General features: G+C 42.9%; 7 protein-coding genes across 23 annotated transcripts in view; 5 read left to right on the forward strand and 2 right to left on the reverse strand.

Moving 5' to 3' along the window:
* The window catches only part of LOC102390135 (GTPase IMAP family member 4), a 7,179-nt gene extending 3,823 nt beyond the window's left edge, over positions 1 to 3,356 (forward strand). For both annotated transcript variants that reach the window (XM_025291781.3, XM_044947045.2), the window contains exon 3: positions 1,653 to 3,356. In XM_025291781.3, the coding sequence (XP_025147566.3) occupies positions 1,653 to 2,563 (911 nt within the window). In that variant the 3' untranslated portion in view covers positions 2,564 to 3,356. The remainder of the gene's footprint in view (positions 1 to 1,652) is intronic.
* A 21,106-nt stretch (positions 3,357 to 24,462) lies between these two features.
* Positions 24,463 to 30,767, reverse strand: GIMAP6 (GTPase, IMAP family member 6). The gene is made up of 3 exons (XM_025291782.3): positions 30,504 to 30,767; positions 28,967 to 29,051; positions 24,463 to 26,654 (listed from the first exon to the last, which is right to left on the reverse strand). Exons 1-3 carry the CDS (start codon positions 30,663 to 30,665, stop codon positions 25,894 to 25,896), a joined length of 1,008 nt encoding a protein of 335 aa, XP_025147567.3. The 5' UTR covers positions 30,666 to 30,767; the 3' UTR covers positions 24,463 to 25,893.
* An 8,031-nt stretch (positions 30,768 to 38,798) lies between these two features.
* On the forward strand, positions 38,799 to 49,870 carry LOC102398005 (GTPase IMAP family member 7). Of its 3 annotated transcripts, none has more exons than XM_006049086.4 (2): positions 38,799 to 38,906; positions 48,555 to 49,870. In XM_006049086.4, exon 2 carries the CDS (start codon positions 48,569 to 48,571, stop codon positions 49,457 to 49,459), a length of 891 nt encoding a protein of 296 aa, XP_006049148.3. In that variant the 5' UTR covers positions 38,799 to 38,906; positions 48,555 to 48,568; the 3' UTR covers positions 49,460 to 49,870. The 3 variants fall into 3 exon arrangements, with proteins under 3 accessions (XP_006049148.3, XP_025147572.3, XP_025147573.3); XM_025291787.3 differs by lacking the exon at positions 38,799 to 38,906 and adding an exon at positions 41,660 to 43,428; XM_025291788.3 differs by lacking the exon at positions 38,799 to 38,906 and adding an exon at positions 47,672 to 48,461.
* GIMAP1 (GTPase, IMAP family member 1) lies at positions 38,801 to 87,234 on the forward strand. Of its 9 annotated transcripts, XM_025291783.2 has the most exons (5): positions 38,801 to 38,906; positions 76,741 to 76,801; positions 82,596 to 82,830; positions 85,238 to 85,286; positions 86,233 to 87,234. In XM_025291783.2, the coding sequence occupies exons 4-5, from the start codon at positions 85,244 to 85,246 to the stop codon at positions 87,084 to 87,086; spliced, it is 897 nt and encodes a 298-aa protein (XP_025147568.1). In that variant the 5' UTR covers positions 38,801 to 38,906; positions 76,741 to 76,801; positions 82,596 to 82,830; positions 85,238 to 85,243; the 3' UTR covers positions 87,087 to 87,234. The 9 variants fall into 9 exon arrangements, with proteins under 9 accessions (XP_025147568.1, XP_044802981.1, XP_045022419.1 ...); XM_044947046.2 differs by lacking the exons at positions 38,801 to 38,906; positions 76,741 to 76,801 and adding an exon at positions 79,169 to 79,280; XM_044947048.2 differs by lacking the exons at positions 38,801 to 38,906; positions 76,741 to 76,801 and adding an exon at positions 84,576 to 84,799 and having other exon boundaries at positions 81,168 to 82,841.
* Positions 76,606 to 80,249, forward strand: GIMAP2 (GTPase, IMAP family member 2; the record flags this gene model as incomplete). The annotated part of the gene is given in 4 exon segments (XM_044946389.2): positions 76,606 to 76,801; positions 79,116 to 79,761; positions 79,763 to 80,000; positions 80,002 to 80,249. Coding segments are annotated over 4 exon segments (1,176 nt in total), but the record flags the coding sequence as incomplete, so codon positions are not given.
* Positions 87,235 to 97,823: 10,589 nt separating the features above from the next.
* Positions 97,824 to 111,087, forward strand: LOC102405127 (GTPase IMAP family member 5). 4 transcript variants are annotated; one of them, XM_044947050.2, is made up of 4 exons: positions 97,824 to 98,001; positions 99,617 to 99,677; positions 103,280 to 103,328; positions 107,162 to 111,087. In XM_044947050.2, exons 2-4 carry the CDS (start codon positions 99,675 to 99,677, stop codon positions 108,043 to 108,045), a joined length of 936 nt encoding a protein of 311 aa, XP_044802985.2. In that variant the 5' UTR covers positions 97,824 to 98,001; positions 99,617 to 99,674; the 3' UTR covers positions 108,046 to 111,087. The 4 variants fall into 4 exon arrangements, with proteins under 4 accessions (XP_044802985.2, XP_044802986.2, XP_025147570.3 ...); XM_044947051.2 differs by lacking the exon at positions 99,617 to 99,677 and adding an exon at positions 102,134 to 102,561 and having other exon boundaries at positions 97,825 to 98,001; XM_025291785.3 differs by lacking the exon at positions 99,617 to 99,677 and having other exon boundaries at positions 97,825 to 98,001.
* A 7,930-nt stretch (positions 111,088 to 119,017) lies between these two features.
* LOC102398326 (GTPase IMAP family member 5) lies at positions 119,018 to 126,354 on the reverse strand. Of its 3 annotated transcripts, none has more exons than XM_006049088.4 (4): positions 126,043 to 126,354; positions 123,431 to 123,509; positions 121,263 to 121,311; positions 119,018 to 119,994 (listed from the first exon to the last, which is right to left on the reverse strand). In XM_006049088.4, exons 2-4 carry the CDS (start codon positions 123,464 to 123,466, stop codon positions 119,114 to 119,116), a joined length of 966 nt encoding a protein of 321 aa, XP_006049150.3. In that variant the 5' UTR covers positions 123,467 to 123,509; positions 126,043 to 126,354; the 3' UTR covers positions 119,018 to 119,113. The 3 variants fall into 3 exon arrangements, with proteins under 3 accessions (XP_006049150.3, XP_006049149.3, XP_006049151.3); XM_006049087.4 differs by having other exon boundaries at positions 123,431 to 123,514; positions 126,043 to 126,353; XM_006049089.4 differs by lacking the exon at positions 123,431 to 123,509 and having other exon boundaries at positions 126,043 to 126,353.
* Positions 126,355 to 142,853: the final 16,499 nt, after the last annotated feature.

The following is a 142,853-nucleotide window of genomic DNA, read 5'->3' on the forward strand; positions in this document are numbered from 1 at the left end:
CTGAGAATTCACCTTCCCAAGAGGCACGAGTGCAGAGATGGACTCCTTTGTGGCTATGGCTGCCAACTTCAGAGGTTGCCATCCATTCATTATCAGCATTGGCCAATGGTTGTAGTGTTGGCACTGGCCTTGGTGCCTTTTCACTGCCAGGCCATGAATTTCCTACACCCTCTCTCTAAGGCCAACCAATGCCCTGGGATCTCCTTAGGTTGGAGCTTCTATTGTGAGGCTAAGTATTAAGAATACTCTGAATTCTTATGTACATTTTTTCTTAGATAAATCTTAGCCATCCCATATCTAGTGTTTGCAGCACTGGGAAATTTACTTCTTTTATCCAGGGATTCTGGTTCTGAAATGGGGAAAAGTCTGCCCTAGGGATTCAGGGAGCAGCAAACACTTCTTCAGAAAGTGTGTGGGAGATGGAGATTAACTACAGATTTTGTGGACATCACAGGAGGGGTTTCTGCAAATTTCTGGTTCTGTTTGATTGATATTTTTTAAAGATTAGCCCACCTCACAGAATAGACTGAAAGGGACAGTGTGGAAGTGGAGACACCTGTTAGGAGACTGCTGAGCCAGGGGTGGTGATGGAATCTGGACTGGAATGATGATCTTCAAAACAGGGACAGGCGAACAGATTTGGAGCCAAGAGAACATGCTGATGGGTTGGGTCTGGAAGGTAGGGGAAAGAAGGGAGTCAAGGGTGACTCCTAGGTTTCTAGTCTGAGGACCTGGGTGAATGGTGATGCCTCTGAAAATAACCTGGGGTTGGTAACAGTGTCTATGATGTTGTACGTGGGATAATGTAGGCATTGTCTCAAAGCAGAAATGGGTAAATATAACATAGGATTCCTCATGCAGGAATCAGACCCTTAAGTTCAAGGGCAATCTGGCAAGGTCTGCCTTCTCAGAAAAACAGGCTTTCACATGTGATTGTCAATTGCCTTCCCTCTGGTCCTGGGTCTATGCCTGACAATCCAGGGGACTTTGACTTTATAGACACATTGCAGAGATATGCAGAGACTTGCTAAATACCAGCACAGAAAGAGCTGGTAGATGATTTGGTGTTTAAATTCAGGTTTCAATTGTTGTGCTCTACTGCTCTGATATTAACTTTCAACTTTCCTAGGAAGTCAAATATGCATAGTCAATTTTGTGTTATCACCTATCTTATGAAGAACAGCTACTGGTAGCAACTCAGAGACCTGTTCTTAATCACATTGTTTCCTCCTCTCTGAGCTGTTTGTTTCCATAAGGTCAAAATAAGAAGCTGAAAGGGATCCTGAAAAATATCTGTTATTGTTGTTCACTTGCTAAGTCATGCCCATGGACTGCAGCTTGCCAGGTTCCTCTGTCCTCCACTCTCTCCTGGAGTTTGCTCAAATTCATGCCCATTGATTTGGTGATGCTGTCTAGCCATTTTACCCTCTGCCACCCCCTTCTCCTTTTGCCTTCAAACTTTCCCGGCATCAGAATCTTTCCAGTGAGTCTGCTCTTTGCATCAAGTGGCCAAAGTTTTGGAGCTTCAGCTACAGCATCAGTCCTTCCAATGAACATTCAGGGTTGAATATTTATTCAGTGGGCGGGAGCCTTGCAGGGGAGACATTTGAAGTTCATTCTAACACCGGGTCTTCTGTTTCTTGATGTTCCAGGGCTTGCAAACTCTGGAGATTCCCAGCTGAGACTTGTCTTAGTGGGTAAGACTGGGGCAGGAAAAAGCGCAACAGGAAACAGCATCCTCAGAGAGAAAGTGTTTCTGTCTAGCTTTTCGGCTGTATCCATCACCAAGCACTGTCAGAAAGGAAGCAGCACCTGGAAGGGGAGAGAAGTTGTCGTTGTGGACACACCTGGCCTCTTTGACACGGAGGTCCCAGTTGCTGAGACTGTCAAGGAGATTACCCGCTGCATGGTGCTGACTTCCCCGGGGCCTCACGCTCTGCTCCTGGTCATCCCACTGGGCCGTTACACGCTGGAAGACCAGAAAGCCACAGAGAAGATCCTGACGATGTTTGGAGAGAGAGCTAGGGAACACATGATTCTCTTATTCACCCGGAAAGATGACTTAGAAGGCATGGATTTCCGTGATTACTTAAAGCAAGCTCCTACAGCCATCCAAGAGCTGATTCGCAAGTTCAGAGATCGCTACTGTGTTTTCAACAACAAGGCCACAGGAGCTGAGCAGGAGAACCAGAGGGAGCAGCTGCTGGCCCTGGTCCAGGATGTGGTGGACAAGTGCAATGGTCGATACTACACGAATAGCCTGTATCAGAAGACCGAGGAGGAGATTCAGAAACAAATCCAAGTGTTACAAGAAAATTACAGAGCAGAGCTGGAGAGAGCGAAAGCTCAGATAAAACAGAAGTTTGAAGTGGAAATCAGAAAGCTGAAGGATGAACTAGAACAACAAAAGCAGAAGGTGAAAATGGAAAGGCAATTGGCAGAAATGGAGGCTCACTGGGTTTCAAAGCAGCAAACAGCCAGAGATGATGTTTTGAGTCAGAATAAGATACTTGAAATCATCCTTAATGGGTTCCAGGCTATTTACTCTCTGTTTAAGGATTAAACCTCATGAAAATCTGTCATATTTCCTGCATATTTTGGGGTGGTCCTGCCCCATGTAACTCAGAGCATTCTCCTTTTTCTCTGAGACTCTCAGGGCTAAGGAGAGTAAATTTGCTATTGATAATTGGTATATGTTTGATTGATTTAACAGGAAAGGGATAAATTCTCAACTTGTGAAACTCCAAAGCAGAAAGTATTGATGCTCCCTAATTTGTGAATTCTTTCTCAGAGACACCAAAACAGGGAATGCAGGAGACCAAAGAAGATGACCCTGATCTTTCTTTCTTTATCCCTAGAAAAGATTTCTCCTCTAGATTCTTTCTAGATTGGTGGGTGATCTTCCCCTACAGCTTTTTCTCACTTATTTTGTCTCTAGACGGTGCTGATCATCTTACCCTTATAGTTTATTAGAAAGATCAATTCTTTCCATTAGTTAAACTTATAGAAGGAGATACTAATGGAAATCCTTCTAGATGAATGAAAACTTGTTCACTTATAATTTTACTGAAGGTCTCAAATTGTTCCTTATCAACTGACCATTATGAACAAAGAGTTCTCCAGCACATAGATTTTTCAGAACTCAACTACCTGAAATGCCAAAAGTCCCAAAAGATATTCAACAGGTAAGAGAATAATGCTTGGTGTATTCAGATATATCTGTAGGAAATCTTTGACCAACAACAACCAGTTTGCAAAGTAACCAGTTCTCTCCTTTTCCTGTGAAACTAACAGCTGCCCCATGCAGATGAATTGTTTGCTTATTGTTATTTTAATAAAACTTTTCTGTTCTCCCATATTTGTGCAAATTGGATTTTTTTTTTGTTTTTCTTGAAAAGCACCACTACTCTTTCTAAGAACACAGGGATGAATTTCAGTTTTTTTTGTAAAAGTTCAAGATGATTTTGGTGTAGACTTGGTCCACCCTCCAGACATCTCCCCTCACCTTTTTCCCCTGGAAGGTTTGAGCCACATTCTCAACCCCTCTGTCAGTCAAAGTCTACATTCTCCTTGGATTCATCCATTATGTTGGTAGAAATTATGTGTAACCGAGGTTTCTGAGACCTTTGTGGCTTTCATGCTGCAAAAATTCTTTAAAATCTATGGATAAATCTGTCCCTTTTCTCCTCTTCCACTGGGTCCTCTTCACCTAGTAATGTGTAGGCTTTCCCCAAGCACATTTCCATGTTCTTCCAACATGGTCTGGAGGTCACATGTGACCTATGCCAACTCCCCTTCCTTGGTCATCTTAAAATCATCTTCTCCATGCCCTAACCCATTCTGTCTGAAAGAGGACATATGCGTTGCCCTGACTTCCCCCAAACACACAGGACTGTACACTTAATACAGCTGCTATCTATCTATAGCTGACTCACTTTACTACAGTAGAAACTAACATACTATTGGAAAGAAACTATTGCTGTTGTTGTTCAGTCACTAAAGTGAAGTGAAGTCGCTCAGTCATGTCTGACTCTTTGCAACCCCATGGACTGTAGCCTACCATGCTCATCTGTCCATGGGATTTTCCAGGCAAGAGTACTGGAGTGGGTTGCCATTTCCTTCTCCAGAGGATCTTCCTGACCCAGGGATTGAACCCAGGTCTCCCCCATTGTAGGCAGACACTTTACCGTCTGAGCCACCAGGGAACTTAGCAAAGGCTCAAGGATATGAGAAGCACCTGGCAAAGAAGCACAGGACTCCAGCAGAGGCGATCACTCTGAGTGGACAGATTCCGTTTCACTCTGCAGAATGTGGGAGGACTTGGTCTCTATGGTTTTCATCATCAGCATCTCAATCAAAGTTGTTAGGTGTGAATTTAACATGCTATTGTATTACAACTTTATTGTATTACAATAAATACAATATTGTATTATTAGTAATGTAATATTATAATGTAAATTATAAGAAATTGTTAATTAATAAGGTAAGATTGTATTTATCATATTAAAACTTGTATTATAACACAAGCAAATATTTAACCAAAGAACCACATATACCCCTCAAAGAAAATTAAATTCAGGCTTAAGATGAAAAAAAAAAAAAAAAACAAGCTAGCTGCAGTGGTAATTTTCAGTATATACATTTCAATTATTCTTGCATCCCAGGTTAATGCTGTAGATGAGACAAAGAAAATTGTTCTGCTATTTATTTCCCATCTTATTACTTTAATAATTTCATCAAAATAATGTGAACATGGGTACATGAATACTTGTTTTGTTCTAAGAATGTGCAGTTTAAATGTCCCTGAGACACATCCAAGAATGGATTGAAATGTATTCAATGTAATTATTCGCCATACTTCGGCACTCATTTTCTTTGAGATTGGAATGAAAACTGACCTTTCCCAATCCTGTGGTGATTGCTGAGTTTTCCAGATTTGCTGGCACACTGAGTACAGCAAGTTAACAGTATCATTTTTCAGAAGTTTAAAGAATTGGGCTAGAATTCTCTCACCTCCACTAGCTTTACTAATTAACAAGGACTTGACTCCCTTCCCTGATACTTAAGGAATGTGACTTAAAAAAAAAAATATGCATGATATCAAATCAGATCAGTCACTCAGTTGTGTCCGACTCTTTGCCACCCCATGAATCGCAGCACGCCAGGCCTCCCTGTCCATCACCAACTCCCGGAGTACACTCAGACTCACGTCCATCGAGTCAGTGATGCCATCCAGCCATCTCATCCTCTGTCGTCCCCTTCTCCTCCTGCCCCCAATCCCTCCCAGCATCAGAGTCTTTTCCAATGAGTCAACTCTTCGCATGAGGTGGCCAAAGTACTGGAGTTTCAGCTTCAGCATCATTCCTTCCAAAGAAATCCCAGGACTGATCTCCTTCAGAATGGACTGGTTGGATCTCCTTGCAGTCCAAGGGACTCTCAAGAGTCTTCTCCAACACCACAGTTCAAAAGCATCAATTCTTCGGCACTCAGCCTTCTTCACAGTCCAACTCTCACATCCATACATGACCACAGGAAAAACCATAGCCTTTACTAGACGAACCTTTGTTGGCAAAGTAATGTCTCTGCTTTTGAATATGCTATCTAGGTTGGTCAAAACTTTTCTTCCAAGGAGTAAGCATCTTTTAATTTCATGGCTGCAGTCACCATCTGTAGTGATTTTGGAGCCCAGAAAGATAAAGTCTGACACTGTTTCCACTGTTTCCCCATCTATTTCCCATGAAGTGATGGGACCAGATGCCATGATCTTCGTTTCTGAATGTTGAGTTTTAAGCCAACTTTTTTACTCTCCACTTTCACTTTCATCAAGAGGCTGTTGAGTTCCTCTTCACTTTCTGCCATAAGGGTGGTATCATCTGCATATCTGAGGTTATTGATATTTCTCCCGGAAATCTTGATTCCAGCTTGTGTTTCTTCCAGCCCAGCATTTCTCATGATGTACTCTGCATATAAGTTAAATAAACAGGGTGACAATATACAGCCTTGACATACTCCTTTTCCTATTTGGAACCAGTCTGTTGTTCCATGTCCAGTTCTAACTGTTGCTTCCTGACCTGCATACAAATTTCTCAAGAGGCAGATCAGGTGGTCTGGTATTCCCATCTCTTTCAGAATTATCCACAGTTGATTGTGATCCACACAGTCAAAGGCTTTGGCATAGTCAATAAAGCAGAAATAGATGTTTTTCTGGAACTCTCTTGCTTTTTCTATGATCCAGCAGATGTTGGCAGTTTGATCTCTGGTTCCTCTGCCTTTTCTAAAACCAGCTTGGACATCAGGAAGTTCACGGTTCACAAATTGTTGAAGCCTGGCTTGGAGAATTTTGAGCATTACTTTACTAGCGTGTGAGATGAGTGCAATTGTGCAGTAGTTTAAGCATTCTTTGGCATTGCCTTTCTTTAGGATTGGAATGAAAACTGACCTTTTCCAGTCCTGTGGCCACTGCTGAGTTTTCCAAACTTTGCTGGCATATTGAGTGCATCACTTTCATAGCATCATCTTTCAGCATTTGGAATAGTTCAACTGGAATTCCATCACCTCCACTAGCTTTGTTCATAGTAATGCTTTCTAAGGCCCACTTGACTTCACATTCCGGGATGTCTGGCTCTAGGTCAGTGATCACACCATTGTGATTATCTGCGTCATGAAGATCTTTTTGTACAATTCTTCTGTGTATTCTTGCCATCTCTTCTTAATATCTTCTGCTTCTGTTAGGTCCATACCATTTCTGTCCTTTATCGAGCCCATCTTTACATGAAATGTTCCCTTGGTATCTCTAATTTTCTTGAAGAGGTCCCTAGTCTTTCCCATTCTGTTGTTTTCCTCTATTTCTTTGCATTGATCACTGAAGAAGGCTTTCTTATCTCTTCTTGCTATTCTTTGGAACTCTGCGTTCAGATGCTTATATCTTTCCTTTTCTCCTTTGCTTTTCGCTTCTCTTCTTTTCACAGCTAATTGTAAGGCCTCCCCAGACAGCCATTTTGCTTTTTTGCATTTATTTTCCATGGGGATGGTCTTGATCCCTGTCTCCTGTACAATGTCACAAACCTCATTCCGTAGTTCATCAGGCACTCTATCTATCAGGTCTAGGCCCTTAAATCTATTTCTCACTTCCACTGTATAATCATAAGGGATTTGATTTAGGTCATACCTGAATGGTCTAGTGGTTTTCCCTACTTTCTTCAATTTAAGTCTGAATTTGGCAAAAGGAGTTCATGGTCTGAGCCACAGTCAGCTCCTGGTCTTGTTTTTGCTGACTGTATAGAGCTTCTCCATCTTTGGCTGCAAAGAATATAATCAATCTGATTTCGGTGTTGACCATCTGGTGATGTCCATGTATAGAGTCTTCTCTTGTGTTGTTGGAAGAGGGTGTTTGCTATGACCAGTGCATTTTCTTGGCAAAACTCTGTTAGTCTTTGCCCTGCTTCATTCCATATTCCAAGGTCAAATTTGCCTGTTACTCCAGGTGTTTCTTGACTTCCTACTTTTGCATTCCAGTCCCCTATAATGAAAAGGACATCTTTTTTGGGTGTTAGTTCTAAAATGTCTTGTAGGTCTTCATAGAACCATTCAACTTCAGCTTATTCAGCGTTACTGGTTGGGGCATAGACTTGGATTACTGCAATATTGAATGGTTTGCCTTGGAAATGAACAGAGATTATTCTGTCGTTTTTGAGATTGCATCCAAGTACTGCATTTTGGACTCTTTTGTTATACACATATATAATAAATACATAATAATATTTACAATTTTCCATGCTGGGCTTACAAAAAGAAGAGGAATCGGATATCAAATTGCCAACATCCGTTGGATCATAGAGAAAGCAAGAGAATTCAGGGAAAACATCTAATTCTGCTTCATTTACTATGGTAAAGCCTTTAACTGTGTGGATCACAACAAACTGTGATCTTCAAGAGATGGGAATACCAGACATCCTCACTTGTCTCCTGAGAAATCTGTTTGCAGATCAAGAAGCAGCAGTTAGAACCTTGCATGTAATAACAGACTGGCTCAAAATTGGGAAACGAGTACGACAAGGCTGTATATTGTCACCCTGTTTACTTAACTTATATGCAGAGAACATCATGAGAAATGCTGGGCTAGATGAAGCACAAGTTGGAATCAAGATTGCCAAGAAAATATCAATCACCTCAGATACACAGATGATGCCACCCTTATGCCAGAAATCGAAGAGGAACTAAAGAGCCTCTTGATGAGGGTAAAAGAGGAGAGTGAAAAAGCTGGCTTGAAACTCAACATTCAAAAAACAAAGATCATGGCATCTGGTTCCATCACTTCATCGCAAGCAGAAAGGGAAAAGTAGAAACAGTGACAGATTTTTTTTCCTTGGGCTCCAAAATTACTGTGGATGATGACTGCAGCCATGAAATTAGAAGATGCTTGCTCCATGGAAGGAAAGGTATGACAAATCTAGACAGTGTATTAAACAGCAAAGATATCACTTTGCCAACAAAGGTCTGTATAGAGAAACCTATGAGTTTTCCAGTAGTCATGTATGGATGTGAGAGTTGGACTGTAAAGAAGGCTGATCATCGAAGAATTGATGCTTTTGAACTGTGGTGTTGGAGAAGACTCTTGAGAGACCCTTGGACTACACAGAGATCACATCAGTCAAACCTAAAGGAAAACAGCCTGAATATTCTTTGGAAGGGCTGATGCTGAAGCTGAAGGTCCAATACTTTGGCTACCTGTTGCAAAGAACTGACTCATTAGAAAAGACCCTGATGCTGGGAAAGATTGAAGGCAGGAGGAGAAGGGAACAACAAAGGATGAGATGGTTGCATGGTATCACTAACTCAATGGACATGAGTTTGAACAAGCTCCAGGAGAAGGTGAAGGACAGGGAAGCCTGGCATGCTGCAGTCCATGGGGTGGCAAAGGGTCAGACATGACTGAACAACTATACACACACACAGACACACACACACACACACATATACATATGTGCTTAGTAGCTCAGTCATGTCCAACTCTTTGGGACCCCATGGACTGTAGCCCACCACGCTCCTCTGTCCATGAGGATTATCCAGGCAAGAACACTGATGTGGGTGACCATGCCCCTCTCCAATATACACAAATACACATATATCTATATCTATATCTATATCTATATATATATTATTAATGCTGCAGAAGAGAGTCTCCCTATCTGGTGTCTGGCTTTTTTTTTTTTCCTTTTTCTTTTTTTTTTTTTCTTTTTACCAATTTACTGATGCTGTGTAGTAAGTCATTTCCAGACAATAAAAAAGGCATTCAGCCTGGTCAGTTCAGTTCAGTTGCTCAGTTGTGTCCAACTCTTTGCTATCACATGGACTGCAGCATGTCAGGCTTCCCTGTCCATCACCAACCTCTGAACTTTGCTCAAACTCGTGTCCATCAAGTCAGTGATGCCATCCAACCATCTCATCCTCTGTCATCGTCTTCTCCTCCTGCCTTCAATCTTTCCCTGCAACAGGGTCTTTTCCAATGAGTCAGTTCTTCACATCAGGTAGCCAAAGCATTGGAGTTTCAGCTTCAGCTTCAGGCCTTCCAATGAATATTCAGGACTGATTTCCTTTAGGATGGACTGGTTGGATCTCCTTGCAGTCAAAGAGACTCTCGATAGTCTTCTCCAGCACTGTAGTTCAAAAACATCAATTTTTCAGCACCCAGCTTTCTTTACAGTCCAAATCTCACATCCATATATGACTACTGGAAAAAACAAAGCTTTCACTAGATGAAACTTTGTCAGCAAAGTAATGTCTCTGCTTTCTAATATGCTGTCCAGGGTGGTCATAGCTTTTCTTCCAAGGAGCAAGCATCTCTTAATTTCATGGCTGCAGTCACCATCTGCAGTGATTTTGGAGCCCAAAAATAAAGTCTGTCACTGTTTCCATTGTTTCCCCATCTATTTGCCATGAAGTGATAGGACTGGATACCATGATCTTAGTTTTCTGAATGTTAAGTTTTAGGCCAACTTTTTCACTCTCCTCTTTCACTTTCATCAAGAGGCTCTTTAGTTCTTCTTCACTTTCTGCCATAAGGGTGGTGTCATCTGCATATCTGAGGTTGTTGATATTTCTCCCAGCAATCTTGACTCCAGCTGTGCTTCATCCAGCCCAGCATTTCTCATGATGTACATTGTATGGAAGTTAAATAAGCAGGGTAATAAGATACAGCCTTGAGGTACTCCTTTTCCTATTTGGAACCAGTCTGTTGTTCCATGTCCAGTTCTAACTGTTGCTTCCTGACCGGCATACAGGTTTCTAAAGAGGCAGGTCAGGTGGTCTGGTATTGCCATTTCTTGAAGTATTTCCCACAGTTTGTTGTGATCCACACAATCAAAGGTTTTGGTGTAGTTAATAGGGTAGAAGCAGATGTTTTTCTGGAACCCTCTTGCTTTTTTGATGGTCCGATGGATGTTGGCAATTTGATGTCTTCTTCCTCTGCCTTTTCTAAAACCAGCTTGAACATCTGGAAGTTCACAGTTCACATACCGTTGAAGCCTTGCTTGGAGGATTTTGAGCATTACTTTACTAGCGTGTGAGATGAGTGCAATTGTGCAGTAGTTCATTGCCTCTCTTTGGGATTGGGATGAAAATTGACCTTTTCCAGTCCTGTGGCCAATGCTGAGTTTTCCAAATTTGCTGGCATATTGAGTGCAGCACTTTCAAAGCATCATCTTTTAGGATTTGAAATAGCTCAACTGGAATCCCAACACTTCCAAAGCAAAAACACCCAATTGTGGATGTGACTGGTGATGGAAGTAAAGTCCAATTCTGTAAAGAGCAATATTGCATAGGAACCTGGAATGTTAAGTCCATGAATCAAGGCAAATTAGAAGTGGTCAAATAGGAGATGGCAAGAGTGAACATTGACTTTTTAGGAATCGGTGAACTAAAATGGACTAGAATTGGTGAATTTAACTCATGGGACCATTACATCTACTACTGTGGACAAGAATTCCTTAGAAGAAATGGAGTAGCCATCATTGCCGGGAGCCAGCATGAGGACCTCCGCCCATGGCAAAGGTCATGAGGAAGGAGGCTCAACATACACAAAGGCGGGATCGAGCCTCAGAAGTCCCCCTGGAAATTCTCGAGCATCTACCCCCAAAACCAGAGCCTGCCTACTTTACTACTTTGTGCTCTCACCTACACCTCTGACTTGATGGGGGTCTGTCCCCCACCACCTCTTTCAGAGAAGGAGTTAACTTAGAGCTCTAGTTAATAATAATTCCTGGGTGTGACAGGAGTGTTTTAACCTACAAACTCCTCTGAAGGTTCTCTAGCCTGCCTGACAGGCTTGTCCGGCCACATGTGATTGCTCACAGCCTCCCAACCGTGAGAGGCATGAGATGCTTTAAACCTTCTAAAAACAGGTTCTTTAGAGAAGTTAAAAAACTATTAGTATAAGTATAGTGGGCTGATTAGAAATTGTATTGGTGAAGGGTTTTTCATTTGTTGAGCCAATGTTTACTGCTAAGTCTCCACATCCCCTGCCCTTATACACATTAATGAATATATAGAAGAAATAAGTATTAACCTTTGATATTAATCACGTTAGACCTTAGGCTAAGCAAATTCTTTCCTTAATTAAAACCCACTACACCCTCACCCTATAGGAATGTAACTTTATCTGGTACCTTCGGAAGGTGGCGTCTGTTTTAAGAATAATCACCCCTGGAGAAATAAGTGTTCTGGTTGACTGACCGCTGTCACAAGGAGAGGGTCATAAATTGTCAGCAGGCCCCCCTGGCCAGAAGATGATGTAACACCCCTAAGACCTCTGTATACATTTGTATGAAGCACCTGACTTTAATAAAAGTCAGGACTGCTGACCCCGCGTGACTTTTGTATAACATCTCAGTGTATAAAAACAGACCCTGGAAAAATTAAAAATGGGATCAGTTCCTCGAAAGGCTGGTCTCCTCATGTCATTCTTTCTCTCAACCTATGGCTGGGTGTCCATCTGGAGTGCGGAGGCCCGCCAAGCTTACTAATTTTGCCTGGGCTTCTAAGATCTGACCAGGGAGGCCTTAGTGTCTCCTCTCCTTTGGGAGAATGGGAGGATGCCTGCGGCCTACGTAGGTGATGTAAATTCCTTGCCTTGGAATTTTACTAGCTTTCCACGTAAACCAAGTTATTCAGCCTCTTTTCTCCACTGAATTTTGCTGCTGACCTATCCTTATTCTATTACTCTTTATATCTCTAATTAATATTTAATTAAAGCTATCATATCCTGATCACCAAAGCCGTCTCCCCTTCAAATTTCCCTGGAGCCACCAGGGCTGGACCTCGGCACATCATCGTCAAAAAAAGAGTCCAAAATGCAGTACTTGGATGCCATCTCAAAAATGACAGCATGATCTCTGTTTGTTTCCTTAGCAAAGCATTCAATATCACAGTAATCCAAGTCTATGCCCCAACCCGTAATGCTGAAGAAGCTGAAGTTGAACGGTTCTATGAAAACCTACAAGACCTTCTAGAATTAACACCCCAAAAAAGATGTCTTTTTCATTATAGGGGACTAGAATGCAAAAGCAGGAAGTCAAAAGATACCTGGAGTAACAGGCAAATTTGGCCTTGGAGTACAGAATGAAGCAGGTCAAAGCCTAACAGAGTTTTTCCAAGAGTACACACTGGTCATAGCAAACACCCTCTTCCAACAACATAAGAGAAGACTCTACACATGGACATCACCAAATGGTCAATACTGAAATCAGATTGATTATATTCTTTGCAGCCAACGATGGAGAAGCTGAGATGGAGAAGCAAGACAGAGAGCTGACTGTGGCTCAGATCCTGAACTCCTTATTGCCAAATTCAGGCTTAAATTGAAGAAAGTAGGGGGAACCACTAGACCATTCAGGCAGGTAAATTAGTTCTTTAAGTCCTAGGGTGTGAGTTAGTAGAACGAGAACTGTAGAACTGGAAGCTCTCTAGAGAAGATGTTGTCCAACCCCCTATTTTGCAGTTCAAGTGACACAGGCTTAAAGCAGTCATGACTTGCACAAGCACGGTTGGTTCTGCCACTCTTACTGTAACCTCTGGCAAGTCCTTAACCACATCTGGATTTCTGCTCCCTCCTCTGTAAATGAACTGGTGATCATCACAGCTAACAACTTCCAGGTGCTTCCTGTGTGCCTGACACTGTCCTGAGTACTTTAAGCACCTTTTCTAATTCTCCCAACTTTCCAGAAATTATTTATGATTGATTACCTTCTATTACAGAGGGAAATATCAAAACATAGAAAGCTTAAATAATTTGCCCGAGATAAGACAATTAGAAAATTTTGCAAAGCTGATCTAGTAACCCAGGAAGAACTGCCTCCCAAATCCTCAAATTCCAATTCTTAGATTTCTTCTAAGAAAACCAGTTCTTCTCTTGAGCATCATGGGGAAGAGGAGCCCATGTGACATATCCTGAGAGCAGTGTTGCCCATTGCCTCCCAGGGTAGAAGGCAGACAGATTAATACTATGCACTGTGATTAGTACAATAGAAGAATGAAGCTTATTTCCTTCTCTCAAGAGTTTTAGAAGTTTGTGCCTGTTCATCTATTTATTGACATTGATAGGTTGTTTGCACTGGCTGGTAGGTTTTATACTAGACACTGAGAATCTAGAGATAAGGAAAACAAAGTCCCTTTTGAGACTGACTTCATTCACTTAGCATAATGATTCGGGGAATCATTCAAGTTGTGTGTGCCAAGAGCTTGTTCTCCTTTATTGCTGTGTAGTGTTCCATCTTACGGATGTATCCCAGCTTCTCACTTCTCCTTCACTTATGATGCAGAAGGTGCCATGGTCCGGGAGCAGGTTGGAAAAGAATTTCCAGACATGAGACAGAATGAGAGGGAAATAAAGTTTATTAGAGTGGGAGACGCTGTTAGAACAGTGGGCCAGCTCAAGGGAGAACTGATGTTAAACAGGGGTCCTTAGTCTGCTTTTATACCCAGAGTGCAAGGGGCGGGATAGGGGTCTTGCAGGTCATTTGCTGACTGGATGAGTCACGTACACTGGGTAGGGGGGAAGAGTAAGGCAAATGCCTTCTCCCTATGGGGTAGGAGGGGAGACAGGTTATACTGCTCAGGAGGACCTGAAATCTATTAATAGTTACAACATGGGAGAAAGAAGGATGATAAGGGTCTGGTTTTTCTGTTCCTGCATTCCAAGACCCGCCTTGGTTTTATCTGCTCTGTTGTCCTTGGGTCACCACAGAAGGCTCAGCTTCTCTGTCCACCAATGCTGAGTCAAATCTTGGAGACAGAGTTTTGGGTAGAAAAGGAGAGTTTCATTGCTTTGCCAGGCCAAAGGGGACACAGCGGGCTCATGCCCTCAAAGTCTCTGTCCCTACTTGGGAAAGACAGTGAGAAGTTTTATTGTCCAAAGAGGGCGTGATCATCTCTTGGACAATCTTCTGATGGGTTGGTGGTGAGGTAAGCAAGAGTCAGCATCATCGTCCTTCAGGTCCAACTGGTCTAGGATCTACACGCTGTGGGGAGCATACCATGGTTAATCGTTAACTTCTGCCACCAGGAGGGGTTTCAGTATCTGTAAACAAGTGCAAAGGCTTATTGTGTGTATCCTTTGATGGGGAAGCAAGACCTTACCCCAATACTCCTCTTGACTATTTCTCTGGTTTCCCAATTCCTTCCTTCCATAATTAACAACCCCTTGAATCTGCCCATTGGCGCTCAGGGAAGGTCATGGAGGCTGGGTGAAGGCTGTTTCCTGTGATCAGAGAAAGAGGGGACACAAAGGCCCTGGGCCCAGAAGCCCCACAGGGCCATGCATGCCTCCATGTATTCTTATGCCCCTAATTGATTGCTCTTTGTTTGCTAAAACCTCTATTATACTGTTGAATAGTAGTGGGTGGGAACGCTTGCTTTCTTCCTGGAAATGTCTTCATTTGTGCATGCGTGTGTGTCCACTCAGTTGTGTCAGACTCTTTGATACCCTATGGACTGCAGCCCGCCAGGCTCCTGTGTCCATGGAATTTTCCAGGCAAGCAAACTTTTGTGGATTGTCATTTCCTACTCCAAAGGATATTCCTGACCCAGATATCACACCCACCCTGAGTGTTTCCCAATTAGGCAAGTAAGATAGCAGCTGAACTATAGCAGGGTATTACAAGTATTTGTGTTTCTGTGTGGTGTGTAATCATATTAAGCAAGTATCCACCAATCACTATTTTCTTGGGGGTTTTATCATGAATGGCTATTGAATTTTATTAAAGACTTTTAAAAAATCATCCATGAAAATAATTGAGTGAATGACATTAACAGATTTCCCAATATTCAACCAACCTCTTTATTTTCTATTCCTCTTGGTCATGAAGTATCACATTCTTAATGGTGGTGTTGGCACCTATTTGCTAATACATAAAGTTTTGTCTTTTGTACTTGTACTTGCTTTTAATTTACCTTAACTCACTTTTTCCAGTTTTTGTTTTTTTAGTGAGAATTTATTTTCTTTCTTTTGAAAGTGAAAGTGAAAGTATCCAACTCTTTGCAACCCCATGGACTGTATAGTCCATGAAATTCTCCAGGCCAGAACGCTGAAGTGGGTAGCCTTTCCCTTCTCCAGGGCATCTTCCAAACCCAGGGATTGAACCCAGGTCTCCCAACATTGCAGGCAGATTCTTTACCAGCTGAGCCACTAGGGAAGCCCTTTCTTTCTTTTACTTTTATTGAAAAAGTTTTTGGTGCAATGTATTTTACTCTGGTCACTTCTTTCAATGAAGCCTACAGCTTCTGATTTTTAGTGTTTTCATTATTATGATCTTTAAGAAATTCTGAAGGTCATTTTGTATTTTTGTTTTCAACTAGAGTTATTTAATACAATGTGCCATTTTAGTTTCCAGATGGAAGCACATTTTCCCAGGAGTAATTTATGGTTTTGTCTCATTATGATCAGAAAATGAAGAAGAACTAAAGAGCCTCTTGATGAAAAGTGAAAGAGGAGAGTGAAAAAGTTGGCTTAAAACTTAACCTTCAAAAAATTAAGATCATGGCAACTAGTCCCATCACTTCATGGCAAATAGGTGGGGAAACAGTGACAGACATTATTTTGGGGGAGCTTCAAAATCACTGCAGATGGTGACTGCAGCCATGAAATTAAGAGATGCTTGCTCCTTGGAAGAAAAGTCATGACCAACCTAGACAGCATATTAAAAAGCAGAGACATTACTTTGCCAACAAAGGTCCATCTAGTCAAAGCTCTGGTTTTTCCAATAGTCATGTATGGATGTGAGATTTGGACTATAAAGAAAGCTGAGTGCTGAAGAATTGATGCTTTTGTACTTGGCGTTGGAGAAGACTATTGAGAGTCACTTGGATTACAAGGAGATCAAACCAGTCAATCCTAAAGGAAATCAGTCCTGAATATTCATTGGAAGGCCTGATGCTGAAGCTGAAACTCCAATACTTTGGCCACCTGATGCAAAGAATTGACTCGTTTGAAAAAACCCTGATGCTGGGAAAGATTGAAGGCAGGAGGAGAAGGGGACCACAGAGGATGAGATGGTTCGATAGCATCATCGACTTGATGGACATGAGTTTGAGCAAACTTCAGGAGTTGGTGATGGACAGGGAAGCCTGGCGTGCTGCAGTCCATGGGATTGCAAAGAGTTGGACACGATTGAGCAACTGAACTGAACTGAACTTTTCTTAAGCTTCATATTGTTGATATAGGATTTGCAATAAAAGATAATGAGATGGGAAAATGTTGTTTAGGTTTAATTCTTCTTGAGGTAATAGTTGCCTTTACAGACCTAAAGTTTTGAACAAGTGTATGGAAATGAGTCCCTTGAGACTATAAGTCAGTCACTCCCTGCAGAACAATTTCGAATCCACTGGAAATGGCCTCTGTGGCAAAATTATACATATAGTATATTTAGGGAGTAGAGAGAAAAAGTATATGTTTGCATTGTCTCAAATTTCATAATCTTTCCTAGGTCTTATCCATTATTTCCAGAGAAAACACAAAATTACATCTTTGCTCTTGTGTAAAAACCTGTCCAATCTGATGTGTTAAAGAGCCCCTTTAGGGACTTCCCTGGTGGTCCAGTGGTTAAGACTTTGCCTTCCAATGCAGGTGGTGGGGGTTTGATCCCTGGCCAGGGAGCTAAAGATGCCACATGCCTTGCAGCCAAAAAACCAAAACATAAAAGAAAAGCAATACTGTAACAAATTCAGTTAAGACTTAGGGGGAAAAAAAAAAGAAATGGCCCCTTTAGATAGTGTTCACTCTCCATGTAGGTGACCCAGACAGTTTCTGCAACCATTGAATTTATTTCCTCCAGTGGACTTTCAATGCCTTACGTGACACTAGTTTGTGGAGAAAGATGGAGCTCTCCAGGCTCCCCAGGTGGTGCCAGTAGTAAAGAATCTGCCTGTCAATGCAGGAGATACAGATTCAATCCCTGGTTTGGGAAGATCCCCTGGAGAAGGAAATGGAAACCCACTTCAGTATTCTTACCTGGAAAATTCCATGGACAGAGGGCTACAGTCCATAGAGTCACAAAGAGTCGGACACAACTGAACACACACACATGCACGTACATATGGGGTCTCCAGCCTCAGCCTCTGTTTCCCCTACTTGCTGGATGATGTCTCATGTCTGTCAAGCCTCTGAAGGTCTGCTAGTCCCCAACAAAAAAGTCCACAGGCTGGTGTAAAGGCACCAAGTGAGTTGATTTCCCACTTCAGGCAGTGCCCTTTCAGGGGCTCCTCAACTGACTTGACCACAGCTCCAGATAGTCTACGTTCTGTGTGGCTGATCAGGCCATGGCTCTCATTCAGCCCTGGAATATCAGCTAGAGGGTGATATTTCATGTGGTTGCAGGAAATACAACTTCACCAAAGTAGCTTAACAAAGGGTTCAATTTTGATACAAGGAGTTTACAGCTGGTACTCCAGGGCTGATGTAACTATCCAAAGAACTTGATATTTTTCGTCCACCCATTCTGGTATCTTTTGTCCTCAGAGTGCCAAGATGGCTGCTTCAGCTTCAGCCTCATGTCGGAACTGCAGGCAGAAAGAACACAGACACAAGAAGGAAGATAGGATGGCACTTCTATTGCAACAGCAAAGCCAACCCACAGGGCTTCTTCTACCACCTCTTGGTCATATGCATACCCCAGCTATGAGAAACACAGTACACCTCAGCATTTCACGTGGGTACATTGCTGTGACAAGAAAAATTATAGTTTTGTTAGTAATGAGGCGGGAACAAATGCTAGTGAGCTGATGACTAGAAGCAACTGCCATATGAGCTGGGGTGAATTTGCCGTACACATCTCGCCCTAGAGAGACCTCATTCTCAATGGTATGGCTAATTCTTTTGATGATTCCCAACCAAACTTTCCTACAGTCCTAAACTCTTCCTCATTCTACACATGAACCAAGGAAAGGTCAAGAAAAGAGAACCTCAGTGCCAAAGTCTGGTTCCAAAAAAAAAACAGTCTTGTAACATACTAAATATCCTACAGATAAACTTTGGAATAAACTACAAAGAACAAATACTAGAAAGCACTGGGGAGCCACCAAAGCAGATAGAAATGGAAAGTATTTCCATCCTTGAAACAAGAACCACATAAAGTGACATCCATGTTTGAAAGTTTTTTCCAGAGGGCACTCCCCAGACCACAATGCAAGAAGTGACCAGAACTTCACTATCCAGTATACCTCTTGTTTCCTGAACCTGGAGAGAAAAGCTTAGGACCACATCTGTTTGCTTTATTCCTCTCCCTTCCTGCTTCCTTTCCCCTAGAAGACGAGAGACTGTTCTCAACTCTAATTAGCTGGACTTCTATTGTGTAAAATGTTATTGTATAGTGACTAAACCTTGGAGAAGTGATAGGATATGGACAACCCATTGGTTGACAAGGCTGTCATCTTTTGAAAAAATCTATTAATATTTTTTAAAATAGTGGAAACTGATTATTCAGATTTTTCCATATTTTGTGAAGCATTAGCATGCATCATTGAAACAGCAAGGGAGTCCCAGAAAAACACCTATTCCTGCTTTATTGACTATGCCAAAGCCTTTGACTGTGTGGATCACAATAAACTGTGGAAAATTCTGAAAGAGATGGGAATACCAGACCACCTGACCTGCCTCTTGAGAAACCTGTATGCAGGTCAAGAAGCAACAGTTAGAACTGGACATAGAACAACAGACTGGTTCCAAATAGGAAAAGGAGTATGTCAAGGCTGTATATTGTCACCCTGCTTATTTAACTTATATGCAGAGAGCATCATGAAAAACGCTGGGCTGGAGGAAGCACAAGCTGGAATCAAGATTGCAGGGAGAAATATCAATAACCTCGGATATGCAGATGATACCACCCTTATGGCAGAAAGTGAAGAAGAACTAAAGAGCCTCTTGATGAAAGTGAAAGAGGAGAGTGAAAAGGTTAGCTTAAAGCTCAACATTTGGAAAACGAAGATCATGGCATCCGGTCCCACCACTTCATGGCAAATAGATGGGGAAACAGTGGAAACTATGGCTGACATTATTTTTCTGGGCTCCAAAATCACTGCAGATGGTGATTGCAACAATGAAATTAAAAGACGCTTACTCCTTGGAAGGGAAGTCATGACCAACCTAGACAACATATTAAAAAGCAGAGACATTACTTTGCCAACAAAGGTCCGTCTAGTCAAGGCTATGGTTTTTCCAGTGGTCATATATAGATGCAAGAGTTGGACTATAAAGAAACCTGAGTCCCGAAGAATTGATGCTTTTGAACTGTGGTGTTGGAGAAGACTCTTGAGAGTCCCTTGGACTGCAAGGATATCCAACCAGTCCTTCCTAAAGGAGATCAGTCCTGGGTGTTCATTGGAAGGATTGATGTTGAAGCTGAAGCTCCAACACTTTGGCCACCTGATGCAGAGAGCTGACTCATTTGAAAAGACCCTAATGCTGAGAAAGATTGAGGGCAGGAGGAGAAAGGGATGACAGAGGATGAGATGGTTGGATGGCACCACTGACTCAATGGACATGGGTTTGGATGGACTCCAGGAGTTGGTGATGGACAGGGAGGCCTGGCGTGCTGTGGTTCATGGCATCACAGAGAGTCAGACACGACTGAGCCACTGAACTGAACTAAACTGAGCATGCATCAGAGTCACCTGGAAGACTTGTTAACATACAAAGTTACTGAATGAGTAGACCTGAGAATTTGCACTCCTAACAGTTCCCTGGCATTGCCAATGTGGCTGGTTCTCGACAGTGATTTGAGAGTGATTGCACGTCTATGAGGTCGCACAGAGTCGGTCACAATGAAGTGACTTAGCAGCAGCAGCAGCACTGGAGCAAATACCCTGTGTCTGACAAAGAAAGGGACAGTGGCTTCAAATTTTTTCAAGGCATTTCCTCTGTGCCAAGTATTACCAGCTAGATCAAGGGTGCCAAAGACGCTTCTCCCCTCCAGGATTCTGAAGGAAAAGTATACACACAAAGAATTGAATCTAATAAAGCAAAACACCATATTGTTACCCATATCCAAGGACTTCCTAGTAAAGATGAAGTGGAGATGAAACAGGGACCAGAAACCACAGTTAGAAGTCCTCCTTCTCCTGGAAATGGAAGAGAGCCCAGTCCAGTTCTGTTCAGTCACTCAGTCGTGTCCGATTCTTGGCAACTGCATGGACTGCAGCACAACAGGCATCCCTGTCCATCACCAACACCCAGAACTTGCTCAAAATCATGTCCATTGAGTCAGTGATGCATGCCCTTCTCCTCCTGCCTTCAATCTTTCCCAGCATCAGGGTCTTTTCCAATGAGTCAGTTCTTCCCATCAGGTGGCCAAAGTATTGGAGTGTCTGCTTCAGCATCAGTCCTTCCGACGAATATTCAGGACTGATCTCCTTTAAGATGAACTGGTTGAATCTCCTTGCAGTCAAAGTCACTCTCAAGAGTCTTCTCCAACACCCCAGTTCAAAAGCATCAATTCTTCGGCACTCAGATTTCTTTATAGTCCAGCTCTCACACCCATTCATGACTACTGGAAAAACCATAGCTTTGACTAGACAAACCTTTGTCAGCAAAGTAATGTCTCTGCTATTTAATATGCTGTCTGGATGGCATCACCAACTCGATGGACGTGAGTTTGAGTGAACTCCGGGAGTTGGTGATGGACAGGGAGGCCCGGCGTGCTGCAATTCATGGGGTCACAAAGAGTCGGACATGACTGAGTGACTGAACTGAACTGAATTGAACTGGGTTGCTTATAGCTTTCATGGCTGCAGTCACCATCTTCAGTGATTTTGGAGCCCAAAAAATAAAATCTGTCACTGTTCTCATTGTTTCAACATCTATTTGCCATGAAGTGATGGGACTGGATGCCATGATCTTCATTTTTTGAACGTTGAATTTTAAACCAGTTTTTTCACTCTCCTCTTTCACTTTCATCAAGAGGCTATTTAGTTCCTCTTCACTTTCTGCTATAAGGGTGGTGTCATCTGCATATCTGAGGTTATTGATATTTCTCCCAGCAACCTTGAAGCACCAGTTAGAACTGGACATGGAACAACAGACTGGTTCCAAATTGGGAAAGGAGTACGTCAAGGTGGTATATTGTCATCTTGCTTATTTAACTTATATGCAGAGAGCATCATGCGAAATGCTGGGCAACTAAGCACAAGTAAATGAAGAGCTCATTGACGCAATCAGGCAAGAACTGAGCAAGTCAAATACCGCATAGAGAAAAAAATAAAGACATACTCAAAGTGTTATGTCAATTGTGTCTAAAGTCACACTTCTCATGTAGCTCTAAAGGAAAAGACTTGCAATTTTTAAAACTTTAAGTCCATTAATCTTTGATATTATTTTAAAAGTCTTTTCTTCTCTGGGCAATTATTTGGTAGAAGATCCTTCACGTTTTGTATACGCTAGCATTTTTAGTTTTTTCTTTAAACATTTGCAAGAAAACTTTCCATAACCAAATAATATTTTTTATCATCTCTCCAGTTGAAAATGTTTTTTTTTCACCCAATAATCCAAGCTGTTTTATATCTGGCCCAAGTTCCAAGTGCTGAGTCTATTAAAAGCCATCCAGAGTGTTTTTTGTTGGCCATTCAATTCTGGCTTCCGTTACTAGTTTTGTCAAGTCTGTTTTTGATGGCTAAGAGGAAAGCTTTTATCAAACCCTGTATGTATTTACTGAAAAGATCTCTAACACCTTTTTTTGGTTTCTTTTTTCTTGGATTCACTGCACTGCAGCACACTGCAATTACCATTCATCATAAATGTTGTAAAACATCTTCCAGGCTTTTTCTCTCTCCTGTTCCAGTTTTAGTACCTGCTTTGTCATCTCCATTCATTCTGCACCAATATCATGCCTTAATTTTGGAGCTTAAATTTTCTCCATGCTTACTTTTAACTAAAACTTAATCTGAATCTATTATAAGTAAATAATCATCAAGATTTAAATTTAATAACCAACTAAATGTAGCTCTGTAACACTGTAACCCATGTTGTCTACACAAAGTGTTCATAAAAGTACCACAACACTCATTAGGAAGATTGTTCAAAGGGAAACAGTCTTCAGACATCGACTAAATCGGGGATGATGTGCTTATTATGTTCGGACACTAGAAATGGTAAACGTGCCCAAGGTTTACATTGCAATACAACAATAATATGTGATACAACAGTTAGAGTGAAGTGTATTTCTACCCAAACAACAGAACTGTGTTGAATAGTAAAATATTTTACAGTGCTTCAGTGTTTAAATTTAAATTAAAACAAATTATCATGAAATAAAAGTTCAGTTTCCCAGGTATAGCTATATTTCAAAGGCCCAATAACCACATGTGGCTAGTGTCTACCACTGGATACTGCAATTTCTAGAAAATACTCAAATATTTGGAAATTAAATATGTTCTCCTTAATAATCCACGAGTAATAAAAGATATCACAAAGAATATGCAAAATATCATAAACTGAGTGATAGTGAAAAAAGAACACACAAAACATAATGAGATGCAGATCAGCATGTGTAGGGGGAAGTTTTATAACTTTCTACCTTCGTGTTAGAAAATAATAACTTTTAATAGTTTACAGGATATTGTCCATAGCATGTTGTAGAGACTTGGGATATTATTACGCTCTTCTGAAGGATCCTGGGTTTGCTCCAGCAGGCACTTAAATTACTGGTCGATGGCTTTGTGTCAAGTTCCCTATAGCCTCTCCCTGTACTTGGTCACCTCTCAGGGTCTTCCAACAATTGTTTAAAAACTCTCATTATTTTGAATTTTCTACAGAGTGTATGAAAGTTATTACAGGATAATTCAAAGCTGGAAAGCTTCCCTGAGATTTTTAGCCACTGCTTTGACCACCAAGGAGGAAGCAGCCTGTGGACTCACTGGTCACTTCGGACTCTCCAGATCTCTCTCTTTCGTGCTTTGCTCCTGTGTAAGGGGTTTTTTGAGAATAATGAATTCCAAAGGTCACTATTTTCACAGCTTTGGCCAAGACTACCCCCTCTCCTCCCCCTACCCATGACCTCATCCTCAACACCTCTTTCTTTCTGGTACACAGACCATGGGATTTCCATGCTTTCCCTGTTCTCTGATGCTCAGGGAGTGATGGTGTGAAGCAACAGCTCCCCTTCCTTCTGAAATGTCATGGGAGGGATTTTCCTTGATTTTTAGTAATAAAGGAGAGAAAACTCCATATTCTGAAAAATTTTAAGCAATTCCTTTAGAATTTTTAATGAATGACGTGTTTTGAGTGACTTGCCATTTGCCATTTAGTGACTTGATGTTTTGTGAGTGACGGTGCCTGTCATTTGGTCAATACTTGTATTTTCTAGGATGAGATCAATTAAGCCAACAGGGTTAAAACAAAAGTACCTAAGTTAAAGATATTTATCTTCTTATCTTAAAGGAAATGCAAATGACTTTAGCTGTTAGTTTAGTGGCTATGAAGTAATGGGTCTATTCACTTAGAAACAAAATGACTTTATTTCACTTATCCTTGAAGAATTAACAGATTCTCCCAGTTTGTTTTTTTTAATGTTTCAGATTTTTAATGTGACTTTAAATTTTTTTCTTTTCTCATTGTGTAAATTTAAGGTGTGCTGAGTCTTACTATGGTAGACTGGTGTATCATAGTTGGTTTTCATTTTAACAATCTTTAGCACATCACATACTTATACTACAATATTATTGTCTACATTCAATCTACTGTACTATAGACCTCTATGGCTTTTTAGTGCTTGTGACAAGTTTGTGCCTGGAACACCATCAATCTTATCCCCTGTGCCCCCACGTCTTGGTAACCACCATTCTCTTCCTTTTTTAAACAGGTTTGACTTTTTAGATTCCACATATTACACAGTACTTGTCCTTCTCTAACTTATCTTCCTTCCAATTCTCCCAAATTCAATACATAAACATAAGACAACTCCAACTGGAATAACAACAATGTACTTTTTAGAAAATTCAACAAGTAATTTTAATTTTCACACAGAAGAAGAAATGCCTGAAAATAACAAAAGAAATACAAAAATGGTGACTGAGGAGGAAATCGGAAGTGGAGGGGGAGAGTTCACATTACAATCAAAGCCACAGGAATCAAGTCAATATTTTATTCATATAGGAGTTGAGAAGATGGAAGACAAGAAGAGATGCAAAAATTCTCACAGAAATCATAGGGAATATGAAAATTTACCATATGATAACTCCTGTTTCAGTTCAGCAGGAGATGATCACCTACTTAGTAAATGGTCTGGCACAAAGGCTATCTTAAGCATACTCTGATGTGTCTCTGTTCTGACTCTAGACCCTTTTAGCTAAAGACCTGCTCCAGCTTTCACATGGGTCCTCTGGGTGAGGACGAGATGGACACCCCGAGTTGCAGGACTCTCCGAGGCCCATAGGCTGCTCCTGAGGACATTCACATGGTCTCCTGCTTCTTTCTTTGCAGCTTCCCTTTCTTCCTTCCTCCCTCCATTCTACACCCCCAAACACCTGGCTGGGGAACCCGCCTACAAGCCCAGATGAACCTTGCTTTCTCCCCTCTCTCAATGGAGAAGGGAAGGGGTTGCTGGTCAGGCAGAGGCTGGGCTGGAAGTCTCCTCTGCTCTCCATGTGGGAGGGTGGGCATCAGAGGGGCGGTATCAGGTATATGACCTCCCTTGTCCAAGCCTCCCTGGGAAGAGCTCCTCCGCTGCCCAAGTCCACTTGGACCTCCAGGGGGACGCATGTCCTGCAGCCAGGTCTAGGCCCCATTCCCTGAGCAGATCTCGCCCCTGGATACCCCTGCCCTGCTTTGCTCCTTCCCATGGGGTCCCTTTGCTGCAGGTGGTGGCCTCTTTCAAGAGCGAATCAAGAGCAGCTCCTTGTGGCCCTCCCCCGTTTCTAGTTGCCTTCTCCTCCCCAGCCCAGAGCCTGTCCTGCCCCACTGGCACAGGCCTTTAAAAGCCATCGTGCCTGCCCTCTTAACAGGCAAAGACAGCCCAAGAGATGCAGAGTTGCCCAGTCCACGTTCCACACTGATCTGCTGCATCGAGTTTTAAGCCAAGACTCCAGTGGCCCGAATGCTGCCAGGGTTCCATGGCAGAAGGGAGCACAGGCCTGCCTCAGGAGGCTTGGCTTATCTGAGAGTTCTGTTGCAGAGAGCGAATGCCAGAGACACATGAGGAATGGCTGGGGGTGCAGAGCAGGAGGGCCCCTGTGTTCTGGAAGGTATGATGAAGGACCTGAGAACTCAGGAGCCCACTCACCTCCTCTCGCCTGACCAGAGGCTGCCCTGGAGACAGGAGGGGCCAGGGACCCCTGGGATGGAGCGGGCAAGTGAGGGGCCTGGGAGCCGGACTCCGGGCCAAGGGAGGCAGGCAAGAAGCCATGGAGGCCTGCGCCTCAGATGGGTGCGCTGAGCGGGAGCTGGCGTCCAGCTTGCTCGGGCTCCTTCAGGATGCGGTGCAGGCCCCACAGCCAGGCCTGGTCCCTGTGCCCCTCCTTGGCGCCCAGCCACCAGAGGCCCCAGCTCTCACGGGGCGCAGCGCGGGGCTGAGGGGCGGCCGGGGGGCTGAAGGCGGGGACCCCTTTGAAGTGCTGCATGAGCTCCCTCAGCTGGGCCTCCTGCTCGGCTCCGTCCCCCTTGTTGTTGAAGCCGCAGTGTCGGCTTGAGCAGTCCTTATGCAGCTTGGCCAGCGCCTGGTTGTCGGTCTTCTCCAGGTACGTCTCCAGCGAGCCGCCGTCCAGGTCTTCTTTCCGCGTGAACACCAGGACGGTGCGGGCCAGGATGCCCTTCCCGAACACCTCCTCGAGGCGCCTGGCCACCTGCTGGTCCTCCTCGGTGAAGCGGCCGAGCTGTGTCACCAGGAGCACCGCGTACGGCTCCGGCGGAGAGCCGGCGCCTGCCTCGCCGACGCCCTGAGCGGTCGCCCGCCCCGCAGCCCAGGGGGACAGGATGTCGGGGGTGTCGATGACCTGCAGCTCCCTCCCCTCCCACGCGCGGCGCCCCTGCTGGAAGGCCTGGGTCACCGGGCGAGCGCTGAGCTTGGACTCGAACACTCTCCTCCCGAGGATGCTGTTTCCCGTGGCGCTTTTCCCGCTCCCGGATTTTCCCACCAGGATGAGCCTCAGCGTCTGTGGGGTCCCTTCATCACCCCACTGCCCTGGAAGCATCGAGAGAAGGTGGGGGACCGCGGTTAGAGTGCGTTCCCTGCTTCAGCCTCCCCGGGGGCAGATGGTCCTAGTAGGGGCTGGACAAAGGAAGACCAGCGTCTGCATCCGAGATGTGCCCTAGGTTCACATGCTTTCCTTCCTTTTCTCTTTTCTGAATTTTTTGGGTGAAAATAAGGTAGAAAATACATAATATAAAATGTACTGTTTGAACCACGTTTAGGTGTAGCCTTCCATACATTCACATTGCTGGGCAGTCATCACTTGAGCATCTCAAGAACTTTCTGTCTTCCCGAATGACACCCTGTCCCCATTAAACACTCACTCCCCATCCTTCCTCCCCACCACCTGACGTCCACTGCTCTTTCTGTCTCATGTGTTTGACTGTTCTAAGGACCTCACATTGCTGTAATCAGGCAATTTTTGCCCTACTGTGTCTGGCTTATTCACTTTGCATAATGTGTGCAAGGTTCATTCATGTTGGAGCAAGTGTCAGAATTGCCTTCCTTTTTGGGGCTGAATAATATTCCACTGTAGGTGGAGGTGTACATATGAATCCATATTCAGATATATATGGAGTTCAGGGGTTGTTTCCACTTTTTGCTATTGTGAATAATGCAGCTATGCACCTCAGTGTACATATATTCAATATCTGTTTCAACTCTATGGGGTATATTCCCCAGAAGTGGAATTGTGGGATCATATGGTAGAATGCCACGTTTTATGCTTCTGTTTTGAAACTCCTTCTCGAGCCACCTATTCCCACCAGGTGGGATCATCCCCTCATGAACTGGGAGCCTGAGCTTCCTTGAGGACCTCTGGCTGGAGACCCTTTCCAGGAAGAGAGTGAAGTTGGAAGCACACAGCCTCTGTGTCTGTCCTCTCCCTGCCATGATGGAACACGCCACATCACCTTCACTTTTCCCATCAAGGAGTGTTGTGAGGGTGGGGTCCTTTCAGCCAGACCCCCAGCTCCACAGCACAGCTCACACTGGGGTCACAGTCCTAAGCTGCACCCTTGAATTTTGGGCTGGACACCCTCACCCAGGAGAATATCAGAACCATCAGCTGTGAGTAGATGTCTCATGCCCATCTAATACTGAGGACCCCACGTCCAGATTTTAGAAATAACCGTGGCTGGAGGGCACGAAGGGATTTCCCTTCTTCTGGCCTTGCAGGTACCAGGACCCACAGCACATAGAGAAGCACCAAACCCTAGCTGATTTCCAGCCTGTTCCCAGGGAAGACACTGCTGTGTCTCAGTGCAGAGCCCTCAGCCCCTTGAGGCCAGGACTGGGACCGTCTTCTTCCAGCTCTCCCCAGTAGGGGTGTGTTTCTCCTGCCTTTCTGCCTTAGTGGGCTGACCCACCCACCAACTCCAACTGTAAGATATTGCCTCCCTCCAGCTTCTGCAGGTGACCTGAGTGAATGACTGGGAGTTCCACAGAAGCAGGGAAGGGCAATGTCCATCTGTACTCAAATGCAAAACTAGAGGAAGACAGTGGTCTCCCATCTGGGCAAGTCTGAGACACTCATGTCACACCTTTGGACTTAAAAGCGAAATACATTGAGCGCAGAAGGGAATTTTAAAGTAATATTAACCCCAATTGCCACAAAAAGGGTAAATCGGGTGTGAACACTGGGATTGTCACTTTCCTATGCAGCTTAATATTATGGGTTTCTCCCAATGGCTCAGGCCACTGAAGTTCGTCTAATAAAAACATAGGTGCATGGAACTGCATAATAAACTGCCAATCAATTCCTTTATCCAGGAAAGTGATGGATTTCCAGCATTCCTAAATTCCTAAGTTCTGTCTCTCCAGGTTAGATGGAAAGTTGAGCCCATGAAAGTGAAGCCCCTGACCCTGATGAAACAGCTTTTGGGGGGAGGGAGCCCCTTGGGAAGACAGAGCCCAGACCTGTGGGCCCTTGATTGCATCCTATGTGTTCACTAGTGCTTTGCAGCCCCCGTAGTCCTGAGAGTCTCACAGCAGAGCCAGCACGACACCCACCAGGGGCCTGGGCCGAGCCGTCTGTCACACCCACGAACACATCCTTCCTGACACTCAGTGAAAGGGCAGTGGCTGTGGTCTGTTGCCCCCTTTGACCCACGGCACCATCAGGGGCCCTTCCCTTCTGTCTGGCTGGGGTGAAGGGAGGCCCAACCCAAACGCCCAGTGATGGCCACCCCAGTGGGCGAATCTCTGACAGGGGGGACTCCCGCTGCCCCTCCCAGCACACCACCTGCCCCTCAGGCCCCAGCCCCGCCTCTCTCAAGTTCATGTCTGCTAGAAAGTTGTTTTACCTCCTGACCCGTCTGGAGAAGGATCCTGAGATGCGCCTTCTTCAGGTTCATCTGAGAGAAGGATTTCGAATTCTTCTTCCTCAATCTAGAAAAAAACCATAATGTGTCTTACTGATGTTTCCTTCAAGCTTTCAGGGGCTCCTGACTTTTGTCATTCTCTTGCCCATGGAAGCTGTTTGCATCGGTTTGTTGGCATGGGACTGCATAAGAGGGTGTCTGAGATACCCACTACCTCCTTTAGGGACACTGTTTCCCCTTTCCTTCCCCTGAACGTGGTCTCCACTTGGGGAGTGGGGGAGATTCTGTGATGGGGAGAAATGACCAGAGATGCGTCCTGAAAGACACTGTCCTGGGAGCAGTGGCCAGGGTGCTGGGTGGATGTGAACAGGACGTTGCTGGAGAGGCTGGTGAGGGGCTCATGGGGCCAGAACGATCTGTGGGAGGAGCCTGGCAGTGAGGGCCACAGAGGCCGAGAGCTGGGTGGTGAGGAAGGCAGCAGACATGCACAGGCTCCCTCTCCACATGGAGTCCAGTCCTGCCGGGAGCCCCGGGTCCTCAGCGCTCAGCTCCAGGGCACCAACTTGGGTGATCACGCTGCCGGGCCCTCCATGTCCCCAGAGATGTGGATGCTGAGTCCAAACTACACATTCCTGAGATCTTGTCCCACTGGAAGATTCGAGGACATTTTACTATGTTTTCTAGAGCAATTCCCAGTCCTCTTTGCCAAGGAGGGTATTGTCACCCATCAGGAACTCTTGTCATCCACTCTCAAGCCCAGAGAGCTGTCTGCCCAGCCCCCGGCTGCCTCACCCCAGACCCTGCCTGACGGGGCATCACCACACGTGCACCACGTGCCATTGTTTGTCTCCAACATGGAGCAGATCTGTCACTTTGTGAGGTTTCTCAGGAGAAAAGTGAGACTCACAGAGCGTCCTACCCAAGGATAAGCGGGGAGCGCCAGGCAGAACCCAAAGGCAGCAAGGTCCTCCTGATTCCCCTGGCTCCTCCCATTGCTCCTGAAACAGGCACACACACACAGACACTCTCACAAACACACACTCACAAACATACAAACAAAAGATACACACAAACACAACACATACACTACTTACACACATACACGTACAAAAGTACAAACATAGCACACACGTACGACACACGTGAACACGCATTTACTCACAAACATATGAACATACGTACACAGCACACAAACACAAACATAAGACACAGAGACCACTCACACACATATATTCACAACAACCAATAGATAGAAACACAACACACACCATTCACGCATATGCTCACAAACATACAAACACACATATCAACATACATACAAACATAACACACATGGAAAACACACATATATTCATCTATCACAAATAGACACACTCAAGACACAGATACACACCAACATAACACACACACATATACACACAAACACACTATGCACAGCACCCCCACACCACACTCTCAAGCACAATACACACACACAGACTCACACACACAGGCACTGTCACCACGGCCTTGGACTTACCGCCCTGCTGTCCGTGGGACAGGAGGAATGCCTGTGTCTTGCTTCTCCTGGGGCCGTGTGCTCTCCTGAACTCTCTGTTTCTCCTTTAAGAGCTAACACACTGCAGGCCGAATGGAGGAGATCAGTGACAGTGCCCCAGACGTACACACACATAGAGGACATGGGGGATATTTTTTCAGTAATACGTGATCCGGACGCTCAGCTCAAGAACTGTGCTTGAGAGTGCAGCCTTCAGCCCTGAGAAGAAGGAAGAGGAAGTGGGCGGAGCCCCCCAGCAAGGCCCCCTATTCAGAAAGCTCTGCAGGCTGCACTTGTCTGCAGCCCTGGTGGCATCCCCCTCCAGTATTCTCACCTGGAAAACCCCATGGACAGAGGAGCCTGGCAGGCTGCAGTCCATGGGGTCACAGAGAGTGGGACACGACTGAGTGACTTCACTGGTAACATCAACAGGGGAAACAGGAACACGAGTGTTGTTATTACTCTTATCCTGCGTTAGGACAACTGGCTCAAAGGCTTAAACCAAAGCAGCAGATCTTTCCGAAAACGTGCTGCCAGCAGAGTGATTTTTTACTGATTTCCTCCCTTTTTGAGAATTCCCCTTCCTGCAGACATCCTCTGTCTTCTCCATCATGACATACTCCCTGACTCTCTTCCTCCCCCAGCTCCTCCTTCAGCCACTCCATTGGCTCCAGGGTCGCCAGTTTGCTGACCCTAGATCTTGAGATTCATCACCTCCATCATCCCATGGGCCTCACTGGCCAATTCTTTACAATAAGTGTCTCTCTATACTTGTGTATATCCACACACATTCTGTGCCTGAACATTCCAAGATCTGTGTCACATCAGAGTCTGGGTCTAAGGTTTGCTTTCTGTGTTTTCTCCTGCCTTTAGCACATCCTGTAATGTTGTGGAAAGTTGGACATGATAATATCAGATATGAGGAATTAAGGTGAATAGGCCTGTGGTGTGAGAGTTTATGTTGACCTGGCTGGGAGCTGGGCTGTGTTTAACGTTTGCTGGAGCTTCATTCTCCTCTGGTGCCCTTGTTTGTCTCCCCAGTTGTCTGTGGGTTTCCCTAAAACCCCTTCTTAAACAGAACTTGCATCTTGCTGTTCACTCCTCTTTATTCACTGTTTTCATCCTGTGTCCTGTGTTGTAGGGAGGAGTGAGGAGGGAAGCATTACTTGGGGATTGAATCTCACTCTCTCAGTGGGTCTGTGTTCCTAGGCTGTGGGCATCACAATTTTCCTCTTTTTTTTTTTGCTTTTCCTCCTCTTCTCCCCCTTTAGGTGATACTGGCCAAGTATTAGTCACTTTCAACTTTTTCCTCTTTGTTTTCTCAGAGGATCTTTCTTTTATTTGATGCTTGGACCTTGAAGAACTTTTTCAGTTACTTGAATTCCACATTCCCATATTTATTCTCTGGAACTGCTTTAAAGAGCTGAAACCAAAATATTTCTCAGGGGGTGTATTCTATTAATAAAAAGATTTCAATAAATATTTTGGAGGTTTAAGGATGTATGGAAGATTCAAATGTTCACTATTAACACTATTTTAATTTTTTTTTCTAAAGGAAATATATACTGTAGACAATATTTCTTCTAGACAAAAAACTGCATGTATAAAATGTAAAGGTGGATGTGAAATTATCATTATTTGTAGACACTTTGTTTGTAAGTCTGGGAAAAATTAGCAAAGTTAGCTGATAAACTATTATGAACAATAGGAGAATTTAGTAAACTGATGGATGCAAAAGTAAATAAAAATCATAAAAATTGTCTACCATACAAACAACTGTCAATTAGGTCTGACTTGTGATTTTTAAAACAACAACAACAATAAAAATACAGAAAATAAAAAGTCTGAGAATAAACTTTTAAATTGCATAAAAATCTAATGAAGAAAACTCTGTGAAACTTCCAAGGATGTGAAGCAAACAGAACTCTCCTATGCTTAGTGAAAATGGGTATTAGTACAACCACTTTGGAAAATGCTCTGTAGTACCTCAGAAACCTGAATATTACACATAGTCAACCTTCCCCATTCTACCCCAAGGTGCAAAGCAACAGAAATGTGTGCTTGCCAACAAGGTAGTATACACAAAATTTATAGCAGGATATCCAGAATAGCAAACCACTGGACATAGTGTCAATCCTCTCACCACAAAAAACAGAAAGAAAGAAAAATGGTAACTATGTGAGGTGATAGATATGTTCATTGGCTTGATTGTGGTGACTATTTCACAAACTATGTATCAGATCATCAAGTTGTATGTACCTTGCTGCTGCTAAGTCGGTTCAGTCGTGTCCGACCCTGTGCGACCCCATAGACGGCAGCCCACCAGGCTCCCCTGTCCCTAGGATTCTCCAGGCAAGAACACTGGAGCGGGCTGCCATTTCCTTCACCATGTATGTACTTTAAATTGGAAAAGACTCTGATGCTTGAAGGGATGGGGGCAGGAGGAGAAGGGGACAACAGAGGATGAGATGGCTGGATGGCATCACTGACTCGATGGACGTGAGTCTCAGTAAACTCCGGGAGTTGGTGATGGACAGGGAGGCCTAGCGTGCTGGGATTCATGGGGTCACAAAGAATCAGACATGACTGAGCGACTGAACTGTACTGAAGGCAGCTGAATGCCATATTAGTTTTTAAAATTTTAATTTTATTTTTTAGCTTTAAGCTGGCTTTATTGGGGGTATAAATGACAAATTATACTCATATAATTATGTATGTACCTTAAACATATATAATTATAATTTAGCCGGCTTAAAACTAAAAAATAAAATAAAAAATTTTTTAAAACTAATATCATGGCATCCAGCTGCCTTCAGTTCAGTTCAGTCGCTCAGTCATGTCTGACTCTTTGTGACCCCATGAATCCCAGCACGCTAGGCCTCCCTGTCCATCACCAACTCCCGGAGTTCACCCAGACTCACGTCTATCGAGTCAGTGATGCCATCCAGCCATCTCATCCTCTGTCGTCCCCTTCTCCTCCTGCCCCCAATCCCTCCCAGCATCAGAGTCTTTTCCAATGAGTCAACTCTTCGCATGAGGTGGCCAAAGTACTGGAGTTTCAGCTTTAGCATCATTCCTTCCAAAGAAATGCCATGGCTGATCTCCTTTGGAATGGACTGGTTGGATCTCCTTGCAGTTCAAGGAACTCTCAAGAGTCTTCTCCAACACCACAGTTCAAAAGCATCAATTCTTCGGCACTCAGCCTTCTTCACAGTCCAACTCTCACATCCATACATGACCACTGGAAAAACCATAGCCTTGACTAGATGGACCTTTGTTGGCAAAGTAATGTCTCTGCCTTTCAATATGCTATCTAGGTTGGTCATAACTTTTATTCCAAGGAGTAAGTGTCTTTTAATTTCATGGCTGCAGTCACCATCTCCAGTGATTTTGGAGCCCCCCAAAATAGTCTGACACTGTTTCCACTGTTTCCCCATCTATTTCCCATGAAGTGATGGGACCAGATGCCATGATCTTCGTTTTCTGAATGTTGAGCTTTAAGCCAACTTTTTCACTCTCCTCTTTCACTTTCATCAAGAGGCTTTTGAGTTCCTCTTCACTTTCTGCCATAAGGGTGGTATCATCTGCATATCTGAGGTTATTGATATTTCTCCCAGCAATCTTGATTCCTCCTTGTGCTTCTTCCCGTCCAGTGTTTCTCATGATGTACTCTGCATATGAGTTAAATAAGCAGGGTGACAATATACAACCTTGACATACTCCTTTTCCTATTTGGAACCAGTCTGTTGTTCCATGTCCAGTTCTAACTGTTGCTTCCTGACCTGCATATAGGTTTCTCAAGAGGCAGGTCAGGTGGTCTGGTATTCCCATCTCTTTCAGAATTTTCCACAGTTGATTGTGATCCACACAGTCAAAGGCTTTGGCATAGTCAATAAAGCAGAAATAGATGTTTTTTCTGGAACTCTCTTGCTTTTTCCTTGATCCAGCATATGTTGGCAATTTGATCTCTGGTTCCTCTGCCTTTTCTAAAACCAGCTTGAACATCTGGAAGTTCACAGTTCACGTATTATTGAAACCTGACTTGGAGAATTTTGAGCATTACTTTACTAGCGTGTGAGATGAGTGCAATTGTGTGGTAGTTTGAGCATTCTTTGGCATTGCCTTTCTTTGGGATTGGAATGAAAACTGACCTTTTCCAGTCCTGTGGCCACTGCTGAGTTTTCCAAATTTGCTGGCATATTGAGTGCAGCACTTTCACAGCATCATCTTTCAGGATTTGAAATAGCTCAACTGGAATTCCATCACCTCCACTAGCTTTGTTCATAGTGATGCTTTCTAAGGCCCACTCGACTTCACATTCCAGGATGTCTGGCTCTAGGTGAGTGATCACACCATTGTAATTATCTGGGTCATGAAGATCTTTTTTGTACAGTTCTTCTGTGTATTCCTGCCACCTCTTCTTAATATCTTCTGCTTCTGTTAGGTCCATACCATTTCTGTCCTTTATCCAGCCCATCTTTGCATGAAATGTTCCCTTGGTATCTCTAAGTTTCTTGAAGAGATCTCTAGTCTTTCCCATTCTGTTGTTTTCCTCTATTTCCAGCTGTATTACTTCATGGCAAATAGAAGGGGAAAGGTGGAAGTAATGACAGATTTCCTCTTCTTTGGCTCTAAAATCACTGCTGATGGTGACTGCAGCCACGAAATCAGAAGACCATTGCTTCTTGGCAGGAAAGCTATGACAAACCCAGAGAGTGTGTTGAAAAGCAGAGACATTACTCTGCCAACAAAAGTCCATATAGTCAGGGCTATGCTCTTCCCAGTGGTTATGTACGGTTATGAAAGCTGGACCATAAAGAAGGAAGAGTGCCAAAGAATTGATGCCTTTGAACTGTGGTGCTGGAGAGGACTCCTGAAAGTCCCTTAGACAGCAAGATCAAACAAATCAATCAACCTTGAATACTCATTTAAACGACTGATACTGAAGCTGAAGCTCCAGTATTTTGGTCATCTGATGCAAACATCAGACTCATTGAAAAATTCCCTGATACTGGGAAAGATTGAGGGCAGGAGGAGAAGAGAGTGTCAGAGGATGAGATGGCTGGATGGCGTCACTGATGCAATGGACATGAATTTGGGCAAACTCAGGAGATGGTGAGGGACGGGGAGGCCTAGCGTGGTGCAGTCCATGGGGTTGTAAAGTGTTGTACACGACTGGGTGACTGAACAACAAAGCCAGGAGAATAAGTAGCTGATCCAAATTAATGGGGTTATCTAAATTATACCTTTATATTATAAATTATGGGGCTTCCCCAGGGGCTCAGCAGTAAAGAATCCCCCTGCCAGGGGAGGAAACACAAGAAATGCAGGCTCAATACCTGGGTTGGGAAGATCCCCTGGAAAAGGAAATGGCAATCCACTTCAGTATTCTTGCCTGGAGAATCCCATGGACAGAGGAGCCTGGCAGGCTACAGTCCATGGGGTCACAAAGAGTCAGATAGGACTGAGAACACATACATTATAAATTATATATAGTGGGTTTTATTCATACAATGGAATAGTACATAGCAGTGAAACTGCATGATTTATTGCTACATATAACAACGTGGATGCATCTCAAAACATAATGGTAAGAAAAAAGAAAAGGCAGATACAACAGAATACCTACTGCATGATTTCATTGATAAAAGGTACAAGAACAGATAAAGCTAATCTATGCTATCACAAGTTCAGCGAGAGGTCACCCCTAGAATGTATAACTGGGGCCTTTAATTTTGCCAACAACATTCCATGTCTTGAACTGTGTGCTTGTTACTTGGATGTGTTCCGTTTATGACAACTTAAAATTCAGTGAGCTGTAAACTTATATGAACCCTTTCCTCTTTTAACACCATACTTCTCACACACACACACACACACACACACACACATACACACAATCAAAACTGAAAACAAATAAAAAAAAGGAAGTGACTAATGAACACACACACACACACACACACACACAAGTGCATGGACCAAAAAATGCAACATGCCTGAAAAAAAAAAAAAATCATGAAATTCCCCATCACCTTCCTAAGTGTACTAATGCATTTAATTTAATGCTGATTTTTTTAAGGCCTCTGTAACTTTGGTTTTGTATACTAGATAGGGACATTGGTTCTGAAGTATGAAAGTACACTTGTAAGGATAGCCAGCTTCCAGAAGGACTAAAATAATCTCAAAGGATGCAGTCACCAGAAATGCCGCAAGCCCTACGTTCCACCACAGAGTCCCCAACAGGGTCCACAGGATGCTAAGCCAGGCTCCACCTCCCCAATTATTCCCCGCTTCCTGCTCAACTCGGGGAGGAAGATCACACCATGTGCTTGGACGGGTATCACTGGCTGAGTTCACCAGGAGCAGATTCTGAGATTAAAATGCTGCAGGTGTGAACTTTCTTTAGGAGAGCTCTTGGGATGGAAACCTGTGCGACCCTGAAGGACGTAGGACGGAGCGGAAGGAGACGCTGGGCTGTGATGAGTCACAACGAGGCCGCAGCCACATCACCTGGCACTGGAGCTCGGAGGGCGGGGCAGACTTGTCCCAAACTGGGGTGCTTGTGCCTCTGCAGGGACCAGTCCTAAAATGTGAGTGCCCTGGAAGTAGGGGGGACCATCTCGGAAGAGAGGAATCTCTTCAGCTGAGAATAACCCTGAGGGAATGCCATAAGGCTGTGGGAGGGCGTCACCCCGGCCCATAAGAAAAAGACCCAGATTGTCCCACAGTCAGTCTCCCCTATCAGGGAGCTTCCACAAGCCTCCTATCCTCATCCATCAGAGGACAGAAAGAATGAAAAGCACAATCACAGAAAACTAACCAAACTCATCACATGAATCGCAGCCTTGTCTAACTCAATGAAACTGTGAGCCACACCATGCAGGGCCACCCATGAAGGACTGGTCATGGTGGAGAGTTGTAACAAAACATGGTCCACTGGAGAAGGGAATGGCAAACCACTTCAGTATTCTTGCCTTGAGAATCCCGTGAACAGTATGAAAAGGCAAAGAGCGACTGAACTGAACACTCCTGTCAGCAGGGAGACTGGGGGCTTCAGTCCTGAAACTGTGGTGGAGGTGAATCTCAGTGGCAGATCATAGCAGATACTATACTGAGCAAAATGTAGGCCATTTTACCATCTCCAAAAATGCAAATACCAGAGACGGTGTGGAACAAAGGAACCCCTTCTACACTGTTGGTGGGAATGTAAATTGGTACAGCCACAATGGGAAACACTATGGAGGTTCTTTAAAAAACTAGAAATGGGGTTGCCATATAATCCTGTAATCCCACTCCTGGACATATATCTGGAAAAGACAAAAACCCAAATTTGAAAACATTCATGCATCCAGTGTTTATTGCAGCACTAGTTACAGTAGCAAAGACATGTAAGCAACCTAAATGTTCATTATATACATGGACTGCTGGCCATAGAAAAGAATAACACAATGTCATTTGCAGGAACATGGATGGAGCTAGAGTTTATCATAGTAAGTGAAGTAAGTCAGAGAAAGAAAAATATTTTATAATATCACTTACATGTGGACTCTAAAATACAAATGAACTTATTTGCAAAACAGAAATAGACTCACAGACATAGAAAACAGAGTTACCAGAGGGGATGGTGGGGAGGGATAAATTAGGGGTTTGAGATTAGCAGATACAAACTACTGTATATAAAATAGATAAACAAGGACCTACTGTGTTGCACAGGGAACTGTATACAATAGCTTAACCTATAATGGTTATTATATATAATCTTAACCTATATATAACCATATATATATATAATGAAAGTGTTCATCACTCAGTCATGTCTGACTCTTTGCAACTCCATGGACTGTAGCCCACCAGTCTCCGCTGTTCATGGGATTTTCCCAGCAAAAGTACTGGAGTGGGTTGCCATGCCTTGCTCCAGGGGATCTTCATGATCCAGGGATCAAACCTGTGTCTCCTGCATTGCAGGCAGACTCTTTACTGTCTGAGCCACCAGGGAAGCCCTATATATATCAATTTATTGTACACCTGAAACAAAACATTATGAAGCAAGTTTAGTTGTCTTTTTGAAAATCAGGCGCACTTCAATGGGTTTTCTGAAGCCAACACTATAATCCAAAGCAATGATTCAGATTTTGGAATCTTGGTAGTTCCGCAGGTACATGGACGTAAAGGTCCCTGCAAGGCAACACCGAAGCACCAATCCCATTACTGGGAAATGCTTTCTCTTTCTATTTGACTACATCTTCATCACCCCACCCAACCTCAGCTTCCTGTGGTCAGAGACTGCAGAGGGAATGAACACACTTTTCTTCAAATGAAAGCAAATACCAGTTCAGGTAGCTTTCCTGGAGAGGAGCTGAGATCTCACCAGTTCTGCAAGAGAAGGTGAGACTGGCCAAGATGAGGGCAATGGAGATTGTGAGAGGGCTATGGGAGGGGGCTACAGGAGGGGGCAGAGGGAAGAGAAATAGATGGGGGCCCACATGGGAGTGGAATAGGAGGGGAAGCTGAGGGGTTTATTCATATGATGTCCACACATCTCATATTTAACCAGACAGGTGTTTGTTTTTTTGTTTTTTTGCTTACAAATGTTTTAGTTGTTCTCAAAAGTCTTTATGATATAATGTTAGGTATAAGTATCATGATATAAAATCATTAATATGTTAGCATTGGAAAGCAAGACATACAAAAAGAAGGAAAGATGTTTATATGAAATAGCCTCTAATTTGGGAGTAGAACTATATATAATTTTTATTTATTCTCTGCAAACTGCTCTCTATTTCACTGAGTTTTCAAAAATGTGCCCATAGTTTAGTGATGAACATTTATCACAAAATGCACACAAAAGGTTAGTGTTTTTAGAACATTTAACACTTAAAACTTTTTTTTTTCTGCATGATGTACACAAATTTCTGACTCTGGAGCAAGAGTGCACAAACTACCCTCCATAGGCCATATACGGCCTGCCACCTCTTTGTAAATAAAGTTACAGTGTAACAGAGCTACCTAATCCATTTACTAGTTTACTGTGATCTGGGGCCACTTTTGTGTTCCAACTAGAGTTGACTGGCTGTAACTACAAAGTCTAAAATATTGTATTTACTGCTGGTCCTCTTCAAATTTGCCAACCCCTGTAGAAGAGTAATAAATGCAATCCTAATAAATAAATTTATACTGTGATGTCATTTTCTTTCTCTTGAAAATATGTCCAATTTCACATGTGTATTCTGGGAGCAAATGCAACTCAAAGGCAACAGGACAAGATAGAGGTCATCCTTAGTTTGTAACATGCATGCATTCATATTCAGAGCCTGACCTTGGTCCTTGATAAACTGATGATTTATTTATTCCAGAAAGACCTTTCAAGACTAAAAACTTATGCAAAATACCTAGTAGTTTCCTTTTAGACATTAGACAGTTAAAAAACTGCAAACATTTTTAAATCTCCTTTCTCCAACCTCCTACTATTTGTTATGTATTATTATTATGTATTATGTATTATTTTTACATTTTCCAGGAATCTTAACATTCTGTTATGAAACCACTGTTTCTACTGTTTCTGTGTTGCTTGTAAAAAATTGTGACGCCAACTCAACCCCCCTATTATTTACTTTTTTCCTTGAGTAACTTAAGAATTCCTTCTTTGTGCTTGGAATGTGGTATGTCATATCAAATGAGAATTCAGTGTTAAATATCCTACATCAAGTTTCCAGGGAATGAAATGTAGTCTTCTTTTTCCTAAAGAGTTAGATTTTTGAGGGGGTTATTTTTCCCATTTCAGGGAAACTACTGGATTATGCTTCCTGGGTTTTATTTATTGATTTTTAACTTCAGCAACATCAATCCTTTTAAAGTAGGATTTGTTGTTGCTCCTACTCACATTTTAGTTGTTCTCTAACTGTTGAACCTTCTGGTCTTTCAGATTTTCATTTGCTGTGTTTCTTACTAAGGCTTTCCTATTAATAAGACATTTACTTTTGAGTTATATCTTTTCTGATCTCTTTGCTTCTAAGTCATTTATGGGTCCTAAAATGATTACACTTTTGATCTTCACTTTGTTTCTTTGAGTCTGCATTTTCTTCTCATTCTTCATTCTAACATCTCCTCATAGGAATTTTGTTTTTGAGTTTGTATTCTAATTATAGTGTTTTATAGTTTAAAGCACATAAGGGAATACTCTTTACATTGGGTTATGTTCTCCTGTGATTTGATTCCATTTTTATGTATCATATTCATTTATGTGTAGAGAAATAGTGCACAAACATTTTTGTTTAACTTCTTCCTTTCTCATTTTTTTGGTGTTTGCCCAGCTGATACATTGGGGGTTTTTTTATTTATTTTGATAACTTTCTGTTTTCTAATTATATAGTGTTGTGATCTGTTCCCCCTCTTAGTCCTATGGTCCTATAGTCATTGCTATAACTACCACATTATTCATAGTTTTAATTTTTTTAACTTTATTTTATTATGGTAAGAACACTTAAGATGAGCTCTAACCATAAAACAGTCTGGAGGAGTCTCAAAAAATTAAAAATAGAGTTACTAAATGATCCTGCAATTTCACTTCTGGGCATTGATTCAAAGAATTGAAATCAGAATCTTGAAGAAACACTAGCATTTCCACATTTATTAGAGCACTATTCCCAATATTCAAGAGGTGGAAACAGCCTGAATATCCATCAACAGATGAGTGGATTTAAGGTGGATGAAACTGGAGCCTATTACACAGAGTGAAGTAAGCCAGAAAGAAAAACACCAATACAGTATACGAACGCATATATATGGAATTTAGAAAGATGGTAACAATAACCCTGTGTACGAGACAGCAAAAGAGACACTGATGTATAGAACAGTCTTATGGACTCTGTGAGAGAGGGAGAGGGTGGGAAGATTTGGGAGAATGGCATTGAAACATGTAAAATATCATGTATGAAACGAGTTGCCAGTCCAGGTTCGATGCACGATACTGGATGCTTGGGGCTGGTGCACTGGGACGACCCAGAGGGATGGAATGGGGAGGGAGGAGGGAGGAGGGTTCAGGATGGGGAACACATGTATACCTGTGGCAGATTCATTTTGATATTTGGCAAAACTAATACAGTTATGTAAAGTTTAAAAATAAAATAAAATTAAAAAAAAATGCATACAGTGGAATATTATTCAACCTTAAAAAAGGAAAATCATGCCATATGAGACAATACAAATGAAACGTGAGAACGGTATGCTAACTGAAATGAGCCAGTGACAGAAAGACAGATACTGTGTGATTCCATTTATGTACAAAATAGTCAAAGTCATAGAATCGGTGAGTGGAAAGTGGCTGCCAGAGGCTGGAACATAGATAATGTATTATGCACTTACTCTTTCATCAGGTGGGGCTGAGCTTGTCTTCATAGTGTACTTTTTAGCCAGTGTATGTTGCGATAATGTTACCTGGAAACCTGTTGTTTTCCTTCAATACAGGTTAGTGACCCCAAGGCAGACTTTCAGAACTGGAAAGCCATTTGGACAGCATTCCATTAAACCTACTCTAATTCTCTTTATTCACTGAAAAAAGAACCAAATACCAGAGAACTGGTGACTCTGCAAGGCTCAAAGAGGTTGACAAGAGAAGATGAGAACCTTGCCCACTGACTTATCATCTAGATTCCCACAACACTTCACTAGAAGGTGGCTGCAAATATTTTAGGATGCATAGAAATAGAAAGATTATTTTCTAAAAAATATAACCACAATATCAAAGGTAGTATACATTTTTAATTTTATCAAATATCCTTTCATTAGATTTCATGGATTATCTCATAATTTATTTATAGTTTACTTTGTTTGCAGCAGGATGCAAAAACAAAAAAAAAAAAGTCCAATAAAATGATCCAAGGTCATTTTATGCATTTCCTGCCTCAGATTTTAAATCAGTCATTTCTCCAAGAGATCCTGGCTTATTTGAGCAGAAATTGATCATGAAGACTATAATCTGGGCTGGTCTAATTAGCTCATCCAAGGCATTCTTCTTTTCTGTTACACTATTTTTGATTGCAAACATTTATTTTTGGTTCTTAGGGTTTCATGTCTGTGCTTACATGGCCCATCTGTTCTTACATTAGAGCCCTAGAATATTCATCTTAGTTGTTTTGAATTCCTGGTCTAATCATTCCAAGATCCCTGGGTGGACAAATAAATCTTGCCTGCCCTTTCAATAAGTAATGAATGTTGCCCACTATCACGTCATCAGCATTGCAGCCCCAGACAGTGTGCCCTGAGGGGAATTCAGATTGGAGAAAAACAGGATACTGGCCCTAAATAGCTAAGATGCATATCAAAGGAATGGTTTCAATGAGCCCAGACTCTTGCATTTTCCCATATGTAGAAAAACACTATAATCATTCATTTGAGTGTCTGGTTTTTTGTGATTAAAAGTAATCTTTTGATGTTTGACCATACATTTTGTTTTCTTTTGTTTTGTTTTCAACAAAGATTCCTATATATCCTGTCTCCTCCACTACCTCTTTGGAACAGTTCCTCAGAGCCATCTGAGAGAGTGTCTCCCAAGCTATAGTCTTCAGTACTTCCTCAAATACAACATCATTCTCAACTTTTAGGTTGTGCATTTTTGTTCAGTAGGCACCTGCCATGTCTAGTTCTGATGCTTGCTCTGTCTTTTCAAATTATGTTTTTTGCTCTTTAGTATGTCTGGTAATTTTTCTCATCAGCTGGACATGATGTCCTGGGTAAACAAAACTGCTGCTGTAAAGAAGCCTTTAGTACTGCGGTGCTGGGGTGGGGGAGGGGACATAGTCTAGCGTCCTATAAGCACATCTCAGTTCTAGTGAGCCTTTGCCTCTGGACTGTGAGCCTCACAGGTGTTTTTCTCCCCCACCACGGGTTCGAGCATTCGAGTGGACTGGAGGTGGGTATTTCCCTTTTCCTATGTGAATGGCTTAGAACTGACTGTACTAGTATATTTTTCTTTCTTTAAGTGAGTTAGGCTCTGATAAAACCCCAGCAGGTCAGGCTCTGGTTAACTGCTTTCCTCTGAGGGCAGGCCTTGTTGAAAACAACAAGATGCTTTGCCCTGTTTCAAAATGATTTCTTTTTCCCTCCCCTGCAGGAAGCACCAGGGGATTTTTTTGGATATTTACTATCAGAACCTAGTGGGGCTCCCAGAAGTAAAACTCACAAAAGTGTGGGGTCACTCTACGACAGGATCCTCCTGGAACTTTAACTCCACGCTGACCATCGAGCAACTAGTCAATCCCAGTTTTGCTGCCCCAGCACTGGTGCCCACAGTGAGTCTCTGCTCTCCTGAGCCATGGCTCCCTGTATTTCCCTGTCTGTTCTCCAGTCTTGGGGGCAGCACCTTGCCCAGTCTCCTCAAAGCAACCTCTGAAGTATTCGAGAAAAGTTGATTTTTCAGTTCATTCAACTTTCACTTATTCTTAGGATGGAGTAGTGACTTCCAAGCTTCTGACATGTAACCAGAAACTGAAAGTCCAATTTATCAATTGGATTCCATATTGTATCTGTATTTTGGGCTCAGTTTAGAAATGTTTTCCTCACTCTCATGTTTTGAAAAAATGTGTTTGCTTTCTTCCAATAGAATATAGTTTTGAACAAACACTTGATGAATTTGGGATACTTCTTGCATTGGTATGAGGAATGAATCCAATTTTATGCTTTTTCAAATGGTTATTCCATTATTTCAGTACTGCTTATTACAATGTCCATCTTCTCTCCACTGATATGAAATGTTGCCTTTATTATATACTGAATTTCCCTATGCAAATGAACATTTGTAGAGATTTTCTGTTGTTCTGCAGCACCCCCGTACACTGGCCTATTTGTGCTCCAATACCCTAAGAGGCTCAATGATGTTATTTACTATCTGGCCTCTCCTTTTCTCTTTTTCTAATTCTCATTCCTATAATCACTTTCTCTTCTATTTGCATTGATGGATATCACAGAAACCATTGAAAAGTGAGGTGGGATGATTATAGTTTTAGTGAGAAAGTATTTCTTCATTAAGTAAGTTGCTGGCTTTCAGGATGAGTAGAGAAACAGATAAGAAAGTATGTGTCAATTCATATTTTATGAAATGTTTTTACTATGAAAGGCTATACTAATATAGTAATTTTCCTCTTATCAAACCTCCCCCCTCATGCTAGTGTTCCAGAGTAAATCCCACATAGTTATGATATAACGTTTTTAAAATGTTGTCAGATTCTGAGGATGTCCCTGGTGGTTCACACTCCCAATGTATGGACCCCAGATTCATTTTGGTGAGGGAAATACATCTCACATATCACAATTAAGAGTTCAACTGCAATAACTAAAGATCCTACATGCTGCATTTAAAAAATATGTCACAATGAAGAGTGAAGATCCATGTGCTGGTGTGGCCAAATAGATAAATAAATATTTAAAATAATTTTTTTAAATGTCAGATGCTGTTTTCATTAATACTTGATTAGGATTTTATATTGATATTTATACATGAGATTCATCTATAGCTTTCTGTTTGATAAAATCTTTGTCAACTTTGTGGCTCAAAGTTACATTTACTTCTTAGAATTTTAAGGTTTACCTTATTTTCCTATATTCTGGAGTAATGTAAGTAAAATTGGGATTCTCAGGAATAAAGTCCCCATGATTCTTGAGGGTTTCATGGAATTCTCCTGCGAAACCATGTGAGAGCTGGTGCTATCTTCCGAGGAGCTTTTCCACTACTTTCTCTATTCTTCCTTCCATGAATCCTGTTCTACTTCAGTGTTATATCTCTGTTGCATTTTTCAGTTGCTAAGTTGTGTCCAACTCTTTGTGACCTTATGAACTGCAGCCTTCCAGTCTTCCTTGTCCTTCACTATCTCCCAGTTTGCTCAAACTCATGTCCACTGAGCTGGTGATGCCTCCAACCATCTCATCCTCTATCACCACCTTCTTGCCCTCAATCTTTCCCAGCATCAGGGTCTTTTCCAATGAGTTGGCACTTCACATCAGGATGTCCAAAGTACTGGAGCTTCAACTTCAGCATCAGTGGCCAAAGTATTGGAGCTTCAGCTTCAGTATTAGTCCTTCCAATGAATATTCAGAGTTGATTTCCTTTAGGATTGACTGGTTAGATATCCGTGCTGGCCAAGGGACTCTCAAGAGTCCTCCATCACTACAGTTCGAAAGCATCAATTCTTCAGTGCTCAGCCTTATTTATGGTCCAACTCTCACATCCATACATGACTACTGGAAAAACCATAGCTTTGACTATATAGACTTTTGTTGGCAAGGTGATGTCTCTGCTTTTTAATATGCTGTCTAGGTGTGTCATAGCTTTTCTTTCAAGGAGCAAGTGTCTTTTAATTTTGTGGCTTCAGTCAATATCCACAGTGATTTTGGAGCCCACCAAAATAAAATCTGGCACTGTTTCCACTTTTTCCCCATCTATTTGCCATGAAGTGGTGGGACTTAGATGCCATGATCTTTGTTTTTAGAATACTGAGTTTTAAACCAGTTTTTCCACTCTCCTCTTTCACCCTCATCAAGAGGCTCTTTAGTTTATCTTTACTTTCTGCCACTAAAGTGGCATCATCTGCATATCTGACATTGTTGATGTTTCTCTCAGCAATCTTGATTCCAGCTTGTGATTCATTCACCCCAGCATTTCACATGATGTACTCTACACAGAAGTCAAATAAATAGAGTGGCAATATACAGCCTTGAGATACTCCTTTCCCAGTTTGGAACCGGTCCATTTTTCCATGTCTGATTCTAATTGTTGCCTCTTGGCCAGTTAGAACCAGAGACATGTAAAGTGGCCTTGTATTCCTATCTCTTTAAGAGTTTTCCAGTTTGTTGTGATCCACATTCAAATGCTTTACGCTAGTCAATGGAGCAGCAGTAGATGTTTTTCTGGAATTCTCTTGCTTTTTCTATGATCCAGCATTGTTGGCAATTTGATCCCTGGTTTCTCTGCCTTTTCTAAATCCAGCTTGTACATCTGGAAGTTCTTGTTTCATGTACTGTTGAAGCCTAGCTTGAAGGATTTTGAGCATTATCTTGCTAACATGTGAAATGAGCACAATCGTACAGTAGTTTGAACATTCTTTGGCATTGCCTTTCTTTGGAACTGGAATGAAAACTTTTTCCACTCCTGTGGCTACTGCTGAGTTTCCAAAATTTGCTGGCATATTGAGAGCAGGACTTTAACAGCATCATCTTTTAGAATTTTAAATAGCTCAGCTGAAATCCCATCACCTCCACTAGTTTTGTTCACAGTAATTCTTCCTAAGGCCCACTTGAGTTCACACTCCAGGATGTCTGGCTCTAGGTGACTGATCCCATGTGATTATCTGGGTCATTAAGACCTTTTTTGTATAGTTCTTCTGTGTATTCTTGTCACCTTTTCTTAATGTCTTCTGTTCTGTTAGATCCTTGCCATTTCTTCTCTTTATTTTTCCCTTCTTTGCATGAAATATTCCCTTGTGAGTCGTTCAGTCATGTCCAACTCTTTGCAACCCCAGGACTGTAGTCCACCGTAGCCCACCAGGCTCCTCTGCTTATAGAATTCTCCAGGCAAGAATACTGGAGTGGGTAGCCATTTCCTTTTCCAGAGAATTTTCCTGACTCAGGGATCAAATCCTGGTCTCCTGAATTGCAGGCAGGTTCTTTACTGTCTGAGCCACCAGGATAGCCCAGTTATTTTGAAGAGATCTCTAGTCTTTCCCATTCTATTGTTTTCCTCTATTTCTTTGCATTGTTCACTTAAGAAGGCTTTCTTCTCGCTCCTTGTTATTCTCTGGAACTCTGCATTCAGTTGGGTATATATTTCCCTTTCTCCTTTGCCTTTTGGCTCTCTACTTTTCTTATCTATTTGTAAGGCCTCCTCAGACAAGCACTTTGCCTTCTTACATTTCTTTTTCCTGGGGATGGTTTTGGTTACACCTCATGTACAGTGTTACAAATGTCTGTCATAGTTCTTCAGGCACTCTGTGTAAGAAATCTAATCCCTTTAATCTATTCATCACCTCCACTGTATAATCATAAGGGATTTAATTTATGTCAAACCTGAATGGTCTAGTGGTTTTCCCTACTTTTTTCAATTTAAGCCTGAATTTTGCAATAAGGAGCTCATGATCTGAGCCACAGAGAGCTTCAGGTCTTATTTTTCCTGACTGTATAGAGTTTCTCCATCTTCAGCTGTAAAGAATATAATCAATCTGATTTCAGTATTGACCATCTGGTGGGGGTCAATATTGATAAGCTCTATTTACCCACAATAGATGTATGTAATTTAAAATTTCAACATTAGCAGATCTGTTTTCTCAGTCACTGCAGGATTATTGTCTCTACTATGTAGCCCAATGACCATAAAACCCACTTCAAACATTTTATGTTATGATAAATCATACGGCACCCATTATTGCTTCTAAATATTAGAGTACTTTTACAATAAGAACATCAAATTTATCTTCCTTCGTGCAACTTGAAAAATAAGACTAGGTTAGTTCTATGTGGCACGTGCAAATTTCAGGACAGGTTTCACACGTCTCACCATGTGGTTGTTTTCCTTCCATATTGAGAGTCTCCATGTGGGACTATTGTGCTGTCTCCTCCATCCATGTTTTCTTTCTGTTTGAGTCTAGATTGTTAGTGCTTTTCAATGGGCACTCTTTCATAGGATAGGATACTAACTACTGCCCCCAGGATTCCTCAAATTCAATTTTTAAATCTGGAATTTTTCGAAAACAAAATGTATATATTATTTTGTTAAATGGAAAAAAAATTACGGTTAAAAAAAATTTTTAACATGCAAATGCTACTTTCATCACGGCAACACAGGAGAGGCATTTAGTGGGAATTCGAATAATAAATAGAAGATATCAAAGAACGAATCCTCCGCGAAAATACTTCACCTGGCTTAGAAGACTTGGAATGATTTATATATTCAGTAGAGTAAGAAATCAGGGTTGGGAATGGTTTCAAATTAATCTAAACACTTTTTTCCTTTTCTTTGTAAACTATAACTGACTTGCCTACACTCCACAGCCTCTGATGTGGACATGGCTGCCACCCAGGACATCAGTCTGAGGATCGTGCTGGTCGGGAAGACCGGAAGTGGGAAAAGTGCTACTGCAAACACCATCCTCGGGGAAAAAATATTCGACTCTAGGATTGCTGCTGAAGCTACTACCAGAACTTGTCAGAAAGCATCCCGGAAATGGAAGGGGAGAGATCTTCTCGTTGTTGACACCCCAGGGATCTTTGACACCAAGGAGAGCCTGAACACCTCCTGCAGGGAAATCAGCCAATGTGTCCTCGACTCCTGTCCCGGGCCTCACGCCATCGTCTTGGTCCTGAAGTTGGGCCGCTACACACAGGAAGAGCAGCAAACCGTGGCGTTGATCAAGGATCTGTTTGGGAAAGCAGCCATGAAGTATATGATCATCTTATTCACTCACAAGGAGTATCTGGGGGACCAGAGCCTGAGCGACTTTTTGAAGAATGATGTAAACCTACGAAGCCTCGTCCAGGAGTGTGGAGACCGCTGCTGTGCTTTCAGTAACAGCAAAAACACAAAGCAGGCTGAGAAGGAAGCTCAGGTGCAGGAGCTGGTAGAGCTGATAGACAAGATGGTGCAGAACAACCAAGGGACTTACTTTTCTGACACCATTTACAAAGACACATTGGAAAGCCTGAGAAAGCTGGAGGAAGTCTTGAGTAAAAGATATATTGATCAATTAGAAATAGAAATCCAAAAAGTGGAAAAGGAGTGTGCTCAAGCATGCGAGAAGATAATGCAGGAAAAAGAGGGGAAAATTGAATTACTAAAGATGGAATATGAAAAAAAACTAAGAAACATTAGGAAGGAGGCTCAAGACAATGTATTTAGCCATGTATTTGATAACATTATGAAGGTGCTTTCAAGAATATTTCTTTTGTTCAAGAAGTAACTATTTTTTCACAGTTTACTATGCTTTGCAAAGCATCTCTCCAGCTCACTCCCTATTGCTGTCCATGCCTGCCTCCCCTCCAACAAATACCAACTACAAAATTGATTAGTTTGAGCTCTGGTTCATTGGACATGGTTCAAAGACTCAAATGAAAGGAATTACAAGGCTGAAATGCATCTTGCATTGAGCATTAGCCCTACCTGTGAAATACATTACACAGGCCCCTTGTGAATATTGAGTAAATATCAGCAAAGCTTCCAGTCCCCCCAGCAGCATTTTCTCTGGTTTGTGAGAGATGAGATAATAAATGTTTGTTGTTTTAAGCCACTAAACTTTGGGGTAATTTGTTACACAGCAATAGATAACTAGTACAAGGTGTAATGTATGTTTATGCATATATACAAAATATTTCTTTAAATATTGGCCACTCTGCTTGCCACTGGGGAAAGGAATTTCAGATTCTGGGAATCAGGGGTGGGAGGAAACTTATTTTGTACTGTAGACACTTTAATCTATTTCAGTATAGTTTTTATCCAACAAATGAACAAAGAGACAAATAATAACATTTGTAATAGCCTCAAATAAACAATAATTCCAAAGGCCCATTTCAAAAACAGTTGTCTTATTTATCTCTGCTTTCCTTTTCTAGGTGCTGGCTTAAAGTTCTTCTGCCTATAAATTCAGATCGCTCTGTGCCAGAATGTTCCATTTCCCCCTACAGATCCACTCTCTTCTCTTTTATGTCCTTTGATCCTGCCAGGGACCACATCCTGGGGTGCAATGTTCTCTGACTCTCTCTCAGACACCACCAGTGAGGAGGCCAACAGAGGATCCATGGGAGCCAGAGAATTAGATGAAGACGTTTGTCTCCTGGATCCCTCTCTGCCCGGTCCTATCTGACCAGCTGTCACCTCCAACCAAAGGTCCAGCCACAGGCATTGGGGACTCTCAGATCTGACCAGTAAAATATACCTGTGTAGGAGTCCTGTCCTGCCACACCTGTGGTGTGTCTGCAGCAAAACTCCTGTCTGTTTCCAGGGATCACAGCTTGACCTGAGAATGAATTTTAATTTTCAAAAATGCCCAATCTGGTGATTAAGGTAAATGGTAAAGCTGTAATTGGTCGCCATAAAATAAAAAGACTAATCCTCTTTTAATATCCCTAACTCTAAAGTCAATGTTTCTGGAACAGTTTCAAATGTGTTGTGAGAAGTGGAAAGAGGATTAGAACACAGGCTATAGCTCAAAGGGGACAAGTTTGAGGGATGGCAATAATTTGACAAAAACAAAAGAAAGCTTTGTTTTAAAAAAGTAATTCTTGCAAATGCATGCATAATCTCTAGTATGTTTCTTAACACATTGGTCTTGTTTACCACTGGTTTGTCTAGATTTCTAGAAAAATTTTAAAGCATCAGATATTTAAAGGATACAATTTGGCAAATATCAAGAAAGTATTTCTTCCCGTGCAATTAATAATGCCATTGCTTTCTTTGCTACCTGAAATTCTATAGCTTGTTTCTTTATCTTTTTGATTATCATCTATTCATTTATATTTGCAAATTTATTGCCATAAAAATTTATGGCACAGAATTCTCTAAAAAAATGTTTTAATCTCCTTGAATATATAGCTGCAATCCTTTTTATAATGCTTAGTATTTTTATTGTGTTCACTGTCTTTTTTATTTCAATCAGTATTAGCAGAACTTTGTCAGTCATTACAAAGAATTAAGTTTAGTTTTCAAATTTTGATATGCTTATTTGTGCTGTCTTATATTTCATTAATTGCTGTTCTTTTATTATATATCCTTTCTCTGAGCTCATTGGTTTTACTCTGCTCTTCTTTTTTATTGCTTTCTTATATTTGAGTATACATATTGAAGATTATGAATTATCATCTAAATACTGCTGTTGTTGTTCAGTCACCAACTCATGTCCAACTCTTCGAGACCCCATGGACAGCAGCACCTCAGGCTTCCCTGTCCCTCACCATCACTCATAGTTTGCCCAAGTTCACATCCATGGTGTTGGGGATGCCATCCAACTATCTCATCCTCTGTTGCCCTCTTCTGCTTCTGCCTCAGTCTTTCCTAGCATCAGGGTCTTTTCCAATGAGTTGGCTCTTCACACCAGGTGGCCAAAGTATTGAGCTTCAGCTTCAGCATCAGTCCTTCCAACGAGTATTCATAATTGATTTCCTTTAGGATTGACAGGTTTGATTTTCTTGCTTTACAAAAGACTCTCAAGAGTCTTCTCCAACACCACAGTTCAAATGTATCAATTATTCGGCACTCTGCCTTCTTTATGGTCCAACTCTCACAGCTGTATGTGACTACTGGAAAGACCATAGCCTTAACTATACAGATCCTTGTCAGCAAAGAGATAGCTTTGCTTTTTAACACACTGTCTGTAGCTTAGTCCAAAAGTTTTATTTAGTTGTTATTCAGTTCTCCATGTAGTTTCATTCATTAAGGGAATTACAAACTGCTCTGATTTCTAATAAAACATGAATTCCTTCTACTCCATTTTCACTTATATCTTTAAAATTTCAGTGAGAAGTGTATCAGTGAGCAGGAGATATAAAGGTAGTTTAAGGACATGCACAGGGATGAAGGGGGGGCAGGCACAGAATGGGGTGGGAGCCCTGGTTTATCCACACATGGCACTGACTTGAACTGCACACCTATTCTAACTGGGTGGTCTTCCTTCAGCCTTCCCTGCAGGGCCAGGACAGGATGATGTGCAGAGAAGCAGAAAAGGGGGGTGGGGTGGGATTCAAGTCTGAGATTCTCAGAACCCCTAGTAGCAGGGCCCTACTGTACCCTAAAGGACTATCAGCTGCCTTTTTACCTCGCCGGTCCCCGTAACACAGGCCAGCTTCCTGATGCTCTCTTCCCCTAGCCCCTGACTTCTGTTTCATGCATTTTGGGTCCCACACAAATCGCTGCTTTATTTTACCCTCTATGTCCTATGCTGAGACTCTCCCTCTGACTAGGCTGAGATCTCTTCTTATAAACACCACTGCCCAGAGCTGAACACATAGAAGGTGTGCAGTGAATACTGGTGTGAAGGAATGAGATAAAATGGAACAAAATGGAAAGAGGAGGAAAGGGTGGGATGGACAGAGCCTGTCCAGTCCATGAGCAGAGGTGGGACTTTCCACCAACTCCTGCAGGGAGCCCCTTGCTCACGAGGACTCTGGGGTGGACACCATGCCCTCCATGTACCTTATGAAATATAAACTTGCTGACAAAGAGTAGTCATGGGCAAAAAAAATGTGAGAAATACGGGTCTTGAGCATGGATCCTGTTCTTTGGGCTGCCCCCACTGCACCCAAACCCCATCCCATCCCTCCTTACAGTCTAATAAGGACCCCTTCCCTGACAGACATCCCCCAGGCCTCCTCTCCTCTCACCCCTTCAGGTCCCCAGGGCTTCTTGAGCTGAGGTTTGAGTGGTGCATTAAGGTCCCTTCTTGTCCTCAGCATCCAGGTTTTTCTGACCAAAGCCTCAGGACCTCCTGACCAGGCTCCCTCTGTCTTCCAGAGCCAGATCATCTAGAAGGGCTACCTGAGGTGTGCCAAGAAGACACCAACAATGGTTTCCACGCCCTCTCTCTTTAGGAACCAAGACACCAAAAGGGAGCCTGTGAGCTCTGGGTTTCCAGGGGTGAAGACTGGGAGATGAGGCATTGCCCTCAGGAATAGAATCTCACACAGGAGGATGAGAAGATAAGCCAGATGTTCTAGAGAGTTCTCCTATGGAGCTTTCTGGTCACAGGCCAAGATATGGGAGTTCTCATCCTAGAGCCATACAATGCATTTTACAGTGTCCTGTTCCATGGTCAATGGTATTCTGTTTCCTAAAATTTCATCAAACTTGGATTACTTTCTCTGGACTTAGGGATCCACAAAGAACCGTGTTGCAGAAGATGATCATAATGGCAATGACTATTATCATCTTTATCACTTTCTTACTTATCCTTCTCCATGAAGCAGTTTATATTTTTGAAAATGGTCTTATTTTCATTATTTTAAGTTTACATCTACAATCCCTGTGATATGGTCCAATTAGATATTACGATTCCTGCTAACATATTAGGAACATGAATTCAAATGATGTATTAAGGTAACACAGTTAGTTATGGAGATGACATCTAATTCAGGCTTCTATTTTCCATATATTCTCCTTCAATCAGTCAGTTCAGTTGCTCAGTAATGACCAATTCTTTACTACTCCAGGGACTGCAGCACACCAGGCTTCCCTGTCCATCACCAACTCCTGGAGCTTGATCAAACTCATGTCTATCGAGTCAGTGATGCCATCCCACCATCTCATCCTCTGTCTCCCCCTTCTCCTGCCTTCAATCTTTCACAGCATCAGGGTCTTTTCTAAGGAGTCAGTTCTTCACATCAAGTGGCCAAAGTATTGGAGTTTCAGCTTAAACATCAGTCCTTCCAATGTATATTTAGCACTGATTTCCTTTAGGTTGGACTGGTGTGATCTCCTTACATTCCAAGGGACTCTCAAGAGTCTTCTCCAACACCATAGTTCAAAAGTATCAATTCTTCAGGCCTCAGCTTTCTTCACAGTCCAACTCTCACATCCATACAAGACCACTGGAAAAACCATAGACGAGACGGACCTTTGTTGGCAAAGTAATATCTCTGCTTTTCAATATGCTATCTAGGTTTGTCATAACTTTCCTTCCAAGGAGTAAGTGTCTTCTAATTTCATAGCTGCAATCACCATCTGCAGTGATTTTGGAGCCCAAAAAAATAAAGTCTGACACTGTTTCCACTGTTTCCCCATCTATTTCCCATGAAGTGATGGGACCAGATGCCATGATCTTCGTTTTCTGAATGTTGAGCTTTAAGCCAACCTTTTCACTCTCCACTTTCACTTTCATCAAGAGACTTTTTAGTTCCTCTTCACTTTCTGCCATAAGGGTGGTGTCATCTGCATATCTGAGGTTATTAATATTTCTCCTGGCAATCTTGATTCCAGCTTGTGCTTCTTCCAGCCCAGCGTTTCTCATGATGTACTCTGCATAGAAGTTGAATAAGCAGGGTGACAATATACAGCCTTGACGTACTCCTTTTCCTATTTGGAACCAGTCTGTTGTTCCATGTCCAGTTCTAACTGTTGCTTCCTGACATGCATATAGGTTTCTCAAGAGGCAGGTCAATCACCCATAAGTATACATATATCCCCTCCCTTTTGAACCTCCTTCCCATCTTCCTCCCCATCCCACCCCTCTAGGTTGATACAGAGTCCCTGTTTTAGTTTTCTGAGACATACAGCAAATTCCCGTTGCCTGACCATATTTTACATATGGTAATGTAACTTTACATGTTACTCTCTCCATACATTTCACCCTCTCCTCCCCTCTCCCCATGTCCATCAGTCTATTCTTTATGTCTGTTTCTCCATTGCTATTCTGTAAATAAATTCTTCAGTACCATCCTTCAAGATTCCACATATGTGCATTAGAATACAATATTTATCTTTCTCTTTATGACTTAATTCACTCTGTATAACAGGTTCAAGGTTCATCCACCTCACTAGAACTGACTCAAATGCATTCCTTTTTATGGCTGAGTAATATTCCATTATGTATATGTACCACAACCTCCTCATCCATTCATCTCTCGATGAACATCTAGGTTGCTTCCATGTTCTAGCTATTGTAAATAGTGCTGCAATGAACAATAGGATACATGTGTCTTTTTCAATTTTGGTTTCCTCAGGGTATATGCCTAAGAGTGAGACTGCTGGGTCATATGGTGGTTTTATTCCTAGTTTTTAAAGGAATCTCTGTACTGTCTTCCATAGTGACTATATCAATTTACATTCCCACCAACAATGCAAGAGTATTCCTTTTTCTTCACACCTCTCCAGTATTTATTGTTTGTAGACTTTTTGATGATGGCCATTCTGACTGGTGTGAGATGATAGCTCATTGTAGTTTTGATTTACATTTCTATAATAATGAGTGATGTTGAGCATCTTTTCTTATTTGTTAGCCATCTGCATGTCTTCTTTGGAGAAATGTCTGTTTAGGTCTTTTTCCCACTTTTTGATTGGGTGGTTTGTTTTTCTGGTATTGGGTTGTATGAGGTACTTATATATTTTGGAAATTAATCCTTTGTCAGTTGTTTCATTTGCTATTATTTTCTCCCATTCTGAGGGTTGTGTTTTCACCTTGCTTATAGTTTCCTTTGCTTTGCAAAAGCATTTAAGTTTAATCAGGTCCCACTTGTTTACTTTTGTTTTTATTTCTGTTACTCTAGGAGGTGGGTCATAGAGGATCTTACTTTGATTTGTTATCGAGTGTACTGCCTATGTTTTCCTCTAAGAGTTTTATAGTTTCTCATCTTACATTTAGATCTTTAATCCATTTTGAGTTTATCTTTGTGTATGGTGTTAGGAAGTGTTCTAATTTCATTCTTTAACATGCAGCTATCCAGTTTTCCCAGTACCGTTTATCAAAGAGGCTGTCTTTGCCCCATTGTATATTCTTGCCTCCTTTGTAAAAAAATAAGGTACCTATAGGTGTATGGGTTTATTTCTGAACTTTCTATCTTGTTCCATTGGTCTATATTTCTATTTTTGTGCCAGTACCATATTGTCTTGATGACTGTAGCTTTGTAGTATAATCTGAAGTCAGGAGGCTTGATTCCTCCAGGTAGATTCTTTCTCAAGACTGCTTTGGTTATACAGGGTCTTTTGTGTTTCCATATGAATTGTGAAATTTTTTGTTCTAGTTCTGTAAAAAATGTCATTAGTAATTTAATAGGAATCGCATTGAATCTGTAGATGGTGTTTAATTGTATAGTCATTTTCACAATATTGATTCTTCCTACCCAGGAACATGGAATATCTCTCCATCTGTTTATGTCATCTTTGATTTCTTTCATTAGTGTCTTATAATTTTCTGTGTACAGTTCTTTTGTCTCCTTAGGTAAGTTTATTCCTAGATATTTAATTGTTTGTGTTGCAATGGTGAATGGGATTGATTCCTTAATTTCTCTTTCTGATTTTTCATTGTTAGTATATAGAAATGCAAATGATTTCTGTGTATTGATTTTGTATCCTACAACTTTGCTAAATTCACTGATTCACTCTAGTAATTTTCTGATACTATCTTTAGGATTTTCTATGTACAGTAGCATGTCATCTGCAAACAGTGAGAGCTTTACTTCTTTTCTGATCTGGATTCCTATTATTTCTTTTTCTTCTCTGATTGCTGTAGCTAGGACTTCCAGAACTATGTTGAGTAATAGTGGTGAAAGTGGACACCCTTGTCTTGTTCCTGATCTTAGGGGGAATGCTTTCAGTTTTTCACCATTGAGAATAATGTTTGCTATAAGCTTATTATATATGGCCTTTACTATGTTTAGGTAGGTTTCTTCTATGCCCATTTTTTGAAGCATTTTAAATCATAAGTGGATGCTAAATTTTGTCAAAGGCTTTTTCTGCATCTACTGAGATGATCATATGGTTTTTATCTTTCAATTTGTTAATATGGTGTATCATGTTGATTGATTTCCATATATTGAAGAATACTTGCATCCCTGGAATAAACCCAACTTGATCAGGGTATATGAGCTTTTTGATGTGTTGCTGAATTCTGATGGCTGAAATTTTGTTGAGGATTTTTGCATGTATGTTCATCAGTGATATTGGCCTGTAGGTTTCTTTTGTGTGTGTTGTCTTTGTCTGGTTTTGATATCAAGGTGCTGGTGGCCTCATAGAATGAGTTTGGAGGTGTTCCTTCCTCTACAATTTTTTGAAACAGTTTTAGAAGGATAGGCATTAACTCTTTTCTAAATGTTTGATAGAATTCTTCTGTGAAACCATCTGGTCATGGGCTTTTGTTTTTTGAGAGATTTTTGATCAGTTTCAATTTCAGTGCTTGTAACTGGGTTGTTCATAATTTCTATTTCTTCCTGGTTCAGTCTTAGAAGATTGAACTTTTCTAAGAATCTGTCCACTTCTTCCAGATTATCCTTTTTATTGTCATATAGTTGCTCATAATAGTCTCTTATAATCTTTTGTATTTCTGCATTGTCTATTATAACCTCTACTTTTTCATTTCTAATTTTGTTGATTTGATTCTTCTCTCTTTTCTCTTTATGTCAATTTTGTTTATCTTCTCAAAGAAACAGCTTTTAGCTTTATTAATCTTTACTATTGTACTTCAAGGCTGTATATTGTCACCCTGCTTATTTAACTTCTATACAGAACATCATGAGAAATGCTGGGCTGGAGGAAACACAAGCTGTAATTAAGATTGCCAGGAGAAATATCAATAACCTCAGATATGCAGATGACACCACCCTTATGGCAGAAAGTGAAGAAGAACTAAAGAGTCTCTTGATGAAAGTGAAAGAAGAGAGTGAAAAAGTTGGCTTAAAGCTCAACATTCAGAAAATGAAGATTATGGCATCTGGTCCCATCACTTCATGGCAAATAGATGGGGAAACAATGGAAATAGTGGCTGACTTTGCTTTTCTGGGCTCCAAAATCACTGCAGATGGTGATTGCAGCCATGAAATTAAAAGATGCTGCTCCTTGGAAGGAAAGTTATGACCAACCAAGATGGCATATTAAAAGGCAGAGACATTACTTTGCCAACAAAGGTCCGTTTAGTCAAGGCTATGGTTTTTCCAGTGGTCATGTATGGATGTGAGAGTTGGACTATAAATAAAGCTGAGTGCCAAAGAATTGATGCTTTTGAACTACGGTGTTGGAGAAGACTCTCGAGAGTCCCTTGGACTGCAAGGAGATCCAACCAGTCCATTCTAAAGGAGATCAGTTCTGGGTGTTCATTGGAGGGCCTGATGTTGAAGCTGAAACTCCAATACTTTAGCCACCTGATGCGAAGAGCTGACTCATTGGAAAAGACTCTGATGCTTGGAAAGATTGAGGGCAGGAGGAGAAGGGTATGACAAAGGATGAGATGGTTGGATGGCATCACCGACACAATGGACATGGGTTTGGGTGAACTCTGGGAGTTGGTGATGGACAGGGAGGCCTGGCGTGCTGCAGATCATGGGGCTGCAAAGAGTCAGACACGACTGAGCGACTGAACTGAACTGAACTGATTGTTTCTGTCGTTTCTTTTTCATTTATTTCTGCTTGAATCTTTACGATTTCTTTCCTTCTACTAACTTTGGGGGGGTTTTTGTTCTTCTTTTTCCAGTTGTTTTAGGTGAAAAGTTAGGTTGTCTATTTGATGTTTTTCTTGTTTCTTGAGGTAGGATTGTCCTGCTATAAATTTCCCTCTTAGAACTGCTTTTGCTGCATCCAATAGGGTTTGACTTGTCATGTTTTCACTGTCATTTATTTCTAGAAATTTTCTGATTTCCCCATTTGATTTCTTCAGTAACCTGTTAGTTATATAGAAATGTATTCTTTAATTTCCATGTGTTTGTGTTTTTAACAGTTTTTTTTCCTTGTAATTGATATCTAGTATCATAGCATTGTGATTGGAAAAGATGTTTGATATGATTTCAATTTTCTTAAATTTACTGAGGTTTGATTTGTGACCCAAGATGTGGTCCATCCTGGAAAATGTTCCACATGCACTTGAGAAGAAGGTGTATTCTTCTGCATTTGGATGGAATGTCCTGAAGATATCAATGAGATCCATCTCATCTAATATATCATTTAAGACTTGTGTTTCCTTATTAATTTTCTGTTTTGATGATCTGTCCATTGGTGTGAGTGGGGTGTTAAGGTCTCCTACTATTATTGTGTTACTGTCAATTTCTCCTGTTATGTCTGTTAGTGTTTGTCTTATGTGTTGAGTTCCTCCTATGTTAGGTGCATAGATATTTACAATTGTTATATCTTTCTCTTGGATTTATCTCTTGATCATTATGCAGTGTCCTTCCTTATCTCTTCAGTTAAGTCAGTTCAGTTGCTCAGGCATGTTCAACTCTTTGTGACCCCATGAACTCCAGCATGCAAGGCCTCCCTGTCCATCACCAACTCCTGGAGATCACGCAAACTCATGTCCATCAAGTTAGTGATGCCATCCAGCCATTTCATGTCGTCCCCTTCTCCCCCTGGCCCCAGTCCCTCCCAGATTCAGTCTTTTCCAATGAGTCAACTCTTCATGTGAGGTGGCCAAAGTATTCAAGTTTCAGCTTCAACATCAGGCCCTCCAAAGAACACTCAGGACTGATCTCCTTTAAAATGGACTGGTTGGATATTCTTGCAGTCCAAGGGGCTCTCAAGAGTCTTTGCCAACACCACAGTTCAAAAGCATCAATTCTTCAGGCCTCAGCTTTCTTCACAGTCCAACTCTCACATCCATACAAGACCACTGGAAAAACCATAGCCTTGACTAGACAGACCTTTATTGGCAAAGTAATGTCTCTGCTTTTCAATATGCTATCTATGTTGGTCATAACTTTCCTTCCAAGGAGTAAGTGTCTTTTAATTTCATGGCTGCAATCACCATCTGCAGTGATTTTGGAGCCCAGAAAAAATAAAGTCTGGCACTGTTTCCACTGTTTCCCTATCTATTTCCCATGAAGTGATGGCACCAGATGCCATGATCTTCATTTTCTGAATGTTGAGCTTTAAGCCAACTTTATCACTCTCCTCTTTCACTTTCATTAAGAGGCATTTTAGTTCCTCTTCACTTTCTGCCATAAGGGTGGTATCATCTGCATATCTGAGGTTATTGATATTTCTCCTGGAAATCTTGATTCCAGCTTGTATTTCTTCCAGCCCAGCATTTCTCATGATGTACTCTGCATATAAGTTGAATAAGCAGGGTGACAATATACAGCCTTGACATACTCCTTTTCCTATTTGGAACCAGTCTGTTTTCCCATGTCCAGTTCTAACTGTTGCTTCCTGACCTGAATGCAGGTTTCTCAAGAGGCAGATCAGGTGGTCTGGTATCCCCATCTCTCGAAGAATTTTCCACAGTTTATTGTCATCCACACAGTCAAAGGCTTTGGCATAGTCAATAAAGCAGAAATAGATGTTTTCCTATAACTCTCGTGCTTTTTCGATGATCCAGCGGATGTTGGCAATTTGATCTCTGGTTCCTCTGCCTTTTCTAAAATCAGCTTGAACATCTGGAAGTTCACGGTTCACAGTTCACATATTGCTGAAGCCTGGCTTGGAGAATTTTAAGCATTATTTTACTAGCGTGTGAGGTGAGTGCGATTGTGTGGTAGTTTGAGCATTCTTTGGCACTGCCTTTCTTTGGGATTGGAATGAAAACTGACCTTTCCAGTCCTGTGGCCACTGCTGAGTTTTCCAAATTTGCTGGCATATTGAATGCAGCACTTTCACAGCATCATCTTTCAGGATTTGGAATAGCTCAACTGGAATTCCATCACCTCCACTAGCTTTGTCCGTAGTGATGCTTTCTAAGGCCCACTTGACTTCATATTCCAGGATGTCTGGCTCTAGGTGAGTGATCACACCATTCTGATTATCTTGGTCGTGAAGATCTTTTTTGTACTCTTTATTTTAAGGTCTATTTTGTCTGTTATGAGGATTGCTACTCCAACTTCCTTTGTTTCCCATTTGCATGGAATATATTTTTCCATCCTCTCAGTCTATATGTGTCTTTAGGTCTGAAGTGGGTTTCTTGTAGACAGCGTATATATGAGTCTTGTTTTTGTATCCATTCAGCCAGTCTATGTTTTTTGGTTGGAGCATTTAATCCATTTACGTTTAAAGTAATTATTGATATATATGTTCCTATTTCCATTTTCTTAATTGTTTGGGATTGATTTTTTTTTTTAATTGTCTATTTTATTCAAGCTCTTTTAATTACAGACTAATGCTAGAATAAAAGTTCATTATTCAGTAGTAGTTGTTGCTTTTTTTTTTCATACATGATATTTTACTTGTTTCAATGCCATTCTCCCAAATCTTCCCACCCTCTCCCTCTCACACAGAGTCCATAAGACTGTTCTATATATCAGTGTCTCTTTTGCTGTCTCATACACAGGGTTATTGTTACCATCTTTCTAAATTCCATATATATGCGTTAGTATACTGTATTGGTGTTTTTCTTTCTGGCTTACTTCACTCTGTATAATAGGCTCCAGTTTCATCCACCTCATTAGAACTGATTCAAATGTATTCTTTTTAATGGCTGAGTAATACTCCATTGTGTATATGTACCACAGCTTTCTTATCCATTCATCTGTTGATGGACATCTAGGTTGCTTCCATGTCCTGGCTATTATAAACAGTGCTGCGATGAACATTGGGGTACACGTGTCTCTTTCCCTTCTGGTTTCCTCAGTGTGTATGCCCAGCAGTGGGATTGCTGGATCATAAGGCAGTTCTATTTCCAGTTTTTTTTTAAGGAATCTCCACACTGTTCTCCATAGTGGCTGTACTAGTTTGCATTCCCATCAACAGTGTAAGAGGGTTCCCTTTTCTCCACACCCTCTCCAGCATTTATTGCTTGTAGACTTTTGGATCGCAGCCATTCTTACTGGTGTGAAATGGTACCTCATAGTGGTTTTGATTTGCATTTCTCTGATAATGAGTGATGTTGAGCATCTTTTCATGTGTTTGTTAGCCATCTGTATGTCTTCTTTGGAGAAATGTCTATTTAGTTCTTTGGCCCATTTTTTGATTGGGTCATTTATTTTTCTGGAGTTGAGCTGTAGGAGTTGCTTGTATATTTTTGAGATTAGTTGTTTGCCAGTTGCTTCATTTGCTATTATTTTCTCCCATTCTGAAGGCATCAAGAGGCCTCTAGCCACAAACTGGAAAATTCTTCAAGAGATGGGAATACCAGACCTCCTTACCTACCTCTTAAGAAACCTGTATGCAGGTCAGGAAGCAAGTTAAAACTAGACATGGAACAATGGAATGGTTCCAAACTGGGAAAGGTGTACGTCAAGGCTGTATATTGTCACCCTGCTTATTTAACTTATATACAGAGTACTTCATGCAAAATGCCAGGCTGGATGTACTGCAAGCTGGAATCCATATTGCTGGGTAACCTCAGATATGCAGATGACCTCAGATATCCAGATGACACCACCCTTATGGCAGAAAGTGAAGAACTAAAGAGCCTCTTGATGCCTTCAGAATGGGATTGATTTTGTATATCTTTTTCTTCTTTTGTATTTATTGACTATATAAGTCCCTTTAACATTTGTTGTCAAGTTGGTTTGGTGGTACTGAATTCTCTTAACTTTTGTTTGTTGAAAAGCTTTTATTTCTCCATTAATTTTGAGATCCTTTCTGGGTACAGTAATCTTGGTTGTAGATTTTTTTTCCCCTTTCAGTACTTTAAATATATCCTGCCATTCCCTTCTGGCCTGCAGAGTTTCTGCTGAAAGATCAGCTGTTAAACATATAGGGTTTCCCTTGTATATTACTTGTTGTTTTTCCCTTGCTACTTTTAATATTCTTTATTTGTACTTAGTATTTGTTAGTTTGGTTAGTGTATATCTTGGCATGCTTCTTCTTGGGTTTATCCTGTATGGGACTCTTTGCACCTCTTGAACTTGATTGACTATTTCCTTTTCCTTGGGGAAATTTTCAACTATAATCTCTTCAAAAACTTCTCATACCCTTTCTTTTTCTCTTCTTCTGGGACCCCTATAATTTGAATGTTTGTTCTCCCACTCCAAAGGCTCAGGGCTTGAATTCAAACACAGGAATGTCAACTATGGCAATGGTGTTGCTTTTTTTCTTTTAAATAATTTGTGTCAATATCTCCTCTCTCCTTGGTGCAGGTTCCACAGCTATGACTAGGGAGTATGGACAGCTTGTACCCTCCCTGTATTCCTTTTCTGGTGGGGTACTGGGGAGGGACACTGGACTGCAACCATCTCCAATTATCCCCTCAAATGGGTGTCACAGTCACGGAAAGAACTTCATTCTCCTCCCTAACCCAGACTTTATTAACAGTAGTCCAAATCTAATAGGACATAGTACTTCCAACTCTCTGAGTTGACCAAGCAACACATAGAAACACAAAGCCAATTCCAAGGACTAGATCTTGGATGGTATTGACAATTTGGAGTATACAGTGGAAATTTGCACCCTATAGCCCCACTTTACTATTAGAGATCCTGTTTTCTGTTCTTCCAGTGATTTTTGCCCAGTTTTGTCCATATTCTCAGTATTTGCCCATTTTTGCAGTGTTATTTCATGAACAAACACATACCAAGGGAACAGTTATATTCCAAACTGCCAGTAAGTAATAATTACCCAGAAACTTGGCTGACAGATTCCATTACTAACTCCTGACATGAACAGTTGATGATATACATTTACTAAACTGTGCCCCGGAGAAGGCAATGGCACCCCACTCCAGTACTCTTGCCTGGAAAATCCCATGGATGCCTCCATGCACAGAGTCGGACACGACTGAAGTGACTTAGCAGCAGCATCAAACTGTGCCCACCTGTTCTACATGTTTGCCCACAGGCTAAGCTCAGGTCCTTCTAGTGACAACTTTGACTCAGGCTAATAGGCAAAATGAAGGCAGAAGAACTCATTCCAACTAAGTGGCCATCTGCTTGCCCACAAGAGTCTAAAATGCCCATTGTTGTGCCTGCTCTGAATGAAGCCCTGGTGGTATTTGAAGACTCAGAAGAAAACAATCCTGTTTCACCATTGGGCTACCACCAACCTGAGGGAGCCTCCAGATAGTTATACCACCTGCAAGTAGTAGCAGATTTGTTTTTTTCTTTTCCAATTGTTGTGACTAATTTTTCCTGTCTTATTGCATTGGCTAAGACTTTCAATGTAGTAATGGATAAAGGAAGTGGTAGAGGACATCCTCGCCTTGTTGCTAACTTTAAAGGGAAAACTACAGGTGTTTCAGCATTTAATTATAAATAAATATGGACTTTGATTTCTTTCTTTTTTTCTGCTTTCTGCCTTACAGATTACTTAACTTATTTAACTCTCCTTTATGCTGTAAATTATAGATTATATTTTTATTCTTTTAAAATCTACTATTAAATTTTAAATACATAAATTAATGAGAATTGAAGTTAATCAGTAGCTCTATGCTGCTCCTAATCAGTGACAGTCTTAGGTCACTTTGAGATCTTGGGTGTCAGTCTTTTTTTGTTGTTTTTGTTTCTCTTTGTCTTATTTCTTTACTTATTCTTCTTTTTTAAAGTATAGTTTTGAAGTCTAGTTGATTTATAATATTTTTAGTTTCATGTCTACAGCAAAGTGATTTAAATATATACATAATTTTTTCAGATTCTCTTACATTATAGGTTATTACAAGATATTGAATATAGTTTCCTGTGCTATACAATAAACCCTTGTTATCTGTTTTACCTAGAGTGGTTTGCATCTGTTACTTCCATACTCCTAATATACCACATTCCCTATGTTTCCTCTGTGGTAATCATAAGTTTGTTTTCTATGTCTGTGGGTCTGTTTCTGTTTTGCATATAGATTCATTTGTATTATTTTTGAGATTCCACATATAAGTGATATCCTATAATTTTATCTTTCTCTGTCTGACTTACTTCACTTAGTATCATAATTTCTAGCTTTATCCATGTTGTTGCAAATGGCAATACTACATTCATTTCTATGGCTGAGTAATATTTCTGCTGCCACAAAATTAAAAGAAATTTGTTCCTTGGAAAACAAGTATGTCAAACCTAGACAGTATTTTAAAAACCAGAGACACCACTTTGCCATCAAAGGTCCATGTAGTCAAAGCTATGGTTTTTCTAGTCATCATGTATGGCCGTGAGAAGTCGGATCATAAATAAGACTGAGCACCAAAGAACTGACACTTTCAAACTGTGGTGCTGGAGAAGACCTTTGACATCCCTTGGACAGCAAGGAGATCAAACCAGTCAATCCTAAAGGAAATCAACCCTAATATTCATTGGAAGGACTGATGGTGAAGCTGAAGCTCCAATACTTGGGCCACCTGTTGAGAAGAGCTGACTCGTTGGAAAAGACCCTGATGTTGGGAAAAACTGAGGGCAAGAAGAGAAGGGGGTGACAGAGATGAGATAGTTGGATGACATCACTGCCTCAGTGGACATGAGTTTAAACAAACAGTGATGGACAGAGAAGTCTCTGCTGCAGTTCATGCAGTCACAGAGCTGGACATGACTTAGCAACTGAACAGTAACAAATATTTCACCGAGAATATTTATATTCTATTTAAACCAATTGTCTGTTGATGCGGTTTTAGATTGTTTCAGTGCCTTGACTATTGTAAATAGTGCTGCTATGAACACTGTGGTGTGTGTATTTTTTCAAATTAGTTTTCATCTTTTCTGCATACCTGCCCAGAAGTGAGGTTGCAGGGTCAAAAGGTAGCTAATTGTTCCACATGTAGTTGTATTTTTAACGTGTTTGTTGCAGGAGGGAGGTAAGCTCCACGTCCTTTTACTCCACCATCTTGATCCCTCTCCTTAGGTGTCATTCTTGATTTGGGGGGAAAAAAACAGCTCAGTGAGATCTCTATGGTGAGATCAGTTGTCCTCTCCATGGTAAGATCTCTCCTCTCCCCAGCTTTCCCACTCTCTCTCATTCTAAGTACCATCTCACATAAAGAGTAAAAGGCACATGGCCCAGTATTTTAACTCTCTCCTGTGAAGTGGCCATAACATTTTGTGACGGGGAAGGAAAATGGTGGAGGAGTTGAGGTAGAAAACAGCTGTGGCAGAGACAGGAGGTAATGTAGCTGCACACTGATAGAGTGACAAGTCTCGTTCCTACCATGTGAGACAGTTCTGGGAAATGGCCTAACCTCACTTGTACACACAGACTTCCTGGGGACATGCTGAGATGCACAAACAAAACCCCTCATCATACTGTTAAAGTCAAAAACAAATATAGACCAGCCTTAGAAATTCCCTGGCAGACAAAACCAGTGTTGTCATACAAAGTATAATTTATCTTATCTTGAAAGACTAACTTGGACTGGGTCATTTCTTGCTTATGTCTCTGGAACTCACAAGCAAACCTTAAACTGTGCCCCAAAACTGATATGAGGCAATCACTCACCAATTCCCCATCATTTAAGAAAATCCTAATATTATTACCATCACTTTGAAAAATAGTCATTGCCTTGTCACTGTCCTAAGCTGTCTTGTAACAACATACCCCTGAGCCCTTTCCATGTTCTCCTTTGAGTGCTCCCAGCTTTCAAATTGTCTTTTTGGTATGGGCAAAATAAACCCCTACAATGACTGTTTCAGCGATTCATTGGTTTTACTTCTGTAGTTTCTGAACTTTCAACAGTATCCATAGTAGTAAAGAGGTACAAACTTTGGTGAGTAATAGAGAATCTGCACCAAGCAAAGATAGTAGTTTGCAGAGGGGAGAACTTCAGACAGTAGAAGACATTGTCCAGACATAGTGTGGAACCTTGCTGGTGGCACATCAGTAGGCTGTTGATTCTTCCATGCCTGTCCAGGATCTCCTGGATGGAGTCTGCTCCCACCACCGACATTAAGGAATTAGTAAGAATTCAGGGGCTATTAAAGTGAATAGTGTGCTTTTTGGGGAAGTGAGAAACTTGGGGCTACCTGGAAGGGGGCACATACACCCTTGCCTCCTTGTTTGAAAAAGTGGAAGTGTTAGTTGTGCGGTCTTAGCCGACTCTCGCAACCCCATGGACTGTGGTCCAGCAGGCTCCTCTGTCCATGGAATTCTCCAGGCAAGAATACTGGATTGGGGTGCCATTCCCTTCTCTCAGGGATCTTCCTGACCCAGGGATCTCCTGCATTGCAGGCAGATTCTTTACCATCTGATCTATCAGGGAGGCTTGCACCAAAAGGTGGGTATAAATGGCTTAATTTACCCTTGAATGTCTCCAACTCAACGTTTCTGAGATGAATCTAGGAATCAAAACCCCAGGACCCAGAAGGCTGGCTTTTATTGCAATTGCCCTGGTAGGACCCTTTATTGTAAGTTTCCCAGATTTGTCACTGTCCCTCCCCTGGACTGGTCACCATCTAGGATCTCTCATCAGGGAGCACTGATCCTCTGAGCCAGCCCTGCAAAAAGAAAAGTGCATTCTGACCAGCTTTCTGAGGACTTATTGGGTTTGTGAGGAAGAGATCATGCTCTTGGGTGAGCTGGACTCTCATGCTCACTGGGTATGCTAAGAAATATTGGGGAACTTTAATGTCACCATAGGAAGAGACCTCAGACCATTGGCCACAACCTTCATTTTAACCATAAACAAATGCTGCCCAGAAACTTTATGAGCCTTGCCCATAAAGTACAGTGGCAGCCTGATGCCCACAACTTTCATCTTTTGATCTCAACACATATTTTTTTCACTCTATTTGTGTGTTAACAAGAGGCACAAGTGCTGAGACGACAGTGGGAAAGTCCAATGCTGAGGGAGCTCACAGGAGCAAAACAGCAACTCTGAGCTGATGCAAAAGTCTTAAAGTCACCCACAGGCATAATGAATACTGAAGGACACTCAGAGAGGGAAGATCTAATGTATTAATAGGAAGAGGCAGAGATGATTTTAGGGGAAGACTGGGAGAAAGCCCCTATATATTTTAATGCAGCAGAACAAGGGCTTTTTGAGTTAATACAGCCCCCTTTGGTAACCACAATACAGTTTTTTCTAGGTAGGAATTCAAGTTCCTGCCATTGTGTCAATGTGTCTCACTGCCAGTAGGCCGTGCTTCTAAGAAAGGGGGTTTTGCAATCATCTCTGACCACCCTAGCCTAACACTCAGCCTGCTCCCTGAAATGTCCTTCTTCTCTTAAAAAAGAAAATCTTTGCCAGTATCCAGATTAAATTAACCTTTGAAAAACATTCTTCCATAAGGATGCTAATTGCTAAGTCACTTCAGTCGTGTCCGACTCTGTGTGACCCCATAGACGGCAGCCCACCAGGCTCCCCCATCCCTGGGATTCTCCAGGCAAGAACACTGGAGTGGGTTGCCATTTCCTTCTCCAATGCATGAAAGTGAAAAGCGAAAGTTCAGTCATGTCCGACTCTTAGCCACCCCATGGACTGCAGCCCACCAGGCTCCTCCATCCATGGGATTTTCCAGGCAAGAGTACTGGAGTGGGGTGCCATCGCCTCAGAAAGAATAAAACCTGAAAGCAGGACAGGCTGGGAACGGGCTGGGGGCTGAGCACCAGAGTTTGTGTGGTGTGTGTGTGTATGTGTGTGTGTGTACTTTGGTTGGAGCCATCTCTGAGGAGCAGCTTGGGCAGAGTCTGGAGCAGCCTTTCCAGAAAATCTAGTGCCTCTGTACTCTTTGTGACCCTCAGACTCACCAGTTCTCAAATCTGCCAGGACCCCAAACCAGGACTGAAGGGAAGGGTGTTATCATGAGGTTGGGTATCTCAGACTCCCTGGTGTAGTGGGATCAAGAACTGGGGTCAAAAGTTAAAAAGACGCGTGTGAACCTAAAAGTCCATCGACAGATGAATGGATAAAGAAGATGGGGCACATATATACACTGGAATACTACTCACCCATAAACAAGAATGAAATCTTGCCATTTGCAGCAACATGGATGAACCTAGAGATTATCACACTAAGTGAAGTAAGTCAGACAAAGACACATGATATCACTTATATGTCAAATCTAAAAAAAAAAATACAAGTGAGCTCATTTATAAAACAGAAATAGATTCACAGACATTGAAAACAAACATGGTTATCAAAGGGGAAAGAGGGGAAAGATAAACTGGGAGTTTGGGATAAAAAGATATACACTGCTATATATAGATAACTAACAAGGGCCTACTTGTAGTTTTTTGTGCTACAACAAAAATCTTGTAGCACAGGAAACTATATTCCATATCTTGTGATAATCTATAATGGAAAAGAATCTGAAAAAGAATACGTATGTATGTATAACTGAATCACTTTGCTGTTCATCTGAAACTAAGCATGTACATGCTCAGTCACTCAGTCCTGTCCAACTCTTTGCAACCCCGTGGACTGTAGCCTACCAGGCTCCTCTGTTCGTGGGATTCTGCAAGCAAGAATACTGGAGTGGGGTGCCATTCCTCCTCCAGGGGATGTTCCTGACCCAAGGATCGATTGAACCCGTGTCTTCTGCAAGAGATTCATCAGCAGGCAGATTCACTGAGCCACCTGAGAAGCCCCACGAAACTAAGACAACATTGTAAATCGACTATACTTCAGTTTTCTTTGTTTGTTTAAAAAAGACCTTGTGCAAGAAAGATGGGAGAGGAAGTGGAAGAGAGACCTAGACTGATACTGGGTAACACAAGATTGGTGGAGTCAGAAAAAAAGGGAGAAGGGAAAGAAAAACAGGAATTTCAGTGGATAGATGGTAACTTACTCTTGTCTCAGTTTCTCTTCTTTAATCTCCTCTTACCAAATCAGGATTATGCAACTCAGCTTTATCCTGTGTCTGTTGCTCAAGAGACCCCCATTGTAGATCTCAGGTCATACTTCTTGGCCTGGAATTGACAGATTTACCTCAGGCTGCAAACTTTTCTTCATGGCCCCATCTCCTTACATTTTGCTACACACGGTAGCCCTGGGGACACAGCAATAGGCCTGGGGTCCTCAAAGTCCCCTTCCTGGCTCTAACCCCACACTTATTCTCTGAGTTGTTCAAGTTATTCACTTTTCTGAACCTTGTTTTTACTTATGTAGCTATGGATATAATAATCTGTACTTCCCAGTGTGGCTGTAAGTATTAAGTAAGAAGAAGATATAAAACACAGTGTTTCAGTTCAGTTCAGTTCAGTTCAGTCGCTCAGTCGTCTCCGACTCTTTGCAACCCCATGAATCGCAGCACGCCAGGCCTCCCTGTCCATCACCAACTCCTGGAGTTCACCCAAATCCATGTGCACAGTGTTTAGTCCAAAGTAATTAAATGGTAGTGGTGTCTGTTTCATAGTTCACTTGTGCTCTTCTTCCCACCCATATGCTTCTACCTCCAAACCATCATTCATGCCACTTCCTCCCACCTGTCTGCTTATCTCCAAAGCACTCCATGTATCCCATCCTCCCATCCTTTAGAGAAAATCTCCTCCGTGACCTCCTACATGACAACTTTAGATCACCGATCAGCCCTCTTCCCATCAATCAGACACTGCCTCCTGGACGCCACTATTCCACCAGTGTCAGTTCTTGTCTCCTATCAATATATGAAGACACCTGTAGAAAGGAAGTCATATAGGTTTCTTCTTTTTTCCCTGACCTTATCTTCTGACACACGACAGGCACATCAGAGACATCTGAATCTACCTATAGTTTATCTAAATGGCCACTTACTCTGATCATCTCCCAAGTCATGCAAAATGCTACTATCAACTACTTTGCAGACTTACTGCATAATAGACCAGGGCTTCTCAAAGTGTGGGCCATGGACCTGCAGCATCAGCTTGAACTGGAGACTTGTTAGAAATGCAAAGTCTTGAGCTCCATCCCAAACTTACTGAACCAGAATCTCTGGGATTAGAGTGTAGCCATCTGTGTTTTTACAAACCCTCCAAGTGTGTCTGATGCAAGGTAAAAATCTGAGCACCATGGGGCTAAGGCATTTTCTGTAAAAGGTCTTTCACTTCAGATTAAATCAGCTACCAGGATATATTAAAGGGGATAGACAAAGCACATGTGAAATGTAAAGGCTTTGGGTGAGAAAGTCAGACCTGGACCCTCTCATCTAGAATGAACCTCAAAGAAAGAAAATGTAGGAGTGCTTTGGACAACCAGGAAATGTCCTAGATGTCCCATGTACAGAGAAACCAGAAACTAAAAGTGCATCAAAGATAAAACTCCTACTTCTGTTTATAGTTGGTTCCGGGCACATGATGGTAACCCAGCTTCAATGCAAATGATGCCAATGACCTAGGGCAGTCGTCCTCAAAGTGAGGTCCTTGGACCAGCAGCACTCATATCACCTGGGAATTTGTTAGAACTCCCACATTTCAGGCTTCACCAAATCCTCCTAATTCAGAAACTCTAGGAATGTTGCCTAGCCCTCTGTGTTTTCACAAGTTCTTCAGGCACTCTGGTGCAAGCTAAGGCTTAGAAATCACAGTGGTAGGCACTGGGGCGACGTGCTTTCCATACATTTTTCCACTTAATTCTGATAATTCTGTCAATAGTTGAAGTTTTTTATCATTTGAAGATGAAAGAAATTAAGGTCAAATTTGCCTTAAGGTCACGTAGCAGGTCAGCAACCAAACAGGGATTGAAATGGCCCGTTTCCAAAACCCCACTGAATATTCGGAGGATGTGTTTTGGTCATCCGTGGTCACTGATGGGCCCTGGGGAACTAAAACTGACAGAAGGTAGGGGTGGGCAGGTGAGGATGGCAAGTTAGAACTAGAGCAAATAGAGCCATCCCTACAGTTTCAATGGAGTTGAATACAGTTGAATGGAGTTGAATACAGTTTCAATGGAGTTGAATGCTTCAATATAGTTTCAATATTCAAACCCAGGATCTGGCAACAAGTTAGATCTGAGATATTCACCTCTTTTAAAATACCCTGTACATCTGAGAGTAAAGGGCCATAGGCTACAACAGCCAAAACTTTCTGACTATATAATGGTATTTAGAGGACTTGAAGCTTTAACTCTTTGCTTGAACTCCTTCAATCTGTATTCGGCCCCATTTGACTTCCTTCTCAGTCTCTCTCCCTGTATGCTGTTTTCTTTGCCTAAGCACCTCCTGGAAGAGCTTTACTTGAAAGAGAGGAGAGGCAGGTGGTGTTTGGTAGAGGGGGTTTCAGCCCCTTTGGATCACACCTGATAAATCGGTTTTCCTCTCAGAGGAAGGAGCTTACCTCAGGAGCAGCTCTGGGTCTCGTGGTTTCCTTTTGCAGACAGAATCACAAACAGTTATTTTTCTCTCTTGGTTCAAAAGAAATGCCCCCAAACCAAGCTCTTCTCAAGACATAGTTGAACTTAGAACAAGAGGTGAAACACGAAAGCGTTTTATGCAGGAAGTGGTTGGAAAAAAGTGAAGTGTTGACAGGGTCCTGAGCATGGGGGAGGGTATCAGGAAATAGTTGCGGTAGAGGCCTCACCTCAGAAGTCACACCCACTGTACTTCTCCAGCTCACCTGAACCACATAGGTCTGTTTCCACGCCCTGAAGGAGTGGTGTAGGTGGGGAAGCAGAGGAAATGAAAGAGAATATCGAGGAGGACCCCAGGAAAGATCCCCAAATGCAGATCATATAAAGAAGGACAAGGGACAGGACTTTCCTATCCATTCTTCACACAACTCATATTCAGGGCCAGGACACTACAGCCCCAAGTCAGTCCCAGAGGGAGTTTCCATTGTTTTGCAAGAAAACATTTAGGACCAAAACTTGACAAATCCCTCCCTTGATCTCCAGCCTCATTTCTACATAATCTGACTTCCTGCCTCTGGGTTCTAGCCATCCTTGGCTTCCTTTAAATACCTGAGAACTCCATGTGGTCACTTGCCTTGGAATGTGGTGTTATTTATTCCTGGAAATACCTCCAATCCCCACCTCCCTCACTTTTCAAGTTCAGCTCAAGCAATGTTGGGCTTCCCTAACAGTTCAGTTGGTAAAGAATCCACCTGCAATGCAGGAGATCCTGGTTCAATTCCTCATCTGGGAAAATCCACTGGAGAAGGGATAAGCTACCCACTCCAGTATTCTTGCCTGGAAAATTCCACAGACTGGTATAGTCCATGGGGTCACAAAGAGTCAGATGCAACTGACTGACTTTCACTTTCAAGCAATATTACTTTCCTTCAGAAGTCTTTCCCAACAACCCCTCTCCAATCAGTTAAATTCATCTGTTATACATTCCTGATGCACACTGACATTTTCCTTAAAAACATTCACTATGCTATATAATCTTCATTCAATGTCAAACTTGCCTAAGAAAAGAAGAGATGATGGAGAAAGGTGGTGATGGTAAAAAATCTTATTTTCTTAAAAGACAGAACCAGGATTCTTCTGCAGTGCAAGTAACTATTCAAGGAAAACACCATAGTTGATATGTTCAGAAGAAAAAGGAGACCCCAAAACCAGGGTAATCAAAGGAAAAGAATCTCTTTGTTTTAGAAAAGAATAAAATTACTCACAAAGGAATGCAGAACCTCAAAATTAGCTATTATCAAATAGAATCCAGCAATAACTTAGATGATAAAGATTTGTCCTAGGTGTGCAAAGAAGGTTCAATATGAGGAAATATTTTCATATAATTTAATGTATTATGAAGCTATGGAGCAACATAATCCAATCATGGCCTTAGCTGTTGGAGAGCAATTTGGTAAAAATTTAGCATCTAATAGTTGGCCAACAAAGGTCCTAATAATTGCCAACAAAGGCCTGTCTAGTCAAAGCTTTGGTTTTTCCAGTAGTCCTATATGGATGTGAGCTGCTGCTGCTGCTAAGTTGCTTCAGTCATGTCTGACCCTGTGCGAATCCATAGACGGCAGCCCACCAGGCTCCCCGGTCCCTGGGATTCTCCAGGCAAGAACACTGGAGTGGGTTTCCATTTCCTTCTCCAATGCATGAAAGTGAAAAGTGAAAGCAAAGTCGCTCAGTCGTGTCCGACTCTTCAGGACCCCATGGACTGCAGCCTACCAGGCTCCTCCGTCCATGGGATTTTCCAGGCAAGAGTACTGGAGTAGGTTGCTATTGCCTTCTCCAATGGATGTGAGAGTTGGACTATAAAGAAAGCTGAGCACCCAAGAATTGATGCTTTTGAACTGTGGTGTTGGAGAAGACTTTTGAGAGTCCCTTGGACTGCAAGGAGATCCAACCAGACCATCCTAAAGGAAATCAGTCCTGAATATTCATTGGAAGGACTGATGCTGAAGCTGATGCTCCAATGCTTTGGCCACCTGATGAGAAGAACTGACTCATTGGAAAAGACCCTGATGCTGGGAAAGATTGAGTGCAGGAGGAGAAGGGGACAACAGAGGATGAGATGGTTTGATGGCATCGCCAACTCAATGGACATGAGCTTAAGTAAGCTCTGGGAGGTGGTGATGGACAGGAAAGTCTGGGGTGCTGCAGTCCATGGGGTTGCAAAGACTCGGTCATGACTGAGAGACTGAACTAAATAATTGGTTACATTTTTACAATAATAATTTCCATCTCAACCTCAAAGCTTGTACTTTATTTAACTGGAAGCATTGAGCTATTGCCACAAAAGTTAGAAACAAGTTAAGGAGGCCTACTATATTGTGATTATTGAACATTCTTCTAGATTTTGTTGTTGTTGTTGTTCAGTCACTAAGTTGTGTCTGACTATTTGCCACCCCATGAACTGCAGCACACCAGACTGCCCTGTCCTTCACCATCTCCCTGAGTTTGCTCAAAGTCATGTCCATTGAGTCAGTGATGCCATTCAACCACCTCATCCTCTGTCATCTCTGTGGATCACAACAAACTCTGTGGGTTCTTCTAGATACTGGCTACAATAAACTAACAGTGAATGAAATTAGATTTTTTTTAATCTAAGAAGAGGAGGTAAAATGATCATTTTGACTGCATAAAGAACTTCTCGAAATCAATATCAAAAGAATTAACAGAATTTAACCATGAGCAACAAATGTATTCTGAGCTTCTCACATGGCTCAGTCATAAAGAATTCACGTGCCAATGCAGGAGATGTAGGAGATGAGGGTGTGATCCCTGGGTCAGAAAGAACCCCTGGAGGAGGAAATAGCAACCCACTCCAGTATCCTTGCCTGGAAAATCCCATGGACAGAGAAGCCTGGTGGGCTACAGTCCATGGAGTCACAAAGAGTCGGACATGACTGAGCTACCGAGCATGCACAGCACAAAAAACAAATATATGAGAAGATATTAATTAAAAAGACATAGTTCTTTAACAGTGGAAAAATAATTTGACCACATGCATATTGAGTGATACATGTTACCAACACATGAATTTGCCACATCCTCACCAGCACTTCTCTCCTGTCTTTGTAATAATAGCCATCCTAACGGGTGTGAGATGCAATCTCATGATGGTTTTGATTTACATTCCCCTGATAAATGATGCTGAGCATGTGTTCAAGTACCTGTTGGCCATTTGTATGTCTTCTTTGAAACAATATCTATTCAGGTCCTTTGCCCATTTTTAATTGAGTTATTTGTCAGGGTACTTACATTATCCAATACCTTTCTTTCATAAACCAAAAACATTTTGGGTAGTCAAAACAGCAATATTTTAAGCTTTTTTATTCTATGGAAAGTTTTTATAGAGGTGCTTTACTGAATTTTACATACTATTTAGAAAATCAGTGGGCTTTGAATTCGATGTTGCATGATATTTGTTTTCATATAAAACAATTGGAAATAGGTCCCTGTTAGCATTTTGACACAGAATGTTTTGTTTTTAGGAAGAGATTACTGTTATTAAGTAGAAGACTACAAAGTAAAGGATGTGGAAGAATTCAAAACAGCGATAATAGTGTGTGACAAAGACAGTGGTGTCCCCCTGGGTCCCAGGGATGCACTGTGTTTCCCAGCCTCTCATATGATGAGGTCCAGACCTGGGAATGGTTTCTCATCAACAGTTGGTAGGGAAAGCGAAGTGCATCACTATGATCTGGGATATTTAAAGGCTGTCTAAGAAGTCCCACATTTCCTCTGTCCCTACTGTGCTGAGTATCACAGAAATAAAGATAAAAACATTTGAGTGATTTCAAATGTAACGCTTTGGGTCATTCCCCCTGACTGTAGACACTCAGATCATTACTGTAGACATTGCCTAGATCATTGTAGACACTGCCCGGGTCACTGGTCCCCCAGGGAGGCTGCCCTGAACGGCATAGCTGAGCAAAGGGAAAGCAAAGAAACCATGAATGAGTCATTTCCAAATGCGTTCAGACAGACATCTCCTTCTTTCAGTTCGCCTTTCTGTACTCTCCCCCTGCACAGTGCCCTGTCCTGTGCCCCCACACCCATACTTTCTCCCCCTGCAGTGGCATTTGCCTATAGAACAGTCACCACTAAGTGTGGATAAGGTTATTCCTCCTGGGAGGCCTTGGAGGGCTGCATTCAGGCAAACTTGTAAATGTAGGGACACAGCCTCAGGATGGGGGAAGGAATCAAATCTACCAGCATCGTCAGCCTCCCCTTATTCCAGTTTAAACAATTCAAACGTTGTTTGTTTTTTCAATTGAGGCAAGTCCACAAGACAACAAATGACTCATTAAATTTTGCCATTTTAACTGTTTATTTTTGAAAAGAGAATTTCAGATGGTCATGGTGCAGGAGCTCTGTTGCAGCATGGAAGCTCACTGGAGATTCAAGAGAGGAAGAAGCAGACTAGATTTTCAGCTTTTTTTTTTTTTTTTCCTCTCTCTCTCTTGAAGCTGAACTGTCAAGTCACAGATTTGAACAAGGAGGCATCTATTTCTTTCAACAATAACTCAGGTAAGCCCACACTCGTGAAAGTTCTGTGCTGTTCGTTCCTAGTTTTCAGGCTATGGTTGAAAAAGAAAAAAAAAAAAAAAATTAAACAAATTTGCCCTGTTTTCAGGGAAACAGAGTGATGGCATTTGGCTTAAGTGAGGCCAGTTTACAGGACCTGCAATCTTCTTGGAATTTAGTTTACCCAATAGCGGCAAAGAGAACATTACACAAAAGGGCTATCTGGGAAGAACTTTCTCATTAACACAAGAGTTTTCTGTGCCAGGTCACTTGGTACAGGTTGCCAGTTTTTAAGATACTTCCCTCTGCATAGGAAAGGGAGCTAAATGGCAAGGCTTCTTGTGGAAAGAGGAAAATTCAAGTAACTAACAGATCAAATGAAGCACGTTTCTGGTTTGAAGAAGAATGCACTTTGCCGAGTTGTGTTTTTAATTCACCGAGTCTCTCAGCGAGGACTTGGTGTGAGGGCAGGCGTTTGGCGGCAAGATGGAGAACTAAGGAAGGGAGCAGGTGGGGAGGAGGGAAGGAAAGAGGACTCAGCCTCGGACAACCACGGCAGACAGGAAACAAAGGAAGGCCACAGAAAGCAAGAGAGGGGGTGGGGTGGGGGGTCCCCCACGGAGGAGGGACCCTAGAAGAGAGGTGGGCGTGGGGGTGAGAAGCAGCAAGTGGGGCCACAAACAAACCCAATCTTCTGACTCACTGAGTGAACTCTGAGCAAGTGACTACATTTCTCTGTAAACCAGCGATCGTAATTCTTCCCACCCACCTCCTCAGCTTTGTACAGACAACTGAGGCATGGTTGTGAACATGCTCAAGAAATATAAGGTTCTTTCATGCATTGTAACTCAAAAATGATCATTTTTTTAATTGACCTCTGGTCTCTCTGTCCCTCAGGAATAGCCATGGGCCAAAATGAAGGCAGTCCCTCTGATAAGTGACCTCGTGCATGTGCCATTTCTGTCCTACTCTGTGCCTGAAGTGAGAGGGGAAGTCACTCATGGACTGCACTGTCCATAGAATTCTCCAGGCCAGAATACTGGAGTGGGTAGCCTTTCCCTTCTCTAGGGGATCTTCCCAACCCAGGGATCGAACCCAGGTCTCCTGCATTGCAGGCGGATTCTTTATCAACTGAGCTCTCAAGGAAGCCCTATTCTGTGCCTAGTTTGTATAAAAATCATGCTATCCTCTAGAATCACAATATGAGCCAGCAACTGTTTCTTCATCAGAGAGAATAACTTTGCACTGTTCATTTCAATTTCCCTGGTCCAATCATTTCACTGGTGATCATGACCACACCTCTGCCCAGCCAAGGTCAGAGGAACCATCTCTGGCCCTGGAACAGGCAGGTTACTTACCCACCTGGAGATGGAACCACCATCTTGGCTACACATTTCAGATCTTCAGAAAATTTGCCTTTTAGGGGGCCAGAACAGAGTGATATAGACAAAATTTGAATGACAAGATACATTTCTAACTCTATCTCATCCCCCAATTTTCTTGGATCCAATATGACAATGCCCTGCAGACCTAGAGAAAGCTAGATGCTTTAAAATCATTATCTTATTTGATAATAGAGTCAGCTTCTACTTTATAAATACAATATATTATGAGAGTATCTTCTCCCAGATATTTCCTTATCATTAAAAATATTCCATTGGCATGACAGTATGGTGATAACAAAGTAAGCTTGTTCTTTTTTCACCTTTTTTTTTTTAATTGAAATACAGTTGATTTACAATGCTTTGCTACTTTCAGGTATGCAACGAAGTGATTTAGGTATACATACAAACACAAATATATTCTCTTTAGATTCTTTTACATTACAGGTTATTACAAGATATTGAGTACAGCTCCCTGTGCTCTACAGTAGTCTTTGTTTGTTATTTTATATATAGTATTGTGTATATTTTAATCCCAAACTCATAATTTATCCCTCCCCTGCCCCTTTCCCTTTTGGTAGCCAGAAGTTTGTTTTCCACGTCTGTGAGTCTATGTCTGGTTTTCGTGATTTATTTATGCTGCGTTGGGTTCGTTGTGGCACTCGGGGCTCTTGGATGCATTGTGCGGGCTTCGCTGGGTACAGCACACAGTCTTCTCTTCTTGAAGCACGTGGGCTTAGTTGCCCTGCAGCATGTGGGATCTTAGTTCCCCGACCAGGGATTGAACCTGCGTCCTCTACACTGGGCCATCAGGGAAGCCCCTATATCTGTTTTGTAAGTGAGTTCATCTGTATCCTTTTTTTTTTTGGATTCCACATATAAGCGATATCATGTGGTATTTGTCTTTCTCTTCTAAGTAAACTTGCTCTTAGCAGGACCTTCTACAAAGAGTCACCCAGCTCACTGTGCCAGAGGATCAGAGCTGAGAATCATTCTGGTGGGCAAAACGAGAACTGGCAAAAGTGCGACAGGGAACAGCATCCTCCAGAAGCCAGCATTTGAGTCCAGGCTGAGTGCCTGGTCCTTGACACAGACTTGCAGTAAGAGTCGGGGCAGCCGGGGAGACAGAGAGGTGGTGGTTATTGACACAGCAGATATGTTTTGCAGGAAGGACCCCTCTGACTCCCTGTTCCAAGAGGTGCAGAGGTGCTACCTGCTCTCTGCCCCAGAACCCCACGTGCTGCTCCTGGTGATGCAACTGGGCCAATTCACCACGGAGGACCAGCAGACTGTTCAGGGGGTGAAGGAGATCTTCGGAGAGGGTGCCATGAAGCACACAGTTGTCATCTTCACCCGAAAGGAAGACCTCGAGGGAGGCTTCCTGAGGGATTTTATCCAAGGCACAGACAACAGAGCCCTAAGCAAGCTGGTGGCAGCATGTGGGGGGCGAGTGTGGTCCTTTGACAACTATGCTACAGGGAGCACCTGGGATGACCAAGTGAAGGAGCTCATGGACTTGATTGAGAGCCTGGGGACAGTGGAAAGGGGTGACCACTACACTAACAGGCTGTACAGCCTTCTAACAGTCAGAATGTGGGCCTGTACAGTCAGAGGAAAGATTGCAGGATTTCAAAGGGAGCTTTATAAAATACATGGAAGTTCAGAGACGTGGCACAATCGTGGCCAAAGCGAGTTGCCTGAGAAAAGCCCTAACCCAAACAGTGCGGTGTGCTCGGGCGTCTGACGCATTGCTCAGTCAGTTACTTTGTGTATTCCACGAGACATTCAATTTCTTTTGCCGCTTACCCTTTAGTATGTGCAGGTTTATTCTGTAGTTTACTGTTAGTCATACCCAAAAAACTAGTGATGGTTTTTAGAAAGACCGGTAGACTGGAATGCAAGACTCCTGTGTCATAGTTACTGATCACTGCCTCTTCATTCATTGTCATATCCTGGGTAAGTTACAAGGCAATGGCACCCCACTCCAGTACTCTTGCCTGGAAAATCCCATGGATGGAGGAGCCTGGTGGGCTGCAGTCCATGAGGTCGCTACAAGTTGGACACGACTGAGCGACTTCACTTTCACTTTTCACTTTCATGCATTGGAGAAGGAAATGGCAACCCACTCCAGTGTTCTTGCCTGGAGAATCCCAGGAACGGGGGAGCCTGGTGGGCTGCCATCTATGGGGTCGCACAGAGTCGGACACGACTGAAGTGACTTAGCAGCAGCAGCCTGCCCCGGATAGTCAGTGTCCGCTAAATGTTTGAGATTCTGTGAATTGTTTAGATCTCAACCTCATCCTATTTGTTAATGAATCAAATGATTTTAAAATTTCCTGTTTGTCTTGAAATATAATACCAAAACCTTCTGAAAGTTATAAACATAAAATTCCTCTCATTTGCAAGTCTCTATCTAAAGTCAGTTTTATGCTCCAACGCCTTTTCTTCTTTATACTATCACTATTTCTTCTGACTATAACAAAAATGGCAATAAAATTTCTACAAGGTATAGTAAATTAACAAGTGAGCTGTAAAGTTCCTGAGATCACATGTCTTTAACTCCATGCTATGGTTTTATCTTCTGAAGACAGTAAATGGACATATGGCTTATTTCTCTGATGCAACCAACTCACGCTCAACAATCACACACAGACACACACATCAATAGTCTGTTTTATGTGCATCAAAAGGGGCTCAGCTAGATTTTATCCCTTGTGTCCAATCCCAGTCAGGATTGAAACATACTAGAGGCTTATGTTTCAGACAAGAGTGGACCTAGTATTTTGCATTTTGCACTTGCAATATTTTACATTTAACATCTTCCTGTTAAATGCAAACTAGAATTTATTAAAATAAACACAGTCTTTATGACTGATGAGCTCACTAGATCGTCAGGAAAACTCCAAGGATGCAGCAAACAATACACATAAAAGGGAGGTGGGAAAATGTAAGAAGGATTAGAGCTAAAAGCACCCTCTTGTAAGCAGGTAAACCCTCAGGCAAAGTCACAGGTGGTGAAGGAAGACTCCACACGCATGCATGAGAACACTGAAAGGCAAGGAGTTATCAAAGAAACACTGGAAGCATCTTCATGAAAGGTATACGTTGGGTAGCAAAGACTTAGTCAAGACTGGTCTATGTGGTTCGGACTTGGGTAAAGCCAGTGAGGAGCCATATTCACCTCAGTCTTAAGGAAATACTCCCTCCCGGGGTCATTCACCTGTAGGATTGGCACTTGAGAAACCTTGGCAGTGTGTCTCCTTCAACTCTGTGCCCTAGACACCAAACTTTCCTCACACTTGTCCTGGCCGCACTACTCTAGTGGGAGAATGAGAGACTCCAGTCTTCAATAATGCTGAATGGAAAAAAATGGGGGTGTCAGTCATTCAAGAGACACTGTACCTGGAAAAAAAAGAATGGAAAACAGTTGACCTTGGGTCTCTTTCCTACCTGAAAAAATGGGCTGGAAAGAAAGATGAAATAGCAGGTCCCAGCCAGTAGATTAGGGCTCAGGACAGTCATCCTTCCCACATCCAGCGACAGTCAACTCTAAAAACCTTGAGTTGGATTGGTGACCTGACCAGTTCTAGGGCCAGTCCTTTGGTACCTGTTCACCACACCACTGGGTCTTTTACTGACCTCACTCTCATGACCCTCATGAGAGGAGGCAGAATAACTAGAATCAGTGATAACAACACAGATGACCAGACTAAGCCTCTACATAATGCTAACTTAGGAATGGTGTAAATGCATGGTGGCTTAGCAGTAAAGACTCCCCCTGCCAATGCAGAAGACACAGGCTCGATCCCTGGGTTGGGAATATCCCCTGGAGGAGGAAATGGCATCCCACTCCAATATTCTTTCCTAGAGAATCCCATGGACAGAAGAGCCAGGTGGGTTAAGACCTTGAGGTCACAAAGAGTCTGACATGACTGAGTGACTAAACAGCAACAGCAATTCATCCTCATCCTCAATACATCAGCTAGCTTCACAGCTAGTCCTTCCACAGCTGAGAAGACATCCTTTCTCAGATAAAACTCTGCTTCTGGATTTTTCTGACAGACTGGACCCTAGAGGGGCACTGGCCATAGGGCTGTCCAGTCAATGGACGGCTGTTGAGAAAAGCTATCATGTTCTTTGTTCTGGAGCAGGAAGCACTCTGGACTTCTTTCATATGGGGGAAACGCTTACACGGTAAAAAGTAATTGAAGATTAGATCACTAAGCAGTTCTAGAAGGAGACTCAGGCCTTGGGGGTCCTACCACAAGATATTTGGTATGGGGGTGGGGGAGGGCCCTGCTAGAGAACACAGAAGATTAGTCGCAACAGGAGAGAGGTTTTGTAAGATAAATGCTTTAAGCCTACAATGAATGTTCCTGTCTCTTTAAATCATCACCACCTAACCCTCCCTCTAGGCTCACAGGAGCTGTGAGTCTCAAAGACTTCCTCTATGCAGAGTGGAAGGAAACAGCCTGCCACACTCAAAACTGAAGGGAAAGCAGAGATCAGGGCCTTCTTGGATCACAGGTGAGAGCCTGTCACCAGGAAAGGTGAGCCCTGCAGGGAGCAGGAGCTACAACCAACCAGAAGGAACATGGTTCTGAGAGCATTTACTGTCTGAGCACCCGGGCTCCACCAGGCACCTTTCGGGTGAGTATCGGGTGAGTAACAGCCGGACCCATTAAGATGGGGCGTCTGGATTTGTAAAGATGTTCAAAGTTTCCAATAGAGGAAGTTCAAAAAAGGTTTATGAGCATGGTCCCCAGTCTGGAGGGCACACATGTCTGTCTCCTTCCACACCTCCCCCATACAGTAAGAAAAGTCTGTACTGGAACCATGTCCAGGAGTAAAATGCATTTTAAAAGGCATTCAACGTTGCTCAAACTGCATGTTCAGCACAGGCAAAAGATCTTTCCTGTGGCCCCAAAGCAATCTAACTTCAGAGCAAGTTACAGTGTGCTGAGTCAGGAAACCATCAGAATTCAACCCCGCCCCAGATGCCCCCTCTCCCCTCTGTCCACAGAAAGGGACCCTCAAGAGACTAAAGAGGTTAGGAACCAGGTCTTCAACCCCTCGTCCTCATGAGCCCTGACACATTGGCTCCCTAATTCAAGTCTCTCCCACCCCTGCTGTAGGAACACCTCAGTTTCCTCATCTGTACAATGAAGGGGTCTGAATAAACGGCTCATTTCTAAATTCTGATGTGTGGACTGATGATATCAGATACACTGGATTCATAAATCAGAATTTCTGAGCATGGTCCCCCCAGAATCGACATTTTTAAAGAACATTCAAGTAGTTCTGAAAAATAACATATTTGAGAGGCACTGAGATACATGAACTTTGAATTTTCAGAGTATTCAGAATACAGGAATTCAACATGCTTTACAATAAAAAAGAGCTATTTATCACCCCAAATTTCAGGAAGAGCTTATCACCTTCTTAAAATTTATTTTAAATGATTTTAACCCACATTTCAAACTATCTGGAAATCCCAGTGACCTACTCGAGAGTTCTGTGGATTCCCTGTAGCACACTTTCTCATTTCCATCTTTGGCGAGGACCTCTTGCTTTAGCTACTCTTCTTCTAGGGTTTGAATCTTGTGGCTCTTTCTTCATTTCTGCTCTGATGTCAATTATGGGACTTTGTTGATGCCTAGACACAAAATAACTAATCATATCATGTGATTTGCCCCGGGGTAAACTTTACTGAAAGCTTTGCATGGGGCAGCAGGAGAGTGACGGCAGAAACACAAACAGCTTCGGCTTGAGTTCTGGACAAACTTGCCCTCTGAGTCCTTTGGCCAGAGAGAGGTTATTCACCCAGCCTCTCCCTCTGCTTTTCCTTCCCTGTTGGTGCCAAATGGGGTTGAATACAGTTACCTGCAGGAAACAGGTGGGTGACATGAGGAGGTAGAATTTGAAATGGATGTTGAAGTACAGACAGGACTCAGGCAGAAATGTAGGGTGGGATGAAGGGCCCTGGGAGGGAAAGCCCGAGGTGGGTTGGGAAAAGGTGCTGAAATCTGTGTCTGGAGCGGCTGACTGAGGGCAGGGGTGAAGAGGGGGCAGGCGAAGTGGGATTCATTGGAAATAAGGCTAGAGAAGTAGACTGAGCAGAGACTGTGGGCTCATGTTCAGAAGCTTGCATGATCAGGCAAACGACCACAAAATGTTTAATTGTATTAAATGATGTTTGAGTGGGTGTAATCATTGTACTTTGAGAAGCCTCAGACTCGAGGGCCAGAACATAAAGAGCTGGAGGACAGCATCCCAGTCTCCCCATATTTAGATACATAAGGAGAAGTCAAACTATGTTATCTAAGAGCAGAAACTCTCCAGATGAGTTTGGGAAATACGTCTGTTTTCCAATTTTCTTCTTGCTTGTTTCACAGGCCAGCGACCCTAAGGTAGATCCTCAGTCAGTGAGCAAACTCTTGTTCTCGGGGTTTTCCCAAGCCCACCCTCCATCACCACCCTCGCTGCTGGAACTCCTGGGAAATCTTGTTTCCGACAGCTTATGTCACTGACATAGGTGCTCAGTCTCTTAGTCGTGTCCAACTTTTGCTGACCCTTCGGACTGCAAACTAATAGCCTCCTCTGTCCAGGAATTTTACAGGCAAGAATACTGTAGTGGGTTGCCATTTCCTTCTCCAGGGGATCTTCTTGACCTAGGAATCGAACCCACATCTTTTGCATCTCCTGCATTGGCAGGCGGATTCTTTACCATTAGCACCACCTGACATGGAATCACCTGGAGAAATTAACATCTTAAGTTTACTCATTGGCATGGATGGGATTAAGTGTTATCATCTCCCCTTTGCTCTTTGCATTTGGGGGCCCTGAGAGACAAAGCCAAGCTCACCAGGTGTTCTCACAGCATCATCCCAACCCAGACCAGGCTCCTCCTTCCCTAAACTCCGATGTTCAGAGGAGGGCAGGAACTATGACCTTCACAGTGGGGTCACCAGCATTTTGGACTTGACCTGACATTGTAGGCAGTTACACCTATTTGATGAATGAGTGAATGAACAAATTGTGTCTGGGATTCTTTCAGGTAATCATGGGAGGACGGAAGATGCCAAGAGATGAAGAAAATGCCTATGGTAAGAACATGTCTCACAATGAGTGTTTGTCCCCAGGAGTGAGCTCTAGGTAGTAGGGGAATGGGCTAATTCAAGACTGAACAGAGAGAAGCCGAGAGGCATCTCAATGCTGGGGTGAAGCAGCAAGAGGCCTGGAGCTGGCACTTCACCTGGATCTGTACCCCCACCCTGCTGTGAGATATTAAGTTATTTGACAAACCTGCAGCTCTGTTCCCAAAGTAAAATGAATAAACAGAAGGGGACGTAGAGGGCATCAGATCGTATATTAGAGAGAACATGATTCACCAGGTAGAAGGTGTTAGGGAACACGGATGGAGGTTATTAGACAGCAGTTTAAAGAGAGGAGAAGAGAGGAGGAGGAGGGAGGGAAGAGAGATGGCCTGGTCTTATCCTCCCAACAGCCTTTGAGTACAGCGCTACAATATTGATTCCATTTGTGCAGAAGAGGTTTAACACTTAGATTAAGCAGCTCTCAAGGGTTACAAGGCTGGTAGAGGACAGGTCTATGATTCAATCCCTTTGGGGATTTGGGACTCCAGATAGCTCTCCTGGCTGGGCCCACTGCCCCACCCCTTTCTCCAGTGGGACAGTATCAGGGAAAATAAGACAGAAATTGTCACTGGGGACCAGCTCTGCACAGCCTGGAAGAAGATCATATCAGACGAAGTAATGGCCTGTATTACAAAGGCGCATCCTCTAGAGAGACATTCAGCAGCTGCTGGAGCACCTACAGCTGCACGTGTGACGCCAAAGACGGGAGAAATAGACGGGTAGAGACCCCCTTGGAGTGCCCAAATCTCACACCAGGTCACTCAGTAAAAGTCTGGCCCCAAACACAACCGTGGAAGCGCTCTGTTCTCCTTTGCTCGCAAGGCGTCCAGGTGACCCGGGAACCGGGACATGTTGCTCTCAGGTTCCGAAACTTACAGACCACCGGTGCCCACAGGTTTCCAGGAGTTCAGGTCCGCCCTGCAGGAGCGCAGGCTGCGCCTCCTCCTGGCCGGGAGGTCGGGGACCGGGAAGAGCGCCACTGGCAACAGCATCCTCCAGCGGAAGCACTTCCTCTCCAGGCTCGCGGCCACGGCGGTGACCAGGGCCTGCGCCACGGGGAGCTGCCGCTGGGCCTCGTGGGATGTGGAAGTCCTCGACACCCCGGACCTCTTCAGCCCCGAGGTCGCCCAGGCAGACCCGGGCTTCAAGGAGAGAGGCCGCTGCTACCTGCTGTCGGCCCCGGGGCCCCACGCCGTGCTCCTGGTGACCCAGCTCGGCCGCTTCACCGCCCAGGACCTGCGGGCCTGGCGCGGGGTGAAGGCGCTCTTCGGGGCGGGCATCGCGGCGCGCGCCGTCGTGGTCTTCACCCGCAGGGAGGACCTGGACGGGGGCTCGCTGCAGCAGTACGTGCGCGACACCGACAACCGCGCGCTCCGGGAGCTGGTGGCCGAGTGCGGGGGCCGCTGCTGCGCCTTCGACAACCGAGCGGCTGACGGGGAGCGGGAGGCGCAGGTCGGGGAGCTGATGGGGCTGGTGGAGAAGCTGGTGAGGGACCACGGCGGCGCCCCCTACACCAACGACGTGTACCGCCTGGCGCAGACCCTGGGCGGGCTGAGTCCCGAGGAGAGGCTGCGCAGGGTGGCGGAGCGACTGGCCGCCCGCGCGCGGACGTGGCCGCTGGCCGGGCTGTGGCGGTGGCCCAAGGCAGGGCTGGGGACCCGGTGTAAGCTGGGCCTAGCCGCCCTGCTGGGCGCCCTGTTCCTGCTGTACCTGCTCTGCAGGCGTCGGCCCGAGGCGGTGACGGCGTGACCTCAGTCTTGCAGGTCACCTGGCAAGAAAGGACCCGGACACTTGGATCTGAAGGGGGATTTCAAAGGAATCAGTTTTCAGAAATTTCATGCTTACTCCAGCACATAGTTTTAAAATAAAGTTTACCACTTTAAAATATCCTTAAAAATGTGTTTAGTTATTTTGAGGTATTGATCACCTGTGAGACATTGTAAAATGGCAGTTTTTAGTAGAAAATGGATTCCTAGCAAAGGAATCCCACTCTTTATTTTGAGCTTGTGTGTGTCTGTTTACTGGTTTGTTTGTTTAGACATTGCCTTCCTCTCTTTGGACTGCTATTTTAAACACACACACACACACACACAGAGTTTGGGTGGCTTAAAAACAACAGACATTTATTCCTCACAGTTCTGGAGGCTGGAAGTCCATGATCATGATCGGGTTTGGGGGAGAGTCCTCTCTGAGATTGCAGAATGCCAACTTCTGACTGTGCCCTCACACTCAATTAGAACAAGGCACTAAGCCCAATCATGAGGAATCTACCCTCCTGACCTAAGACCTTCCCAATGACACCACCTCCTAATACCCTCCTCTCCAGACTAGGTTTTCAACCTGTGAATGTCGAGGGGGGAGGGGGCGGACACAAGCATTCAGACCATAGCCTATACAGACTCTTCTTGCTATTTTCTAGTTCTTATAGGTAGTTATCTCCCTTCAGTGATTTTGCACATTTTTATTATCATCAAGGAAAGAGAAGTCACAGTCAAACATGTTAATTTTTAATTCCAGGTGACATTGCAAGTCCTGTCCAATTCTTTGCAACCCCGGAGACTATACAGTCCATGGAATTCTCCAGGCCAGAATACTGGAGTGGGCAGCCTTTCCCTTCTCCAGGGGATCTTCTCAACCCAGAGATCAAACCCAGGTCTCTTTCTTTACCAGCTGAGCCACAAAAAGAATCCACCTAGCAATGCAGGAGACCCGCGAGCTGCATATTTGATCCCTGGGTCAGGAAGATACCCTGGAGCAGGGAATGGCAACCCACTCCAGTATTGTTGCCTGGAAAATCCCATGGACAGAGGAGCCTGGTGGGCTACAGTCCATGGAGTTGCAAAGAGTTGGACACGACTGAGCACGCACACATACATCAGTTTATTTACCAGTACTATGACTTAGAACCAAGAAGTTAAATGTGACTGTACTGAAAATAACACAATTTCAAATTTTCTAGCATGTATTATGGTTCATGTCTGTCCCAAATGAAGTATGATTTGGGGAAAATAACATGCAATGTCTTCAATGTAGTTATCTATCTGGATTTTTATGCACATAATAATAAAGTTCCTGTTTCAGAGAAGACAGGAAGCCGCAGGTGCATCAGCAGAGAGCCACAGAGAACTCGAGGTTAGGTGTGGCTGCACCGTTGTGGGTTTTTACAGAGGGTGGGTCAACCCACCTAAGTCCTTGAACCCCGTCCTTACGTTGTGTAAACAGTCGTTATCGTTATCGTTTCCTTATTTCTGAAACAACACTTCAAAGGGAAGCCTTTCTATCAGCCACACCCTAGTTAGGTGGTGTGGATGCAGCAGGATGCAGATACCCCAAGACTATCAGGGCTCAAGTGTGCTAAGGGGGAGGGTGATGTGCGGGGTCGTGGAGCAGGCCAGAGGGATAATGGAAGGCAGGGGGAGTGAGGTTGTGCGCAGGCACCCTAAGGCCATCCCAGTTTCCGTGGAGCAGGAGTCCATGCGCATGCGCTTCAATGCCACCTCAGAGTAAAGTTCTAGGGAGACTTGGGATGGACTCTGGCCTTAAGGCTGCCTGCAGTTAGAGGGGAGCCTGAGGGCAGTGATTTAGACTCAGTGAAGTTTAGCTGGAAAAAAAATTTATTATCAATTCCTTCTTTAGCTGCCTGCTGAGCCCATGCAGGGACTCTCAGCCAGAGAGAAAATCCTTCTACAACCTGAGGCGCCCAGGAAAGAGCCGTTGTGGCGGGGACCGCCAGGTCTGCAGCTTGCCCATCCAGGGCCACGTGTGCACGAGCACGCGCTGTGGGCCAAGAATGCTTACCACAGGACTGAATTTAACCTGCTGTTCTTTCATTTTTTCGTTTTCTCACATCCAAATGTACATCTATACCCTCCAATTTCTATCATTACTTATTATTTGTCTTGTTTGTAAATGTAAATACGATTTTTAAGACAAATATGAGTTTTAGTTGCTCAGTTGTGTGCGATTCTTTGTGACCTGACGGACTGCAGCCTGCCAGCCTCCTCTGTCCATGGAATTCTCCTGGCAAGAATACTGGAGTAGGTTGTATTCCCTTCTCTAGGGGATCTTCCTGACCCAGGGATTGAACCTAAGTATCCTGCATTGCAGGCAGATATTTTACCATCTAAGCTACCAGGGAAGCCCCAAATATGAGTGTTAGGATTGTCAAATTCTCATGCAAACTGCAGCATCTAGAAATGTATAGGATCAGAAGAAGGCTTGACATTGTGGGTGAAATGCCCTGTTTGGGTATCAGTGGGACCACTGTGGGGTACAGTAGAAAGAGCAGGAGATGTGTGGAGGGCTTATGTTCTAAAACCCACCCCTATGAACTTGCTCAGAGACTTTGTGGCCAAGGGGCTTCATCTTTTCTTGAGATGTATATATTAAAATTAATCTTAATATGTATGACGAACTAATGCAAAAGAAAGCACTTTGTAGGTTAAATTCTATAAGAATATGATACAGAAATGAAAAGTGTAGAGGAAACATCATAATAATTATCTTCATAAATAAATTTCATACTCAGAAATACATAAATTTCATACTCTTGAATACTCCACATTTAGCATTTGTAATAACTATTCCACATTATTCTATTCCACAGAGTTGGGTGCTAGTGGTAATAAAAGGTCTGTATGATTAGTCATCAAATATATTTACAAAGTACAATCAAAGTTGTACTTATTCTCTAAAATATTGCTAGTTTCTAATTCTTAGATTTAGAGCTATATAGACTCATAAGTGGGACTTCCCTGGTGGCTCAGACAGTAAAAATCCACCTGCAATGCAGGAGACCTGGGTTCAATCCTTGGGTTGGGAAGATCCCCTGGAGCAGGGCTTGGCAACCCACTCCAGTATTCTTCCCTGGAGAATCCTCATGGACAGAGGAGCCTGACAGGCTATAGTCCATGGGGTTGCAGAGTCAGACACGACTGAGTGACTAAGCACAGCACAGCACAGACTCATAAGTAAATGGAAGACACAATTTTTAGTTTTTTAAGTGTAATGATATAAGAACTTCCCTGGCACCTCAGAGGTTAAGATTCCATGTTTCCACTGCAGGGGGCATGGTTTCAATCCCTGGTCTGGGAACTAAGATCCCACATGCTACACAGCACAGCCAAAAAAAGTTTAAATATATATAATTTAATAATACACATGTAATACAGTGGTCATGTATGGATGCAAGAGTTGGACTGTGAAGAAAGCTGAGTGCTGAAGAATTGATGCTTTTGAACTGTGGTGTTGGAGAAGACTCTTGAGAGTCCCTTGGACTGCAAGGAGATCCAACCAGTCCATTCTGAAGGAGATCAGCCCTGGGTGTTCTTTGGAAGGAATGATGCTAAAGCTGAAACTCCAGTACTTTGGCCACCTCATGCAAAGAGTTGACTCATTGGAAAAGACTCTGATGCTGGGACGGATTAGGGGCAGGAGGAGAAGGGGACGACAGAGGATGAGATGGCTGGATGGCATCACTGACTCAATGGATGTGAGTTTGAGTGAACACCGGGAGTTGGTGATGGACAGGGAGGCCTGGCGTGCTGTGATTCATGGGGTCACAGAGTCAGACTCGACTGAGCAACTGAACTGAACTGAACTGAATACAAATAGATAATAAAGCATAATAATGCAAGATTGATCATAAAATAGAAAAGATAATTGTAGAGAGAATACTATAACAATTTATTGCTTAATATTTTATGATAAAAACTACCTCATGAAGTATGAAGGGTAATTATCATTAAGAACCTTTTATTTGCAGAGGAAAGTAATCTACTGAGAATCAAGTGATTTTCTAAAGGCAAAAAGTGGCAAATCAGAACCTGAAACTACTTTTCCTGTCATATAAAAAGAGCTTCCTTAACCAGACACAGGATCAAAACACTATAACTTCTCAAAAATGCTCTAAGTGAATGTATATTCATATCATTTACATAGGTCTCCTCTCACCTTTTATTCCTTATTAATGTGTTGATAAGCTTCTTTCATATTTCCATGCCCTACTGCCTGAATCAGCTTCATTTTACACAGAGAGGTTCATCTTTGGCTTACTTCTGAGAGTTGTTTTTGGCCATGATGAGGTTTTCAAGCAGATTTCAAACAATGCATACCCTCTTGCCTAGTCTTGTACCATTTTCAGTGTTATACAATATTCAATAATTATGTACAATATTCAGTATTCATCAGCCTGGCTGGACAGATGCCACTACTCCTTCCAAAGAATACCATGTGGACTGAATGCCCTAGAAGAGAAATTCCTATAAGTCCTTGAGGAAGCCAGAGCTAGACTATGACCCAAGACTTTTTTTTTCCTGCCCTGGAGCCTTCATCTGATAGTGGTAATATATGCCTTTTCTTATAGAACAGGATTTGTGCTTGCTTATTTCAGCAATAAATATTTTAAGTTTTTTTCTAAATTTGTCTTTTACTTTTTCTTTTAAAGTAGTTATCTTCCAAAATAATGTAGTATTTTGTTTTATTTTATATCTTATGAAAGTGAAAGTCGCTCGGTCGTGTACTACTCTTTGCGATCCCATGGACTATACAGTCCATGGAATCCTCCAGGCCAGAATACTAGAGTGGGTAGCTTTTCCTTTTTCCAGGGGATCTTCCCAACCCAGGGATCTGTCAAGGGAGTGTATAATTTCCTCCGTTCTGTCTCGTCGCAACAAAAATTTGAAGCAACAGACGTTAAAACCCTTTGACAGACCATGTCTCAGCTCTCAGAGAGACCGTGTTACAGCTCTCAGACAGATCAGTGTCACAGCTCCGTGTTACAGCTCAGTTTTATTTAGAAAATAAAGGAAAATACATCCTCCAGGCGTGAGGGCATGTTGACCCAAAAGACTTCGAAGAGGAGAGAGAGAGAGAGAGCGAGGGAGGGAGAGAGGGAAGGAGGCAGAAAGAGCCAGAGAGAGACAGAGAGAAAGGGGAGAGAGAGAAAGAGGGAGGGAGAGAAAGAGAGGGAGAGGAAGGGAGAGACCTCCCCGTCCCTACCCCTTTGGCTCCTCTTTTTATGTTTTTTCCCTCCCCTGGGCCTGACTTATGTAAATTGGGCTAGCCAGGAGTGCTGTTTGTTCTACCTGAGGGCCTCACTCCAGTCCTCAGACCTTCCTTTGTTCTTTTTCATTAGGCTTTTCCCTTCCTAGTCTTTTAGCCACCACCATTCTGGACTCCAGTCCTCTATATTTTTGCATTCCAGTCCCCTGTCATGAAAAGGACATCTTTTTTGGGTGTTAGTTCTAAAAGGTCTTGTAGGTCTTCATAGAACTGTTCAACTTCAGCTTCTTCAGCATTACTGGTTGGGGCATAGACTTGGATTACTGTGATATTGAATGGTTTGCCTTGGAAACGAACAGAGATCATTCTGTCACCTTTGAGATTGCATCCAAGCACCCAAAAAAGATGTCCTTTTCATTATAGGGGACTGGAATGCAAAAGTAGGAAGTCAAGAAACACCTGGAGTAACAGGCAAATTTGGCCTTGGAATACAGAATGAAGCAGGGCAAAGACTAATAGAGTTTTCCCAAGAAAATGCACTGGTCATAACAAACACCCTCTTCCAACAACACAAGAAAAGACTCTATACATGGACATCAGCAGAAATCAGATTGATTATATTCTTAGCACCCAAAGATGGAGAAGCTCTATACAGTCAGCAAAAACAAGACCAGGAGCTGACTGTGGCTCAGACCATGAACTCCTTATTGCCAAATTCAGACTTAAATTGAAGAAAGTAGGGAAAACCACTAGACCGTTCAGGTATGACCTAAATCAAATCCCTTATGATTATACAGTGGAAGTGAAAATTAGATTTAAGGGCCTAGATCTGATAGATAGAGTGCCTATGGAATGAGGTTTGTGACATGGTACAGGAGACAGGGATCAAGACCATCCCCATGGAAAAGAAATGCAAAAAAGCAAAATGGCTGTCTGGGGAGGCCTTACAAATAGCTGTGAAAAGACGAGAAGCGAAAAGCAAAGGAGAAAAGGAAAGATATAAACATCTGAATGCAGAGTTCCAAAGAATAGCAAGAAGAGATAAGAAAGCCTTCTTCAGCAATCAATGCAAAGAAATAGAGGAAAACAACAGAATGGGAAAGACTAGGGATCTCTTCAAGAAAATCAGAGATACCAAAGGAACATTTCATGCAAAGATGGGCTGGATAAAGGACAGAAATGGTATGGACCTAACAGAAGCAGAAGATATTAAGAAGAGATGGCAAGAATACATAGAAGAACTGTACAAAAAAGATCTTCATGACCCAGATAATCACGATGGTGTGATCACTCACCTAGAGCCAGACATCCTGAAATGTGAAGTCAAGTGGGCCTTAGAAAGCATCACTACGAACAAAGCTAGTGGAGGTGATGGAATTCCAGTTGAGCTATTCCAAATCCTGAAAGATGATGCTGTGAAAGTGCTGCACTCAATATGCCAGCAAATTTGGAAAACTCAGCAGTGGCCACAGGAATGGAAAAGGTCAGTTTTCATTCCAATCCCAAAGAAAGGCAATGCCAAAGAATGCTCAAATACCACACAATTGCACTCATCTCACACGCTAGTAAAGCAATGCTCAAAATTCTCCAAGCCAGGCTTCAACAATATGTGAACCGTGAACTTCCAGATGTTCAAGCTGATTTTAGAAAAGGCAGAGGAGCCAGAGATCAAATTGCCAACATCCGCTGGATCATGGAAAAAGCAAGAGAGTTCCAGAAAAACATCTATTTCTGCTTTATTGACTATGCCAAAGCCTTTGACTGTGTGGATCACAATCAACTGTGGAAAATTCTGAAAGAGATGGGAATACCAGACCACCTGATCTGCCTCTTGAGAAATCTGTATGCAAGTCAGGAAGCAACAGTTAGAACTGGACATGGGACAACAGACTGGTTCCAAATAGGAAAAGGAGTTCGTCAAGGCTGTATATTGTCACCCTGTTTATTTAACTTCTATGCAGAGTACATCATGAGAAACAGTGGACTGGAAGAAACACAAGCTGGAATCAAGATTGCCGGGAGAAATATCAATAACCTCAGATATGCAGATGACACCACCCTTATGGCAGAAAGTGAAGAGGGACTAAAAGCCTCTTGATGAAAGTGAAAGAGGAGAGTGAAAAAGTTGGCTTAAAGCTCAACATTCAGAAAACGAAGATCATGGCATCTGGTCCCATCACTTCATGGGAAATAGATGGGGAAACAGTGTCAGACTTTATTTTTTCTGGGCTCCAAAATCACTGCAGATGGTGACTGCAGCCATGAAATTAAAAGATGCTACTCCTTGGAAGGAAAGTTATGACCAACCTAGATAGCATATTCAAAAGCAGAGACATTACTTTTCCAACAAAGGTTCATCTAGTCAAGGCTATGGTTTTTCCTGTGATCACGTATGGATGTGAGAGTTGGACTGTGAAGAAGGCTGAGCGCCGAAGAATTGATGCTTTTGAACTGTGGTGTTGGAGAAGACTCTTGAGAGTCCCTTGGACTGCAAGGAGATCCAACCAGTCCATTCTGAAGGAGATCAACCCTGGGTGTTCTTTGGAAGGAATGATGCTAAAGCTGAAACTCCAGTACTTTGGCCACCTCACGCGAAGAGTTGACTCATTGGAAAAGACTCTGATGCTGGGAGGGATTGGGGGCAAGAGGAGAAGGGGACGACAGAGGATGAGATGGCTGGATGGCATCGCTGACTCAATGGACGTGAGTCTCAGTGAACTCCGGGAGTTGGTGATGGACAGGGAGGCCTGGCATCCTGCGATTCATGGGGTCGCAAAGAGTCGGACACAACTGAGCGACTGATCTGTTCTGATCTGATCTGATTCTGAACTCCTTTTTCCTATTCCAACTACCTAACAGATCAAACCCAGGTCTCCCTCATTACAGGCAGATTCTTTTCCAGCTGAGCCACAAGAGAAACCCCAGTGTAGTCCATGTGGTACCCACTCAAGTGGGTAGCCTATCCCTTCTCCAGCGGATCTTCCCAACCCAAGAATCAAACCAGGGGTCTCCTGCATTGCAGGCGGATTCTTTACCAACTGAGCTATGAGGGAATATCTTAAATTCAACCTCATTCTTGGCCCAATTCTTATTTTGTATTTCCTTTCACTCTTTACCCCCATTAAGTTTCAGTTCAATTCAGTTCAGTCACTCAGTCATGTCCGATTCTTTTTGACCCCATGGACTGCAGCATGCCAGGCCTCCCTGTCCATCACCAACTCCCCGAGCTTGCTCAGACTCATGTCCATTGAGTCGGTGATGCCCACCCAACCATCTCATCCTCTGTTGTCCCCTTCTCCTCCCACCTTCAATCTCCTCCCACCAGCATCAGGGTCTTTTCCAATGACCCAGCTCTTAACTGGAGAAGGCAATGGCACCCCACTCCAGTACTCTTACCTGGAAAATCCCATGGGTGGAGGAGCCTGGTAGGCTGCAGTCCATGGGGTCACAAAGAGTTGGACACAACTGAGCGACTTCACTTTGACTTTTCACTTTCATGCATCGGAGAAGGAAATATCAACCCACTCCAGTGTTCTTGCCTGGAGAATCCCAGGGACGGGGGAGCCTGGTGGGCTGCCGTCTATGGGGTCACACAGAGTCAGACACGACTGAAGCGACTTAGCAGCAGCAGCTCTTAACATCAAATGGCCAAAGTATAGGAGCTTCAGCTTTAGCATCAATCCTTCCAGTGAATATTCAGGGCTGATTTCCTTTAGGGTTAACTGGTTTGATCTCCTTGGTGTCCAGGAGACTCTCAAGAGTCTTCTGCAGCACCACAATTTAAAAGCATCAGTTCTTCAGTGCTCAGCCTTCTTTATGGTCCAACTCTCACATCCGTATATGACTACTGGAAAAACCATGGCTTTGACTATATGAACCTTGAATGACAAAGTGATGTCTCTGTTTTTTAATACGCTGTCTGGGTTTGTGATAGCTCTCCTTCCAAGGAGCAAACATCCTTTAATTTTGTGGCTGCAGTGATTTTGGAGCCCAAGAAAATAATATCTGTCACTGCTTCTACTTTTTCCTCCTCTATTTGCCATGAAGTGATGGGACTGGATGCCATGATCTTAGTTTTTTGAATGCTGAGTTTTAAGCTAACTTTTTCACTCTCCTCTTTCACCCTCATCAAGAGGCTCTTTAGTTCCTCTTGGCTTTGTGCCATTAGAGTGGTGTCATCTGCATATCTAAGGCTGTTGATATTCCTCTTGGCAATCTGGATTCCAGCTTGTGATTCATCCAACCCAGCATTTCACATGATGTATTCTGCTTATAGGGCTTCCCAGGTAGCTCAGCTAGTAAAGAATCTGCCAGCAATGCAGGAGAAAGTGAAAGTGAAGTTGTTCAGTCATGTCTGACTTTTTGCGATGCTGTGGACTGTAGTCCGCCAGGCTCCTCTATCCATGAGATTTTCCAGGCAAGGATACTCGAGTGGGTTGCTATTCCCTTCTCCAGGGGATCTTCCCAACCCAGGGATCATACACGGGCCCCCCACATTGCAGGCAGACTCTTTACCGTGGCAATGTAGGAGACACCAGGTCAATTCCTGGCTGAGGAAGTTCCCCTGGAGAAGGGATAGGTTACCTACACCGGTATCCTTGGGCTTCCCTGGTGACTCAGACGGTCAAGAATCCACCTGCAATGAGGGAGAGTTGGGCTCAGTCCCTGGATTGGGAAGATCTCCTGGAGGAGGGCATGGCAACCCACTCCAGTATTTCTGCCTGGAAATCCCCATGGACAGAGAAGCCTGGTGGGCTTCAGTCCATGGGGTTGCAAAAAGTCAGACAGGACAGAGCAACTAAGCAAAGCACAGCACATTCTGCATATAAGTTAAATAAGCAGGGTGACAATATACAGCCTTGATGGACTCCTTTCCCAATTTTGAACCAGTCAATTATTTCATGTCCAGTTTTAACTGTTGCTTCTTGACCCACATACCAGCACTACAATTCAAAAACATCCGTTTTCAGGAAACAAATAAGATGATCTGGTATTCTCATCTCTTGCAGAATTTTCCAGAGTTTGTTGTGATCCACACAGTCAAAAAGAACTGCCTACCACTCCTCAAAAATCACACACACACACACACACACTCCCTAAGAACAGACACTCCTACCCCAAAAACAAAAGACAAGGACAGTGGCTCTCTGACCCCCAGTTCTGCGGAGTTTCTGGAAAGGAAGAGGGTTCCATTCTATCCTGTTCTGCACCTTGCTCCAGCTTTGCACTGAGGGTAAAGAAGTTCTCCGCATAACAAAACACTCCTATGGAGGCAACCAGTGGGCTTTAGCAACGAGGGAGTGAGGGACGGGGAGTTGGCGGGGGTCCATATTTTGTTCTCTCACAATCCAAACATCACTTCTTTTCTTCTCTCACGTCTTAAAGAGGAAATGAGAGGGGGCGAGGCGCTCGCGGTCTCCGACAGGAAGCATCCCTGAGTGCAGTGGGGGTTGGGGAGTAGAGGTTGGGGGGCGGGGGGTGGCGCACGCTCTGAACCCAGTGCTCTCGAGTTTCGGCGGGCAGCAGTTTCTCCCCGCCCAGAGGGGACACGGGGTGCCCTCCGTCAGCCCCACTTTCTTTCTTATCCTACAGTGGTGCCCTGCAACCTTCGGCCGCGCGCTCTCGCAGACCCGCCCGCACCCAGCCCGCAGCACCGCGCCTGGTAAGGGGACACTGGCGGGGGTCCCGGGGTTCTGGGGAGACTGGGGGGTGAGCGGCGAGGAGCAAAGCAGGAGGCGAGCTAGGCCTGGGGAGGGCGTCTGGAGCCAGCAGTTCAATCAGGGCTACTGAGTTCTGGTGCGACCTCACACCCGATCCATGCCTCTGGGCTCCCCGGTCAGTGAAACCCGGCGCCCATGGAGAGCGTTATGTACAACAGCGGGTTCCCAGTGCGACTGAAGCGGGTTTGGGAACGGCTCACTCCGCGTTCACGGCCCATCGCTTTCCACAGGGCTGCGATCTTTTCCGTGTCGTGGCCTACTTCTTAGCTCCTTTGATTTTCACAAGCTTCACAGGGTTTCACAGAGCTTCACTAATAGTCTCTTTCATTTGACAGATGAGAAAAACTCAAATTCACAAGGTGCCCTAAGTAGGTAGAACGAACATCTTAAGTTTTACCTTCTTAACTTCTCGAATACCACCCCCGGCCCATCCCTGACAAGCACCAGAAATGGCAGGGTGCAGGAATCCATTCCTAGGGCTCCACAGGAAGAGTACCCTCGCTGAGTCACGTGTTCCCAATGAAACCTCTCAGTGGACATTGTTCCAAGACCTTGATCTTGTGAAAGCCACCCCATTCTCCCCCAGAGACACCACACGTTTCCTGCGACATGATGTAGAACTCGATTCTATGGCAGAGAGACTCCAGCGTGTACAGGAACCATCCCTTGGTCTGCCGTCAACTCCCTGTGAGCGGCGTGTTATGAAATTATGATGCTAAACTGTGAAACCAGCGATGCCAGGAAACAGAGGGACCGGGGCACACCAGGAAGGAGAGACTCATGAATGAGGAAAAATGAAAAATATTTTTACCTTTCCAGAAACAGCATATATGAGACAGCCCGCTTTCCTATGGTTTGATAGAATAATGTATTGTCAAGATTATATCAGTTTAGTCCAATTTAAAGATCAGAAGGTATATGATGTTCATTTGCTTCAGCCTCCTCCCTAAGTTAGCTCCTCCTGCTGTTCCTGTCAGATACCCTTATAATCTCTGCTTGCACATCATCTCTATCATGATTCCTAATCCCGTTTGGGGAGGATTAAGATTTTCTTTGTGGAGAAGAAATCTGCCTCCATTCTTCATTTTCCTGCTTTTGTCTACTCTGCGACTGACACGTGTCACATTGCTTCAGGTTTACAATGCTTCCGGATGTCCTCCTAGGCTTGATTCAGCCCTTTTAATATCCTGTCATTTCAGCATCTCCATTAATATCCTTTCTGACCAGTCTCTGGACACTTTGGTATTTATTAATATCCACCCAAAAAAAAAAAAAATCCATTCTTCAGTGGGATGTGTCTCCTCGGCAGCCTGACCCACTAAGAAGATGGTTCAGGAGGACGGTGCTGCACCTCTGCTCACCAACAGGAAATCTGATGGCATTTTGTGGCAGCCACAGAGCTCCATCTGGGTCACACTGATCATAAGCCACAGAAAAACACCAGATCATTTAAAACTGAAATCCTTCCATTCTGAGCAACTTCTGTCCCTTGCAATTTTATGTTTGAATTTTTTTTAAAATGCACCTCAAATTTTGCAATACACTTCTCTTTGTTAGCTTTAGGGCAAGCTTCCAGACTGTTGGCTTCAGTTTTGTCCTGACCAGGGATGGCAACATGGTATGTGATGTTCCAAGAGGCTGGTTGACTTTATAATCACTTTTCTGCCCTGATAAATCTAAGAGAATATGCAGGCAAAATGTGTCATTTTTTGCTCTTAGCCCCATGGCAGTTGTGTGATCATGGGCAGAGCAGTTAAGGTTCAGTTTCCCAATATTTTAATAGAAAAGGTAATACCTATCTTGGTCACATCATAGGGAATTTTGAAGAACAATTAAAATAATGGACATAAAAGAAACTTTAAAATGTAAAATAAATGCACAGAGGATTATTATGATGGTAAAGTTCATCAACATTGTCACCACTATCTTCATCATCTTTACCACATGGATATACTGATTCCATTATATAGAAAATCTCATCTGAGGTAGAAATGACGTCAGAGAATTTGTTCAGTTTTAGCAAAAGCCACCTGACCTGCCTCTTGAGTAGCCTGTATGCAGGTCAGGAAGCAACAATTAGAACTGGACATGGAACAACAGACTTGTTCCAAATAGGAAAAGGAGTATGTTAAGGCTGTATATTGTCACCCTGTTTATTTAACTTATATGCAGAATACATCATGAGAAACGCTGGGCTGGAAGAAGCACACACTGGAATCAGATTGCCGGGAGAAATATCAATAACCTCAGATATGCAGATGACACCACCCTTATGGCAGAAAGTGAAGAGGAACTCAAAAGCCTCTTGATGAAAGTGAAAGTGGAGAGTGAAAAAGTTGGCTTAAAGCTCAACATTCAGAAAACGAAGATCATGGCATCCAGTCCCATCACTTCATGGCAAATAGACGGGGAAACAGTGGAAACAGTGTCAGACTTTATTTTGGGGGGCTCCAAAATCACTGCAGATGGTGACTGCAGCCATGAAATTAAAAGACGCTTACTCCTTGGAAAGAAAGTTATGACCAACCTAGATAGCATATTCAAAAGCAGAGACATTACTTTGCCAACAAAGGTCCGTCTAGTTAAGGCTATGGTTTTTCCAGTGATCATGTATGGATGTGAGAGTTGGACTGTGAAGAAAGCTGAGCACCGAAGAATTGATGCTTTTGAGCTGTGTGTTGGAGAAGACTCTTGAGAGTCCCTTGGACTGCAAGGAGATCCAACCAGTCCATTCTGAAGGAGATCAACCCTGGGATTTCTTTTGAAGGAATGATGCTGAAGCTGAAACTCCAGTACTTTGGCCACCTCATGCAAAGAGTTGACTCATTGGAAAAGACTCTGATGCTGGGAGGGATTGGGGGCAGGAGGAGAAGGGGACGACAGAGGATGAGATGGCTGGATGGCATCACCGACTTGATGGACATAAGTTTGAGTGAACTCCGGGAGTTGGTGATGGACAGGGAGGCCTGGCATGCTGCGATTCACAAAGAGTCAGACATGACTGAGCGACTGAACTAAACTGAACTGAGTATAATTTATCAGAGACAAGGACAGCATGTGGGAAAAGGTGGTGAAGAAAATGCTCTTCTGGGGCTGAAGGAAGGGAAACGGGTGTGGGACAAAAAGAAAAGGAAGGCAGTTATCTTAATATATTCTGACAGTGTGACAAGGGATGGTTTCCCTAATGGGGACCATTTCTATGCATCCCAACTGAGTGAAGAGAAAAATGTAAAAAAGGTAGTAATACCAGAATCAACCTAAATAAGCAAATGAGTTATGAAAACCATTCTGAATTCAATGTTAATCAATAAAATGCAAGTTTAAACCAATTAAGACATAAGACATTCTAATGTATGCCCAAAAGGGTAACCAAAAAATTAAAAATCTAGTATTACCAAGTGTAAGTGAAGATTTGAGGGATGCTCACATGTGGCTGCTGCCAGCCTGATAGCACAAGTCTACTGGAGTGGGACTTGGCCACATCTAGTCAGGTGGAAGCTGTCCATCCCAGAGATTGTCACATGTACAAGATGTGTGCAGGACTCTTCTGCAGCACTCTTGGTAGTAGCAAGGATGTATTTGGAACACCAAATGTTTGTTAAGAAAGAATTAGATAAAATATTAAATAAATAATGTCACTTCCATAAAAGATTAAAATACCAAAAAGTACTATATCTTAACTATAGACCAATGTATATATACAAGTGTAAATACACAATTGAGAAAGAGACATAAACATCTCGGAATACTGATTACCTCTGAAAGGAAGAGTGAGAATGAGACTGGGAAGTGGAGTAGTCAAAAAATAAGGAAATGGAGTTATATGTGTAATGTTCTTTTAATGTTTTCAGTCCAACAGAATAGCAGCAATAACAATGCCAAAATACTGAGATTTGTTCATTGCAAATGGTGGGCATTCATTTCATTCCTCTGTGTATTTCTGTCCTTAAAATGTTTGTTTCATGACTGCATAATCTTTAACATTGACGAAATAAAATACAGGCTCAGAGTTCATCTTAATTATACTTGCATATTGCAGGCTTGCCTTTTCTAATGCACAATTATCTTTTCTAGCACCAAGAAGAATGACACAAGAGCATGCCTCAGCTGAATGAAACCTTTATCTCCACGGTTTTGCCAATTTCTGGTGGCATCAACTAGGATTTTTTACAGTGGCTATTGATTTAAAGACATTTGATTTAAAACTGAGCAGGCAATGACTTTATCCTGAATTTGTCCCTAATGTTGCTTCTGTCCCTCAGTCAGGGCACCAGTTGCTCTTCCTCCAGCTGCTCAGAGGAAGAGAGGATGGTGACCACATTCGGGCCTCTTCCCCTTCTCCCTCTCGTGTCCATCCTCAAAGGAGCCCTGGACCCCAATTCCACACTCTCACTGGAAGGTGCATTGTACTTTCCCCTTTGCCACTGGGATGTCCATCTGATACAAAGAGTTTCTGGGACTGGAAATGCCCAGTACTTCAAACAAACCACTATTCATTTACAGTAAGGCAACTTTTATTATCTAATCTAACAAGTTTGCCTACCTTTATTCTAATAATAAAATAATAAAAAGTCCGGCTTCTCATTCCTAGAAGAAGACTTTCTTTATTTCATGCCTTTTCAGCTTGAAGGGAGATAATCAACTGATGCGTATTCAAACATTTCTTGCTTTCCTGTAGAAGGAGGAAGAATAGCAAGAGTTCACTATGTTAACATAACCTAGCATCACCTGGCTTGCTTAAAGTTATATATGGATATTTGAAAGCAAAATATAAGTTAGAAAGTTAGCAATGGAAATGACTCATGTAAAGATAATTATTTTTGGTTGTCTAAATTGCAGGTGTTCTCAGGCCTTCAGTTCAGTTCAGTTCAGTCAATCAGTTGTGTCTGACTCTTTGCAACCCCATGAATCGCAGCATGCCAGGCCTCCATGTCCATCACCATCTCCCAGAGTTCACTCAAACTCATGTCCATCGAGTCGGTGATGCCATCCAGCCATCTCATCCTCTGTCGTCCCCTTCTCCTCCTGCCCCCAATCCCTCCCAGCATCAGTCTTTTCCAATGAGTCAACTCTTCGCATGAGGTGGCCAAAGTACTGGAGTTTCAGCTTTAGCATCATTCCTTCCAAAGAACACCCAGGGTTGATCTCCTTCAGAATGGACTGGTTGGACCAACTCCTATAAGGACACTTGCTTTTATTCCTTTCTTCTTTTTATTCCAGAAGCTAATGGAAGGGCTTCAGAGGAGCAGATACGGAACCATGGCTGAAGGTAAGAAACCCTCCAAATTCTCAAGCTTTCTGGACACCAGGGGAAAAATCACTGTCTTCCCTCCTCCACTCCCTGACCTCAAATATTGAGACAGAAGAGAAACCAATTACTTTAAACTGCAGAAGAAAAAGGTAGCTATTGTGTTCTTTGGGCTTCCCTGGTGGCTCAGCTGGTAAAGAATCCACCTGCAATGAGGAAGAGCTTGGTTCAATCCCTGGGTTGGGAAGATCCACTAGAGAACGGAATAACTAGCCAGTCCATTATTCTGGCCTGGAGAATTCCATGGACTGTATAGTCCTTTCCCTTCTCCAGGGGATCTTCCCAACCCAGGGATCAAACCCAGGTCTCCTGCATTACAGGTGGATTCTTTACCAGCTGAGCCGCAAGGGCAGCCCCAGTATAGTCCATGGGGTTGTAAAGAGTAGGACACAACCGAGTGACTTTCACTTTCATCTTGTTGCTTATCTTCCCTGCCATCAGCATAGCCCACACACCCAAGTGTGAACTCTGCCCTGCATGGTGATGTATGGGAAATGTGAAAACAAAATTTCAAGTCAGAAGTCAGGAGATTTGGAACCAAAATGTCTTTCCCTACCTGTGCTCAGCTGAAAAGAGGTCAGGTTCCCCATGTTTGCATGCTAAGTCATTTCAATTGTGTCTGACTCTTGGTGACCCTCTGGGATAAAACTGAGCAGGCAGGCTCAGTCCATGGGATTTTCCAGGCAAGAATGCTGGAATGAGTTCCTATGCCCTCCTTCAGGGTATCTTCCTGGCCCAGGAGTCAAACCTGGGTCCCTTGCATCTTCTGTATTGGCAGGCTGCTTCTTTACCACTAGTGCCACCTGGGAAGCCCAAAGTTCCCCCATAGAGATTTAGTAATCATGTTTGAAAAAAAATCCAGAATACTTAAGGAAAGGCAAAACCAACATAGAGTAAAAGGAGCAAAATAACAGATTTTAGGAGCCTAAAATGAATTTAATTCATTTGGGCTTATGAGAACTCCAGAAATCCTTGCATTCTCACTCTCTTCATCCCTAGAAGACTTAGCTCTTGGTACAGACTGACCCTCACCAACACCACTTTTTTTATAATTTCCTGTAATTCTATCAGCCACATAAATGATCTTTCCAAAATATGTATTGTTAAAGCAAGAGAGTTCCAGAAAAACATCCATTTCTGCTTTATTGGCTATGCCAAAGCCTTTGACTATGTGGATCACAATAAACTGTGGAAAATTCTTCAAGAGATGGGAATACCACACCACCTGACCTGCCTCTTGAGAAACCTGTATGCAGGTCAGGAAGCAACAGTTAGAACTGGACATGGAACAACAGACTGGTTCCAAATAGGAAAAGGAGTATGTCAAGGCTGTATATTGTCACTCTGCTTGTTTAACTTCTATGCAGAGTGCATCATGAGAAACGCTGGGCTGGAAGAAGCACACGCTGGAATCAGATTGCCGGGAGAAATATCAATAACCTCAGATATGCAGATGACACCACCCTTATGGCAGAAAGTGAAGAGGAACTCAAAAGCCTCTTGATGAAGTGAAAGAAGAGAGTGAAAAAGTTGGCTTAAAGCTCAACATTCAGAAAACGAAGATCATGATCAAGTCCCATCACTTCATGGCAAATAGACAGGGAAACAGTGGAAACAGTGTCAGACTTTATTTTTGGGGGCTCCAAAATCACTGCAGATGGTGATTGCAGCCATGAAATTAAAAGACGCTCACTCCTTGGGAGGAAAGTTATGACCAACCTAGATAGCATATTCAAAAGCAGAGACATTACTTTGCCAACAAAGGTCCGTCTAGTTAAGGCTATGGTTTTTCCAGTGGTCATGTATGGATGTGAGAGTTGGACTGTGAAGAAGGCTGAGCGCTGAAGAATTGATGCTTTTGAACTATTGTGTTGGAGAAGACTCTTGAGAGTCCCATGAACTTCAAGGAGATCCAACCAGTCCATTCTGAAGGAGATCAGCCTTGGGATTTCTTTGGAAGGAATGATGCTGAAGCTGAAACTCCAGTACTTTGGCCACCTCATGCGAAGAGTTGACTCATTGGAAAAGACTCTGATGCTGGGAGGGATTGGGGGCAAGAGGAGAAGGGGACAACAGAGGATGAGATGGCTGGATGGCATCACCAACTCGATGAATGTGAGTCTGGGTGAACTCCGGGAGTTGGTGATGGACAGGGAGGCCTGGCGTGCTGCAATTCATGGGGTTGCAAAGAGTCAGACACTACTGAGCGGCTGAACTGAACTGAACTGAACTGAACGTTCTTATCATCTCTTCTTCAGCCACCCATCCAGGGTCATCTGTCAGACTCTGTCCCTGACATTAACCACAAGCTCACTTTCCAATATTCAAATCCCTACCCTAAGAGCAGAAACCCAGGGACATTCAGCTGGTCCTCAGTGGGAGGTCACTGAGACTCTAACATCTGAGACTTCCTTTACTCCCAGGGTTCAGATGACTGTGATGAGCAGTCTGTGTGCCTAGGAACTAGTGGGTGAAAAGCAGATGATAATATTTTCTTGTTTATGATTTATCCTCACCTCCTTGTAATTTCACCTGAGATTAGCATGAAACTGGCCTAAGTAACATCATGGGAAAAGCAAAGGATCACTTTTCTTTCCAAAAACCTGTGTTTCATTAATCCTGAAGAAGTCCTTGGAGCATCCTTCATAGTGTAGCAGTTCTGGCTTTTGGGTATGGGTCCAAGCTTGGGCTCCCAATGTGGGCTTCCTACCAGTCAAGAGCAACCTAAATTTGTATGCAAGCATCTGTATGATTTTCATATCACTGTTTGGCAGAGAGAGGTCCATAGCTTTCATGAGATACCATGAAAAGTCAGTGATAGAAAAATCTCAAGAATCACTAACAAAGACAAATTTACCAACAAAGACCTACTGTATGGCACAGAGAACTCTGCTCAATATTCTAAATAATCTAAATTTGAAAAGAATTTGAAAAAAAATAGATACACATATAGGAATGACTGAATCACTTTGCTGTACACCTGAAACTGAAACAACAATGCTCATCATTTTGTTGTTGCTCAGTCGCTCAGTCATGTCCTCCTCTGAAACCCCATGGACTGCAGCACACCAAGCTTCCCTGTCCTTCACCATCTCCCGGAGTTTACTCAAACTCAAGTCCACTGAGTCCATGATGCCATCCAACCATCTCATCCTTTGTAGTCCTCTTCTCCTCCTGCCTTCAGTCTTCCCCAACATCAGGGTCTTTTCTACTGAGTCAGCTCTTCTTTGCAGTGGGTGGCCAAAGTATTGGAGTTTCAGCTTCAGCATCAGTCCCTCCAATGAATATGCAGCATTGATCTCCTTTAGGATTGACTGGTTTGATCTCCTTGTAGTCCAAGCGACTCTCAAGAGTCTTCTCCACAGTTCGAAAGCATCAATTCTTTGGTGCTCAATCTCTTTATGGTCCAACTCTCACATCTATACAGGACTACTGGAAAAACCATAGTTTTGACTAAACAGATCTTTTTTGGCATAGTGATGTCTCTGCTTTTTAACACACTGTCTAGGTTTGTCATAGCTTTTCTTCCAAGGAGCAAACATCTTTTAATTTCATGGCTGAAGTCACCATCTGCAGTGATTTTGGAGCCCAAGAAAATAAAGTCTCTGACTGTTTCCATTGTTTCCCCATCGATTTGCCATGAAGTGGTGGGACCAGTGCCTTGATGTTAGTTTTCTGAATGTTGAGTTTTAAGCCAGCTCATTATCTACTTAAAGAGTAAACAAAAATTTTAAATTAAAGAAAAAAAAAAGAATCACTACCATGGTAAAACAAGAAAATTCTTTTTTTAACAGGCGGAATAGAACATCACGGCTTTGAATCTTCCTCCTCATTGAGGATCATCCTGGTAGGGAAAACAGGCAGCGGGAGAAGTGCCACCGGGAACAGCATCCTCTGCCAGCCCATGTTTGAGTCCAAGCTGGGGGCCCAGGCGGTGACCAGGAAGTGTCAGAGGGCAACAGGCATGTGGAATGGGAGGACCATCATGGTGGTGGACACGCCCCCCATCTTTGAGGCCGAGGCCCAGGATCAAGAGGTGTATGAGAATATCGGAGCCTGTTACCTGCTGTCGGTGCCAGGGCCCCACGTGCTGCTGCTGGTGACCCAGCTGGGGCGCTTCACCGAGCAGGATGTGGTGGCCGTGACCAGGGTGAAGGAGGTCTTTGGGGCAGGAGCTGAGAGATATATGGTCATCCTCTTCACCCACAAGGAAGACTTAGAGGGCGGATCCTTGGATGAGTACGTGACAAACACAGACAACCTCAGGCTGAGGCGCCTGGTCCGAGAGTGCGGGCGGAGGTACTGCGCCTTCAACAACCGGGCCTCGGGGGATGAGCAGAGAGAGCAGCTGGCCCAGCTGATGGCCGTGATCGAGGGGCTGGAGCGGGAGCACCAGGGTGCCTTCCTCACCAACGAGCTCTTCTTTGATGCACAGATGCTCCTGCAGATGGGGGCTGGCGCCCATGGAGAAGGTCAGAGGCGCTACCTGGACAAAGTACGGCTGCAGGTTGCAAAACAAAAGCAAGACCTGAAAGAGGCCAAGAGAAACTGTGCCTTCAAGGCGCTCCTCCGACTCAAAGCCTGGATCGTTTCTCATGTCAAAATATTTGTTCTTCTTGTCCTGTGCCTTTTGATTTTTCTTGCCATTGTAATTATTTTGTGTACCCATCAAGGCTGAGCATTTTCAGATGACATCTGCCATCAGCTTCCATTTTTTTCAGAGTCAGTATATCACTAACTCAATGGACATGGGTTTGGGTAGACTCTGGGAGTTTGTGATGGACAGGGAGGCCTGGTGTGCTGCAGTTCATGGGGTCGCAAAGAGTCAGACACAGCTGAGTGACTGAACTGAACTGATATCTATGTTGATCAGGAACTTTATTTGCTTTTCACATAATTTCACTTACAATTTCTGTTCCTTGCATCAGACATGCCATCCCTTTTCTCCAGTTGCTTTTTAGGTAAATAAAATCCAAAGGGGGAAAAAAATTCCCTTTCTGTTGTGTTAAAAATGGTGAAGGCAAATAATAAACTAAATGCACATCATCAAGAAATATCGAGGAGTTTGCATAAAGGAAAGTGAGTGGACTGACATGCTGTGTGAGCAAGCATCTTACCGGGGACCTACTTTTTACAATTGAAATTGCTTATTTTATATGAAAGATACTCTGACTTCCTTGTAGGTTGTAAAAAAAAAAATTATACACTCCACAAGAGAGAAAGACTAGGATGTTCTGGGACATCTCTGGGGTGTGAAGAGGCTAGGGGAGAAAGGAAGAAGGCCCTAAAGATGGGGTGAGGAGGAAGATCTCCGATACTCAGCCACTGGGAAATTAAAGAACTAGAAATCCTTAGAGCAGGGCTGGATGAGAGCCAGATGATAAGTGTAGGAATTCAGGCTTAGCCGGCCATCTGATCTCCTTCAACACTCAACCATCCTCTTGAGCATGAAAGCCACCCTGGACAAGAAGGAAGTGATCTGCAAGGCTGCATTCCCTACAAGTTTAGAAATTTGAATTGCATGAACTTTTCATATGTGGTGATGAAACATTCTGCTTCTTTTGATTTATTCACCCTTTAAAAAATGTAAAAGCCCTCTTCAGCTCACAGGTTATATACAGAACTGGCCTCAGCCTTGATTTGCTCTGCAGGCTGTGGTTTGCCCACTCCCGTTTTAGAGGAGATTTTCCATCATGGGTTGAGCTGGGATGTAGTGGAACATCTTGAATCCCAAGGTCAGCACAATTGTGTGTGATACCTGTAGAAATTTGGGGGAAAGGTGGCATTGCACATTTCAGTGGTAGAAAAGAGAAGCAGGCATACACTGGGGTGAAGTCTGAGCGGAGGTCACCAAATCAGTGGAAAGAGGAAATCAGATGAGGAAGGGTCTGGGTGACCCCTTGCCAACTTCTTCTATGGGATAGCTGCCCACGCTATCCCCTAGAACCTTGAAGCCCTCTGGGCTGGTCAGATCCGGTGGAGTCGACCTTGAAGCCCTCTGGGCTGGGCAGTCTCCTCCTCCCTCCAGGGAAGGCACTGGACCAGGGAAGACCCATGGTCGCACAGGCAGCCTGTGACTGGGTGGGTAAATGATGAACTCTCTGTGACGCCCAACTCATTGTCCATGTCCCTGCTGGTGATAAAAGTGCGGTTTATCTCAACAGTGCTATTCCATAACCGATTCCAACCTGTGCAAGGAGTGTTATGTGTGAGCTCCTCAAACCCTTGAAACACCAAGCATCTCGGAGTTCTCAGACCAAAGATCTCCTCCTCCATGCGGTCTTCCCACACTGTCTGACCCAAGCTGGCCTCTCCCTTCCTTGACTTCATCCAGTTCTGCTCCACCCACACATAGCTGAGTGCCCAATGTCAGGGTCTCTGCTGGGCGCCAGGGATCTGAGAGAAGTAAGGCCAAAGTCACCTGTGTGGTAGAGGGAGGAAGGCATATAAAAATGAGGGTGAGCCGAAAGTGAGAGTCCACACAGGGAAGCAAGAGTAGCCCTCACTGGTCATGACTAAAGAAAGCCCGGGCAGGAACGAAAACCCAGTGGGCCAATGAATAAATTAAACTAAAAATGGGTGTGAGAGAAATTTGTCTGTGGTGGAATGTCAACCAGAAGGAGAGTGTGGGCTCAGGGGCAGAGGCGCCGTGGCCACGGTGAGGCCGGGGCTTCTAGAAACGTGCCGGCCCCTCCCTCCAGGACTGACTTCAGGCAGAGGGAGCAGGCAAGCCATTCAGAATCACAGTAATCAAAGTCTGTGCCCCAACCGGTAATGCTGGGTCAGGCAGGAGATTGAGAATCACTGGAGGAGGCAGGGAGGGACCAGGCTGGGCGGGGCCCTGGGCGGGTTCAAGGGCTTTCTCCCCAAGGTTTTTAAGCAGGTTAGGAATTTCAGAAAGATCACGCTGCAGCAATGTGGCGGTTGGACTAAATAAGTGTGAACCTAGGAACATGGCATCACACTCAGAATAAAAGTATTCCGTCTCTAGCCATCCATCGGGGCCTGAGCCGTAATGGGAGGTGTGGGGATGGAGAGGACATGACAGGAATGTGGACACCGAGGGGGTGAATTGACACAGAGTGGCACTGACAGCAAGTTCGGGAAGGAGCCAGCTTTCTGTCGGCCTCCTGGGGACTCTGGCTCCCCCCACTGCCCGGGCCCTCAGAGTACACTGGGCTGAGCAGAGGAGGGTGGAGACTTCAGATTCGGTGGAGTCAACCTTGAAGCCCTCTGGGCTGGGTGGTCTCCTCCTCCCTCCAGGGAAGGCACTGGACCAGGGAAACTCACTAAAGAAAGTATTTGGGAGCAGGGCTGCTGGAGGATGACCTCCCTCCAGGGATGCAGATGGTTGATACCCAGGCCTCCCCTCAATGAGAAAGCATCTCTCACCCGAGGAGCAGCATTTCTCAGTGAGTCAGATGGCATTCCACCTTTGTTGACTTCCCAGGGGAGTAAAGCTGGAGGGTGAACCCAGGAATATTTTGCAGTAGAGGAGGAGACAGGGTCGTGCTCCACCTTGACTCACACATGGATGTTCCCCAACGTGATCTCTTGGAAACTGTTCAAATATGAGCGCTGATTCTCCCTCAAAAGATGAAGGAAGCACAGAAAAATCCACCTGGGGGCCATCCCATTTCCTCTGCCCCTCCTTTTGTCATTTTCAGAATAATTCATTCCAGTGGTTTTTCACATTCTTGGGATGCAGTGAACTTCCATTTCTTGAAGTGGGACCATTAGATATAGGCAGAGGTCCTCCCTGTCACCTGATAAAAGAGAAATTCATTTATTTATTCTCACTTTTTTGGCAGGAAGCATGAAAACACGGGTGTTCTGATAAATTTCAGGATTTCTTTTAAAGAGATATGAAGAACTCTTTATTAGTTCAAATGTTTTCAAATGCAGGTAAAGGAGACGCCAAACTCCAATGGCTTAAGTAATAAGGGAATTTACTGGCTGACATAATCAGAAATCAGAGATGGGGTGGGCTTCAGGGCTGGTTGATTCAGGGGCTAGGGTTGATTCAATTACTCTGCTCAGCTTTGCAGTGTTGGGTAAGGTGACCATGGAGAAAAAGAGAGTAAGCCAGGCATTCGGGCAGAAAAAGATTCATTATAGGAAAAAAGAAAGTAAGTAAGTAACTGGCTTTAGAGAAAAACCAATGCCCTCCCTTTACAGACAACCCTTCTTATACCTTATTGATGGGTAATTGTGCCCCAAAGGGAAGGGGCCTTAGTTTATCTTTAGCCCGCAGCTGGGGTCTTGTGGTCACGTAGTTGAAGGGGTCTCACAGCTGAGTGGTCACATAGTCTTGAGAAACTGGCACCAGCAGGGAGAAACAGAATATTGCTTTCAGGAAAAACAGGATGCCCCCAGGGCAATGTGGCCACTGTGACATCATCTCTTGTTTGTCAGGGCACCACAATGGGCCATATTTTAACTATATGCTATGAGCCCCTTGTGAACCCTAACATTCCAGCCTTTTTGATATAGGACAAGGGCTGAAGGTCAGGCTTCTGTATCTGCTTTGCACTGGTTTTGTTAGGGGAAGCACACTGATTGAAACTGCCCACCCTGGCCAAGCACCATTTGCATGAGTTGTTTTACAATGGGAGGTCCTGGTAAGGAACACAGAGCTAATAAGCCTCCACCAACCGGAAGAGTTCAGGAAAGGTCAAAAGGAGACACCACATTTCCAACCTCCTCCCAGAATCCTTCTCCCTGGCATCCATCTTGGCTGAACAAGGCGTGCACCACCATTTGAACTCTGAGTCCAAATGATTGGCTAAAGACAACCAGGAAACTAATTCCATCACCATAAAACCCGAGACTGCAAGCCATATGGCAGAGCTGTTCTCCTGGGTTCCCTTACCCTACTGCTCTCCACCCGGGCGCCCTTTCCCAATAAAATCTCTTGCTTTGTCAGCACATGTTTCTCCTCGGACAATTAATTTTCGAGTGTTAGACAAGAGGCCAGTTTCAGGCCCTGGAAGGGGTCCCTCTTCCTGCAACAGATTGGGGGTGTTGTCATGGGGTAAGATAAGAATAGGCTGGAATGTGGGTTAAGGGAAGTCTGAATGGGCTCAAAGCGTGTGATAATTGGAGCAAGTTAGAAGTAGCTCATGAACAGTCTGGCTGGTGAAGGCTCATAGGCAGTCCTGGAGAAAAAAGACACATTAGACAGGGGCCGAAAGTCAGAATAAGGGTTAATATGAGAAGGGGACCCAGTAAAGGTAGGACCCATGGCATCCAATCCCAATTGCTTAACCAGTTTTCCCATGATTTACTAAGATGTTGATGTATTCTCGAGGCCCTATTTGTCAGATTCCTTGCTGCCTGCTTTGCAACACCCTACTTATTGAACTGTGGTATTGGAGAAGACTCTTGAGAGTCCCTTGGACTGCAAGGAGATCCAACCAGTCCATCCTAAAGGAGATCAGTCCCGGGTGTTCATTGGAAGGACTGATACTGAAGCTGAAACTCCAATACTTTGGCCACCTCATGCGAAGAGTTGACTCATTGGAAAAGACCCTGATGCTGGAAGGGATTGGGGGCAGGAGGAGAAGGAGACAACAGAGGATGAGATAGCTGGATGGCATCACTGACTCAATGGACATGAGTTTGGGTAAACTCCAGGAGTTGGTGATGGACAGGGAAGCCTGGCATGCTGCGATTCATGGGTTGCAAAGAGTCGGACACGACTGAGCAACTGAACTGACTTATTGGCGTAGAAGCAACAGGCTTCGTCTATGAAAAGACAAAGGCCTCCTTTTTCTGCTGTGAGAAGGTCTAATCCTCTTCTGGTTTGAAGGACCACAGCTGTCAGGGAATCTAGTTGGCCCTGGAGAGTGATAAGGCCAGCAGCTACTTCTAGGCTCTCAATAATATCCAGAGAGGCTGTGATAGTAGTTTACAGAGGTCGTGAACCCTGCTGTCCCTGTTGCAATCCCCGCTGCTCTTCCTAAGCTTATCAATAAGAGAATGAATTGAATTGCTTGTTTGGGTTGGTTGTGGATTAGTGTGATATGGAAGGTTTGGTTGTTAGGAGGAATAGAGATGTATCAAGTAAGATCAGGGTTATTGAAAAGGGCTGAAGAGATATGAGAGAAATGAGGTATCAAGTCTTCTAATGTCTCATTGCAAGTGTGAATTGGAGGCTCAGAAAAATTAGGGATGAGGATGGCGGGGTTGAGAGTAGGGCAGCATTCAAAAGAGAACTCGGGAGATTCTAGGAGGGTGACATGAATTAGTTGGATACGAGAAGGTGATAGAAGAGCCATGGTCTTGTGTAAGAGTTAAGTCCTTAAGGTCATGTTGTGAGCAAATGACTGTGGGTGTCCCAAAAGTAAGTTTTTTGCTTTCTTGAGTGAGAAGTGTAGCTATGGCCAGAGCACACAGGCAGGCTGGCCATCCCTGTATGGTGGTATCTAGTTGTTTTGACAGATGAGCAGTGGGGGGAAAGGAAGGGCCCTGCATCTGTCCTAAGACTCCTAGGGCAATTTTATGTCTCTCAGTAGAGTAGAGTATAAAAGGGCGAGAAAAATCAGGCAGTGTTAAAGCTGGGGCTGACAGAATAGCTTGTTTTAGAGCATTAAAGGCTGAACAGACATATGACTTAGGCTCAAGAGGCTCAGAAAGATCCCCCTGGGTAGCTTGATATAGGGGTTGTGCTAAGAGGGCAAAATTGGGGATCCAGAGGAGTAGATACCCAGCCAAGCCCCAAAAGAAGAGAATTTCCATTTTTGATGTAGGGAGTGATTAGGGCAGATATAAGGGGCTTGCTATCAGTAGTTATATGTCTCTTTGTTGGTGACAGGAGAACTCCAAGATAGGTGACCTCAGGGAGGGGAAGTGGAGGGGATACTCGATAGCCCCGATCAACTAGGAAGTTGAAGAGTTGTATGTTGCTGAGAGTGTATGAGTGAGGGACTACAAAGGAGAAGATCATTTACATATTGGAGGATAGAGCTTGGGGCAAGATTGAGAGAGGTTGAGTCTGAGGCCAAGCTTGGCCAAAGAAATGAAGACTATCATGAATGCTTGGGGAAGGACAGTCCACGTTAATTGTTGGGAACGATGACTGTTTGGATCAGTCCAGGTAAAAGCGAAAAGATCTTGAGGGTCTGGATGTAAAGGGATGGTGAAAAATCCATCCTTAAGGTCCAGGATGGTGAAATAGTTGGTAGAAGGAGAAATAAGGGAAAGAAGAGTATAGGGATTTGGGACTACTGGGTCAATAGAGACAACAGCAGCACTAATAAGTCTCAAGTAGGACTTGAGGTAGGCGGTAGGAGCCATTTGACTTTTTAACAGAAGGATAGGCATGTTATAAGGAGAGTGAGTAGGGCGCAAGAGACTGACACAGCAGCTTAGAGATGATGGACTTAATCCCTGTTGATGTATTTGGGAAATAGGGTATTGAGGTTAATTGGGAAACTTTGTTGAATCTTTTAGATGAATATAAACGGGAGTATGGTGGGAGGCAATGGAGGGGTTATCAGTATCCCAGTCTATAGGGTTTATGGAGAAGGAGGGTAATGGGGGAGGTGAGGAAAGAGTAGGTCTGAGAAGCAGTAGCCAGGCCAGGTCGGGGAGAAAGATTTGGAATAGTGAGGAAAGCCTTGAATTTGGAGAGTAGATCCCTTCCAAGGATTGAAGTGGGGCATTTTGGGATAATGAGGAAAAAATGAGAGAATGGGGTATTTTCAAGTGTGCAAGGCAGAGGTTTGGTAATCTGTGGTGTAGACACCAAACTATCAACCCCCACAACAGACATCTGAGAGACTTCAATTTTTCTGAAATAAGCAGGCATGGCAGAATAGGTGGCCCCCGTGTTGATAAGTACTCTTGCCTGGAAAATCCCATGGACAGAGGAGCCTGGTAGGCTGCAGTCCATGGGGTCACTAGGAGTCGGACATGACTGAGCGACTTCACTTTGACTTTTCACTTTCATGCATTGGAGAAGGAAATGGCAACCCACTCCAGTGTTCTTGCCTGGAGAATCCCAGGGATGGGGGAGCCTGGTGGGCTGCTGTCTATGGGGTCGCACAGAGTCAGACATGACTGAAGCGACTTAGCAGCAGCAGTGTTGATAAGAAAAGAGATCGGCTTACCTGCCACTGTGAAAGTCACCCTGGGCTCTGTAGAGGTGATGAGAGTTGGGGCCTGGGGCCCTGGGCACCTTTGGTCTTCAGTGGTGAGTCCGAGGAGTCTGGGCAGAGCTGGGTCCAAACTCCTCCTTGGGACTGGGAGGCAATGTCTGGATCCCTAGAGGGGAATTAGGGCAGTCTACCTTCCAATGTCCCTTTATGCCATAATTAGGACTTGGACCCAGAGGGGGCCTGGGCTATGGGCATGAGCGGGCCCAGTGCCCTTCTTTACCACACTTGTAACAGGGCCTAGATGATTTCTTTTCTCTGTCAGAGGACTGAGGTTTGGAGCCATGTAGGGCAGTGGCTGAGAGATGATATTTAGCTTGATCTCTTTGAGCCTTTTCTAGTTTTGCCTGTTCTGTTATTGAAAATTTTTAAAGCCAAATTTAAAAGATCTCATTGAGAGGTTCAAGGGCCTTCCTCTGCCTTTTTTAGCTCTCTTTGAATGTCTGGGTATGATTAGGAAGTAAAATGGGTCAGTTCAGTCAGTCAGTTCAGTCGCTCAGTCATGTCTGACTCTGCGACCCCATGGACTGCAGCACGCCAGGCCTCGCTGTCCATCACCAAATTCCGGAGTTTACTCAGATTCATATCCATCGAGTTAGTAATGCCATCAATGGCTATTAAGGACAATAGTACCTTCTGTTGAAGTTGGATCTAATTTTGTATATTTTTGCAGGGCTTCTGTTAATCTAGCTAGAAATTATGCTGGATTGTCACCTGGTCTTTGAGTTATTTCTCTGAATTTATCAAAGTTAACAGCTGTATGTCCTGCTTTTTGGAGGCCTGCAATAAGGCAAGTCACCATATGATTATGGGCTGTTCACCCCAGATGCCCTGCCTGGTAGTCCCAGTTAGGGTCATCCCTGGGAATGGCAGCTGAGCCTACAGGATTAGTATCATCAGTTTGATGCACTTCATGGGCATAAGCTCAAGAAGCTTGCCAGACTCGTTCTTTTTCTTCTGGGAGGAGGATAGAGGAGAGTAAAATGTAAATATCATGCCAGGTCAAGTCATAAGAGTGGGTGAGGTATTTAAATTCTTTTAAATAAGTGTCAGCGTCAGAGGAAAAAGAGCCAAGACATTTTTTGATTTGAGATAAATCGGAGAGGGAGAATGGGACGTGTACCCAAACAATGCCTTCTGTACCAGCCACCTCTTGCAAGGGAAGAAAGGAAGCAGGAAGGAATTCAGAGTCCTGTTTCTTTAAGGCTGTGCAGCCAGGATTGAGGAAGGGATTTAGGGAGGTCGAGATGGGGACTTGAGACTCTGGTCATAGGAGGTGGAGGTGGAGCTGAAGTCCCAGAGCACTTTTCAGAAATAGGAATGGGGGAGGTTCAGAAGGCAAGAGAAGGGCAACATGAAACTGGGTCTGCCACGATAGGATTAGAGGGGATAGGAGATGCACTGTGATCAGAAGTGTCAAAAGAAGAGGAGGAAAAATCCCAACAGGGATCAGGAAATATAGTATTAGGGGGATGTGGCCCAGAATGGGCTAAAAGTATCCGAGAAGTAGAACAGGAAGTACAGAGAGAGGGCCAAGGGCAGAAAGTGAAGAAAGCCTGAACAGAAGGGATCTCTGACCACTTGCATTGTGGTGACAGACGTTACCGAGGTCCCATAAAGTACTGTAATTGAGAGTTCCTTTTTCTGACCACTGGGATCTATTTTCCAGTCAATATTGTGGCCATACAGTGTGAGAGTAATAAGTGAGTCGCTTTGGCTTTGTTTCTCCTTGAAAACCCAAGGTTTTTAGATTTTGGAGAAGGCAGCCTAAAGGGGTAGATTTTGTAGATTTGGTTCAGTTCAGCTCAGTTCAGTCACTGAGTCGTGTCTGACTCTTTGTGACCCCCATGGACTGCAGCACACCAGGCCTCTCTGTCCATCACCAACTCCTGGAGTTTACTCAAAATCATGTCCACTGAGTCGGTGATGCCATCCAACCATCTAATCCTCTGTCGTCCCCTTCTCCTCCTGCCTTCAATCTTTCCCAGCATCAGGGTCTTTTCCAATGAATCAGTTCTTCGAGTCAGGTGGCCAAAGTATTGGGGTTTCAGCTTCAACATCAGTCCTTCCAATAAATATTCAGGACTGATTTCCTTTAGGATGGACTGGTTGGATCTCCTTGCAGTCCAAGGGATTCTCAGGAATCTTCTCCAACACCACAGTTCAAAAGCATCAATTCTTCGGCATTCAGCTTTCTTTATAGTCCAACTCTCACATCCATACATGACTACTGGAAAAGCCATAGCTTTGTAGTTTGGGACTGAGAATTTCCTGTTACAATCAAAATGGAAGGAGGGCAAACCAGGGTGAGGTAAAACAAGAAGAAAGTTCAGAGAGGAAAGCCATCCCCATTCTCACGGCCTTCTCAGACAGCGACAGGGTCTACCTGGAAATGAACGTCCCCTATTTCAAAGTGAGACCAGAGCCCAAGGGCCATGGGGATCCTCAACCTAGTGCTAGGGCTTCAAACACCAAACCAGAGAAAGAGGGTCCAAGAGAGCCAAATTCACCCACCCCTGCAGCCAATGAAATTTGAACCAGGGTGTGGATGTCAGTCCAACAAGGCAAGAGGAGAATCCCGTCCCTGGGGCTCATCCCAGTTTCTTGGTGAGGTACAAGGGAGGGAACCACCAAAGGTGGGCTCAGGAGAGAAGCCCACCTAGCCCCGGTGGGTCTTCCCTCCCGGGTTTCAGCACCAGGAATGCAAGGCGAATGCAAAGAAAAAGAGAGAGAGCCAGGCATTCAGGCAGAAAAAGATTCATTATAGGAAGAAAGAAAGAAAGTAACTGGCTTTAGAGACAAACCAGTGCCCTCCCTTTACAGACAACCCTTCTTATACTTATCGATGGGTAATCACGCCCTGAAGAGAGGGGGCCTTAGTTTATCTTTAGCCCGCAGCTGGGGTCTTGTGGTCACGCAGTTGAAGGGGTCTCACAGCTGAGTGGTCACATAGTCTTGAGAAACTGGCCCCAGCAGGGAGAAACAGGATATTGCCTTCAGGAAAAACAGGATGCCCCCAGGGCAATGTGGCCACTGTGACTTCATCTCTTGTTTGTCAGGGCACCACAATGGGCCATATTTTAACTATATGCTATGAGCCCCTTGTGAACCCTAACATTTTGCCTTCAACCTCACATGACTGCTGTCTTTCCATGCCTTGCATTCAGATGCCATAGTGTCCTGAGGAAGAAGAGACTGTCTCTCTATGGGGGTCTCTCCTGGGCAAGGAGATACCTCCTGGCCCCACCTCTGCAGACTTTTACTCACTTCCCATTGGCCCGACTGGTCTCAGGCCCATGACTGAGCTGATCACTGCAAAGAAAATGGGATGGTGCACACACCAGCCAGGCATCCCTGAAACTCAGTCGTTGTCTTGCTCTGAAGCACGTGACTTCACCAAGGAAGCAGTGAACCAAGCCATGAAAGGCATGAACCAAGCCAGAAATCTACAAGGAAGAAGGGTCATGGGAGCTGCAAAAATGACAAACCATGTCCTCTGCAGACCAGGAGACTTTATTTCTGAATTAAACAATGAATCCATGAGGTGATATTTGAGAAATGGCTCTGCCACACAGATGTCTCACAGAATTAAAGATGGTACAGGATGATCAGTAGAATAAGAAGGAAAAGTAAACTGCACCAAACAAGACAAACACAAAGCTCATAATTCACAACAATCCAGGCTCTGAGTCGGAAGACTGTCTTGAAGGCACAGTTTCTCTTGGCCTCTTTCAGGCCTTGCTTTTGCTTTGCAACCTGCAGCCATACCTTGTCCAGGTAGCGCCTCTGACCTTCTCCATGGGCGCCAGCCCCCATCTGCAGGAGCATCTGTGCATCAAAGAAGAGCTCGTTGGTGAGGAAGGCGCCCTGGTGCTCCTGCTCCAGCCCCTCGATCACAGCCATCAGCTGGGCCAGCTGCTCTCTCTGCTCATCCCCCGAGGCCCGGTTGTTGAAGGCACAGTACCTCTGCCCGCACTCCCGGACCAGGCGCCTCAGCCTGAGGTTGTCTGTGTTTGCCACGTACTCATCCAAGGATCCGCCCTCTAAGTCTTCCTTGTGGGTGAAGAGGATGACCATATATCTCTCAGCTCCTGCCCCAAAGACCTCCTTCACCCTGGTCACGGCCACCACATCCTGCTCGGTGAAGCGCCCCAGCTGGGTCACCAGCAGCAGCACGTGGGGCCCTGGCACCGACAGCAGGTAACAGGCTCCGATATTCTCATACACCTCTTGATCCTGGGCCTCGGCCTCAAAGATGGAGGGCGTGTCCACCACCAGGATGTTCCTCCCATTCCACGTGCCTGTTTCCTTCTGACACTTCCTGGTCACCGCCTGGGCCCCCAGCTTGGACTCAAACATGGGCTGGCAGAGGATGCTGTTCCCGGTGGCACTTCTCCCGCTGCCTGTTTTCCCTACCAGGATGATCCTCAATGAAGATGAGTCTGGATTTAAGCTCTCTCCTCCTCCACCTGTCAGAGCACATAAAAAGTTAATGTGCAATCCCTATGGACTAAATGTGTCCCACCCAAAAAAAAAATTCATATGTGAAACACTGATCCTCAACCTGATGGTCACTGGTGGTCAGGTCTTTGGGAGGTGATGAGGTCTAGATGAAGGCATGAGGATGGAACTCCATGATGGAATTAGTGTCCTTCTAAGAAGAAAAGGACTATATTCATTAGAAAGACTGATTCTGAAACTGAGGCTCCAATATTTTGGCCACCTGATGCAAAGAGCCAACTCTTTGGAAAGACCCAACTCATTGGAAAAGGCCCTGATGCTGGGAAACACTGAGGGCAGGAGGAGAAGGGGGTGACAGAGGATGAGATGATTGAATGGCATCACTGACTCAATGGATGTGAGTTTGAGCAAACTCTGGGAGATGGTGAAGAACAGGGAAACCTGTCTAGGTCAGGCATGCTGCAGTCCTTGGGGTCCCAAAGAGTCGGACAACACTTAGCGACTGAACAACAACAAAAAAGAAAAGAAAGAGATTACTCTCTCTCCATCAGATGTGGACACAGCAACCAGGAAGTGGCTTCTCCCCACACACCAAATCCCCCACACCTTGATCTTGAACCTCCCAGGCCCCAGAACAGTCAGAAATAAATATTTCTTGATTACCACCCAGTCTCTGCTATTTGTTTTAGCAGTTTTAACTGACAAAAAGAGTAATACAAGAAGAGAACAAAAGAAAAAAGGAAAAGATCTCAAAGGACTAGCACATCTGGATCAGTTTGGCTGTCACACCCTCAATTCTCACCACGGGCCTGGGCTCAGAGTAAATATTCTTATATAGAGAAAAAGGGAGCTCACACAAGCTGGTAGAATAAATCACCCAGGATGGCCAAAGTCTTTAGGATTGATCCTTCCAGGATGCTGGACTTTTCCAACCTTTCCAAAACCTTCTCCCTATTCAGTTCCCACCCAGAAGTCTTTCTGATGCTCCGAGCTTCCTACAACCACTGAATTAAACATTTGTCCCATACTTTCAACTCCTCCATCCCTGCCTGGTCTACGTTTTATCACATGGCTGGGTTTTCTATGAAAAAAACGTATACTCAGTAAGAAGGGTATGACAGCAAATAGCCTAGTAAGTTCTATTTCCTGGGGAAATGTGTTTCCTTTGTCTTCAGGTGACTCTAGTCTTGTACTTTGCACTGCAGGTGGGAAGTTGCCTGCCCCAGTGCTAAGCTCATGGCCCCCCAGTGTCGTGAAGGGCTCCTCCAGACCGTACCTGTGGTGCAGCTGTCTCCTCCACCCTGCCGAAGCCCTTCCATTTTGTTCTAGGGAGAGAACAGGCAAGGATTGTTCAGACAAGTTGGATGTGACATCCAGCACAGAACACCACATTTTATAGACAAGGAGACTGAAGGGGGTAAAAAACAACTACTGAAGGCCAACATAATCTAATGGATGAGCTGAGACTAAAACCAAAGTCTGCTGACCCTCAACCACTCTTGACACTAGACTGAGGCTCCTAATGAAGAGTATATAGACAGTCCCAACACGAGGGCACTGACACGTGGTTTCCCACCACCGGTATTTAGTTACTGACAAGATGCACTGAAAAACATGCTGCCCACCCAGAAGACCAAACATGGAAGCTGGTCATTTCCTGGCATCCTGGCTCTCTGCCTTGAGGGTCTCAGTCCTGTCCTGAGTTCCAAACACAAGATTGCCTGGCAAAGTTTCTCCCTTTGGTAAATTCACAAAAGAAGCTCTTCCCTAAGTTCTTCCATGGTGATGGTGGTGTAGAGGGTCACCAATCATCCAAGTTTGCCCTGGACAGAGAGGATCCCCTGATCAAAGGAGCTTCAGTGTTGAAACTGAGAGAGTCCCAGGCAAACTGGGATGAGTTGGTCATGGCAGAAATAGAAGATGGTCATGAGTCCAGTGGGCAGGAGGGTGGACCATACATCCGGTAAACAGAGGAAACACCTGATATGTTAGGTTCAGGCCCGCTGTTATGTTACCAAAGATCTACACTTCTATGTTCTCAGCTCAAACAGTCCTAGACCAGTAACTACCTCAGGGCCATCTCTCTCCTGCCCACTCTCCTTCTTTCGCCTTCCCCCATATGCCTTTTTCTTGATCTTTCTCTTTCTTCCCACCTCCTACTTCTTCTGCTCAGTGAGGGGGTCCACTGAGGCCCCACCTAAGGATGACTACTCAAGCTTCATTACTGGGAAAGTTCTTCACAACCCTTTCCAAAACTACATCAGGACCTTGCTGTGTGCAAACTTTTAGAGTATTTTCTAAAGCTCAAGAAGTTAATGCTAAAGAATGAATCTCTAATTGTGGAATTTCAGCATCTAGGACAGATGAACCAAAAAAAAAAAAAATGTTTTGGAATAAGTGAATTTCCTCCACCATCCGTGGGATCACACCATATAGAATATTATCTAACCATCTGTGAAATTGGCTGCAATGATTACCTTTGAAGGAAAAATAATTTAATAAATAAATTATTTTCATTTGAAAGTCAACATTCAGCTTCTGTCAGTTTCCTAATAATATTTTGTAATTCATTCTAATGGTATTGTATTTTTCAAGCCAGAAGACAATTCTGCCTCAAGACTTCATTGTCACCTCCTGCCTGACTTTCCAGCCTGCCAGTCTGCCCTACAAATTTCAGATCTACCATCCCCCATAATCGTGTGAGCCAATTCCTTCAAATAAATTTCTTCATACATATATCCTGTTGGTTCTGTTTTTCTAGAGAAAACTGATACATCAATTCAGCTAATTCTCTCTGTTGAAACTTGGAAAAGGAACAAATCTGAAAATAATTCTAATCTTTGGCTGGATCTTTTCAAGGAGGATTTTTAAACATATTGCATAGGGGTGACAAATGGGAGAACTACGGTTTTTTTTTTAAGGTATCAGCTTGTTTTCTGTGCTGATGATCTTGAAACCAAGATGTTCTATTTTCTCACATATTGCCCTTGGGTGATATTGAATGGTGGTCTCCAGAGAGGACCACTAAGGAGGGGCTCCCGAGCATCTGAGGGTACCACGCAGGTACCAAGTAAGTGACTAGAGTGATGAGGGGCAGAGAATGTGATGCTGAAAGAGCTGCAGAAAGGGGAACTGGAGAGGGGAGGCTGGAGATGATATGCCTGGACTCATAGAGAAATCAAATGACACTGTCCACATCTTTTAAATATGAGGAAACTGAGGCTTCACGGGGTAGGTAATACAGCAATGACATGAAGCTGCCTTCACCCAGGACTGGTGTTGAAGGGATATCAGAGAGAGATGGCAACTCCTTCACTGTGTCTCCTGACCACTTTAGAATGCAGGCAGGACCAGAGCATGCTGCCTGCCCTGCGTGCTGGAAGAGAATGGTCCCCTTGAGCTGCCCCTAAGCCCCTTGGGAACAGGTCAAGCAGAGCTACTCACATGATATATGTGACCAAGCAACTGGTAGCCAGACATCTCTTCCAAGAATGAGAGGCTTAAATTGCTGCTCTCTTTGAGCCTAGCCTGAGCAGAAAGAGAAGTTAAAAAAAAAAGGTGGGGGGGGGGCTTCATAAGAACCATCTTTCTCAACTATTTTTTTTTATTTATTTATTTTCTCTAGTTTAGTGCAAATGGCCATACCTCTGGTGAGAAGGCTGCCACCACGTCCCAGCTGCACCTCTCCTCTGCTCTGTCCCCTGAAGACCCCTGTGCCCATCAGTCCCCTCCCAACATAACCATCATCATGCTTCCTCCTGCCAACAACCCAGCTCCTTCGTTTTAAAGCCATCATCCCTTCATTCATTCATTTAAGTGCTACACAACTGAGCGACTTCACTTTCACTTTTCACTTTCATACATTGGAGAAGGAAATGGCAACCCACTCCAGTGTTCTAGCCTGGAGAATCCCAGGGACAGGGGAGCCTGGTGGGCTGCCATCTATGGGATCGCACAGAGTCGGACACGACTGAAGTGACCTAGCAGCAGTAGCAAACACTTTTCTTCCTACACTTGGAAGACAGTTGGACCAGTTTAGAGAACAGCTCCTTCCAGAGACTGGGAAAGAAGGTGATTCCTTCTACCATGCTTGGATAGCCCCACTTGCCACCACGTCTCCCCTGGGCAGAGCTGAAAGGAGCACGTGGGGCAAAGATAGAGGCACCCTTGCGAAAATTGTGAAACTGATTCAGTTTCAGGAAAATACTGAAACTGGCCTGAAATGGACCAAAACCTGGGCAGATTATTTTACTCTTTGCCAAAAGCATTCAGAATCTCCCCTAGTGGCCCCATAGGAGAGTGTTGGAGAGGGTGACACGCTGATTTGGAATCATAGACGAGGTAGCATGGTGAGACACTGTTACTGTTACAGGGAGCCAAGCAGGATAATCCTCCAGAATAACGCCCTCATGACCCCATTCTGGTTAATGAGGGAGATAAATCATTTTTTAAACAGAAAATTGTATTTCTTTCTCAGAAACAATGAGCAGATCATCTTGAATCCTGTCCCTAAAAATTCCTCCCCTCTTGAAAATAGAAATTTTCCTTCCAGTTAAGCAGTGCATGCAACAGAAACAAGCAACAGATAGTTGGGGAGTTTGTGATGGACAGGTACCCACTGCTAGGTTTTAAATGGATAGCCAACAAGGATCTACAGTAGAGTCCATGGAACTCTGTTCAATGTTGTGTGGTAGCCTGGATGGGAGGGGAGTTTGGGGGAGAATGGATACATGTGATTGTATGACTGGGTCCCTACACTGTTCACCTGAAACTGTCACAACATTGTTTGTTAATTGGCTATACCCCAATACAAAGTAAAAAAGTTAAAAAAGTAAATATATAAAAGTTAGCCACCAACATTTTAAAGATAAGGGATTTCACCTTTAAAAAATCTGAATTTATGTGGTTACCAGTGGGAAAACTCTGGAGATGGATGGTGGTATGGGGGGAGGAACAAATTGGGAGATTGGTTGAAATATATACACTAATACACTAATATATATATATATATATATAATAGATAGCAAATGACCTAATGTATATAGCACAGGGAACTCAACTCAATACTCTGTAATGAACTATATGGGAAAAGAATCTAAAAAAGTGGATATATGTATATGTATAACTGATTCATTTGCTGTACAGCAGAAACTAACACAATATTGTAAATCAACTATACTCCAATAAAAAAATTTTTTACATCCAAAAAAAGAGAGAGAGAGAAGCAACAGACATCAAGTCAGATTAAAATCACAAGGCAATTTTTCAGCCCATTTTTCAAAGGACATCCTATGACTTCAGGAAGCAGGTCAGACCCTCCTCCCAGCAATGTGCAGAAAATTCTATAGGTCCTGGTGGCTCAGACAGTAAAGAGTCTGACTCCAGTGCAGGAGACCAAGGTTCAATCCCTGGGTGGGGAAGATCCCTTGGAGAAGGGAATCACCACCCACTCCAGTATCCTTGCCTGGAGAATCCCATGGACAGAGGAGCCTGGTGGGCTACAGTCCATGGGTCACAAAAAGCCAGACATGACTGAGCAACTAACACAGACGTGCATGAAGCAGCCACTAGGTGTATATGTGAAAATTCTTTTGCACAAACACAAGAAATAAGCAAGCTAGTATCACCAGAGGGCTACTGTCTGAGCTCATCATGTTCCATATTTTAGGTTTTGAAAAGTATGGACTTCCCTATGGCTCAGTGGGTAAAGAATCTGCCTGCAACATAAGAAATACAGGAGACGCAAGTTTGATCCCTGGGTTGGGAAGATCCCCTAGAGGAGGAAATGGCAACCCACTCCAGCATTCTTGCCACTATTACACTAGTCCGATGGATTGATGCAATCATTTCTGAAAAGTAATATTTTCTCTTGCAGTAAATTTGGGGATTTAGGCTACATAATTCCTGACTCTAATAATTTTGAAATAATGAAACTGAGGCTTTGAAAGATCAAGTGTGCAGGCTGACCCAGACTGTTACTAGGGGAATCATGTAGAGAGGGAGGGGGGGCGGGGGGAGAGAGAGAGAGAGAGAGAGAGACAAACAAACCCTGTTACCTGCTAGATGCTGCAAAGTTTTGCAAGTTCTCAGACAATCTTGCTGCACTCTTCCTTCCTTTCCAGGCAGCCTCTTTCTTTGGCTTCTAGTCTCATCACAAAAACACAAGATCAGTGAATGATGAAAAAAACCTGGCCACCAATCCTATCTGCCAGAGACAGAGAAGGACCAGTACCCCAGGGTAGGCAAAGAACAACGTGTGAGTTTCCTCACCAAGCCATCCTTGGAGAATGACTCAAATGACCTCAGAGGCAGAGACACCAGAGCAAGAAGGGTTTTTTTGCTTTGGTTTTGTTTTCTTTTTAATAACATGCCATTTCCTTCTCTCTACCACATCTCTATAAGGCTTTTGTGCAGAACAAGGTCTCTACCTGAGTTAGTCTGGAGACCCAGGGGAGCCAATGAACATCTGGGGCACAGCTACACCCCAAACCAAGCATTTGCCACCTTTCACTGGCATAAAGTGGACCAACAGGCATCTCCTCACATCCACCATTTACCTCTTCTGCATAGATAGCTTCTTATATGTAACTCCAGATGGCAGCGAAGGCTGAACTCAAACAGGCATCTTATTTGAGATCTTCTGTGGATCTGGTCCTCTTGTCTCTCGTCAAATGCCCTGCCCTCAAGTTAGTCATGTTTTGACTTGCATGTGTGCTCCGTGTCTCAGTCATATCCGAGTCTTTGCGACTCTATGGACTGTAGCCCATCAGGCTCCTCTGTCCATGGGATTCTCCAGGCAAGACTACTGATCTGGGTTGCCATGCCCTCCTCCAGGGGATCTTCCCCACCCAGGGATTGAATCCATGTCTCTTATGTCTCCTGCATTGTCAGGCAGTCTATTTCCCACTAGCACCACCTGGAAAGCAAGGTGCGTGCTCATGCAAATTACCATGAAAGTTGGAGTTTGATAATCTTCTGTGTAGGTTTTTTTACTACTCACATATGAAAACTATCTGAGATCGAACCTATGTCTCCTGAAGCTCCTGAATTGGTGGGAGGATTCAGGGGGAAACAAAGTTTGGTAGATTTCTTCATCTGGGTGGACTTGCATTTCCATGGAAGCCAGGGACACATCTCTCCCCACTCACAGTATGATTTAGGCAAAGTGACAAGTACTTAAGGGAATGCCCTGGCAGCCTCCCGCTTCCTCTGCTTCCAGGCAAAGGCCCTGCTGGGGGCCCCAGGGCTGAAGCACCTCTCTGGAGACATTCTTAGGGTAAAGGGGGCATTACTAGCCTATTTGGGTTCAGATTAACTCTGGGAAAGCAACACTAAATGGGACATAGAAATACAGGTAACTCTTGGTTCTTTTGCTTAGCTTGGAGAAATGTGCTAAGTCATTTCAGTCATGTCCCACTCTTTGTGACCCCATGGACTGTAGCCAGTCAGGCTCCTCCAGCCATGGAATTTTCCAAGCAAGAATACTGGAGTGTGTTGCCATTTTCTCCTCCAGGAGATCTTTCTGACCCAGGGATCAAACCTGCATCTCCTGTGTCTCCTGCACTGCAAGCAGATTCTTTATTTGCTCAGCCATAATGCAGATTAACACCCACATTTCACATTTACAGTGAAAGCCACACTTAACTTACAAACTATTCATCCATATTAATACTGTAATTTTAACTTTCCAAATAATACTATTACACTGAATGTGGTGGATACATGCCCTCCTACTGAAGAGGACAGAAAAGCTTGCTTTTAAATCACTAATGATGTATACCAGAAACTAATAAAACTTTGTAAGCCAATCAAAAAAAAAAAAAAAAAACATACAGAAGACTCTCTTTGCTAGCTAGAAAAGCCTCTGATATCTCATTTTTGCCCAGGGCGGGGGTGGCATGAGGAGAAGAGGGTTAAAGATCAACTCTTCTAAAACAAAATTCTTTTGCTACACATCTAACTCTTAACTGGTTTATCATGAATATTTTTATGCCTGAAGTCAACTTGTTCAGTCGTCTCAGTACATATTTTGCAAATACTTGGGACATTGCTCAAAGGAATAAAATCTACATCTGCCTTGTGAGTTTTAATGGTTAAGGTAACCCAGTCTTTTCACCTGTCTTAGGCTACTGGCGCCCCCATACCATAGAGACTACAGGTCTTGACTAGCTACTTTCTGTGCATTAGAGAAAATGCAAATTAATCATTGAAAAAAAAATCATCTTGGTTCTGTCTTCAGGCATTTTCTCAACTACAGCAAAGGGTGAGATGGGATGGCCTTCTGTTGGGGACAATTGTACACTTTTTCCTCTAGACACTCTCATTATACTCTTAGCTGATATTTTCTGTTAAATTGTATGTGTTTTTCTCATTGATTCAAGAAAAGTCTTTATTTATGACTCAAGAAAGCAAAAGATTATCTATCCTATATAACAACCACTAACACTCCTCCTCTGCCCCTTTCTTTTCTTTCTTTAGAGTTTTATGGCTATTCAGGACTCCTCTTTTTCCTCTTGCATTAGCACTTGGAATTCTAGCGATGGCTCTTCAAACCATGTATCAGTCCTTCCATAGTCATGTCCAGCTCTTTGTGACCCCATGGACTGTAACCCACCATGCTCCTCTGTCCATGGAATTCTCCAGGCAAGAATACTGGAGTGGGTTGCCATTCTCTTCTCCAGGGGATCTTCCCAACCCAGGGATTGAACCTGGGTCTCCTGCACTGCAGGCAGATTCTTTACCCACTGCACCACCAGGGAAGCTCTTTAAACCACAGATGCTTCTAATTGCTGGTGAAAGAAATATCACCTATGAAGGAGGAAGGGAGTTGCTCCTTCCTGCCCCTACAAGTGCAGGGTTAAGCAACAAGTATTATTCCTACAAAAAAGTTTGTGACATATTCAGTCCTTGAAAACTGTAGTTCTGCCCTGTGAAAATAACTGTTCATCTCTCTAAGTCTGTGGAATTACAGTTGTCTTATTTAATAAAATGTTTCCCTACTGTGAGATGTAAATTGAAATCTAGTCATTCCTAACAGGTCTTAATACTCAGTTTCTTGGACAGATCCTCAGGAGATCACTGACAGTCCTTTCCTCTGCCATAGGCATGCAGGCAATAAAACAAAATAGAGAAGTTTGAGGTTTGTGTCTCACATTTAAATTCACAACATGCTCAGTAAAACAGAACTGTCAAGTGGTGCCAAATGTCTTGCAATACTACCCCCTGCTGTTTATCTCTTAAACTCCCTATGTTAACTTTTTTGCTCTGTTTGGAAATTTTAACAATTGTTTTCTTTATGGCTTCTATCATCCCTAGAAAGCCCTCCTTTCTCATCCATTTATTTAAAAATATATTATTTAGGTCCACACAAAAATCTGCTCATGAATATTAAAATAGCTTTACTCATGATCACCAAAATTTGATAGCAGCCAAGATGATTTTTAGTTCACTTCAGCTCAATTCAGTCGCTCAGTAGTGTCCGACTCTTTGCAACCCCATGAACCGCAGCATGCCAGGCCTCCCTGTGCATCACCAACCCCAGGAGTCCACCCAAACCCATGTCCATTGAGTTGGTGATGCCATCCAACCATCTCATCCTCTGTCATCCCCTTCTCCTCCTGCCCTCAATCGTTCCCAGCATGAGGGTCTTTTCAAATGAGTCAGCTCTTCATATCAGGTGGCCAAAGTATTAGAGTTTCAGCTTCAACATCAGTCCTTCCAATGAATATTCAGGACTGATTTCCTTTAGGATGGACTGGTTGGATCTCCTTGCAGACCAAGGGACTCTCAAGAGTCTTCTCCAACACCACAGTTCAAAAGCATCAATTCTTCGGCACTCAGCTTTCTTTATAGTCCAACTCTCACATCCATACAATACCACTGGAAAAACCATAGCCTTGACTAGATGGACTTTTGTTGACAAAGTAATGTCTCTGTTTTTCAATATGCTATCTAGGTTGGTCATAACTTTCCTTCCAAGGAGTAAGCGTCTTTTAATTTCATGGCTGCAGTCACCATCTGCACTGATTTTGGAGCCCAGAAAAATAAAGTCAGCCAGTGTTTCCACTGTTGATGAATGGATAAATAGGCTGTGGTACATCCAGTCAATGGAATGTTATTCACCAATGAAAAGAAATGTGCTATCAAGCTATGAAAAGACATGGATGAACTTTAAACACATATTACTGAGAGAGTCAATTTCTAGGTAGGTTGGTAAGAAGTCTGGGGTCCCAGAGCAGGAGAAAGGGGTCTGGGGCTGTCAGTGAGGAGATAGGGGTCTGGAATTCTCAAGGAGGAGGGAAGGACAAACTTATTTTTTCTACATTCCTTAATAAGGATTATATAACAACAATGTATCCTGCTTGAGGACAGTTTCCCCTTCTTGAAAATCTTCTGACTAATCCTATTATAACTCAGATGACCATTATATCTACTACTGCGGGCAAGAATCCCTCAGAAGAAATGGAGTAGCCATCACGGTCAACAAAAGAGTCTGAAATGCAGTACTTGGATGCAATCTCAAAAACGACAGAATGATCTCTGTTCATTTCCAAGGCAAACCATTCAATATCACAGTAATCCAAGTCTATGCCTCAACCAGTAACGCTGAAGAAGCTGAAGTTGAATGGTTCTATGAAGACCTACAAGACATTTTAGAACTAATACCCAAAAAAAGATGTCCTTTTCATTATAGGGGACTGGAATGCAAAAGTAGGAAGTCAAGAAACACCTGGAGTAACAGGCAAATTTGGCCTTGGAATATGGAATGAAGCAGGGCAAAGGCTAATAGAGTTTTCCCAAGAAAATGCACTGGTCATAACAAATACCCTCTTCCAACAACACAAGAGAAGACTCTATACATGGACATCACCAGATGGTCAACATAAAAATCAGATTGATTATATTCTTTGCACCCAAAGATGGAGAAGCTCTATACAGTCAGCAAAAACAAGACCAGGAGCTGACTGTGGCTCAGACCATGAACTCCTTATTGCCAAATTCAGACTTAAATTGAAGAAAGTAGGGGAAACCCCTAGACCATTCAGGTATGACCTAAATCAAATCCCTTATGATTATACAGTGGAAGTGAAAAATAGATTTAAGGGACTAGATCTGATAGATAGAGTGCCTGATGAACTATGGAATGAGGTTCGTGACATTGTACAGGAGACACGGGTCAAGACCATCCCCATGGAAAAGAAATGCAAAAAAGCAAAATGGCTGTCTGGGGAGGCCTTACAAATAGCTGTGAAAAGACGAGAAGCGAAAAGCAAAGGAGAAAAGGAAAGATATAAACATCTGAATGCAGAGTTCCAAAGAATAGCAAGAAGAGATAAGAAAGCCTTCTTCAGCGATCAGCACAAAGAAATAGAGGAAAACAACAGAATGGGAAAGACTAGAGATCTCTTCAAGAAAATCAGAGATACCAAGGGAACATTTCATGTAAAGATGGGCTCGATAAAGGACAGAAATGGTATGGACCTAACAGAAGCAGAAGATATTAAGAAGAGATGGCAAGAATACATAGAAGAACTGTACAAAAAAGATCTTCACGACCCAGATAATCACGATGGTGTGATCACTCACCTAGAGCCAGACATCCTGGAATGTGAAGTCAAGTGGGCCTTAGAAAGCGTCACTACGAACAAAGCTAGTGGAGGTGATAGAATTCCAGTTGAGCCATTCCAAATCCTGAAAGATGATGCTGTGAAAGTGCTGCACTCAATACGCCAGCAAATTTGGAAAACTCAGCAGTGGCCACAGGACTGGAAAAGGTCAGTTTTCATTCCAATCCCAAAGAAAGGCAATGCCAAAGAATGCTCAAACTACTGCACAATTGCATTCATCTCACATGCTAGTAAAGTAATGCTCAAAACTCTCCAAGCCAGGCTTCAACAATACGTGAAACATGAACTTTCAGATGTTCAAGCCGGATTTAATAAAAGCAGAGGAGCAAGAGATAAAATTACCAAAATCTGCTGGATCATGGAAAAAGCAAGAGAGTTCCAGAAAAACATCTACTTCTGCTTAATTGACTATGCCAAAGCCTTTGAGTGTGTGGATCACAACAAACTGTGGAAAATTCTGAAACAGATTGAAATACCAGACCACCTGGCCTGACTCCAGAGAAATATGTATGCAGGCCAAGAAGTAACAGTTAGAACTGGACATGGAACAACAGACTGATTCCAAATTGGGAAAGGAGTATGACAAGGCTGTATATTGTCACCCTGCTTATTTAACTTATATGCAGAATACATCATGTGAAATGCTAGGCTGGATGAAGCATAAGCTGGAATCAAGATTTCCAGGACAAATATTAATAACCTCAAATATGCAGATGACACCACCCTTATGGAAGAAATTGAAGAAGAATTAAAGAGCCTCTTGATGAATGTGAAAGAGAAGAGTGAAAAAGTTGACTTTAACTCAGCTTTCAAAAAACTCAACTCAACTTTCAAAAAACTAAGATCATGGCATCCGGTCCTATCAGTTCAGTTCAGTTCAGTCGCTCACTCATGTCCAACTCTTTGAGACCCCATGAATTGCAGCACACCAGGCTTCCCTGTCCATATCCAACTCCCGAAGTTCACTCAAACTCACGTCCATCAAATCATTGATGCCATCCAGCCATCTCATCCTCTGTCGTCCCCTTCTCCTCCTGCCCCCAATCCCTCCCAGCATCAGGGTCTTTTCCAATGAGTCAACTCTTCGCATGAGGTGGCCAAAGTATTGGAGTTTCAGCTTCAACATCAGTTCTTCCAAAGAACACCCAGGACTGATCTCCTTTAGGATGGACTGGTTGGATCTCCTTGCAGTCCAAGGGACTCTCAAGAGTCTTCTCCAACACCACAATTCAAAAGCATCAATTCTTAGGTGCTCAGCTTTCTTCACAGTCCAACTCTCACATCCATACATGACTACTGGAAAAACCATAGCCTTGACTAGATGGACCTTTGTAGGCAAAGTAATGTCTCTGCTTTTTAATATGCTGTCTAAGTTGGTCACAACTTTTCTTCCAAGGAGAAAGTGTCTTTTAATTTCATGGCTGCAGTCACCATCTGCAGTGATTTTGGAGCCCCCCAAAATAAAGTCTCTTACTGTTTCCATTGTTTCCCCATCTATTTACCATGAAGTGATGGGACTGGGGGCGTCACTTCATGAGAAATAGATGCGGAAACAGTGAAAACAGTGTCAGACTTTATTTTTTTGGCCTCCAAAATCACTGCAGATGGTGATTGCAGCCATGAAATTAAAAGATGCTTACTCCTTGGAAGGAAAGTTATGACCAACCTAGATAGCATATTCAAAAGCAGAGACATTACTTTGCCAACAAAGGTCCATCTATTCAAGGCTATGGTTTTTCCAGTAGTCATGTATGGATGTGAGAGTTGAACTATAAAGAAAGGTGAGCACCCAAGAATGGATACTTTTGAACTGTGGTGTTGGAGAAGACTCTTGAGAGTCCCTTGGACTGCAAGGAGATCCAACCAGTCCATCCTAAAGGAGATCAGTCCTGAGTGTTCATTGGAAGGACTGATGTTGAAGCTGAAACTCCAATACTTTGGCCACCTGATGCGAAGAGCTAACTCATTTGAAAAGACCCTCATGCTGGGAAAGATTGAGGGCAGGAGGAGAAGGAGACGACAGAGGATGAGATGGCTGGATGGCATCACCAACTCAATGGACGTGAGTTTGTGTGAACTCCGGGAGTTGGTGATGGACAAGGAGGCCTGGCATGCCGCAGTCCATGGAGTCACAGAGTCAGACACGACTGAGCAACTGAACTGAACTGAATGGAAAACAGTATGAAGATGCCTCAAAAAATTAAAAATAGAACTACCACTTGATCCAACAATTCCACTCCTAAGTATATATCTGAAAAAAACAAAAACACAAATTAGAAAAGATATGTACACCCCTATGTACACCACAGCCTTATTTACAATAGCCAAGATATGGAAGCAATCTTTATCTGTTCATCCATTGATAGGCACTTAGAGGTAGATAGATAGATAGATAGATAGATATAAAATGAATATTACTCAGCCATAAAAAGAATGAAATCTTGCCATTTGCAACAGCACACAGGGACTGGAGGATATTTGCATAGTGAAATAAGTTAAACAGAGAAAGACAAATACTGTATGAATTCACTTTTATGTGAAATCTTTAAAAACAAAACAAATGAACAAACATAACAAAATAGAAACAGAGTTATAGATACAGAAAACAGGTAGTTGCCAGAGGGGAAGAGGGTGAGAGGAGGAAAAGAAATAGGTGAAAGAAATTAACAGTGACAAATTTCCAGGTGCAAAATAAATGAGTCACGGGTAGAAAATGTACAATGTGGGGGAAATGGTCAATAATTATATAATATATTTGTATGGTGATAAGTAATAGTAAGTAATAACTAGACTTATCATGGTGATCATTTTGGAATGTATCAAAATATTAAATCACTATGTTGTACAACAGGAACTTATGAAGTTTAGTAGGTCAATTATACTTCAAAAACAAACCAAAAAACTTATGGAGAAAGAGATCAGATTTGTGGTTACCAGATACAGGGGATGGAGCAGGCAAAATTGGATGAAGGCCATTAAAAGGCACAAACTTCCAGTTATAAGATAAATTAGTACTGGGAATGTTTGGTATAACATGGTAAATATAATTAACACGGCTGTATATTATACATGAAAGTTGTTTAGAGAGTAAATCCTAAGAGGAAAAAACATTTTTCCTATTTCTTTAATTTTTTATTTATGTGAGATAATGGATATTTACTAAGCTTACTGTAATAATCATTTCATGATGTATATAAGTGAAATCATTATGCTCTACACCTAAAACTTACATAGTGCTGTATTTTAATTATATCTCAATGAAGCTGGAAGATAAAAATATGCACATTGATAAAGATTTATCAAAGCTTATACTATTTCAATTCTTTCAAAATGTTTAAGATATATCCAGTTAAATGGATACTTTTCAACCTCAAGAGTAAGAGATATAATATAGTCATTTGATAGGTCTTGGTAAAGCTTTTTTAATTCATTTCCCTGATGTTGCAAAATCTAATGTCTCAAATGACTGACTAATAACTCATTTTGCAAGTCAAGCAGTTTACACTATTTTATTTTCAACAAAAGCCAAAGTCTGATATATCCATTAATACACAATTAAAAATTAATGGTAGATCACTATGTGGGGTTTTTTGGCATTTTTCTTAAAAGGAGTTCAGAGAATTGAATGGTATTGCCATTAAAAATTGCTTTGATTCCTTATTATTTATTTATGTGAACAAGATTTCTCAGTGCCTGCATTGATTAAAACAAAAAATAGGAGTTGAATTGATCTGAACATTGTCTTATTCTACCAGAGAATAATAGTCACACGTGTGTTTATGAAATAAGTGGGGGAAAGTCTCACTGATTCTGAGAGATAAGATGCATCTTTAAAATTAAAAAGTTTACTTTTTCAGTTATTATTTTACAAATGTTGTGATATGTTTCTATTGTTTTGATCAACTGTGTACTAATAATACTTAAATACAGAAGAGATGTTTTACAGTCACACAATTTTTTCAATTTTCACATATATTTTGTGGCAGAAATATACACAAGGTTGATGGAGATCTTCCAGCAGAAAAATCCATTATAACAAGATACAAGTCTGTGGAAGATGTAAGTGGACAGTCAAGGAGAAAAAGGAACAAGTATAAATTTTCTATTGTAAAAGAGCTTGTTCATGTATTTTTTAAACAGTTTACTGTTGGTAGCTAACTTTTACATTATTTATATTATTTTTTAAGAAAAGTAGCAATTTATTTTTAAATGTTAATATCTATAATGTGTTAGAATTGCATTCTTTACAAACATTCACATGAAAAAAAATTTTAAGTTCAGTTTAAAAGGGAATCCTCAGTTCTCAAGGGAACACAGAGATTCAAAAAATTCTTTTACTGAATACACGAACAAAAATGTTTAAAGGCAGTAGCCCTAGAGAAACTCATACATGAATAAATACTTGAGCATATTTTTATAAGGAAGCTCAGAACAGTAAAAAGCTAGAAACAACCCAAAAATCCATAAATAGTAGATTAAAAAACAAACTATAGAATACTTATATAATAGAATAATACACAGCAGTAAAATGAACAGTAAAACACAGCTACTGGCACCAACATGAGTAAACAAAAGTAGAAATTCCTAACAGAATAGACAGCCTGAATCCATTTTTGTCAAGCTTGTACGTGTGCATGCTAAGTACTGTCTGACTGTGCCTTGCTAAGGACTGTAGCCCACCAGGCTCCTTTGTCCATGGAATTCTCCAGGCAAGAATACTGGAGTGGGTGGCCGTACCCTCCTCCAGGGGATCTTCCAGACCCAGGGATCAAACCTGCATCTCTTATGTCTCATGCATTGGCAGGCGGGTTCTTTACCTCTAGAGCCACCTGGGAAGTACCTTGTCAAGCTTAATAATGGATGAAATTAAAAAAAAAAAAAAAATATATATATATATATATATATCTTAGAGCAACACACATAAGTGTTAAAACTATGAGGAAAAGCAGGAAAATGTTTGCCATAAGGACAGGCTAGTGAAGATACTTGCTAAGAGGGAAGCCACGTGATCAAGAAGGCGCTCACTGGAGGGGAAAGGAGAACTTTGAAGAGCAATAAAACAAGATCTGAACTAGTAGAAAAACTCACTATTGTAACCTTGCAGGACACGATAAGACCTTGCCAGAGTAAATCATCATTCACCACTCATGTCCTTCACCTGCTTTTTGTCTATAGAAAAAAACTTTAGTCAAATGCTAAACTTAGAGAGGTGGGAAAATGCAGAAAGGGAAACAGTCAAGCAAGACAAAATATTAATACTTTAGCCATTAAACAAAGTCAAGGATGGAGAAGGAAATGGCAACCCACTCCAGTATTTTTGCCTGGGAAATTCCAGGGACAGAGGGGCCTGGTGAGCTACAGTCCATGGGGTCACAAAGGATCAGACATGACTAAGTAACTTTCACAAAGTCAAGGATCTTTAGTTCTTCCTCAGGGACTATAGTTAGGATTCTGAGCCATATCCTTTGAGCAGTTTCATAGATGCTGAAACTTCCCCCAGGTGGGAGAAGTGAACTGTATGAGGCCCACAGGCATGAAGACCCCAGACAGGTTGGAACCAGAAGGTTGATGATGCTGACTCCCAATGACCTCACCACCAACCAATCAGAAGAACACCCATGAGCTGATCACATACCCCACAAACCTCCTCCCTCACCTTGTCTTTTCTTTATGTTTTTATTTTTATTTTTTATTATATAAATTTATTTATTTAATTGGAGGCTAATTACTTTACAATATTATAGTGGTTTTGCCATACATTGACATGAATCCACCACGGGTGTATGTGTGTTCCCCATCCTGAACCCCCCTCCCACCTCCCTCCCCATACCATCCCTCAGAATCATCTCAATGCACCAGGCCTGAGAACCCTGTCTCATGCATCAAACCTGGACTGGCAATCCATTTCACATATGATAATATACATGTTTCAATGCCATTCTCCCAAACCATCCCACCCTCGCCCTCTCCCACAGAGTCCAAAACACTGTTCTATACATCTGTGTCTCTTTTGGTGTCTCACATATAGGGTTATTGTTACCATCTTTCTAAATTCCATATATATGCTTTAGTATACTGTATTGGTGTTTTTCTTTCTGGCTTACTTCACTCTGTATAATAGGCTCCAGTTTCATCCACCTCATTAGAACTGATTCAAATGTATTCTTTTTAATGGCTGAGTAATATTCCATTGTGTATATGTACCAATGCTTTCTTATCCATTCATCTGCCGATGGACATCTAGGTTGCTTCCATGTCCTGGCTATTATAAATAGTGCTGCGATGAACATTGGGGTGCATGTGTCTCTTTCAATTCTGGTTTCCTCAGTATGTATGCCCAGCACTGGGATTGCTGGGTCATATGGCAGTTCTGTTTCCAGTTTTTTAAGGAATCTCCACACTGTTCTCCATAGTGACTGTACTAGTTTACATTCCCACCAACAGTGTCAGAGGGTTCCCTTTTTTCCACACCCTCTCCAGCATTTATTGCTTGTCAACTTTTGGATAGCAGCCATTCTGACTGGGGTGAAATGGTACCTCACTGTGATTTTGATTTGCATTTCTCTGATAATGAGTGATGTTGAGCCTCTTTTCATGTGTTTGTTAGCCATCTGTACATCTTCTATGGAGAAATGTCTGTTTAATTCTTTGGCCCATTTTTTGATTGGGTCATTTATTTTTCTGAAACTGAACTGCAGGAGTTGCTTGTATATTTTTGAGATTAATTCTTTGTCAGTTGCTTCATTTGCTATTATTTTCTCCCATTCTGAATGCTGTCTTTTCACCTTGCTTAGAGTTTCCTTTGTTGTGCAAAAGCTTTTAAGTTTAATTAGGTACCATTTGTTTATTTTTGCTTTTATTTCCAATATTCTGGGAGGTGGGTTATAGAGGGTTCTGCTGTGATTTATGTTGGAGAGTGTTTTGCCTATGTTTTCCTCTAAGAGTTTTATAGTTTCTGGTCTTACATTTAGATCTTTAATCCATTTTGAGTTTATTTTTGTGTACGGTGTTAGGAAGTGTTCTAGTTTCATTCTTTTACAAGTGGTTGACCAGTTTTCCAAGCACCACTTTTTAAGAGATTGTCTTCTCTCCATTGTATATTCTTGCCTCTTTTGTTGAAGATAAGGTGTCCATAGGTGCGTGGATTTATCTCTGGGCTTTCTATTTTGTTCCATTGATCTATATTTCTGTCTTTGTGCCAGTACCATACTGTCTTGATGACTGTGGCTTTGTAGTAGAGCCTGAAGTCAGGCAGGTTGATTCCTCCAGTTCCATTCTTCTTTCTCAAGATAGCTTTGGCTATTTGAGGTTTTTTGTATTTCCATACAAATTGTGAAATTATTTATCCTAGTTCTGTGAAAAATACCATTGGTAGCTTGATTGGGATTGCATTGAATCTATAGATTGCTTTGGGTAGTATACTCATTTTCACTATATTGATTCTTCTGATCCATGAACATGGTATATTTCTCCATCTATTAGTGTCCTCTTTGATTTTTTTCACCAGTGTTTTATAGTTTTCTATATATAGGTCTTTTGTTTCTCTAGGTAGATATATTCCTAAGTATTTTATTCTTTTCATTGAAATGGTGAATGGGATTGTTTCCTTGATTTCTCTTTCTGTTTTCTCATTGTTAGTGTATAGGAATGCAAGGGATTTCTGTGTGTTGATTTTATATCCTACAACTTTACTATAGTCATTGATTAGCTCTAGTAATTTTCTGGTGGAGTCTTTAGGGTTTTCTACGTAGAGGATCATGTCATCTGCAAACAGTGCGAGTTTTACTTCTTCCTTTCCAATCTGGATTCCTTTTATTTCTTTTTCTGCTTTGATTGCTGTGGCCAAAACTTCCAAAACTGTGTTGAATAGTAGTGGTGAAAGTGGGCACCCTTGTCATGTTCCTGACTTTAGGGGAAATGCTTTCAATTTTTCACCATTGAGGATAATGTTTGCTGTAGGTTTGTCATATATAGCTTTTATTATATTGAGGTACGTTCCTTCTATTCCTGCTTTCTGGAGGATTTTTATCATAAGTGGATGTTAAATTTTATCAAAGACTTTCTCTGCATCTATTTAGATAATCATATGGTTTTTAACCTTTCAATTTGTTAATGTGGTGTATTATGTGGTGTATTATGTTGATTGATTTGTGGATATTAAAGAATCCTTGCATCCCTGGGATAAAGCCCACTTGGTCATGATGTATGATCTTTTTAATGTGTTGTTGGATTCTAATTGCCAGAGTTTTGTTAAGGGTTTTTGCATCTGTGTTCATCAGTGATATTGGCCTGTAGTTTTCTCTTGCTGTGGCATCTTTGTCTGGTTTTGGTATTAGGGTGATGGTGGCCTCATAGGATGAGTTTGGAAGTTTACCTTCCCCTGAAATTTTCTGGAAGAGTTTGAATAGAATAGGTGTTAGCTCGTCTCTAAATTTTTGGTAGAATTCATCTGTGAAGCTGTCTGGTCCTGGGCTTTTGTTTGCTGGAAGATTTCTGATTGCAGTTTCAATTTCCATGCTTGTGATGGATCTGTTAAGATTTTCTATTTCTTCCTGGTTCAGTTTTGGAAAGTTGTACTTTTCCAAGAATTTGTCCATTTCTTCCAAGTTGTCCATTTTATAGGCACATAGTTGCTGATAGTAGTCTCTTATGATCCTTTGTATTTCTGTGTTGTATGTTGTGATCTCTCCATTTTAATTTCTTATTTTGTTGATTTGATTCTTCTCCCTTTGTTTCTTGATGAGTCTGGCTAATAGTTTGGCAGCTTTATTGACATGCCTTATCTTCTCAGACATATCTTCTCAAAGAACCAGCTTTTGGCTTTGTTGATTGTTTCTCTGGTCTCTTTTGTTTCTTTTGTATTTATTTCTGCCCTGATTTTTTTTTAATTTTATTTTATTTTTAAACTTTACATAATTGTATTAGTTTCACCAAATAATTTTTAAGGTGTCTTTCCTTCTTCTAACCCTGGGGTTCTTCATTTCTTCCTTTTCTAGTTGCTTTAGGTGTAGGATTAGGTTATTTATTTGACTTTTTTCTTGTTTCTTGAGGTAAGCCTGTATTGCTATGAACCTTCCCCTTAGCACTGCTTTTACAGTGTCCCATAGGTTTTGGGTTGTTGTGTTTTCATTTCATTCGTTTCTATGCATATTTTGATTTCTTTTTTTATTTCTTCTGTGATTTGTTGGTTATTCAGCAGCGTGTTGTTCAGCCTCTATATGTGGGAATTTTTAATACTTTTTCTCCTGTAATTGAAATCGAATCTAACTGCATTGTGGTCAGAAAAGATGCTTGGAATGATTTCGATTTTTTTTAATTTACCACGGCTAGATTTATGGCCCAGGATGTGATCTATCCTGGAGAAGATTCCATGTGCACTTGAGAAAAAGGTAAAATTCATTCTTTGAGAGTGAAATGTCCTATAGATATCAATTAGGTCTAACTGGTCTATTGTATTATTTAAAGTTTGTGTTTCTTTGTTAATTTTTTCTTTAGTTGATCTATCCATAGGTGTGAGTGGGGTATTAAAGTCTCCCACTATTATTGTGTTATTGTTAATTTCCCCTTTCATACTTGTTAGCATTTGCCTTACATATTGCAGTGCTCCTATGTTGTGTTCATATATATTTATAATTGTTTTATCTTCTTGGATTGATCTTTTGATCATAATGTAGTGTCCTTCTTTGTCTCTTTTCACAGCCTTTATTTTAAAGTCTATTTTATCTGATATAAGTATTGCTACTTCTGCTTTCTTTTGGTCTGTATTTGCGTGGAATATCTTCTTCCAGCACTTCACTTTCAGTCTGTATGTGTCCCTTGTTTTGAGGTGAGTCTCTTGTAGACAACATATATAGGGGTCTTGTTTTTGTATCCATTCAGCCAGTCTTTGTCTTTTGGTTGGGACAGTCAAAGCATTTACATTTAAGGTAATTATTGATAAGTATGATCCCATTGCCATTTACTTTGTTGTTTTGGGTTCAAGTTCATACACCCTTTCTGTGTTTCCTGTCTAGAGAAGGTCCTTTAGCATTTGTTGGAGAGCTGGTTTGGTGGTGCTGAATTCTCTCAGCTTTTGCTTGTCTGTAAAGCTTTTGATGTCTCCTTCATATTTGAATGAGATCCTTGCTGGGTACAGTAATCTGGGCTGTAGGTTTTTTTCTTTCATCACTTTAAGTATGTCCTGCCATTCCCTTCTGGTCTGAAGAGTTTCTATTGAAAGATCAGCTGTTATCCTTATGGGAATTCCCTTGTGTGTTATTTGTTGTTTTTCCCTTGCTGCTTTTAGTGTTTGTTCTTTGTGTTTGATATTTGTTAATTTGATTAATATGTGTCTTGGGATGTTTTGCCTTGGGTTTATCCTGTTTGGGACCCTCTGGGTTTCATGGGCTTGGGTGACTATTTCCTTCCCCATTTTAGGGAAGTTTTCAACTATTATCTCAAGTATTTTCTCATGGTCTTTCTTTTTGTCTTCTTCTTCTGGGACTCCTATGATTCGAAAGTTGGGGCATTTAACATTGTCCCAGAGATCTCTGAGGTTGTCCTCATTTCTTTTAATTTTTTTTTCTTTTTTCCTCTCTGCTCCATTTATTTCTACCATTCTATGTTCTACCTCACTTATCCTATCTTCCGCCTCTGTTATTCTACTGTTGGTTCCCTCCAGAATGTTTTTTGTCTCATTTATTGCATTATTCATTATATATTGACTCTTTTTTATTTCTTCTAGGTCCTTGTTAAACATTTCTTGCATCTTCTCAGTCCTTGTCTCCAGGCTATTTATCTGTAACTCCATTTTGTTTTCAAGATTTTGGATCATTTTCACTATCATTATTCAGAATTCTTTATCAGGTAGATTCCCTATCTCTTCCTCTTTGGTTTGGTGGGCATTTATCCTGTTCCTTTACCTGCTGAGTATTTCTCTGCATTTTCATCTTGTTTATATTGCTGTGTTTGGGGTGGCCTTTCCATATTCTGGCAGTTGATGGTTCCTCTTTATTGTGGAGGTTCCTCGCTGTGGGTGGGGTTGGACGGGTGGCTTGTCAAGGTTTCCTGGTTAGGGGAGTTTGTGTCGGTGTTCTGGTGGGTGGAGCTGGATTTCTTCTTTCTGGAGTGCAATGAAGTCTCCAGTAGTGAGTTTTGAGATGTCAATGGGTTTTGGTGTGACTTTGGGCAGCCTGTATATTGAAGCTCAGAGCTATGTTCCTGTGTTGCTGGAGAATTTGCATGGTATGTCTTGCTCTGGA

This window comes from Bubalus bubalis, chromosome 8 (genome assembly GCF_019923935.1).
Source record: "Bubalus bubalis isolate 160015118507 breed Murrah chromosome 8, NDDB_SH_1, whole genome shotgun sequence".
In the NCBI taxonomy this organism is placed as follows: Eukaryota; Metazoa; Chordata; class Mammalia; order Artiodactyla; family Bovidae; genus Bubalus; species Bubalus bubalis.

Bases quoted from the DNA above. Each gene is read 5' to 3' on its own strand.
- GIMAP6 (XM_025291782.3), bottom strand. From the start codon at position 30,665: ATGTCCTCTATGTGTGTGTACGTCTGGGGCACTGTCACTGATCTCCTC. The intron at 29,052-30,503 runs GTAAGTCCAAGG...GTTTTTTTCTAG, and splicing joins GTCCCACGGACAGCAGGGCG to ATTGAGGAAGAAGAATTCGA. The intron at 26,655-28,966 runs GTAAAACAACTT...CGATGCTTCCAG, and splicing joins TTCTCCAGACGGGTCAGGAG to GGCAGTGGGGTGATGAAGGG.
- LOC102398005 (XM_006049086.4), top strand. From the start codon at position 48,569: ATGGCTGCCACCCAGGACATCAGTCTGAGGATCGTGCTGGTCGGGAAG.
- GIMAP1 (XM_006049082.4), top strand. From the start codon at position 83,903: ATGGGGCAGCAGGAGAGTGACGGCAGAAACACAAACAGCTTCGGCTTG. The intron at 84,077-85,237 runs GTGGGTGACATG...GGATTCTTTCAG, and splicing joins CAGTTACCTGCAGGAAACAG to GTAATCATGGGAGGACGGAA. The intron at 85,287-86,232 runs GTAAGAACATGT...CGGTGCCCACAG, and splicing joins AGATGAAGAAAATGCCTATG to GTTTCCAGGAGTTCAGGTCC.
- LOC102405127 (XM_044947050.2), top strand. The intron at 103,329-107,161 runs GTAAGAAACCCT...TTTTTTTAACAG, and splicing joins ATACGGAACCATGGCTGAAG to GCGGAATAGAACATCACGGC.
- LOC102398326 (XM_006049088.4), bottom strand. From the start codon at position 123,466: ATGTCTGGCTACCAGTTGCTTGGTCACATATATCAT. The intron at 121,312-123,430 runs GTGAGTAGCTCT...TTCTCTCCCTAG, and splicing joins TGCTTGGTCACATATATCAT to AACAAAATGGAAGGGCTTCG. The intron at 119,995-121,262 runs GTACGGTCTGGA...GTGCTCTGACAG, and splicing joins AGGAGACAGCTGCACCACAG to GTGGAGGAGGAGAGAGCTTA.